Source organism: Natrix helvetica (assembly GCF_964273705.1).
Source record: "Natrix helvetica genome assembly, chromosome: 6".
Classification (NCBI taxonomy): Eukaryota; Metazoa; Chordata; class Lepidosauria; order Squamata; family Natricidae; genus Natrix; species Natrix helvetica.
The window spans coordinates 40,699,974-40,844,152 of record NC_138553.1 but is presented as its reverse complement, the minus strand read 5'-3'; the positions used below and the strand labels follow the sequence as shown (position 1 = coordinate 40,844,152).

The window sequence follows — 144,179 nt, the reverse complement described above, 5'->3', positions numbered from 1 at the left end:
TTTCAGATATTTGAATGGTGTTATCATCCCTGTTCTAGATCTTTTGTTCTCAAGATTACTTTAGTCTTTTCTTATGTTACTTTCAACTCATTTTTCTGATCTATGAAAATTATTTTGAATGTCATTGCAATCTCCTAGAATTCTTACCTATCCCATATAATTTTGTGTCACTTCCAAATATAATAAATATTTCTTTCACTTCTTATTCTAAGTCATTAATACAAATATTAAAATGAGGATTCAAGACCAAACATGATGGCACCTCACTTAATAGCTCTATCCAATTTTTAAGGAATCATTGGTTAAGATTGTTTGAGTATGAATTTTGAAGCAGTTTTGTATTTACTTGTTATGCAATTCAGCCCAAATTAAACTAGTTCCCTATCCATGGAGCACTTTGTTAAATACTTTGCTGAAATCAAGATATGTTATATCTGTGGCATTCTTAAAATCTATTACTTAAAATAAAAAGATAAGCTGCCAAAATGTATTTCTGACACATCTGTGCTGATTGATGTGTTAAACCTACATTTGATACAATAGATCAAATAGAATTAGTTCAGCAATAATTTAAGGTCCATTTATTTTAGTGGATCTAGTAATTCTGGTTTTTCTCATATAAAATAATGGGACTTATTCTTTTCCAATGTTTTCATTAATATTGATCAGAACTTGGATGAAACATGGACAAACCTCTAAATTGTATGCACAAGGATTGCTTCTATTAAACTCAGATCTCTAAAATCTGGCCAGACATATCCTATCCTTTTGCCAATCATTTGTGTTCATCGCTATTTATATATGCTGGATGATTGTGAACTGTTTTGATACTATATTAATGGAGAAGACAGGATTCTGAACAGGTGGTTGTTAGTTAAACACAAATCTTTTCCAGATAAACAGTTGCAAACCAAAATTAAATTGAAATCACACCTTCAAGAAAATGCCTTGACACTACAATGACATTACATTCACAATTATAATAACTTTTGTTATGAAACCCTGTTATGTGGATTCTGTTAAAACTTCCATTAGTAACCTCAACAACTCACATAAATACTTGTTTATTGGAACAAAAATGCATTAACAATCTACTTAGTATAGTATTTGTAACACGATAAACAATGTGACCTTTTTTTAAGTCAGTTTGTTCCACAAAATTGGCTTCTACATTCAACATATTGGCATGTTGTCAGCATCTGCACAAAACAATTGGCACATTACAGAAATATATTTCTCACATTTTATGACAGTCTTTGCAGCATATTCAGCTATATTGAACTAAACTAAAGTCATATTTATAGTGTGCCAGACTGATAGTAAAGACATTAATTTTGTTGTTGTTCAGTCTCTATGTTGTGTCTAATTCTTCAGGACCCCATGGCCCATAGAACACTAGCCCCCACCCCCTGACCTCCACTGTCTCCTGGAGTTTGCACAAATTCAAGTTCATTTCAGCAATGACACTATCTAACCATCTCATCCTCTTCTATCTCCTCCTGTTGCATTTAATCTTTCCCAATGTGATGGTCTTTTCCAATGAGTCCCCTTTTCTCATTTGATGGCAAAGTATTTGAGCTTCAGCTTCAGAATCTTTCCTTCCAAAGAACAGTCAGGGTTGATTTCATTGACTGATTTGATCTCCTTGCAGTCCAAGGGACCCTCAAGAGACTTGTCCAGAACCACAATTTGAAAGCATCAGTTCTTTGACACTCAGTCTTCCTCATGGTCCAACTCTCATAACCATTCACTTCTATGAGGAAAACTATAGCCTTAACTATACATACTATTATCAGCAAGTTGATGTCTCTGTTTTTTAATATACTGCATAGGCTCCCAAGGAACAATAGCACAGACTTATATACCACCCCATAATGCTTTACGACACACACTGAGCAGCTTACAATGTCAGCATATTACCCACACAATCTGGGTCCACATTTGATAGATCTCAGAAGGATGGAAAGCTGAGTCAATCTTGAGTCTCATCAGGATTGAACTCTAGGCCATAGGCAGAGTTTGCCTGCAATACTGCATTCTAACCACTTTTAAAAGTGGGACTTTAGAAAGGGGACTTTAAAAAAAATGTTTGTGGGTGTTTGTCTTCCTCCTTCCTTGGTCCAGATGGTACTTGTAGAAGACAATCAAAACTGAAAATGGCAATGCCTTGAGAAGATATTCAAAATGACATCATGAATGCCAAACGTTCCAAGTCATTCCATTGGCAAAATAAATTTGTCACATAGATTCAGACAAGCTCAGTGTTGCCATAGGTTAGCTTTCTCAGTGGTCTAAGCAGTTGTCAAAATGGATAGTAGTAAACATTGATGGGGACACAGTTTTAAAGCCCTAATTGATCCATACATTAACATAAAGCCAAATCAGATTTTAATTCAGTGGAGTTTAAATAAATTTCATTCCTTAGCTCTTCATTTCCAACATAACCCTGTGCTTGTATTGAGAGATAAAATCCTATTGGCATCAGTAGATGATCCTTTGCATTTCTAATTTATCTAAATGTATTTCACAAACAGTTACACAATGCCAATTGGCTGATAATCATCACATTTACCTGACTGCTGGGCAAAGTTGGATCAATCATTCTTCCCTCTGAGATTTGTCAGAAAGTTGGAAGTGGGAATCATACATACTTCTTGAGCTCTTTGGAGAAAAGAAGATAGAGTTGAATCTTATCATTTAAGTGCAGAGTGATTTTTTCCTCAAAACATGAATGTAAAAGGTCACAAGTTAGATATGGTTCCTGTACATGTTGGTATATTCAGTAATGAAAAATAAAACTTTTATCACCAAATACAGTAATCCAGATGTTGAGGCAAGGGACAGAAGTCTATCACATTTTGTTGAAAATAGGATCTGCAGTCTAATTGAAATTCTATCTTGCAAATGACATTTGTCATATATGACTTTTAAAACTCAACTTGTCATCTTGGCCTGGGAAACAAGAAATGGGACCTGATCATAGCAGAAAAACTGTATCCTAATTATTCTGCAATTAGAGCTCCCTCGAATAGTCTGCAAAGAGTCTTCCTAACTCCGTAGGCCAGTAAGTGACATTTCTTGATTGCCTGGAGCTCTGTTTTTCAATCTTAGCAACTTGAAGATGCATAGACTTCAATTGCCACAATTTCCCAGCTAACATAGCTGACTGGGGAATTCTAGGAGTTGAAGGCCATACATCTTCAAGCTATTAAGGCTCAGAAACACTTGTCTGAGGTTTTCTCTGAGTCACTTACAGATTTTTGAACAAGATAACTGCTGGTTCATTTTCTTAACCTCAAAGGGAGGATCAGTAAGGGCTGCTCTGAATTATTCCAATTTTGCTTAGTCTGTCATGTGTCAGCATTGACCTTCTTTAAACAGTTATAATAATGAATATCATTAAAACAGGCTGAATTCAATGTATAATATAATCCTTGTCCAATTGGAAATGGCAGGTATAATTAAAGTCAAATTACTGTGGTCCAGTAATAATTATCATGTATTATTATGTACAACTCATGTTGACCAAGAGTGTTCTCTGAAGACCTAATACACTTAATGATAAAACTATGCCATTCTCCAGAAGATCATGTTATTTCTTTCTATGAACTCTGGAGCTTCACTTCAAAACCCACTAGAATTAAAACAGGAGAATCAGCTGTTTTAATCCCACTTCTAGCTTCTTTCAAGTCATCAAGGATCCTTCAAATTGTTTAAATTCCCCATCCTCCTATTATCCAATCATCAGTTTACAACAGCAATCTGCCTGATATCATAGGTTTTACATAAGCTAAAGAAATAGTACCAATTGAAAAGGATACTGCAATTAAACTTTTGTATTGAACAACGTGCTTCAGTTTTGGTGTTCCATTTCAATTTTACATTAAAGTAAATATAGGCTATCAATGTCATACCATACCATTTTTGTGATTCTCAGAGGCCGTAATAGAAAAGTGGCAATTTGAATTGATAATTTTACCTCCCCCTAATTAATAAACTAAGGCTATGTTAAGCCTTTGGAAAAAAGAAAATCATCACTACCCAATCTGATGATATATCTCTGTCAAATGTGTAAGCACCTTGGGGGCTTAAAATGGTAAATGCAGACAACACCCTCCCTAATAAAAATGTTTTTCATTGAAGCTCTTTATTCAAAAGCATCTCTTGACTGCAATACAATACAATACAATAGTAGAGTTGGAAGGGACCTTGGAGGTCTTCTAGTCCAGTGGTCGGCAAGCCGTGGCTCGCGAGCCACATGCGGCTCTTTACACACTTTAATGCGGCTCTTCTGTGTGCCGGGCGCCCGCTCCCCTCCCTCCTCGGGTGGCCGCCAATGTTCCCTCTAAGCTGCACAGATAACAAGGAAACGCGGCGCAGAAGTTTTAAAATGTGAGTGAAAATATCCCCCCTCCCTCCCTTCTCTCTGTCTGCACCGAACTCTCTCTTCCATGATTGATGAAATCAAGGAAGATTCTGCCCGGATACCGATGACGTTGCAGAATGGAGAATTCCCATTGGTCCTATGGGGCTTCATTGGTTCCTGGGAAAACATGATTCGCTGGTTGTAGCCTGCTTTTCTCTGCATATCCGGGGTTTCTAAGGCATTGCATCGTCTGAAGCCCGTTCTGGACTGGGCAATCTTTCTGCGATCCCTTCACTTTGGGGAGAGAGGGAACCAGCGTGGAATTGGACTGTCTGAGCCAAAGGGGTCCACACGATCTTGAGACTGGACTTTTGAGCAGTACCAATTCTTTCCACTCTTTCTTTTCCCTTTCTGTCCTTCTTCTATCTTCCTTTCCTTTTCATTTTTTTCCTTTCATTTCTCCTTTCCTTTCCTTTTTCCTTTCCTTCTTTTTCATTTCCATTCCTTTTTCCTTTCCTTCTTTTCCATTTTCTTCCTTTCTCCTTTCCTTTCTCTTTTCCTTTTCTTTCTCCTTTCCTTTCCTTCTTTTCCATTTCCATGGCCATGGAGGGGGGGGAATGTGACACGAGGGGCAGAAATGTGACATGAGGGGGTGAAATGTGACATGAGGGGGTGAAATGTGACATAGAGGGGCAGAAATGTGACATGAGGGGAGAAATGTGACATTGTGGGATTGACATAAAAAGGGTTGATGTGAAAAGGGGTGTGTGGACATAAAATTGCGGAATATCGTAATCTAGGAGCCAGCAAAATAAGTTAGTGGCCAGGTTCTGAGGTCAATATATAACAGTACCAGTGAGGACTATTTGAGTGTGTTTTCACATACTTTTATATGTACTTTTTTAGTTGTATCTTGATTTTTATTTCATTTTATGTTGTCATTTTTTACTTTTATTCAACTTGACTGCAGAGCCAGTGCAATGTGTGCATGCCTGTTTTATTACTTTTACTTCTTGCCTACTGTTTGGGTGTATCCATCAAGGTGGAGAACCCTGCTTAAAATATCCATGATGAGCCCCACTAATTTTATAATACTATTTACACAGACATAAGATGGCATATATGTGTCATCCACAGATAAATACCAGTGCGTCTTCCACAGATAAATAACAGTGCGTCATCCACAGATAAATAACAGTGTACCATCCTATGTATTTTCGGTTTTAAAAATGTGGATCTCAAAATAAATTAAATCGTGGTTTTGGCGAGATTTGGCTCAGTTGAAAAAAAAGGTTACCCACCACTGTTCTAGTCCAACCCCCTGCCTAGGCAGGAAACCCTATACCATTTCAGACAAATGGCTATCCAACATCTTCTTAAAGACTTTCAGTGTTGGGGCATTCACAACTTCTGGAGGCAAGCTGTTCCACTGATTAACTGTTCTAACTGTCAGGAAATTTCTCCTCAGTTCTAAGTTGCTTCTCTCCTTGATTAATTTCCACCCATTGCTTCTTGTTCTACCCTCAGGTGCCTTGGAGAATAGTTTGACTCTCTCTTCTTTGTGGCTACCCCTGAGATATTGGAACACTGCTATCATGTCTCCCCTAGTCCTTCTTTCTATTAAACTAGACATACCCAATTCCTGCAACCGTTCTTCATGTTTTAGTCTCCAGTCCCCTAATCATCTTTGTTGCTCTTCTTTGCACTCTCTCCAGAGTCTCCACATCTTTTCTACATCATGGTGACCAGAACTGAACGCCACAAGAGACGCCTAGAGAGTCGTTGGAGATCCTCCCGTTCCGAATTTGACCGAGCACAGGCACGAGCCTATCTGAGGACGTACCTTGTGGCATTAAGAGCGGCCAAACGTCAACATTGCGCCGCTCTTATTGCGTCCGCAGATAACCGCCCTGCCGCCCTGTTTCGGGTGACTCGCTCCCTCTTGTCTGAGAGACCGCGGGAAGCCCCTTTACAGGGCAGAGCAGAGGAGTTTGGGAAATATCTACAGGACAAAGTCGCTCAAATCCGGATGGGATGGGCCCCTTTCAGTGGTCCAGTAGAGACGCCCGTGGTGAGTCTTGAGGGACCGCTTTGGGAGGAGTTTGACTCGGTTGCCATCGAGGATTTGGACAGGTTGCGTGGACGTCTGCGACCCACCACATGTTTATTGGACCCGTGTCCCTCCTGGCTTGTACTGGCATCCTGGGAGGTTACGCGCGACTGGCTCCTGGGCCTAGTGAACGCCTCGTTGGGTGAGGGGTCTCTACCGGCCGCCTTGAAAGAGGCGGTGGTGAGGCCCCTGCTCAAGAAGCCTTCCCTGGACCCAACGGACCTAGTCAATTATCGTCCAGTCTCAAACCTTCCTTTTTTAGCGAAGGTTGTAGAGAGTGTGGTGGTACAGCAGTTCCCACGTCACCTGGAGGAAAATGATTATCTAGACCCGCGCCAGTCCGGCTTCCGTCCCGGGCACAGCACGGAGACGGCCTTGGTCGCATTAGTGGATGATCTCTGGAGGGCCAGAGATAGGGGTTGTTCCTCTATCCTGGTCCTATTAGATCTCTCGGCGGCGTTCGATACCATCGACCATGGTATCTTGTTGCACCGGCTAGAGGGGTTGGGAGTCAGGGGCACCGTTTTACGGTGGTTTGGCTCCTACCTCTCTGACCGGACGCAACGTGTGTTGGCAGGGGAGCAGAGTTCGACCCGGAGGTCACTCACATGTGGAGTGCCACAGGGATCGGTGCTCTCGCCTCTCCTGTTCAACACATACATGAAACCGCTGGGCGAGATCATCCATGGTTTTGGGGTGGGATATCATCTGTATGCTGATGATACTCAGCTATACATTTCCACCCCGAACCACCCCAATGAGGCCGTCGAAATGATGTCCCGGTGTTTGGAGGCCGTACGGGTCTGGATGGATGGCAACCGACTAAAACTCAACCCTTCCAAGACGGAGTGGCTGTGGCTTCCGCCCCCCCGGTTCAACCAGGTGCTTCCATCTCTGGCCATTGGGGGTGTGCAACTAGCCCCCATGGAACAGGTGCGCAATTTGGGCGTCCTCCTAGATGCCCGGCTGTCCATGGATGACCATGTAACAGCCGTGGCAAGGGGGGCGTTCCATCAGGTCCACCTGATGCGCCAATTGCGCCCCTTATTGGACCGGGATGCCCTACGCACAGTCACCCATGCGCTAGTGACGTCTCGCCTGGACTACTGCAATGCTCTCTACATGGGGCTTCCCTTGAGATGCACTCGGAGACTACAGTTGGTCCAGAACGCGGCCGCGCGGGTGATTATGGGGAGGACTAGATACTCCCCTGTAACACCTCTCCTGCGCGAGCTGCACTGGCTTCCTGTGGTCTACCGAGTGCGTTTCAAGGTTTTGATTATGATCTTTAAAGCGCTTCATGGCACAGGACCTAGTTACATGCAGGATCGCATCCTGCCCCACACATCCCTACGACCAATTCGCTCACACAGAGAGGGACTTCTCCGGGTGCCGTCCACCAAACAGTGTCGGGGGGCGACACCCAGGAGCAGAGCCTTCTCTGTGATGGGCCCAGCCCTGTGGAATGACCTCCCCCGTGACATCAGGATTATTTCCGATCTCCGCTCCTTCCGTATACAGTTGAAGACCCACCTTTTTCAACTATCTGGCCTGGCTCAACCGTAATTTTTTCGTTTTCCCCGACTGTCTTTTAAATTTTAAATTTTTATTGTATATTGGGTTTTATTATTGGGGTATGTAAATGGTTTTAATTGTCTAAATGTTGTAATTTATTACCTCCTCCGTACATGTATGTCTTTGTATATATGTATGTTTATGTGTTTGTACACATGTGTTATGTTTTATATGTTTCTAGTGTACGCCGCCCCGAGTCCTGCCTGGAAAGGGAGCGGCTAATAAATTCAATATTATTATTATTATTATTATTATTATTATTATTATTATTATTATTATTATTATTATTATTATTCCAAGTGTGGCCTTACCAAGGCATTATAAAGTGGTATTAACACTTCACGTGATCTTGATTCTATCCCTCTATTTATTCAGCCTAGAACTGTGTTGGCTTTTTTGGCGGCTGCTGCACACTGCTGGCTCATATTTAAATGGTTGTCCACTAGGATTCCAAGATCCCTTTCACAGTTATTACTACTGCATATGACTCCTATTTCTTGAGAGAGAATATCTATTTAAAGCTGTGACATTTTAATGGTGGGCAATAATAATGCTTAAAAGAAAATGCAGAAAAAGTTTGGTATACTTTCCTGGGTTCTTGTATTATTAGAAGCTGATTCTGTTCTAGAACTACCACAAAACAACACACAAGAACAGGCAAGACCAGACAAAGGTGCTTTTACCCTTCCCAGTATTTCAGCAATTTAAAAATGAACACACACTGTTTTTTCAAATAATATTGATTTTTTTCAAAAGATGGGGTGATAGAAGGCTGGAAAATTGAAGCATCTATCACACAGCTTTGTCAATCACTAGTAGTATTGGAAGGCAATATCGTTATTTCAATCAGTCTAGGACAGGCTGGTAGACAGAACTCATTACTGTGCAAATAAGTCTGCCAGCTGATTTGTTTCTTCCCATGCTTGGAGAACTCAGATGGTTAAATGGATTGGAGGGGGCAATGGTCTAGCTGGAAAAGGAAGGAAGGAAAGGAAGGAAGGAAGGAAGGAAGGAAGGAAGGAAGGAAGGAAGGAAGGAAGGAAGGAAATTGCATCTTTAGAATAAAGTAGTGAATAAAGAGGATCAATCACCTTTCTTCAATTTTTTTGTGTAAAGCACAAGGAAAATTGTCACAGTCCTGACTAATGCCACAGATCTGACAAATGAAGGAATTTCACTGCTGAGACTGCAGTGTAGTAATGTATAACTCTGGGATTGGGAAGGAGGAACAAGAAAATATACCACACCACTATTTTTCATTTGGCAAACAGTTTGCAACTATTGTTCATACTGCCATAATAGAAAGGGAAACATTAGAAATAAATTAAAAATTATTATTATTTATTATTATTATTATTATTATTATTATTATTATTATTATTATTATTATTATTATTTACTTTATTCATTAAACATGAAACTTAGTCAACTGAACATTCAAGAATGCATCACAAATACCATTAACTGGTGATAATGGTTGATACAGGTTCCTGCCAGCGTCCTAGGTATCAACCAAATACCTTCTTAAAATGTATGATATTCCGAGTAGCAGTTTTTTGCAGTTTCGTTGGTGTTATTGCAGAAAGCTGCAATTTCTTGATGTATTTTATAAAATTCTTGGACATGGTACCAAGTGCCCCGATGACAATGGGAATCACTGTTACATGCTTTATCCATAATCATGTGGTTTTGATGGCCAGGTCATGATTTTTTCCAGTTCTTTTTCTTTAACTCTGGCGTCTCCTGGTACATCATCATCATCTTTATTTGTATTTTAGTTTTATTACATTGAAAAAGGTAGGAATGGCGACTTCCGGTTCCGGGCTGCTGATGGCGACGGGCAGGTTCTGCTCGCCCCGCGCTTTCCCGGTGGGCCCCTCACTCCTTGGGGAGCACAGGACGCCCCGTAGAGGCTCCTGCCTGAGGGGCGGCACCGCGGGGGATCCTCCGAGTCGGCGGCAGCCGGGGGGCCCGCATCGCCCCAGGCACTGGGGAGCATGATGGGGAGGCGCTCCAGTGTCTTCGCTGCGAGGCAGCGGGAAGAATAAACATTCAGAAGGAAGCGGCTGCGGTGCGGTGAGGCAGAATCCACTCTCCATTCCCTTTGTGTATTCGAAAGAAATTGCCAGCTATTTAAAATCTCCTTTCGGCTTGGATTTGAGAAGCGCGGCTGGAGGGAGGGGGATCCCCCCCCCTCGGACAGGCGGCTGTTAACTATTGTTGCTCTCGGCCCTTGGGGGAGGAGGCAGGGAGAGAGCCAATTAATGACGCCATGCTCTTAGCAAAGGTGAATTTTGGATTTAAACTTATAATGGAATGATGATCTGGAAACTTTGGAAACTTTGAAACTTTTGTTATGCCTCCTAAGCCCGAAGCTGGCAGGGCAAGATGGCACACTTCCGTTGTCTTCATAAACAGTGAAAACTGACTCCACCTATAAAACTCCAGGCATCCGGTCTTTGTCTCCGTGCTACTCAGATAAATCTCTTGCTGTTTGTGACTTTTTGGACTACCTGGACTGAAAAACTTTACTCTATTGCCAGTGTGATTAGAAAAATCCTCTTCTGCCTGGACCTCTTGTCTCCTGAACTCTCTTGGCAGTTCTACCTTTCTGACTGATCATTCTCTGTACTGACTGAACTCTATAATGTCACGTAAAAAACCACCTCCTGGGAAGCCTGGCTTTGCTGCCTCTGCCCCGGCATCTACAACATCCAGTCCGAGTACACAATCAACGATAACATCTCTGATGCAGCCCAAAACCACTGAGACTGAATTCCAACAAATGTTTCAACAAATTTTACAGGGACAAGAGGAGATTAAAAGACAACTAAAAGAGATGAAAGAAGAAATTAAAGAGAACCAGGACCAGATCAACAAAAACTCACAGAGACTGGATCTTTTGTAGGGTTGGACGGCTGAGATGAGGGAGGGGATGGAAGGGGTGCAGAAGGGGAACAATGAGCTTGAGACCCAACAGATGAAAATAGAATTTGAGAGAATGTCCTTTTACCTTAGATTTCAAAATGTGGTGGAGACAGATGATGAAGATATAAGGGACATTATGACAAGTATTTTGGCTGAATACATTCAGAAAGAGAAACAACAGATGGGGTGGGAATTAGATTTGGTTTATAGAGTGAACTCAGCCTATGCTAGAACACACAACGTACCCAGGGAGGTGCACATTAAATTTCTCAGAAAAACCACAAGAGATGAAATTCTGAGTGCACAAAGGGGGCAAGCTTTGAAATACCAAGATAGGGAAATAACCATCCTGAAACAGATCCCCAAGAAAGTGGGGGAGAAAAGAAAAAGCTATTCACAATTAGCAAAGAAACTATACCAGAAGGGGGTGTGGTTCAGATGGTTGATGCCTGAAGGTATGCTAATATTCTGGGAGGACACAAGAGTTAGAATTAATACACCCATAGAGGCGCAGGCCTTTATGGAAAAAAATAAAGTACTCCTAGATAAATTAGATGATCCTACAACAGACATGCAGGACACGGGAGGGGCCGGAGCTCTGCTGGCGGGGGGAGAAGGGGCAATACCAAGAAAACTCAGATCACAAAAATGAGTAAGAAAATCCACTTGATATAAATTGATCGAAATTATTAACTGAATTTACATGCTGACTATATATTGTTATTTAGTATTGAATTTTTTGTAATTGCATTTTATGAGTATGGAGGGAGGGGACTCCTGCCGCACATTGCAACTGCCAAAATTTGTAACCTTTCCTTTACCCCTTTCCTATATTATTTCTTAAAAAACCAATAAAACTTTGTTTAAAAAGAAAAAAGAAAAAGGTAGGAATGGCATTATACCTGTAGTTATTTAGTTCACCACTATTAATTTATCATAATATTGGAATAAAATATGTATGTGTATCAGTCCAGAGTCTTACTTGCTACTATTCTGTTAAAATAGTATAATAATAGAGATGTAGGAAGAACATTAATTAATTCGAAGTGTGTATGCATAAACATTGCAGTTAAGTGAACTTTCACAATTTAGCCATTGCCACTTCCAAAATAAATTGGTCATTGATGTTCACTTCCTTAAAGAATAATCATATCAGAACTTAATATTCACTGGCATATGTAACTCTGTTATGAGACTCCATGAAATAAGTAAATAAATATAATATTTTTAAACATAGACAAAACACATTTTGTGGCATATTTTAGTTTATCTGAATATTAATGTGGGAATCAGACAAGAGCCATGTGAGGGTGAACATTGAAAGTAGCACAGGCTATAGCGCATTGAATTGCCTGTGGTAGTAGTAACAAGAAGTTCTAACATTTGTAGGCTCAGAGGATCCCAGAGATAATGCAGTTCTGGATAATAAAAAACAATAATTGGTTGGACTAGGTAGAAATAAGAGAATTACAGCAGAATTGGATAAATAATTTATTTGAGCCGTTAAAAATCAGAATAGTAATGAAGCAAATAGTTTTGTTAGTCTGCTAGATAATTGCATTGGTCATTCTTGATGGTGGGAATCTATTGTTCTTATACTTCTCAATCACTTCTTATCCTATCAACCATGATAACTTTCTGGCAGTTTGAGGTATCAGTCTTTTAAAGTAAGCATAATTAGATACCATAAACTCTGTGTTAAAGAGCATAGTAACTGAACATTGAAAACAGGGCAATCTCGAATTTTGTTCTTATTCGCTCATCTCTTTTAGGACGAACCTCATGTTTTTGTAATGTTGAGTTCCTTTATCAAAGCCATCTCCTGTACAGTATCGTACTGCAATGATTCTAATTCTAGCTGAGTTGGCAATTCAACCAACAGAGATGGTGTATGAATGACTAAGCCCTATTACACACCTTTATAAAGTGCAAAGAACTTAGCCTTCTTTCTATATCTATCTATATGAAGCTTCTGGGAGAAATCATTTGTGATGAGAGATCATCAATAGGCAGGTACTGAGTTGTACATCTCTAATTCAATAGAAAATTTAAGAAATGTCCTGAACCAGTCTTTGGAGTTCACATAGATAGGATAGAATGAATCAAGCTGAACTTAACCCTAGGGAAACTGAATACCAAGACACTATCTGGTTCTCTCGATGCTTCCATCTGGCTCCTCCTGAATGAGCAGGTCTATGACTTGGGGGTTTTCTTAGAGTTGAAGTATTACTGGAGTCACAAATGTAGTAAATATGAGCTAAAAATTCTCACAGCCTTAACAGAAACCTTAATAGAAGGTGTGGGTCTGATAGTTAAGCCCAGATTTTTAGAATTTTGTAAAACTTTGGTCAGTTTTATAGGACAATTTCATTTTTAATTTTTGCAGCAAAGGATATCCTTAGAAATTCTGCTATTTTTTGCTTTTATCTATGGTATGGTGCATATGGTATTTACTTTAGGGTCATTACCATTATTTAGAGGCATACTTCCAAGAATTAGCAGGTAAAACAGGAAGCATTTTATATATAGATACATATATAATTTCCCCTTAAATTACAAATTCAGCTTCATGAATGTTTGATTGTATCAGCATTTCTCAAGAGGTCTAAATGTAAGCACCTATGTAGCGCATCTCTTCAGAAACTCTATATATCATACCAAGCGATTTGATATTCCGAAATGATTTTACAGTAGGTTGTTCCCTCATTAAGTTTTCAACTACACTATAGGTAAAATTATCTTAACATTTGTCAGCCCTTCTGGGTAAAGCAGACAGGAAACACAAATAGATGAACTAATTCTACTTTATTGTGAGGCTACATTAACAGAATCTGATTTTAACTGCTTAATGCATTAGGGCGGGTCCTTCCTAAGTTTCTTTCTCTGACTGTTAAGCCACTAGGGGCTCCTGCTGCCTTGTCTGATCGTTTCCTAGGCAACATTCCCAGGATCATACAAATGTTCCATTACAAATCTGTAAACCAGTGGACTTTTCAATTAGCATATTGATGAATTCTCAGCAGGTCACGTTTCATTAATTATAGTACAAAGTTCTAGAATTGTCACTGAGTGAAAAGTTGTTTCAATTTTTAAATCTATGAGAATTGCAGCCAAACATTTTATCTCATTTAACTATCTGAGAGTGACAGCTCCAGAGCTTTGCTACTATTGTTCCTCCTGACTGATGGGTCAGTGTATCAAACTAAATTCAACCATTTGAAACTGAAGCCTTTCAGCTAACAATTCTGGTTTGCTAATGTAGATTAAATTATTTTCAAATGATTATACAGAGATTCGCTTTTGTCATTAACCTTACTGTTAACATAGTAATCAATATTTTCTTTGCACTTCTCAAAAAAAAAATTCTGATTAAGTAGGTGAGAAAATAGAAAATAGCTTTTCAATTGTGAGATAAGCATATTTTTAGATATTACAAAAACTCAGAATGCTTGTTTAAATATCACTCCCTTGCCTATCTCAAAAATAAGACTACCTGGGAACAATTTTGAGAAACATATTATTAATTCTAAATTTGATGCCAAACTTGGTATCGTTACATACCATATTAGACTTCCAAATTTAGTAAATGATATCGTCTATGCCTTATTATATAGCCACACATTCATAAAGAAAATAGAATATGAATGCAAGCTTCAAAGTGATCTGTAAAAACTTTTAAACCAATAATTCAATCTTTAAAATGTTAATATATCTCAGCTTTTATTATTCAGAATGTCATCAAAGGCTAAGGATAACCCTAATCTTAATTTGAGACAGTTTTTCCTCTTTCTCTTCCTCTGAAAATTTGCAAAGTTAACATTAAATACTTTATTTCCATACATATTTTGGTCCCCTTTTAAATTGAAAAAAAATGAAACTTTCTGTTCTCTGTACAGAAAAAAATGCTCAGAATAACTGAATAAGAAAATTGCAAGGGACTTTGGAGATTTTCATTTTCTCATAGGTTCTGTACAAATGTAAAATACTCTCAATTTAAAAGAAAAACTGCAAATATTAAATAATATTTTTTGATAGTGGTACTAGTAAGAATTTTGAGAAGGAGAGTATGTAATTTCAGTCAGGGCCACAGATGATGTACCTAATCCTTGAATGCATATCCTAAACCCCTCCAAATTTATCAGTCTATTTTTTGTGTATATTTATTAAGTACATAGAAGTAATTGTATTTTATTCTTTTAAGTTAAATCAAATGAATGGTTTTTCCCCGTTCTGTATTTTTTTATATATCTAGCAATTTTTTCCCCCTGATCCTACTCACTTTTTTGGACTATGATTACTGAGACATCACTCATAGGTTCAGAAAAGGTATGAATTTTTTGTTCAAAAAATTGATTATTTCTTCAGCTTCACATTTGGTGGTCTCTTTTGGAAGATACATTTTTTGCTTTTTCTTTATCCAAAAGGAGGACAGAGAGTCTATGACTGTCAAAAGCATTCATCTGTGCAAGCATATGTCATAATTGTTGTAATCTATCTGCCTTTTCATCCACACATGCTTATTGTCCTGAATTTAATAACACTTCAAACAAATTCTGATATTCAGAAAACACTTTTTAAAAAATATGTTGTCCAACGAAGTCAATTCTTGATAAATAACATGCCACTGAGTACATAATATCAGCTCTTTTTCAAGCCAAAATTCTTAATATCTTTCCTGTGTAATCAATAAGATGGTGCTAGATTAACCCAATGGTTTACATTGTCTAGTAATAGGATATAATTAGAAAGTAACAAGAAAGATATAGAATTACCACAAAAAGCATCCTTCAAAAAGATTATCCTACATCCATTTTTCTAGTATCGGAGGAATCCAACAATGAATTGGTCAAAGGTTAAATTGCTCAGTCACAGAGCCACATAGCAATGTAAAATATTTCCATATTAGGTTTCATTGATATGGCTAAGTGTTACAGTTCTGTAATTCTAACCTAAAGCAGAGTTATAATATAATTTGTGATAACTTGAAAAATTAGATGGTAGAGCTACCACACTAAAAATCTTATTAGTCCACTGATAAGGTATTTTGATAGGTGCCCTATTTCATACTTTTATAACTATTGCTATTATGGGGGTTGTAAATATGATATGCTATATATTCTTTTACAGTATTGTGAAATTTTTATTCTTATTTCACTTAATTGGTGGTGTTAATTATGGTGGGATCACTTCCCAATAGAAATTCTTCCTAGCATTTTTTCAAAAGTGCAGGGTTCACTTTTTTTTTAGATAAATCAACTGAGTATTGATTTATTGTTTGTAACAAGAATTGCAACTATAGATTCTCTTCCTCAATGAGATCAAATGTTTCATTTTTAAACATGTTATTTAATTTTTAACCTCAAATAAACTATTGCTTTCTGACATTTCCTGAATTACATTTTCTTTCTATCTGTGAGATGCCGGAATTATCTCCTTTTGAATCTGAAGTGTAACCAATTTTTCATAATAACAGTTTTCTATAATTATATAGAAATATAACTATATTTTGTTATATGTAGCTTGTTATGGTTGCTTATATTTTTATTATAGTCCTTGACTTACAACAGTTCATTTAGTGACCATTGGAAGTTACAATGACACTGGGAAAAAAGGATGTAAGACTGTTGCAGCATCCCCATGGTCACATGATCAAAATTCAGAAGCTTGGCAACTGGTTCATACTTACAACGGTTGCAGTGTTCTAGGGTCATGTCAGCCTTTTTTTGCATCCTTCTGACAGACAAAGCCAATGGGGAAGCCAGATTCACTGTGCTACTAACTTAACAACTACAATGATTCACTTCACAACTGTGGCAAGAAAGGTCGTAAAATGGGACAAAACTCAACAAATGTTTCACCTAACAATATAAATGTTGGGCTCAATTGGGGTTGTAACTTGAGGACTAACTGTAATGTCTATGGGTGTATTATTCCCACCCCAACATGATTGCATCAAGATTATTAAGACAATGGGATCCTGATTTCTGATCTAGAAAAATATCATGCTTAATTGTATATTCTGGAATAGATCACATATTCCCCAGAAATCCCATTCTGAACATTAAAATACATTATCTGATATCAACACATTCTTAATACAGGTTCTATGAGATGCAATACACACATACAATTAATATCTTTGATTTGTATTTCTTTTGATTGTTGGGTTTTATATTTAAAAGGGATAATTTTGCTTATGCCAGAAAACTAAGTATAGGGTAATGGCTAAGTAAGTATACTGTGTACAATTTAACCACCATAATGAATGTTCAAAAATATTTTTTAAAAAGAAGCAGCTCATTTTACCCTATGGATATTCCTGCCCACAATTTGCACATATTCCTAACATTATATATTTTAATAAAGAGTGTATTCTTTATTTTTCCATGGATTCTATACTTATAGTTTGATATATTTTTTGTAATTACACAGAGATCCTGTACTGTTATTATATCATATAATAATTGTTGTCTCATTGGAGTTGTTTCTTCTATAAGTTTTAATAAAGCAAAGAACAGAAAATAATTTTCTGTTTGAAGTGTCTTTTTGTTTAAGAATAGAAAATGCATAATAGTAAAATTTGCCTTAGAAAAATGTATTTTATGATTTTTATTTAACTATTAAAATACATAAAACATCTGCTGAAGAAAATATATAAATTGACTGATCACTCAGTCAAAGTCAAAGGTTAGAAAAAGTATAGACAGATTGCTTTTCATTTTCAACATCAAACAAGAATGTATTGGCAATATTTACATTTACGCAATCTAAGCACTATTCATATTAGTGTGCAAAACATGTGTATGTGTGTGTGTGTACTTGCATACACATATACCTATATGCACAAAAACACAGACTCCTTTGCAAACTAAAATATATTACAAACTGCAAGATCCAAAATTCCACATAACAAAAATATGTTTAAAAACACCAATAAATGTGCAACTGAGAACAACCCTCTGAGTCTGGCCATGTACTTAAATGATTCTTTCCTCCCATTACTCCACTATACATCATCTCATTCAATTATGAAAACCATATTTGCAAGGACATAGATGGCTCCCTGTGCAGTGTTGTGCTGGCTAAACTGGAAAACAATATTTGAAAAAGGCAACCCCATCAGAAGTGACAAAGAGCTTAGCTATAGAACACAAAGGCTCAAAGCAACACCTCATCAACTAGCCAAAATATATTCCAAGAGTGAAACAAAAGAGCATATCTTGATTCAAACTCAAAACACTTAAAAAACCCTTTGAGGGTTGGAATGGCTTAAGATCAAAGCCTTTTGCATTGTTTTATGAAATATCTCCTTCTGCATCACCATTGCCAGAATCTGCTAATTTAACATTTTTTAATTGGATGTCATTAGATAAATATGCATTAGATGAATATGAATATGAGAGTATTAAGTGTTAACTATTAAATTACACAGATTGTGTTCAAAACAAAGAAAAATCAGACTATTAATCAGCAATAGAACAGTGCAAAAGAGTCATATGACCAAGGATGGCCAATACATTTCAGGAATTCTGGATAACTCTTCACTTGGTGACCTTCACACAAAATGACCAGCCGGTCAGAATATAATTTGAAAAAAAACCAACAAATCTGGACAACTTGACTATTTTTTCCTTATTAAAGAGGTGATGAGTGTCAAGAAAGACAAAAATCTGTGGGCTTAGTCCGAAAAAAAAATAATTCAAAGAATCAGTACATGTAATACAAGTTATAATATATTTAAGACTAAATTTTGTGATTACAGAAAACAATGAAAATAAAACACAGAATGGCTATTTAATTTCTAATAGTCCAAATTAAACAACAGAATTTCTTGTTCCTTAGCATCTTTTGATTAACTTTCACTAAACAACTGTCAGCATTGTGCTCACATTCTTTGCTACATTAAATCTATTTTGCTTCATTCTATGTATTGGTTAGCTTCCATTCAGAGGCTTAAGATGGCCTGTAGTGGATAGATAAAATTGGGTTTTCCTACATTCCAATTTTTCCTTGTCTCACTAAACAGTGGGTCACTCTACAAGGAATTTAAAAAAAAAACATTTTGTGAAAACAATCCTCATTCAGTAAACCTCACACATATAAAATTGGTAGTCTCCTAAAAGTATGCAATTTATAAAATGCTTTATGCTCCTCAATTGACAGTATTATGTGCAGGGTTACTGCACATACTATATGTCCTCCTGTCCTACAACTTTATAGCAGATAAGAAAAACATGGATTTTTCCAAGAAACATAGTCAAACACAGTCAATGTATTTCCCAAGAAACACAGTCAGTGAAAATTAGCATGCCAATTCTTTCAACCAGAACATATTTTTTTCACTACAGAAACGATTTGGAAGCAATTTTTTAAATGAACAAGCAAGGTCTCCCACAGAGTAATTCCATTGGGCTAAACACAATAGGAGGGCCCCAAAATTAAACTATAATTGATAATCAATAATAATTTATGGAAGAGATTTCATTCTATTGCAATGCAAAGCAACCAAATAACCATTTCATGTTCAATAATTTCAGTGAACACTTTGCAAGCTAATGCTGAGATCTCAAGCCATTAACAGTCTATGGTAAATCTAATGCATTCAGTTCAATGAGAGAAATGGATCTAAATGGCTAATTTAGAGAAAGGCAGAGTAAGCAGAGGTTTTATTTTAATGGAAAATACAGAGTTCAAGGAGAGACAAAGAAAGCAGAAAAATAAGATTAGAAAGGTGTAGTTTTAAGGCTTCCTGCTTTAGCAACAAATAGTTTTAAGGCACACATAGAGTTCAGTCATAGACTAAGAAGTAGAAAAATGAAAATAGAGAAACATGGATTAAAACATTTTTCACAGCAAAGAGAAACAAAAACCTCTTAAGATTTCTTTTACAGACAAGAAATCAATAAGGATACAGCTATAAAGGCCTCTTACCACAGCAAGTTATAGCACTACAGGTAGTTCTTGACTTATGATGGCAATTGAGGCTGAGGTTTCTGTGCTAAGCAATGTGATCATTAGGTAAAACATCACAGAACTTCATTGCATACTGACTACATTTTCAGTACTCTGAATTGTGGTTATTAGGCAAGGGCAACACTACTATTAAACTTTTAACAAACAAGTACATCCAGAAACAAGATTCTCTCAATCTCTTTTATTATCAAGTTATTAAAAGGAAGAGACGTGGTGGCTCAGTGGCTAAGATGCTGACCTTGCCGATCAGAAAGGTCGGCAGTTCAGCAGTTCAAATCCCTAGCGCCGCATAACGGAGTGAGCTCCCGTTACTTGTCCCAGCTTCTGCCAATCTAGCAGTTTGAAAGCATGTAAAATGCAAGTAAAAAAATAGGAACCACTTTGGTGGGAAGGTAACAGCATTCCGTGAGCCTTTGGCATTTAGTCATGCCAGCCACATGACCATGGAGATGTCTTCGGAGTGCGCTGGCTTTGAAACGGAGATGAGCACCGCCCTCTAGAGTCAGGAACAACTAGCACATATGTGCAAGAGGAACCTTTACCTTTTTAAAAGGGAAAAGACACTAGGTTAAAAATATCTTAGCAACTGAATATTTTCACTTTTAGGGCCCATTTTTATTTCTGCTAAGATGAAAACATTCACTTTTTACCAACCCTTTGTTGAACAGTGCTATTAACCATCCATTTTCTAGATAATAGAAATATTATATCTGTGGATATTCTGAAGTTGTAAAGATTTCCAAACTGCCCTCTTCTCCTGGAGTACTAAGAAAATTGAAATAGAGGGGAAGGAGCTGAGGATGGAAAAGAGGTATCCCACACTGTGAAAGAAAAAGTAACAGAAGGAGAAAGAGAAGACAAGTCTACTAAGAATTTCCGCAAAAGAAAAAAAGTGTCATACAAAATATGATCTACACTTTTATAGAAAAGCTATGACCTGAGGCATAGGATTGCTTCTTCAAGAAAGCCCAGGAGTAATGAAAAGGTAGGAAAAAGGACCCTTTTAGACAGAAGGACTCTTCAATGTGCATTTAATAAAACCAAACTTGAACATGAACATTATCTGTGGTATATTACAATGCTATCCCTCTGAGAATCACATATAAGACTATGGTTCCAGCAAATGACCTCAGCAATTAGACTGGACCAATTTCTTAATTATCCCATATCAATAATACAGGATATACCTATAAACTGCTTAGAATTGCATCTGCAAGATGGGCAACAGAAGTTTAATAATTAATAAATAATATGCAATTACACCATTGATTCAAGGATATTATAGAAAAAATACATATTATTTATAGTACTTCCTATCTCTACTTTGGCATGTGTAAAATTTTGGAACCCCTCTGGATAGGAAAATCTTGTTGGCCTGATTCACTTGACATTGAACATTTAATAAAATTAACAAGAGGATACCACAGTGAAAATTGGCAATCTTTGCATGAGCCGTTGCTAAACAAAGATTTTATCAAAAGCTCCTAATATTTTCTATTATTTTATCAGCTGTAATCACACTGTGTTCTTACAAATTTGTGCATGTTTTAATAGAATTTATTAATGTCCGGCCCCTTTTGTATAGGTTTTATCCTGTTTGTTATGACCAGTGGTCAAAACAATAAATAAATTGATTGATTGAAGAAGACAAAATAGTAGACATTTTGTCAGGTGCTTGTGTGTTTTATGGTTTTCTCTTGGAATGAATAAAAGGTTGCAAAAGCAACATACCAACCACCAACCAACCAACTAGCTGTTACAAAATGACCTGCCCAAAAATAGACATTCCTATGCAGATATACTCCAACTCAGTCTTTTTTTCATTTTATCAATATCCAACAATGTACACTTTGCTAGAGAGAAGTTCCCTGAGATTGGGCTCCAGCATGTGTCCAAAAGCTCGGAAGAATAAATCTTTGGTCCCAATGACTGACACAGATTGTATCCTGGACCTGTATATTTACCTTCATTCGTAATGTATTTATATCTTTGGAGCCATAGAGCTGTTTGAGAAAACCACCAAGGGTTTGCTTTGATATTTTATTCTATAAAGTTAGCAAAGGGTCATAGAGCAGAGCTTGAGAGTACCCGACTCGACCAAGCTAGGATTCCTTTCAAGATGGCATAAACATAAGGCTTTTCCTGGATTGTATAGATGCTAAATTTATTATAACAGTGAGCTGCTTGGTGCAAGCCATGGTTTGGACTCATTTCTTCAACATTGAAACTGTGTAAATATTGAGCCAAATTGGGAATGCAATTTAGGGAGACTGATAGCAAATCAAACAACACAGAAGTATCCCATGGTAATTCTGCATTAAAACTTTGGAAATCAAAACTACAATATTTCACTGCAGTTTCATTTAGCAAATGTAGGACATCACATTTCTTTTTCTCCTTACTGAAGAAAGTGCCTATAATTATAAAAAAAAAGAGAGAATGAAGTTTCTGCTTTTTTAAAATACTTACGTGATCAAAATGGCATTGTTGTTGATTTAACTGTACAATGTTTAATAAAACCATTTTCATATTAGTCCATGTATATCTGTCTAAAATATGATCAATGAGACCTATTAAGTTCAGTGTATCATATCTTCTTTTTGGTATCTTGTATGAGATTGCAGTTTTAAAGTGCATGTTTTCTTTGCCTTAGCAAAGTATTTGCAGTTTTAACTCCAGACTAGTGTTATTTGACTGAAATTCTAAATATCACCCAGAGAGATTATGTGAAGTGGTGGGACTGCCAAGAAAAATAAAATCAATATTCTATGCATTTAAAAAATGCATTGAATACTGTTACTTCCAATTCCTGATCCAATAACTCTCCTGACTATTTCTGAATCTGCTTAATTTTCCACAAGCATATGCAATCCCCCAGCATTTGGCATTCTTACATTCTTAAAATAATTTAAGCCATTTGCCCCCAGACATCTGCTCTGTCATATTTCAAGAGTGTATGGCTATATCACCTACATAAAACTGTATTTCTTTTTAAAAAAATATATGATGCAATGAGAAACACACGAGGCAAGTAATCTAGGGTCTGTAATTTGGAATGTACCATTGTTCACTTTTGAAAATACGGTAGTGTACAAGGAAGTAGCTGATAATCTGAAAAGCAAATAAATATTTATAGAAACCTGCAATTTATAGTCAGGAAAATTAAAGAAAAATGAGACATCAACAAAAATGTTAGCGTTGTACTTTGCTTGCTGTATCTTGAAAGACTATATGTTGCTTATTGAACTAGAAAGCTGCAGAACCTATGAATATTTCCCTTTTTACTTCCCTTTTTAATTGCCAAATGTGTAAATTATATTTTAAATATATTAATGACCTGTAATTTATTTGTTTATTATGTAGAAAGAGATAGGACCTTTTAATTTTAGACTTTACTAAAATTCTTTTGCATGCTTATATACTGTTTGCCATTGGATGTACCTCACTGTTCCCATTGTTCAACTCTGAATATCAACTAGTATTTAGCTGAGCCTTTTTGTTATATGTTATATGTTTATTACATATTTTGCACTTTCCTTGATCACAGGAAGAAAAAATGGCTTCCTTCCATTTAGCATTAATGCAATGAGAGAGAGAGAGAGAGAGAGAGAGAGAGAGAGAGAGAGAGAGAGAGAGAGAGAGAGAGAGAGAGCGCTATATCCATTAGCGATTATTTCTAGGTAAGTGAAGATAAGACTCAAACATTAAGTTCAGGGAAAACATTCCTCCTATTTTAGTTTTTGCAAATATTTTGAGTTCACCGTGAAACAGAAGATGGAAACATATTATAATTCCATTTTTGTTTGTTTGTATATTTTGTGCAGATGTGAAGCTAAGTGGTTCACAACTGAAACCACAAATTATCCTTTTGTACTACTGGGTAGAAGGGCAAGCTAATGCTGCCTGCTTACTGAAGAAGCATCTCCTGCTGAGCGATATTTTTTCCTGCTATTCATATCTAGCTTTAAAACAGCTTTCTATCAAAGAGCAAAAAAAAAAACAAAAAAAACCAGCACTCTTTTTAATGTGGTTCTGGCATCTAGAATGAAGTAATTAAATCAGGAAATTGGCATCTCAATTTGAAAGCTACAGACATTGCAGAAATATAGGAAATAGTTTTTAAGAAAGACTACATGGATGCTTTTTTCCTCATTTTGAGCAATGAACTCAAGAGGTGATCTTAGTAAGTGGGAGAAAAAAGTTATGCGGTAAATGTTAATAATACAGTAATGTCTTTTTTTCTCAGAAGGCGAATGAAGAATCAGTCAACATGCATTAAGAGCATTATTAGATCAATATAGTACAAGAGTGAATTTTACTCTTCAGTTCTTTGAAATTGATGCATTTGTCTGAATGGGTTTCAACTAAATAGTTGCGGAATGTTTTCCATCAACCTAGGAGGCAATTGATGAAAAATCAAGGGAATATAAAGATGAAGTCAAAGATGAATGATGAGTCTTTTAACAATAAAACAGACAGCATAGACTTTTCTTCATATGACCATTTGCAAACTTTGTGGTAAGTGTAGATCATATAGTTTTCCACCTTCCTAAACTTTATAGAACAGTTTTTCAAAGCAAGAAAAGGGGCGCTTTTACTGAGAATGATATGGACACTTTGGACAAAGCAATACAGCGAAAATATACAATATAATAAATTAGTTCAATCACTTTCTAAAAGCAGGTGCTACCATAAATACTTCAACATTTATTTGAAGCAGAACCAATTCAACAGAGCCAGCTTGGTCTAACAGTTCAGGCAGAGGCTAGAAAGTGGGAGATTGTGAGTTCAATCAATCCCATCTTAGCCATGCAAGCCAACGGGGTGACTTTGGGCCAGTCACTCTTTCTCTCTCTCTCAGCCCAATCCACCTCACAGGGTTGCTGTTGTGGAGGAAAACAGGAGGAGAAAGTGTGTTGGATATGTTTGCTGTAAATATTTGCAGTTATTTGTAAAAATAATAAAGGTGGGATAGCAATAAATAAATATAGTCCAAACAATGCAATTTAGATTAGATGTAAACTATCCCATGAAGAGAAGCGCCTAATAGCACAGACAGAAAATAAGCATAGCCAAGTCAAATTAAAGAAGAAGAGGACAAATTAGAATTCATTCAGAATGTCTATGCAATTGAAGCTGTTGAGATGTCAGGATGATAAATGTGGTCAAATGATGAGACTACTCTTAGTTTTTTGGCATTAGTGAAGTTAAATCTGGCTTTATTGAATTCAAATGGACATGAAATCTTTTTTTTTTTAGGGATACCACATATCGAACTACTATGAGTCAATATAGTTGTCTCAACTAGCCTGAGTTTGAATGGAAAAAGTGGGCACTTGAAGAGTTCTGTATAATGCATATACTGTACTTGTACTGTGCATATATATATATATATATATATATATATATGTATGTATGTATGTATGTATGTATGTATGTATGTATGTATATGTATATGTATATGTATATGTATATGTATATGTATATGTATATGTATATATATATATATATATATATATGTATTAGTGTTACAACCCCTGGTATGCCTAAATATGGGAGGAAGGTCACTACTCCCTCTTTCTGTCCTTCGGCTTCATCACAGAAGACCATGCAGGCAGAAAACCATATTTTTATTTTTAATGTTGCCTTTTTATATTTGTGTTGTATTTGTACTGATAAATAAATAAAGGGAGACTAGTATAGATCTATTTCGAGCTAATTAGCTCTCATCAGCTAGCCATACCCTTACTGGGATTTGAACCCGGGCTGTATATATCTTAGGCAGGAGTGTTAGCCACTAAGCCACGGGCTCACTTCCTTATCAGTTGAGCCAGGGAAATAGGTATGTATTAGTGTTACAACCCCTGGTATGCCTATAAATGTTTTAAACTTTTAAACATTTAAATATTATATATATATATTGATATTGTGTGCTCTGTGATTCAGAGCTATTCTCAATTCCAATAGATTTTAAAGTCTGGCGTTAGAAAAGTAGGGCAAGAAAAGCTTTTGAAAAAAGTATTTCAGTAACTGCAGTTCAAAGTGCAACTTCATTCTTCAATGCTGTTATGCATCTCAGTTGGAAAAAGTTAAGAGCAAAATAAAATATCAGGAATAGAGACTTACAAAAGAAATATCCATGTTTGTTTGCTTTCCTTTTACACATGAAACTTCTTTGTAAATTAAAATTTAGAACTCTTCTTATTCTGGGATTATACATTGATTTCAATCAAATATGTATAGCTTGATGCTCCAGGGCTGCATGCAATATCTGGATGCCTCGGACAAAATCTTCTAATATCTCCAACTAGTCAGTTGGATACCTGTGCTTCGCTGCAGAACTGGAACAGCAATAGGTAACATTGTTCGCCATCACACTCCATTATCTTTAGCTGTAAAAGGCAGCAGCAGACAGGGTCTTCTTGAGAGGAATCTTGGTGTTTGGGTCACACTGAGGTATATTGCTGTAATAGCCATCTTCTCCATGGCAGAAACATCAGAGGGTACTGGGGAGTGTCACAGGCACAGTGCGTCTCACTGATTCGTAACAACCTGTTGTCTCTGCTGTGGAGAATGATTTCTCTCTTCTCAAAATCCTGGCTGACAATGAGAACAGCCACTTCTGTAGTCATGGGGGCATTGAAACCACCTCGGTGCTGTCCAGAAGGCTTCCTATTGGCATTAATCACCACTTGGAAGTCCTTGTGGCCCTTAGGAACAGAATCAATAGTAGCCTTAAGTTCCAGAATATACTTATTGTGTTCACGCAACTTCTGCAGTTGGCTAACTAGTTGGGGATTCATGCCTGGGTAGATTCCACAACGGATGTCCCTCTCATTGTCATCATCACCAACAAGGTATATCTGGAGAAATGAAGGCTGCTGCTGAGACCCCACCATGACACTCCCTATCCTGTGGTAGACTAGCCCCTGCAGTTTCAATGTTGGCATAGAATTTCCCTCTTCACCTCTCTGGCTCCAAAAGATGTCATTTGGAAGCATCTGTTGTACTTCTCGACAGCAGAAAGAAAGTGCTTTGCCATTGTATGCTGGTGGGTGAGAACGCTGTGTAAGCATTCAGGATAGGGCTGAAGGGGAGGGAGGTGGACTTTACCGCCACTGCAGCACATCCTGGGAGTCTCATCCTGCCACTTTAGAGCACGGACCTAGGCACAGGGTAACCAGGGTCCGAGATCAACAACCTTGTCCCTGGAGTAATCAATCTGAGGTTCATATTTAAAACCAGACAAATACTTATTAGTCCAAAGGCATTGATCTCATTTGTGACTGATTAATGTAGGGGTTCTTAGATGTATACTTTTTTACAGCCTGTCTACTGACTTGGGGATAGGTTTGATGATACTTGTATGCAGATTCCCTTACTTGTGTATTCCTAATTGCATCTGTAAATATTTTTCTGTGTTTTTTCCCTTTTATCCCTTTAACTGGTGTTATAGTAAAATCTCAGTTCAGATTTGTCTGAACTGAGGAGGAAAATGGGGGGGGAGGGATCTGCCTCTGCCTACCAGCATCCATCGGTATTCATCTGGCAAGCATCCTGTCAGTGTGTGAGAGAGTTGAGGGATGTTTGGAGACTCAAACAGTATTTTCTGTGTGAGCAAGAAGGAGACCGGAAGGAGCCTGGGCGTGGCTTAGCTCAACTGTTCTGTAATAAAGCTGCTTGATGCTGTGAAAGTAAAATTGAAACTCCTCTCCTCTGCTTGTGTTTTGCATTTGAAACAGATTTCTTTTGAGGTGGGGAGGGGGAGTAGAACTCCTTAGCATCAGAGCGTGTTAACAATAATATAGGAAATACTCTGATGGTCATTTCGAAAAATCCTTTCTTAGTGAGCACATAGAAGCCAAAAGGAACAATATGTGGCAAATTTGAAAGTTTGTAGGCTTTTGCAGTTCTGGAGATTTCATGATGATGCATGAGTGGTATTTCGCTTTTATGTAGAAAGAAAGAAAGAAAGAAAGAAAGAAAGAAAGAAAGAAAGAAAGAAAGAAAGAAAGAAAGAAAGAAAGAAAGAAAGAAAGAAAGAAAGAAAGAAAGAAAGAAAGATGATAGATAGATGATAGATAGATAGATAATTGTTGCTGAGTTTATTCAATTTTCAAACTGAACATTTATTCAATTTACCTAAAAAATAGGTGAGAATGTTATAACAACTTATCTTTTCCCACAAATATATGTGTGCATGTGTGTGTATGTGTGTGTGTGTATGTATGTCTAATCATCTATATTTTTCTAATTAAATGTATATGCTTTAACAGTTATTGGATCATTTTAAATGATTGCTCTCTATTTTTACTAATATTAATGCCAGAAAATTCAAGCAGAGAATGATTTATGCAAGACCCCCTGATATATACATAATAAATACATCCGGAATCCTTGATGCTCTCTGAGTTTGCTTGTTTTCTTGCAGATGTTTCTTACCCTTACTAGGTAACATCATCAGTGCTTCAGCCCTAAGCTATAAATATTCTTCTTTATTGATAATGAATATATAGTTGGATAAGCATAGCATATATTTGTGTATTATGTTTCATTAATATAAATATTTATGGTTATGTGGAAATTTGTTAACTTTTGTTTGTTTATTAAATTTGTTTGCCACCCATCTCACCATAATTTCTCTACTGCCCAATCTCATGATTCTGGGCACTAAACAAGAATCTCAAAAGAAATCTTACAATATAGAATGGCATCTTTCACACAATCATAAAAGGAACATTTAAAAAGGACCATCCTCATTCCTATATTAGTAAAAATGAAGATGCTAGGATATATACAGGCAATCTCAAAATTTAATCTTTCGTTTGATGTTAGAAATATGTATTATTAGGTTAATTAAAGTAAACTTTCAATAAATAAACCCAGAAGTATTTTTCAAAATAGGAAATAAACTATTTTCTATTCCTTTCTAAATAGCGTAGTCCATTCCACTTTATATAAGTGTATAGTATATAAGAAGGAACACAGTGGCTCAGTGACTGAGACAATTAGCTTGTCAATCAGAAAGATCAGCAGTTTGGCAGTTCGAATCCCTAGCACCATCTAACGGAGTGAGCTCCTGTTACTTGTCCCACCTTCTGCCAACCTAGCAATTCGAAAGCACTTAAAATGCAAGTAGAAAAATAGGAACCACCTTTGGTGGGAAGGTCACAGCGTTCTGTACGCCTTCGGCATTGAGTCATGCCGGCCATATGACCACAGAGACATCTTCAGACAGCGCTGGCTTTGAAATGGAGAGGAGCACCACCCTCTAGAGTCAGGAACAACTAGCATATATCTGTGAGGGAACCTTTATCATCATAGTATATAAGTGGATAATTAAACTAAATATATTTCCCCTTTTAAACAACCATTAGGATTTCCTCTGCAGCTCCAAGAAATAAGATCTAAATTCTTCAGAATTAGTTTTTTTTCAACTACAAGGGGGCAGATAGATCTGAACACTATTTTCTTGTTTAATATTATTATACATTTATATTGCAAGTCAAAAATCAAATCAATTTCTTCAAATTTGCATTAAGGACTCTTTATATGAAACCTCATGCAAACAATGTATCTGTACCTTTCTATTAGTTCCTGATAATTGATTTCAAAACTATGGCCATCTCCTAGGATAAATAACACTTGTAAATTCCCAGTAGTGGAAACTTAATATGAAATTATTTGGTAGCATTTTATTAGGAATAAAATGTGCACAGGGAAAGGAAAGTCTCCTGTAGCAATTTGCTTTAGAGCTGAAAAGTCCATACAGTGGAGTTATAATAAAAGCACATCTGTAATATTGCATTTAGACAGGGTTAAGCAGTTTATGATCGCAGCCCATTTGCAAATCTCCAAATCCTTTAAAAAAAATGAAAATTGGCATGGCTTCTTACCAATCATTTCTTGGCTTACTGATGCAGGGGTAGCAGCCGCTTACTTGAAAGGGCCTTTAACTACAAACTAGCCAAAAAAAAACCTCTTAGTGCAGATCATAAGATTTCCAACAGATTTTCAGATGAGCAAATTCTATGACCATTTGCAAGGACTAGGATTGCAGGGGTAGTTCCTACAGGAGCTTCTTACAGTAGATAATTTAGCCCATCCTTTCCTCTACTATTGAATATAGATGTAATTTCATCTGAATATTGGAAAGAAATAAATGTGTCCAAATGGAGTGTAATTGATTTGATCTAGACTTCAAAAAAAATCTGAATAATCTCTTGCAAACAGGGGGAAAAAATAAGGATTTTCCCCCTGTATGTTTATGCTGCCATCTAGTGGAATCTGTATATTGTACAGCCTTTATCTGCCGGTACAGATAATTTCTTGTGTTTTTATTATTATTGCATCAACAGAATTGTATCACAACGGCCAGTTGTTTCGCCGGATTTGGCATTAATTACTAGTCGGGCCCCACCCAGGGGCCTAGGACATCGTAACGTATTTTCGTAATATGTGTCCGGATCCAAGCAGTGCGGCCTTTTGCATTTGACTGATGGTGATTTTGTCAATTTTTAACTGTTTTAAATGTAATTCCAGTGCTTTTGGAATAGCACCCAGTGTGCTGATTACCACTGGAATTACCACTGCTGGTTTGTGCCATAATCGTTGGATTTCGTGCTGGTTTGTGCCATAATCGTTGGATTTCGTCTTGTGTTTTATTATTATTATTATTGTTGTTGTTGTTGTTGTTGTTGCTGCTGCAGCTGTTGCTGTTGTTGTTATTGAAAATATTAAAGTCTACAAAAGTAAATTTTAAAAAATTTACAAAATGTGTGAATACAATTTAAATAATTTAAGGCCTAAATAGCATAATCTATTAATATATAAGTATGGGAAATTTGAGGGGGAAGGGACAAAAAATGGGGAAAGTGAAATTTTCATAGTGGTCTAGTTATCTGCAGTACAAAAATCGCACTCCTGTATTTATACAGATTGATATAAAACAAATTTTAAATAGCATATTGAATTTAGAATTAAGAGAATTATTTTCTTTAACCTGTTCTTTCCATTGATAACAAGTCAAAAAATAAGTGTACAGATTTCATTAAGACAGTCTTTGAAGTATGGTTCACACATGTCCTTGCAGAAATGAGTAATCAGTCCAGACACAATATTTCCAAAACTCTTTTAAATAGGAAGGTTCCAAATTTCTAGGATACAATTTAACATCATGGTGACACCTTTACACTACAATTTCTTCTGAAGAGCTACTTTAGTCATAGCATTGATGTCTACCTCCAAACAAACTAAGAACAAAAATAATCAAGGCACATGCACTAATACACCTAAATATACTCAACACACTAATAAAATAAAATTTGGAATTAAACTGGTTTTGAGATAATAACAGCATTCTCTTGAAATCTGAAGCCATTAGTTTCGTATTATCTTATCTTAGAATTATCTTATCATTTTCTGCAAGCCCATTTTTCTGATCTTAACAATTGTGTTATCCTTTCATTTAGTATTGGGTTCTAACAAAATGGGATTACTTGACACATAACTACTATATTCCACGGGAAGATATATTCTGCAAAGATCACTCTTAGCATCTGCATAAGCAAACTCTGCAAAAAGAATTGTTTTCTAGTTATCACCAGCAGTAAAGAACAGCTGCAGCATTATTAAATCAGAAGAGGACAAACATGGGAAATAGGCATAGGGGTTCCTTAATTTTAGAGTTCAGCTCTAAGTATTCCATGGATGTAGTTAGATGTACTTAGATAAATGCAAATGTCTACTACTATATAGTACATAATTCTTCATCCACATCAAAGTGGGGCTCCCCTTGAGATGCACCTGAAGGCTCCAGCTGGTTCAGAATGCAGCCACGCAGGTTATTATGGGGAGTACTAGGTACTCCCATGTAACACCTTTCCTGCGCGAGCTGCACTGGCTGCCTGTGGCTTTTCGGGTGCGTTTCAAGGTGCTGATTGTCATCTTTAAAGCGCTCCATGGCTCGGGACCTAGTTACCTGCGGGATCGCATTCTACCCCACACATCCCTGCGACCAATCCGCTCTCACAGAGAGGGACTCCTCCGGGTACCTTCCGCTAAGCAGTGCGGGCGGGCGGTGCCTAGGAGTAGGGCCTTCTCTGTGATGGGCCCAACCCTCTGGAACGACACCCCCCCCCCGATATTAGAACCACCTTGGACCTCCGCTCCTTCCGCAAGAAACTCAAGACCCACCTGTTTCAACTAGCCGGCCTGGCCTAATTGTAATTGTAATTGTACTTACAGGTAACACCCACTACTGACCCTCCTGGATGGCTTTTTAAATTTTAAATTTTGGGGTTTTAAATTGGTATTAGAATTGTTTTTAATTATTTAATTAGTTTGGGTTGTATCTACAGACGGTATGTTTGCGTTGTTTTGTCTGGTGTTTTATGTTATGTTTTGTTGTTTTATACACGAACGGTCTGTACACCGCCCCGAGTCCCTACGGGGAGAGGGGGCGGTCTATAAATTTAATAAACCTAAACCTAAAGTGAGCTCCTCCAATTGTTGTTTTTACACAGAAATATTTCTCAGTTTTTGAGCAAGCAATGCAGCTCATCAATGAGCTCTCCATAGAACATAATAGATACCATCACTCACAAAACGGTGCCTTGCAGCTCTGCTTTCTGACTGTTTAGAAATGCTGGCCAGCTATAAAAACCTGGTATTAGACATCACTTTTTCTAGAAAACTGATATTTTCTGGGGTTTATACTACTAATAGGGAGAGATAGGGTGGCTAATCAATATGAGCAAACAAGGAAGGAAGGAAGCAAATAAATAAATAAATAAATAATGAATATATGAAGGTGTAAATTATCTAATTTATCTCTTGAAAAGGTTACTGTTTTGTTCTCCCCCCCAAAAAAAATGTAACTAAAAATGTACGGTATATATTGAGGAAAATGTATATACTGACAGACTTAACAGAGATGGCAAAATTAACTTGTCCAAGTAGAAAAAGTTGAACAATTACATTTATCACTGACTGGAAACTTATGTACTTGCTGAAAAAAGAGAAAAATGAACTTGTGATTTATGGGATTGAAGATTAGAAATCAGCTTTTGGAATTAAATAAATTATGATGTAACCTTAGAAGGAGAAAGTAAATCATAAACACACTTATAACCACTTCAAAAATATATCTTTTTCTTCTTCTTTTCTATTTTTTCTTTCCACTTTCTTTTTTCCTTATTCACCATTCTGTCTTATTTCATTTGTTTCTTTTATATTATTTGTATTGTTTTTATCTTCAATTAAAATGTTTTCAGTAAAATTTTATTATATACATATATGTGTGTGCTTTTAAATTCACAGAATGTTCAAAATATGGAGGGATCTGTACACCTTCTCCAGCCATTATTCTTTCAGCGGGGAGCTTGATTAAGCATAAGCACCACAAAACCCTACTTCACAGGGAGAGCTAGACTACAATTTAAATTAATGTATCTGCCACTCAGATTTCCTGACTGAATGTAGGAGAGGCCAGAGTGGAATTCTAGGTCTTCATGCATTCAAACAAATATCTGAAAAGCTTAAGGTGAGTTGATGTTAATTGCAGTTGCCCATTGAATAGGCAGCGGTACTGACATATTCAATAGGCATTGAAAGCTGTGTGTTGCTGTTATCTCAGCTGTCAGACACACAGTCATTAAAAAAATGAAAAAAACAGAATCCTTCTTCTTTTAGCTTCCTTCTGCTTTTTTTCAAATGATCTTTGACTGAAAAGTAAGGGAAGGGAGGACTTGGCAAAATTATTTACTACTTGGAAGCTGTAACGATCACATGAAAATACAATATCCTTTGCTTCTTTCCCTTCCTACTAATACGTACTTTCCTATCATATAAAGAAGAAGGACGTGTATCTAATACAGCTCTGAGAGAAATACATTGGAAGATTTGAGGGCGATATGATGGAGTTACCCCTCAGAATCAAAACCTTGAAGGGAATTGTGGAATTGATTTGAAGCATCAAATTGAATCTGGAACTTTCAAATAAATAACCACGTTTTTGCAGTTCACTTACCTTGATTCAGACTGAAAACCCTGATAGAATTGTGTTCTACTTCAAAATTTAAAAAAACAAAACTCTTGGTATGATCAGAAGAATGCATAAAACACCTGTTGGCAGCTTCTGAAACCAAATATGACATTTTCCAGCAACATGCATAGAGCATCTATAATACAAGCTCTGCAGTTCATTGAAAAGATGCAATTCTAGTTGAAAACACTCCAAGTATCAATTTGTAAATTATTTGTAAAGGAAACCTCTATTATAATTCAAATCAGAATTCAAAGGAATGAATAGTAGAACATTTCATCTTTCACACACTTCAAAGTTTAGTTCTCATTTAAATTGAAATTAATTTTGCTGAAGCAAACTTTGACAATTCTGCGCATTAGAGAGAAAGTGAAGGTAGCACTGATGATGTTACCTAGTTGGGTAATAAAATGTCTACAAGCAATCAATCAGGCTCAAAGAGCATCAAGGACTTCACATGTAAGCAGGTACCTTATGAATTTGTTATCTTTCCCCAACATTGTTACCCCATTGACTAGTTATAGAATTGCACACTTGTAGAATGTTGCATTGAACCTATTTGTCATATCTGAAGTAAGGTTCTGTAGTTTATCATCTTACGAAGTATTTGTCAGATGTTTGAATCTTATCCTGACCTGACAGTTTGTTTATAGGTAGTGTTTTACTCTCTGTTTTACTGTCTAATCAAATAGGTTGCAACAGTCATTTTCTGTAATCAGCTGGGCTAAGATGCTATTCTTTCTAGTCAAAAGCAGCTGTGCACTTATTGTGATTAAGCAAGTGCCTTTCTTTGAAATGGGAGAATCGGACATCTTCAGGCTGAAAAGGCACAGATTGTAATCTCAGATGAAAAATAATAAATCATCAGTAACAAATGCAATCAAAGAAAACACTACATGAAAAAAAAACCTCCACTATTCTTTTCCTGAACCTGCTGTTGGAACTTGAACAGATCAAAATGAGCGTATTTGTGAAAGTGACAAACAATTTCTCAAATTTGGGATTAGCTACCTTTTGGTCATATTTTAATGTTTATGTGCAAGCTACATTAAGATAGACCATTGGTTTTCTCCCAAACAACTGCTGCTGATATGCTTACTCCATCATTAGCTGACAATAAAGGAATCAAGTGAATCACCCAGTAGAAATAAAATCTTAACCATTGAAACCATTGTTTAGAAAAAATGATTTGCTTCTATGGTAATGTAAATTGGGCTGGCTTTGCATAGTTACAATTTGGTATATCTCTCATTCCATAGTCTTCATCTCTATTATCTCTCAGAAAATAGAGCAGATTTATTCAAAAGGAAGTCATATTTGTTTCCTTTAAAAACAAATATTCATATGTCTAAAAAATAAAAAATCTTTTTGGTAAAACAATATTCATCTGGCTCTTCAATTCCCAATGAATTAAAAATGAGCTCTTCCTTTTAATCATTAATAGACAATTCATGATTGCTTTGGTCATTCTTTCAAATATATTTTCTTACCAGATTCCTCAATACCTTCAACAATGGTAGAACTTCTAATATCCTGCTTTAATCGGAAAAGTTGGGATACATTCAGTGATATATCTGCCTTGAAAATAGGCAAAGTTGAATCACATAGCACAAACATAAGTAGAGGCAGGGCCGGATTTTCCTATAGGCTAACTAGGCTTCAGCCTAGGCCTCAAGATCAAGAGGGGCCTTTTATTTTTATTTATTATCCGTGCCACATTTTTAATAAAGGTTAGTACCAATTACAACATGTTTCGTTTAATATATTGATATATATCACAGTAATGATGTATTTTATTAGCTCTCATGTAATTTACAAACTTAAAAATGGGAGGTGAAAGGGCCCCATAAGTGGAATAGCCTAGGGCCTCTTTTCATCTAAATCCGGCCCTGAGTAGAGGAAATGTTTTATGACATTTTGTATTATGTCATAAACTATTTCGTGATAATTTTATGCCATAAAATGTTTTATAACATTTACCAAATTTCAGCTCCATATGTCTCAAAAATCCTAGATTTTGGATGCATTCCATAAGTTAGCCTCTTTGAGGTACTTTGGTTGAAAGAGTTTTGCCCTATGGTGCACTGTTTCACCCAGTTAAAGGTTACAGGAATCAAAATTTTAATAGTATATAGATGGACAATCCAATTTGGGCTCCTGGTGATATCTTTTCAGTTGCCAATATATGTTTTATATATTTAGATTGCTCTTTTTAACCACTTCATCGTTTGCTTACAATGCTAACAAATCCAATGGACAGTCTTGTGGCACCTGGAAGATAATTATATTCATGTTAATGAATATATAAAGTACTGTGTATAATGGCATAAACTGTGATTAAAAAATCTTCCATAATGCTCTTTGATATATTTGTTTGATTTGCTGATATATTAATGTCTGAACAAAGTAATATGTATTCAGAATACACAGGAAATAAAACTCCCAAGTAGTTCTAATAGTTCTTTACTTAGTATATTGTGAAACCCACAGCTGGTCACAATAGAACTATGTGGACCAGACTATGATCCTGCTCAAAAGAAGGCTGCTAAATATATTCATAAAACAACAGCTATAAATATTTTCAGAGAAAATGCATGCATTCATGTTGCAATTATGGATTTTCATGAACAAGCATGCCTACAGTTTGTTTCTTGCATACAATTTGTTTCTTATAATATGCAAAATTTAGCTTTCCAGAGAAGATTACATCTTTTACAACATGAAGAGGGATTTTATATTTGCTTATTTAACTATAAAAATTTAAAGAAAAGAAAAGAAAGAGAGAAAAAGAATAAAAGTCAAAGAGAGAGAGAGAACAGGACAAGAGAGTAAATAAATAGAAGAAAGAAAATAAAAATAAGAAAAAAGAAAATACATAAAACATCAGGTTGTTTCCTTCTTTACAAGCAGTTACAAATAAATTTATTGTTTATTCTTCCTCTTTAAAGTTGTCATAGTTCTCTTCTTCCCAAAGTTTCCCTTTATAATAATCAAATCCATAAATCATCAGTTCATTTTTATTCTGTTTTCATCAAACAGTCCATAACAAATTTTAGTAACTAATAAATGTAATTGTTGTTTTCTCCCTAATCAAACAAATCAATTTCGCCATTTCTTCAAGTTTTATACTTTTACAGCAAACATTTCTCCATTGTGAAGATTTCAGAATGTTCCCACAAGAGAGAGACTGTTAGTTTTAATATATATTTAATTTAGCTTAATTTACTTTATACCTGGTGTATCAACCAAAATTATTTTCTAGTTTTGCTATTACAGTGTATGGTTGAGCAAAACAGGAACTATATTTTTCCTTCAAATAAATATTCTTGGGAAGTCACTTTATAACCCAATGCCCCACACCTGCTTATAAAGTTACAACAAATACTTGATGGACCCTATGTGTCACAAACAAAAACTTATAGAATGAGAAATATTGGGGAAACCTTCATGTTTTAAGAGCTAGATATATGCTTATAAAGCTTATTATTCATCAGTATACACTCTTCCCTTACAATGGATTTTGAATTACAGTTCTTATTTCTGAAATATTAGACCTAATTTTGGGACACCCTTCTGTCTTTTTAACACCTGCTTTGTCTAATATATTACCCTACTATGGATTTTGGATTCTTAAAAAATATTATGAATGTCTATTTCTACATTGGCTGGAATAATGCAATGACAAACATTTACACTATTTCCAAGAAAACCACTTGGATGTGTCCACAAAGTCACTAGGTATCAAAGTCAACTTAAAACATACTTTCCCTTTCTGCTGTTATAATTATTTACTTCGTGTTAGTGAAATGCCTTTCATTTCCGGCAGTGCTTGGAATATGGTGATAATAGGGAGGTGTCAGTTAAAAAAAAATCCTTTTTAAGACCCTGTAATCCCTATTTGGGATTGCTAATTTTAACCAAATTGTAGGTTCCCTAAACAAACTTCCATTGTGGTATGACTGATGTAAATGATTTGGGGATGAGGTTCTTGTTTGTTTGTTTGTTGGCTTGCTTGTTGGTTGGTTTGTGTTTGTTTGCATCCCATATTTATTATTTTTACAAATAACTCAAAGTGGCAAAACTATCCAACACATTCTTCTACTTCCCATTTTCCCCCCAACAATAACCTTATGAGTTGAGTTGGGTTGAGCAAAAATGAGTGGCCCAGGGTCATCCAGCTGGTTTCTATGGCTAAGGCAGGACCTCCTGGTCTCCCACTTTCTATCCAAATGCCTCAACCTCTAGACCAGGGGTGTCCAAACTTGGCAACTTTAAGACTTGTGGACTTCAACTCTCAGAATTCCCCAGCCAGCTCTGCTGGCTGGGGAATTCTGGGAGTTGAAGTTCACAAGTCTTAAAGTTGCCAAGTTTGGACACCCCTGCTCTAGACCAAACTAGTTTGACTCATTTGTAATTCAATGTGGCAGATAATGAGTAGCAATGTATTTTTTTGGATTATACTCCATAATTGGATTACATCTTACTTTGGGCTGTTGTATTAGGAATTAAGGAAATTATCAAAATTATCAAAAAAAAAAAGATAAGACCTATATCAAACATATAGACTTTGATATGCCAGATGTTGAAACTGACTTTAAAGAAAGCTAGGAATAAGAGACATTACTGCTGATGTACACTGGATAATTGAGGAAACCAAGGAATACAAAAAATAAGTTCATTTGTGTTTCATCTATTATATTCAGATATATGATATTTGTACCATTAACAGTAAAAAAAAAACTAGCAACCAAGAAGTCATAAAATACGTCACAGACCAGCACTTGGAACAACATATGTAGACTAAAGTGACTGACTGAAGAAAAGTTGTTGGTTCTGGGCTACATCATGGATATATTTTTTTTTAAAAAAATTTTTTAGGGAAGGTAGATGACAGCATTAAACCAAGAGCACATAAGCAAAAAAGGAAAATACTAGAAAGTACTTGTAAAGTGTCACATACTTGTCTTAAAGAGAACATAAAATAGGAAAAGCAGAGAAGGAGGCAGGGGTTATATTACAGATGCTGCAAGATATGCCAAGGTGAACATTAAGAGTTACTGAAGAGGATATTAAGTGAACTGGAGGAACAATCCACCTGCCAAGTCCAAAAATTCCAGCCCTAGAAAAGGAGGAAGATCAGGAGGAAAAACCTGGAGTAGCTTGTGAGAATGTAGAAAGAATTTAATGATTTGGGCATGGAGGTTTAGTTGATGACAATGGAAGTTTATGAGTTAAAGGCTTTGTTGGCTGCAAGACAGGAATTATCATACTTTGGGATGTTATGGTAAGACCTAGCTAGCTGGAGAGATCTATAATGCTAAGGAAAAGTGGAATGAAAGAAAAGGAGCAGATGACAATCAGCAGCAAGGTGTATAACTGTAATTACAGCAGTGCTGATTGCACCTTTGTAAGACTTGAAAGATCAGTTTAAGGACAGATTGCCATGGAGAAAATCTGTCCATATGGTCGCTAAAAATTAACAGCAACCTGATTGCTCACAATGAATGAAGTGACCAGTTATTGAGTTTTATTTTTACTTGTGTATTTGTAAGCTGCCCAGAATCAGTTGTGTTGGCCAACTCTATAAATTTGATTGAATAATCTACAGAAGTTTGTATGGTAGGGACTTCCGGTTCCTGCAGCTGACGGTGACGGGCAGAGACTGCTCGCCCCGCGCATCCCCGGTGGGCTCCCCACCCCTTCGGGGGCACAGGACGCCCCGGAGAGGCATTCTGCTGGAGGAGCGGCGCGGCGGGAGGACCCCTGCATTGGCGGCGGCCGTCGGGGGGCTCTCGCTTCGCTCCAGGCACCGAGGAGCGCGAAGGGGAGGCACGTAGCGTCTTCACTGTGAGGCTGTCCGGAAGAAAAAAAGAATGCTGAAGGCTGCAGCGGCGGTGCGGTGAGGTGTAGACTCTCTTCATACCCTTCACCAACTCTAAAAATTGTCAGTCGGGTTAATTGGAACTTTTGTTAATTTGGAGAGGTGTGGCTGGAGGGGAGGGGGATTCCCCCCCCCCTTGGACAAGCGGCTAGAAACAAATGTGCTCGTAGCCCCAAGGGAAGGAGGAGGGGGAGAGCCAAACCAAGGAGGTCACACTCCAACTAAATGGATCTTCAGATTTAAACCTTCAGGTTTTAAGACAATGCAATCTGGAAGCCCTGGGAACTTTGAATTTTAAAAACTTTATTTGTTGCCTCAGTGCCTGAAGTTGGCAGGGCAAGATGGCACACTTCCGTTGTCTTCATGAAAGCTGAACTTGATTCCACCTCTTAGCTTCAGGCTTCCGGTCTTTGTCTCCGTGTTATTTGGATAATTCTCTTGTGGATTGTTTGTTTTTGAACTTTCTGGAGTGAAAAACGTCTGTTCCCTGCCAGGGTGATTAGAGAGTTCCCTGGTGCCTGGTCTCTCTACCCCCCGGACTCTCTTGGCTGCTCTACCACTCTGATTGATTCCTCCCTATACTGACTGGATCCTTTATTACCAACAATGACATCTAGAAGACCACCTCCTGGAAAGTCTGGCTTTGCTGCCTCTGCCCCGACATCTGCAACCTCAAGTCCGAGCACACAATCAACATTGACAGCCCTTAAACAAGCTAAAACTACGGACTTGGAGTTTCATCAAATGTTCCAGCAACTTCTACAGGGACAAGAGGAAATTAAGAAACAACTGAAGGAGATGAAAGAAGAAATTAGAGGGAACCACGAAAAAATTAATAAGAACTCACAGAGACTGGATCTCTTGGAGCAGGGGGCGGCTGAGATGAGGGGGGGGGTGGAGGGCGTGCAAAAGGGAAACAAAGAGCTTGACACCCAACAAATGAAAATAGAGTTTGAGAGAATGTCTTTTTATCTTAGGTTTCAAAATGTGATGGAGACAGATGATGAAAACATAAGGGACATCATGACAAATATTTTGGCTGAGTATATCCAGAAAGAAAAACAACAGATGGGGTGGGAAATAGACCTGGCTTATAGAGTGAACTCTGCATATGCTAGAACCCACAATGTCCCCAGGGAGGTACATATTAAATTTCTTAGGAAAAGCACAAGAGATGAAATTCTGAATACACAAAGGGGACAAGCCCTGACATATAAAGATAAGGAGATAACCATACTGAAACAGATCCCCAAGAAAGTGAGGGAGAAAAGAAAATATTATTCGCAATTGGTGAATAAATTATACCAGAAGGGGCGGACTTCCGGTTCCGGCGGCTACGGCGACGGGCAAGAACTTTGCCCGCTCCCGCTCTTCGGTGGGCTTCCCCCGTCTTCGGGGGGGCACAGGATGCCCCGGAGAGGCGCCCTGCCGAAGGAGCGGCTCGCGGAAGGCTCTGGCACCGGCGGCGGCTGGTGGGGGCTTTTCCGCTTTGCTCCAGGCACCGGGGAGCAGTTTTGGAGGGGTCTCGCCCCATGCTGATCGGAGAACGTAAAACTGAAGGAAGCAGCGGCGGTGCGGTGAGATGCTTCCTCTCTTCATCCCCTTACTTTTAAGTTGATGGACTTTTCAGTATTTTAAAAGCTAATCTTTCGGATTTATTCTTGGAGGAGCGGCTAGAGGGGAGGGGGATTTCCCCCCCCCCCTTGGACAAGCGGCTTGTAAAAATTCTGCTCTCGCCCCCAGGGGAAGGAGGAGGGGGGAGAGCCAACTAAGGATGCCTCACCCCAGTAAAAGTGTTTTTCATGGGACTTAGTTCCATAACTTATTGAGGATCTGAGAACTTTTTGAACTTTTAAAATTTTTCCTATGCCTCTGAGCCCAAAGCTGGCAGGGCAAGATGGCACACTTCCGTTGTCTTCATGAGCTGTGAAACCTGACTCCACCTTTAAAATTCAGGCTTCTGGTCTTTGTCTCCGTGTCACCCAGAGGAATCTCTTGTGGATTGTTATTACCTGAACTCTTTGGAGAAAAAACTTTCATCTATTGCTAGATTGACTAAAGAAACTCCCACCTGTTTGGATCCTCTGCCTTCTGGACTCATCTGCCTGCTCTACTTCTCCAGCTGCCCAGTCTCTACACTGACTGATCTCTTTGTTTCATAAACCATGTCTCCAAAAAGACCACCCCCTGGAAAACCTGGCTTTGCTACTTCTGCACCGACATCTGCAACATCCAGCCCTGCCACACAGTCAAAGATTACAGAACTGATGCAACCTAAGAGTACAGAGATGGATTTGCAACAGATGCTTCAGCAACTCATACAGGGCCAGGAAGAAATTAAGAAACAATTAAAAGAAATGAAGGAAGAAATTAAAGAGAACCAAGTCCAAATCTATAAGAACTCACAGAGACTGGACCTGGTGGAGGGTGGGGTGGCGGAGGCGAGAGGGGGGGTAGAGGCTTTACAGAAGGGAAACAAAGAACTTGACATCCAACAAATGAAAACAGAGTTTGAGAGAATGTCCTTTTATCTTAGATTTCAAAATGTAATAGAAGTAGATGGGGAAAATATAAGTGACATTATGACTAATATTTTAGCTGAATACATACATAAAGATAAACAGCAGATGGAATGGGAGATAGATCTGGTCTATAGAGTGAATTCAGCATATGCCAGAACACACAATGTACCCAGGGAGGTTCATATCAAATTCCTTAGGAAAAGCACAAGAGATGAAATTCTGGGTGTACAAAGGGGGCAAACATTGACATATCATGACAGGGAGATAACCATCCTGAAGCAGATCCCAAAAAAAATTAGGGAGAAAAGGAAAAACTATTTGCAATTGGCGAATAAACTATACCAGAAGGGGGTGTGGTTTAGATGGTTGATGCCTGAAGGTATGCTGATATTCTGGGAGGAGACAAGAATTAGAATCAATACACCCATAGAGGCACAGGCCTTTATGGAAAAAAATAAAGCGAACCTAGAAAAAACAGAAGACACCACAATGGTCACACAGGACACCGGAGGGGCCGGAGCTCTGCCAGCGGGGGGTGAAGGGGCAACACCGAGAAAGCTCAGATCACAAAAATGAATAAGAAAACCACAATGTTATAAACAGACCGAAAGTTATAATGAAATTATATCTAGACTTTATATCATAACTACATAAATTGATTGAAAACTATTTTTTCTAGAATTAATATGCTGATTTTTTATGATTATGTATTAATGTTTTATATTTAGATGTAGTCTATGAGTTTGGAGGGAGGGGGCGTCTGCCACATTTGCAACTGCCAAAATTTGTAACCATTCCACTTACCCTTTTCCTTATAAATGTTTTAAAAAACCAATAAAACTTTTTGAAAAAAAAAATTATACCAGAAGGGGGTGTGGTTTCGTTGGTTGCTGCCTGAAGGTATGTTAATATTCTGGGAGGAGACAAGAGTTAGAATTAATACACCCATAGAGGCGCAGGCCTTTATGGAAAAAAATAAACTACTCCTAGAAAAACCAGAAGATATCCCAGTAGATGCACAAGACACGGGAGGGGCCGGAGCACTGCCAATGGGGGGAGATGGGGCGACATTAAGAAAGCTCAGATCACACAAATAAGTAAGAAAATCCACATGACATAAATTGATTGAAATTATTAATGAATTTATCACACTGACTATATGCTATTATGTAATATTTGAATGCTATGCAAATGTATACTATGAGTCTGGAGGGGGGGTATACCTACCGCAATTTGCGGCTGCCACAATTTGTAACTTTCCCCATACCTTTTCCTTTTGTAAAACACCAAAAAATCAATAAAACTTTGTTTAAAAAATAAAAAAGAAGTTTGTATGGTAGGCTGAAAAAAATAAGATGAAAAACATGTAGAGTTCTGTAACTGAATAGGCAAGATGTAAAGAAAAGTATGGGATGGGACAGACATGGTTTGATACTACCTATGAAAGGTGTCTAACTACCTTGTTAATCCTAAATTAACCATGAATCAATAGTGCCATGCAGTTGCTAAAAAAACAGTTTTATTTTTGCATACATTAACAGGAACATAGAATCTAGTCATTCTTCTGTTCTGTCAGATCGTATTTGGAGTATTAGGTCCTATTCTGGGCAACATATCCACAAAAAAACCCACAACCAAGTGGAATAAATTCAGAGAAGGGCTACCAAGATAATGAACTGTCTGGAAATCAAATACCATAATTAATATGAAAAGAATGTCAATATGTTTAACCTACATAAAAGATTGAGCAATCTTCAGATATGAAAGGTTGTCACACAAAAGAGGGAATGGAATGCTTAACATTTGTTCCAGAGAGTAGGATAAGAATGAATGAGTTAATAATATAAAGAAACAGGTTCAAACTACGGTAGATATCTGGAAGAATTCCCTGACTACATGAGCTGTCAGTGAGTCTATTTGTTGCTAAGAATCAACATATCAACCAAATTAATGATTAATCATCTTCGTTATTTATAAAACAAGAATGTATATTTGTTTTTATTATCATTGAAATCAGTGAAATCCAAATGTCAATTGTAGTTGAACTGTGTTTTTATATTCTGAGAAATTATAAATACTTTACTGATTTACCATCAGAGGCCAAATGGGAATCATAAGACTCATAAACGATGCCTTTTTAAAAAGGCATTAAAACAGCAAGAATATTAATGCTATGGTGCCTAAAAGCATGCTGATTAATTAATATTTCCTATGATTACGAGAATATAGACATGACTAAAATTCCAATAAACTGTGAAAATGGCCATTGATCACAATACCACTCTAGCATTCTGTGCTAGAATTTTCATTAAAAGCTTATAAATAGTTGGCATCTGTTCTTTGCTCTTTTAGAAATGTGTAGTTTTTTGAACAAATAAGATGATATTTACTGTCATTTCAAAGCTGTAATTTTCCTAACTAAAGTGCCTTCATTTATACATGTGAATCATATTCTTTTGGGAGATTTCTAATCTGATACTCATCTTTTTACAACACATCTTCAAGAAGTATGAAAAATAATAGAATTTGAAAAGTTATTGCTGCCTTTTTATAGATAAAAAAGAAAATGCCTCTTGTAGTATACTGACAGAAATATACTAACCAGATGCAAAGGCATCAAACTCAAGGCGCATGGGCTAGATCTGGTGCTGAAATCTGGCCCACAGGGCCAGCCTGGAAATATCAAAGGAATGGCCCATGATGCCTCTGCTGGCTAAAATAGGCTGTGCAGCCCATTTTCAGCCTCCAAAGCTGCAGCACTCTGCCAGCCAAAAATGGGCCATGCGGAAGCCCTGAAAGCCCCTGTGTGGCCCATTTTCAGCCTCTCTGGCCTCCGGCAGCACTCTGCTGGCCAAAAATGGGCTGCACGGGGGCCTCACAAGGACCTCACGAGGCCTCAGTGCGACCTGTTTTTGGCTGGCAGAGTGCTACATGAGGTTATGGAGGTTCAAAATGAGGCACAGGAGGGACACGTGTCCCTCCATGCTCCGTTTTGGCCAGGAAAGTATTGCAAGAGGCATCCATCCCGTCTCCCCCCTCTCTTATTAAATTTTAGGAGTTTCAACCATTTCAACTATCTGAATTTTGCTGCTCTTAGGAATGCAGATATTTCAAACATGATTAGGGGTAAATGCTTTGATCCTTAAGTAAGTTCCGAACCTCCCTTATTAAAACAGTCTATAATTATTCAGGCTTCAGTGTGAGTCTGGTAAATAAATGTAATCACTTTAAGAAATGAATTAACTTTAAATTGTTAAGCATCTTTTCTAGACACTGAAGACCATATATCACGAGATACCTCCAAAGATAAAAGCAAATGATATCATGGGCTTGTTCCAATTATCTCACAACAAACATACTTTTGAGCAGATGAGGAGGCTGAAGTCATTTGAGGCTTAAGTCCATATTATTTCTATCTTTAAATAAATGGTGTAAGAAGTATGTTAAAACATGGACAAATCATCATTAAAGCCTGAGTGAGTCTGAAAATCCCACTAGACAAATTTGAATTAATTGTTAAAAATGTCAGCTTTGATCAATGATAGCACTGGCCCATCTTTTCTTCAAGTCCATAGAGATTATGTAAGCAAGTGATTTTGTTCCAGGAATGTTCACAGCATAAATATTTAACAAAATGCTGAATTAACTATAACTCAGATTATTCTGATCACTGGAATCGTAGTCTCTCTTGTGTGTCTCATGAATAGCTATAATTGAAAAAATTCAGTACAGCATTTTAGTAGGCTGAATATTTGGGTGTCTCGAGTGGGCTAAGAAGAACAAAGCAAAACTATATTTTAATATGAAACTCTCTCATTAAATCTTCAGCATGTTGATTAATCTTGCTGGGTACTTAAGATATTGGTAGCTATTAAACAGGTTATTGAGGCAAAATAAGACTCAGCTTTAGGGACGGATAAATCTGAGCCATACTTTTCTTTTTCTTTTTTTTTCTTTTTCTTTTTTGCAATGTTAAATATTAAAGGAATTCATATTAGCATGGCTGTAAGAGCCCAACGATACTACATCGTGAAAATTACTGGCACAGATATGCAGAAATACTGTATATACATTTCTTCAACAAAATTGTTTATTGTCAATTATTGTCAATTAGGGACAGCCCTTGAAAACTAAAGGGAAGGTTGAGCATGGAAAATAAACAATTGAAAACCAATTTGTAAATTTGGAAGAACAAATTAATGTACCATAATGTATATGCGTATAATATGACTGAATTTTATATTAGTTACCTGAATTATGTTCCAAATCTTTTTGAATCAGTAGAGACAACAATAGAAGACAACAAAAACAGTTCTGTAGAACAGTGAATAAAGTATTTAAAATAATGGATTGACATAGCAAAAATAAATTTATTTTGAAAAACTATTGAGGATATACTATTTTCTCTTATCAGAAAACATATTCTATGTATTATACTAATATATAAAATATTATTTTTATACTGTTTTCTAAATATTCTTCCTCATGACTTCTTTCTCCCAATATTCCTCTATAAATTAAAAAAACACCACATTCCTGTTCCAGGATTTAACATAAATTTATGACATAAAAATAAACATGTTCAATCATAATTTGTTCAAGTTTATCATAATTTGTTCTGTCTTGTAATATTTCTTTAAAAAATAAAAAATATAAATAGAATTTATGTATGTACATATGTATCAGGGGTGGGTTCCTGCCAGTTCTAACCTCTCCTATAGAAGAGGTTCCACAAATCTACCATGCCGTTTAGAACCGGTTCCAGTTCCCTCCCCCTGCCCATCCGCACCACGCTTGCCCCACCCGCCACTCCCTGATTGGCTGGCTCACCAATCACCCCACCTGCCTCTAAGAGTCCTATCTAAACCTTAAAGTCTTAAAGCTGTCAAGTTTGAACACCCCTGGGCGTTTTTTCTAAAGGGTTAGGGGTGCAAGAGTCTTGTAACTTGACAGCTTTAAGACTTGCACACTTCAGTGACAGTGTTCCTGAGCCAACATGACTGGAGGAGGAATTCTGGGAGTTGAAGTCCACAAGTCTTAGAGCTCAAGTTTGAACACCCCTAGGTTTTTTTTTTCTAAAGGGTTAGGGGTACAAGGGTCTTGTAACTTGATAGCTTTAAAACTTGCGTGCTTCAAATGCCAGAGTTTCTGAGCCAACATTTTGGTTGCTAAGCAAGAGGGTTGTTAAGTGAGTTTCACCACATTTTACAAGTTGCCCACCCAGTCACATGACTGCCAAGCCACTCCCACCCAGTCACATGGCCGGCAAGCCACTCCCACAAAGCAGGCCACACCTACAGAAGAGATTCTAAAAAAATTGAAACCCACCACAGATATGTATGCACGTATGTACGTATGTATTGATTAATTGATTTACAGAAGAAACAGAAACATGATAATAAATTTTTCAGGGCATTATCCAGCTATTACACATATATTTCTGTGTTTACTATAGATGCTTTCTCCATCAAAATAACTGCACCTTTGATCATATCAAAATGGCATATGCCAAAATGGGCATAGTTAAGCAATATAGGAAGAAATATATTTCTTTATATTTCTGCGTATAAAGCCAGAAAGGGCTGGATTGAAAAATATTTTTCCAAAGTAAAGAAGAATTGTACACATAGTGTATCTGCATGGTTTATTTGGCCAATAAATTCAACATAGGTCATCCATACTTCCATTGGCTAATTCTTTTGTAAAAAAAAAAAAAAAACCTTCCATAATTTGATTTTTTTTTAAATGAAACATGATTACTTTTAATAAATTGTTGTTTTGAAGACAATTTTAAGTATTTAGAAACAGAAAAGACCATTTTTACAAATGGGTTGACCAGATGTTTCTCAAATTTGGCAACTTTAAGATGAGTGGATTACAACTCCCAGCAAGGTTGGATGGGGAATTCTGGACATTGAAGTCCACCTACCTTAAAGCTGCAATGTTGAGAAACACTGGGTTAAACTGAAGCAATTACAGTTCAGTTTATCTCCCCCCCTCCCACCAGCGTTCCTATACAATTGTATCCAGTTCTCTCTGCTGAGAGTGGTTTAAATGGCTCATAGATAAACAATTAAACAAATTCTCTATTTATCTTCAACAATGCAATCCCTCTTAAAAATAAGAATATATTAAATCTTCAATGAATACTATCAGGTTTTGCCAGATGACAGGAATGAAGACACATTTGCAGTGTGATCTTCTACCACAATGACTTGCTCTGTGTTCATAATTTCTTATTAAATACTGGGAATATAATTGTGTGTGTAAATTATTTCTGAATTCCAATGTATGTTTTGTGGAACCTTTTTTAGAAGTTTAATCTGTAACTAACCATTTTAAATAAATGAAGTTAATGGATCAATATTTGGTATTGCATAAAATATCAACATCTCTTATGTCTGCTTTTTTAATATGACTGTATTTAAGATTTTTATTGTTTTATACTTTTTTGCTGTACACTGCCCAGTCACCTTTTTATCCTTTATCTATTTATTTATTGATTAATAGAATTTTTTTTGTGTGTGTGTGTATGTGTGTTACAACCCCTGGCATGCCCAAATATGGAAGGGAGCTCACTACTCCCCCTTTCTGTCCTTTTGCTCATTACAGAGGACCATCCAGGCAGAAAACCATATTTTTATTTTTAATGTTGCCTTTTTATAATTGTGTTGCATTTGTGCTGATAAATAAATAAAGGGATCCCAGTAAGGGTCTGGCTAGCTGATGAGAGCTAAATAGCTTGAAATAGATCTATATTAGTCTCCCTTTATTTATTTATCAGCCCAAATACAACATATATACATATATACATATATACATATATACACATATACACATATACACATATACACATATACACATATACACATATACACATATACACATATACACATATACACATATATACATATATATATACATATATATATACATATATATATACATATATATATACATATATATATACATATATATATACATATATATATATATACATATATATATACATATATATATATATATATATATATACATATGTATTTGTGTTACAACCCCTGGTATGCCTAAATATGGGAGGAAGGTCACTACTCCCTCTTTCTGTCCTTCGGCTCATCACAGAAGACCATGCAGGCAGAAAACCATATTTTTATCTTTAATGTTGCCTTTTAAAATCTCCATTTATTTATTTATCAGTACAAATACAACATATATATATATATATATATATATATATATATATATATATATATATATATATATATATATATATATATATATATATATATATATGTGCGTGTGTGTGTGTGTGTGTGTGTGTATGTATGTATGTGTGTATATATATATATATATATATATATATATATATATATATATATATATATATATATATATATATATATATATATATATATATATATATATATATATATATATATATAAAAAACATATATATGTTGTATTTGTGTTACAACCCCTGGTTGTATATACAACCAGGGGTTGTAACACAAATACATACATATATATACACACACACATACACATGCCTATACACACACACACACACACATACACATGCCTATCTCATGAAAAATGATTCTAGGTTATGTAGCATCTTGCGACATGGACAGCCATATAAATTTGATCAGTAAATAAATATTCTACAGGTAGTCCTCAATTTGTTTATTTAGTGACCATTCAAAACAGTGGTGGGTTGCAAGCGGTATGCCCCACTATGGGTGTACCGGTGCCTGCCGGGAGCACTGGGTAGCGTTCCGGTATGATGCTCCAGAGGGCCCACCCATCCTCCCGAGCTCCTTACCTGTATTTGAGCTCTTCGGTGCCTCTGCGCATGCACATGGAGCATATGGCACCTGCGCAATGCTCTGCTGAGCAGCTGAAGTGTCGCGGAGGCGTTGTGGAGGTAAGGACGCATGTGTGTGCTGCACATGAGTGAGCGTGTGCTGTACATGTGCATGTAGGGGATGCCGGGCCCCGTTGCACCGTACCGGTTGCAACGGGATCCAGAACCCACCACTGGTTTAAAGTTACAACAGCACTGAAAAAAGTGACTTATGACCATTTTTCACACTTACAATTATTGCAACATCTCCATGGTCACATGATCAAAATTCAGATGCTTGGCAACTGACTCATATTTATGCGGTTGCAGTGTCCCAGGGTCATGTGATCAGGTTTGTGACCTAATGACAAGCAAAATCATTGGGGAAGCCAGATTCATCTAACAACCATGTTACTAACTTAACAACTGCAGTGATTCACTTAACGACTGTGGCAAGAAAGGTCATAAAATGGGACAAAATTCACTTAACAAATATTTCACTTAGCAACAGAAATTTTGGGCTCAATTGTGGTCGTAAGTCAAGCACTACCTATACTCTAAAACATAAACAAAATGAAATAGTTTCTACAATATAAACTATGTTTTGAGATTCTAATAAAATATATGAATGATACATATAAGAAAACATCCTGCCTAGGTTTTATTTCTTTAAATGTATTTTCATTTTTGCATTTATACTTTGAATTTGTTTTAATTTATAAGATATAAATATAAGTTCTTCTAAACTGGAGAATAGAGGACAATTTTAAAATTTCTTTTAAAAAAATAAACCTGCCTTTACTTCATTCAGTGGACAGGATGTATAACTTATCTATCAAAAAAGAAACCTTTGACATTGCATCGTAGAATTTCAAGTGCTGGAAAAAAGTTCTGAAACTTTGAAAAATTTGGAAACAGAAATTATCTAAATTATGTTTTCTGTTTGGCGGGTAGAGGAAAAGAAGGGTTTGGAACAGAACAGAATTCAAATACCTCGCTTCTATGTTCTAAACTTTTTACATGTATTTTTGGTTGGGGAAAATACATGATAATGTTCTCATTTTATTTCTCATTCTACTGAAACTACTTTACCTACCGTAACAAGATCCTTCCCATTTCATATAATTCATCCAAATTTAACTTGGGATGGTATTAAGGTTGTTTCAATCCCTTGACTGTATCAAGGATGTAATTACGCAAATTTTGCTTCATTCATTACCACAAGTGGTGTAAAAAGAAAATCCATTATTGGTAGAAAAATTCCATGTTTACAGCAAAAATCCATCTCTTAGGAATTATTGGAAATGTATGACTTAGCTGAACTCAGTGACTGAGTTTATATTCAAATTTTGAGCATACATTTTTGGTACTATTTTACCTATTTAGGTTATAATAGGGCTTGATAAAGTGGAAATCTTTCAGCAAGGTCCCCTGTCCTCTTATATTATTCTGCACAAATGCAGCATGAATCTAAAGTTTTAATTAATGACCAGTCAGGGTTGTTAGGTTAGCATGGAGAGAGAGTTTTAGTCCCATCATTGGGACCATCCATAACCCATCCAACCGTCATACTTCTACCTGCAAGGAAAGTGATTTCAGTATGCCTATACCTACTAGAATTCAAAGAGAAGTTTGGAATCATTGTGGCTCAGGCAGAAAGGAACTGTTCTCAACAACTTGGAAAAGCTTGAAAAAATTGCTGACCTGGTGATCTAAAATTGAATCAGTTGGAATCATTTGAAAGGTTCATGTCTGAAAGAAGAAGGGAAAAAAACCTTCTTCATATAAGAATTCAACCATCAAGTCTGAACTATTGTTGGCCTTTTATATGATGATATATTTTGTTTATTTAAATCTAAAGGGGATTTAGCATGAGAGAAACTAGATATCCACATGTACTTTTGGTTTTGGCTCTGCTATCTGTGGGCATCAGTCCTATTCATCATGCAACTCAGAACAATATTGCTCTAAAATAATAAGGGTCTAAATGGTAACATTTAGAGTTAGCAGACATACCTGTTGGTAGATCTTACCTAATTCTTATCTATAAATACTACCTTGTTCAAAATTGTTGTCAATGGGACCACTGGCATTATAAAGAGTAAATGTGAGTATGAGTCACCTTGAAAAATTTCACATTTCAGCTTCTCTTAATTTTTCCCCATTAACCATCAGTTTTGTTCATCAAAACTTTGTTTTTTATTATTATTATTATTTGAGGTAGAAAGATATTTGGCTATGAGTAGAATATAGATGAAGCCAAATCCCAAACTAGCAGATGATCTCACCTAGAAGTTTCATGGATATCTTAAACAGGAGGGGAGAGTGTTCAACCCTGCAGCACTCCACAATGAATAATCCTAGGCAATGTTATCTCCTTTCCTCTCAATATTTTGGGAACAGGGTACAACGGGAGGAGAAATATGATTAAACAGTACCCCCAATTCCCAAGTCCTGCAACTGCTCTGGAAAGATAATTTGTTCAACAGTATTGAAAGCTGCTGAGAGACCAAGGAGAAAAGATAGATGCATCACACTTATCCTGCCAAAGCATAACCAATTCTGCCTCCATAATGAAATGTGTCTAGCTCAGATTTCTCCAATCATTATTGACCTCCAGGGGTCAATGAGACCATCCATTGTTGTTATTCTTGTTGTTTGTAGTACTATTAAAATAAGTACTGATTACATTATTTGCATATAATTAATGTGTGGGGGTGTCTGTTACCAAATTGAAATGTCATGAAGGGTTCAATTGGGCCTTATTGGGCCTTAACACCAGTGAGACCAGGGAGCTTACAGTGGACTATAGAAGGAATAGATCAGACTTCCGGTTCCGGCGGCTACGGCGACGGGCAAGTCCTTTGCCCGCTCCCGCTCTCCCGGTGGGCTTCCCCCGCTTCTGGGGGGCACAGGATGCCCCGGAGAGGCGTCCTGCTGAGGGAGCGGCTCGCGGAGTGCCCTGGCATCGGCGGCGGCTGGTGGGGGCTTCTCCGCTTTGCTCCAGGCACCGGGGAGCAGTATCGGAGGGCGCGCCTGCGTCTCGCTCCATGCCGATCGGACAACGCAAAACTGAAGGAAGCAGCGGCGGTATGGTGAGGTGCTTCCTCTCTCCATTCCCTTTCTCTTGAGTTGATGGACTTTTTCAGTAACTTTAAAAGCTAAACTTTCAGATTTTTCTTGGAGGAGTGGCTGGAGGGAGGGGGATTTCCCCCCCCCTTGGACAAGCGGCTTGAAAACATTTTGCTCTCTCCCCCAGGGGAAGGAGGAGGGGGGAGAGCCAACTAATGATGCCTCACCCCAGTAAAAGTGTTTTTCATTGGACTTAGTTCCAGAACTTATTGATGATCTGAGAACTTTGTGAACTTTTAAAACTTTCCTATGCCTCTGAGCCCAAAGCTGGCAGGGCAAGATGGCACATTTCCGTTGTCTTCATGAACTTTGAAACCTGACTCCACCTTCAAAATTCAGGCTTCCGGTCTTTGTCTCCGTGTCACCCAGAGGAATCTCTTGTGGATTGTTATTTTTTGAACTCTTTGGAGAGAAAACCTTTCTCTATTGCTAGACTGACTAAAAAAGCTCCCACCTGTTTGGATCTTCTGCCTCCTGGTCTCATCTGTCTGCTCTACTTCTCCAGCTGTCCAGTCTCTACACTGACTGATCTCTTTGTTTTATAAACCATGTCTCCAAAAAGACCACCCCCTGGAAAACCTGGCTTTGCTACTTCTGCACCGACATCTGCAACATCCAGTCCTGCTACACAGTCAAAGATTACAGAACTGATGCAACCCAAGAGTACAGAGATGGATTTGCAACAAATGCTTCAGCAACTCATACAGGGCCAGGAAGAAATTAAGAAACAATTAAAAGAAATGAAGGAAGAAATTAAAGAGAATCAAGTCCAAATTTATAAGAACTCACAGAGACTGGACCTTGTGGAGGGGGGGTGGCGGAGGCGAGGGGGGGTAGAGGCTTTACAGAAGGGAAACAAAGAACTTGATACCCAACAAATGAAAACAGAGTTTGAGAGAATGTCCTTTTATCTTAAATTTCAAAATGTTATAGAAGCAGATGGGGAAAATATAAGGGACATTATGACTAATATTTTAGCTGAATACATACACAAAGATAAGCAGCAGATGGAATGGGAGATAGATCTGGTCTATAGAGTGAATTCAGCATATGCCAGAACACACAATGTACCCAGGGAGGTTCATATTAAATTCCTTAGGAAAAGCACAAGAGATGAAATTCTGGGTGTACAAAGGGGGCAACCATTGACATACCATGACAGGGAGATAACCATCTTGAAGCAGATCCCCCAAAAAATTAGGGAGAAAAGGAAAAACTATTCGCAATTGGCAAATAAATTATACCAGAAGGGGGTGTGGTTTAGATGGTTGATGCCTGAAGGTATGCTGATATTCTGGGAGGAGACAAGAATCAGAATCAATACACCCATAGAGGCACAGGCCTTTATGGAAAAAAATAAAGCGAACCTAGAAAAACAGAAGACTCTACAACGGTCATACAGGACACGGGAGGGGCCGGAGCTCTGCCAGCGGGGGGTGATGGGGCAACACCAAGAAAGCTCAGATCACAAAAATGAATAAGAAAACCACACTGTTATAAACAGACCGAAAGTAATAATGAAATTATATCTAGACTATATATCATAACTATATAAATTGATTGAAACTTTTTTTAGAATTAATATGCTGATTTTTTATGATCATGTATTAATGTTTTATACTTAGATGTATCTTATGAGTTTGGAGGGAGGGGGCGTCTGCCATACTTGCAACTGCCAAAATTTGTAACCATTCTACCTACCCTTTTCCTTATAAATGTTTTAAAAAACCAATAAATTTTTTTGAAAAAAAAAAGAAAAAGAAAGAATAGATCAGACATCCAGCCCTTGCTTATCAATAGAGACCGAGTGTAGCAAGTGGCCAGTTTTAAGTTTATGGGTGTTATCATAAAGGAGGACCTGACCTGGGGCGCTCACATTGCAGCACTGGTCAAAAGGGCCCAGCAGAGATTATACTACCTGAGACTTCTCAGGAAACAACAACTGAATGAAAATATGCTGGTGACCTTCTATCGCTGCACCATAGAGAGTATTTTAACTTACTGCACCTGTGCATGATTTGCCAATTGCAAAGTGGGAGATAGGACAGCATTCCAGAGGGTTAATGTCATTGCCCAGAGGATCCTTGGTTGTCCTCTACCCTCTTTGGAAGAGCTTTACAGCTCCCACTGCCTTAAGAAAGTTCAAAACATTCTTAAAGATCCATCTCATCTGGGCACCCTTTATTGAACAATTACCATCTGGCAAATGGTACAGGATAATAAAAACAAGGACAAATAGGCTGAAAAACAGCTTCTATCCTAGGGCAGTAACTATATTGGATTCTGCTGTATAGTGTAATAATGCAATATCAGGTTTTCAGTTCAATTGTATAGAATATGAAGGGTGTATGTTTGTGCTTTATTTTTATAGTTATAATGTACACTGATGATGCAATGGCAATAAAGTAAACTAAACTAAATGAGCTGCAGAGTTCGGGGACTCTTCATCTGAATATTCCATTTCCTCCAGGGATCTGTGAATCTGCAGTCTGTCCACCTTCTCATCTACCTTCCCTAAAAGAAATAGTGTGTGTTACTATCAAAACTCCAGGACTTTTTTTAAAAAGTCTTCCTTATGTTTTAATCCAATTAGAAGAGAGTATTAGACAACCATGGATATCTACTTTAACACCTGCCTACCTTATTTGCTACTTGGGACTTTTTAAGGATAAACAAAGTCTGTTTTGATCCAAGCTTCTCCTGGTTACTTTACATCCATTATATTTTCTCAGCCACAAAATAGAAGAGGCTAATGTTTACATTAGTGGTGGGTTCCTACCGGTTCAGACCATTTCAGCCAAAGCAGTAGTGGTTTGGTGGCCTGGGTCACTGGAACCGGCAGCGACCCAGGCCTGCCATGCCCCTGAACTGGTTTCCTGGGCAGCGGCGGCACTGTCTTATTTTTGGGTTGTGCGTATGCGCAGAACAATTTTAATTGCACTGTGCATATGTGTGCAGCACACACATGCCCATAGTACACACACGAGCGAACCAGTAGTAGTGCCTGCCAGAACCCACTCCTGGTTTATATCCAGTCTTATATCCATATTTGGGGATCTTGTGGTTTCTCATCCAAATGCTAACCAGGTGTAACCAAGCTTAGCTTTTCTGAGATAATACAAGATTGTATATAGATGCTGAAATCTGTGGTGACTTGTATGAATGGCAGTTTCACCCAGCAAAGAAGGCTGGTTATTGAACTCATGGCAACATGACATTTTCCCAGAAAAGGCAATCAGAGGAACAAATGCGTCTGTCACTAAGCTGTAGAGGTAATAATATTTGCTGTGGGAAATGTTCACTTGATACAGGGTAGACATACAGAAGGAACTTGATCATTGCAAATTCCATTTAAAAAAATCTGTGCCTCTTAGGTAAATGACCATTTCAGAATTTAGCAATTGACAAGATCTGGTTCTTCTCTAAAAAGTCTGTTCCAGTTCTGTCAACAGGGTAAAGATGTTAATTATGTACTTTGAAGAAACTGAAATCCATATTAAAATAGTCATCTTAAGAAGATTTAAAATACTAAGAAGGTTGCATTTCAGTTTAATCATTAGGGAATTTGGGAGGAAGGCATGGGAAAAACATTTCATTAATTCTAAGAATATGTTGGATTACAGTAACATAATAACAATCAACTAGTGTTTATATGCTAGCAACAAAACAAAAAAAGACTGCTGAAAACTACGGAGGAATATGTTGTCAATATTTGCAGCTTTCTCTGCTTCATCCCATTTCTGCTGGTGTGTTGGGGATTTCATTGTGTGGGAATCATTAAAAACTGTTCCTTCTGATTTGGATGCTAGCATGGAAGTATGTGTTCTTTGTCTGTCAATATTGTTATTTTTTTTAATGATGGATGGATGACCTCCAGGCACTTAGCTCAGTTTTACTTGCACATGAGATCTATTTGAATCTCAAACCTGTAGCAATGACTAAGTTCAAAACATTTTTTTCCTTTCCCTCAGAGGTTATTTTCGCTGTTGCTGTTCTTTTCTTCATATTTCTGTAACATTAAATATCCCCATTTTTTAAAAAAACAGTTTCATCTCAACAAAAGACATGGTACAAATGGGAATTATACCAACAATGTTAGTACAATGTATGATAGAGTGTCTTGTTGAATCTTAATTCCCCACAGTTTCTAAAGTGGGATTGATAGGACAGGTACCCCCCACCCCCAGTGTCAATGGATTGGAAAGCTAAGAATTAAAGAAGAAAGCTATAATGGTGCCTTACAAATTTTGGGGGTGGCTAAGGGAAATCAGTTATTCATTTCTTTGACATATTTCTTATAATTGCAGGTGACGTGTTTATTATTTAATACATTTATATGTTGCCCATCTCACTATCAAGCAACTCTGTGTGGCTTTCAAACCCATAAATAACAGCATAAAACAACTAAAAAAATCTAAAGAACATTTCTCAAAGATAGTGATGAACTAAGGCATAAAAATTCATAGGCAAAAGCATTACTTGAAATATGAAAAAGTCAATGGATGCAGAATGCTGGTTTATACCGATCCAGCCAATATCTTCATATAATTCAGTCATGTTTCATTACCTGCTATGTTTTCCTAGATTTTTGACCAGGTTTCTTTCCCAATAACATCTGCAGATGCTTACACTTCATCTTAGGGTCTTCTGCATGCAAAATGAGCCACAGGCTTTCCTCTGTACAGATAGAATAAAACCTGAAAGTTATTTTTCTCCTCAACATTCAGCATTTTCTTCTTCTAAGATGGTTCATACATGTTTTCAAACTTGATTTTTTAATACATGCATGGTCTTATTTTTAATTGATTCATTGGAAGCCTTTTCAGAAGAGAGCAAACATGGTTAAGAATACATTCCCCTATTCCCCGAGAAATTTTGGGATCCAGGAAGTATGCTTCTTTGCTCATTCTGCCTGCTCTTTGGAATGAGGAATACAAATAAGTGTTGGTCAGTTTGTGTGGTTTGTTAAGCTAAGCAATTTAGCCTTGAAGAACTGCATGATTCTGAATTTGTCAGTAATCAAAGAAGAATAGCATTCTAGTGATGATGGTTAAAACATGGTTGATCAAAGGAATGTGACTCCAGAGGAAACAATTAACAAGAAAACATTCATTTCATGCCTGTTTTACTGTTTGCAAACTGCTCATAGATAGCAAATAAATCATATGGATTTCTGAGGCACCTTACCTACTTGCAGTCTAACAAGCATTTCCATGTAGAAAATGGCAGCTGCCTTCAATTACACTTTAATGTACTTTGCGTCTGAGGAATGGCTGACACTCTGGGTTCAAACAACGGCTTTATTTTAACTGAAATCAGAACAGAACAACAACTCGTGCTCTGACAGCTCTTTTAAACTCACAGCTGTCAGAGCATTAACCAATAAGAACACTCCAGCTGTTAGAGCGTTAGCCAATAAGAATGTTCCAATTCTCCCACCTGACACCAACCAAAATAGACCAATCAGTAATTGCTCTGCCTGATTGACAGAAAGGGGCGGGCCACATCGGTACGTAACACTCACTTTATTCTCTTTATTTATAACATAGCGCTCTAAACCATGAGTATCCAACATTTTGGCTTGCCACATTGAGTAAAGAGGGGCTGTCTTGTGCACATTTATAAAGTATATAATATAGCAATTGTTAGATCGGGTGAATGGATGAGGCAGACTCAGGCATAGCAGCAAACAACAGCTCTTTATTGGTTTCAACTATGTACAATCCAGCAGCCGCTCTGATTGGCAGCAGCCCTTTTATAGGGAGCTGTCAAACAGCTTGGCCAATAACCTTTGAGTATTTTCCCGCTGGATCAGAGGACCTTGGTGGAAACTACTATACTGCCTGTCAGTATGTAACAGTAATGTATATTCATAATAAAATTCTTTTATTTTTTTATATTTTTATTATAACATTAAAACAAAAGACATTAATAACCATTATGCCAGAGCCGCATAAAGTCTCTGAGCCATGGGTTGGACACCCCTGCTCTAGACAGAATGGTTTATTCTTAACCACTTTCCTGCTTTATTTTTCATGTTTGCTCCTCTGTTCAGCTGCATTTTGCATTTACAGTTATTTGGAAGGAGAAAGGTAAGATACGCAGTTTGATCTGACATCCTGAAACCCAGATGCATTGAGATGCCAAGGGAGGAAAATCTTCCATTATAGAAAGAAACAGACAAAAGCTTTAACCTTCCACTGTCAGGAGGTAGAATAAAAGTGTCACAATACAAATAGAGGGGAATTGTGCTGCTGGAAATGTAACTGTGCATGTGGAGGGAGCACTTATAGAGATGTGCAAGCAAATCTGCCTATGGTGTATAAAAGGAGGTGGGAAGAGCATATTCGTTTATAGCACAAGACTAAGTCAGTGTCAACAAGTAATTTAAGACTCTACACTGGCAAGTTTAGTTCTGATTATGAAAAATGACTGTTTTCCACATACCCAGATATCTAAACAGTGCTATCAAGCAGCCATTAACTCCATCCTGATAGTGGAGTTTCACAACCATGAATGAATAGGGAGAAAGATTGAAGCAAGTGCAATGTGACAAGTAACACTCTCTCTCTCTCTCTCTCTCTCTCTCTCTCTCTCTCTCTCTCTCTCTCTCTCTCTCTCTCTCTCTCTCTCTCTCTCTCTCTCTCTCTCTCTCTCTCTCTCTCTCTCTCTCTCTCTCTCTCTCTCTCTCTCTCTCTCTCTCTCTCTCTCTCTCTCTCTCTCTCTCTCTCTCTCTCTCTCTCTCTCTCTCTCTCTCCCCCCCTCCTCCTCTCTCTCCGTATGGAGTATTACACACAAACACACACACATATACACACAGAGACACACAGAGAGGACAAGTACAATCTGGTGAATAGGCTTCAAATTGCTTCTACTTAAGAGCTGGCATTATCTGCAACATAGCTTCAACAAGCCAGCCTATGTGTAAAATAAAACAAAAAACAGCAATAGATTCAGGCTAGAGGAGAGTTGTAGAGTTATACACCTCTTATCAACTCCCAAATTGCCACTTCTGATATCCTAGCCAGTAATTTTACAATGACAGAGATTTCATTTGTCCAGACAGCATTAGAACAGTTAAGCAGATGATAGCATGATGACTCTTAGGTGAAACAGACAAGAGAAAGAATTGAATTGGCACAATAGATGGGGTTGAATACCCAGATGGACCTAGAGAGGTGAAGGAGGAAAATGACTACAAAAAGGACTAATGAAAAAAAGGACGTCTCATATTATTTTAGTGAATTCTAATAAACTGTGCACCCAAATTTAAAACTGTTCTGTCTACATTCAATTCATGGCTTGCTACTGCCACCAGCTGTGGAATAAAATATTGTTCACTATGTTGCAGAGCAGTGAAAATGAGTTAATAGCTACACTGCAATTCAAGACAATATTTTCTCTTATAGAAACAGATTGTCTTGATTTAAAAGTCAATGACAAACAACTCTGTAGGAAAAGAAAACCACTTCCTTTGGAACAATTTGCCAATTCATCTACCATCACAAATATAAACAAGAATTGGGAGAGTCTACAGAGTGTTCTCTACAATAGTTCATATCTCCTTTGAATTGTAGCTATAGCACAAAACTGTTTTATCATTCCCATTACTTTCAAAGCACATTGTTTGCCCTCACAGAGTAACATGACTATCCTTCTAGAAAATCAATTGCTTCTAGTAGTCCTTTTACAACAATTGATACTTCCCATCAAAACAAAACAATTTTCAAAATATCAAACACTTAGGATCGCCACTGCAATAATACCATGAGTTGAAATTTTAAATGCTGAAAGTAATAGAAAGTGCATTTAGTTTTGAAAGAATTTCTCCTGTTACAATTTTCACTGTAACAAACATCTGATGCATTCTGAATTGAAAACATCTATACCAGTGATGGCTAACCTTTTTCATGTGCTGAAATGGGGGGGGGCATTTTCATCCTTCCCAAGCTCTGGAGCTTTTTCTCGAGCCTCCGGGAGGGCAACATTGCCTCCCCCAGGCTCTGGAGGCCTCCCACTGAAGCCTCCTTCACACACCACACTCTCCCCCCCACCCCATGCACATGCAACTCCTGTGGATGTGTGTGCAACTCCCCACACATTCATGTCTACCTTGCACATGCATGCATGTCTCCCGCATGTGCAGCAGAGACCCGAAAATCAGCTGGCTGGCAGGAGACACACATGCATGCATGGTGGAGCTAAGCTGAGCAGCAGTTCATGTGCCCGCAGAGAGGCTCCACGTGTCACCTGTCGCACACATGCCATAGGTTCGCCATCACGGATCTATACAATTATAAAGCAACCTAGACAGTGATTAAACAGCATGTTTCTGTACACTTATTTTGAATTCAGACTCCTTGAATTTAGTAGACACCATCCAGGTGCTCAGATAATCCTCCAGGTCTGTCTTATCAACCCATCTTGTGATGTAATAGCTATCTGCATTTATCACATATTCAATAAAATGGTCTACAGTAGAAATCTTATACCAACAGCAGTCATGGCTGATGTGGAAAGCTCGCAAATAAAGCATGTATACTCTTTTCTTGCAGCCAACCATGCTGAATATGCAGGGAGTCAATATCATGAGAATGACATTGGTACAGCGAGACATGAAGCTTTCACTTTTTAAGCATGCTGAATGTAATAATCAGGGTAAAGTATTTACAACAATTGAAATTCAAGGTGCTCCAAATGGCTATATTTTATTATTTTTGAACTAGGATGGTCATAGGCATCAGATCAAAGAAATGAGTTCAAATTAAAGAGAAATGAAACAAGAGAAGAGATGCCTAAAACATTGCTAGTGTTTGACAAGGGACACAGTTGACCACATACATGTTAGACCCATTATTAAGGCCTACCTTATGGCAGAAAGGGCAGCAAAGAGCAATATTCTCTACCCTTATTGCATGTGCAGATAGTTATCCTGTAGGCTTGTTTGAGGTGACATGGGTACAGATGACTTGAAGATCCTCCCGCAGAGCCATGCAGAGGAACCTGATGGCATCTGTCAGATAAAATCAGCCAAATTTGTTTTCAATTGAATGCTGGCTTTTTGGGGAGATGCCCAGGGCAGTCTTGGCCTGTTATCTGAGTTGGTTGCCAGTTGATTCTTTAAGGTCCTGATTTTGACTTTAAAGCCTTTCATAACATGGGGCCAGGTTATTTGAAAAATAGCTTCCATCCAGGGGTGGGTTCTGGCACGCACTACTGCCAGTTTGCTCGTGTGTGTGCTGCCCGCGCATGCACAGTTCAATTAAAATAGTTCTGCGCATGCACAGAACTGAAAAATGAAATGGCGGTACCTATGGCACCGGCCGGGGAATCCGGAGTATGGCAGGCCTGGTTGACTGCCAGTTCCAGCGACCCACGCACAAACCACTATCGGTACGGCCGAACCAGGCTGAACCGGTAGGAACCCACCACTGCTTCCACCTGATTACATTTACTCAACCCATCACAAGAAGTATGCTGGAGTCACCATCTATGAAAGAATTTCATCTGTGGGCTTTTTCTGTCATGCCACCATCCTTCTGAAAATCCCTTAAAATATGGGTATGTCAGCAGATTTTCTTCCAGATTTATGCATCCCAGATATGAAGTCCTAGTTTTAGTATAGTATAGGTTTTATTGTCATTGTACATTTTACAGCCTTTTTGTGTAAACTCTTTTGCAAAATTCACCCAATCTTTTTCGCTATTGATAGATTATAGGAGAATCTATGGCAATATGCAATTCTATCATCATTCTTCTTTAGCAAAAATTTACTTAATCCCTATTGTGGTCATGCACTGGTTGTTGTTTTTTTTCATTTTCATGGAGGTATCAATAGCCTAGAGGCAAAGTGTATCTTGCCTTTCTTGTTGATTGATAGTTGATTCAGTTTATGTCCCATTTTTCTACATAAAACATCCAAGGAGGGAGAGTAGACTTAACAGGAATAATAAAAATAAAATGCAGCAAAGCAATTCATGCATCTACAACAAAATGATATAGAGAGCAGATTAAAACAAAAGAAATAAAACATTCAACCATAAAATACCAAATGAAAGCCATTACAACATCTTATGGTAAACCATGAAAGAATAAAATCAATGTATTGAAAGTAAAACTGCATTACACTAAAAGGCTGACCAACCTCTTACTGTACATTTAAAAAGTATATTACAGATTTAAATGAATCTCTAGAGAATATTAAAATTTTCTGATCTTTACCATTTCAACTACTTTCCCTAAGCATGTTTGGATAGGGTTTTATATTTAAAAAGCAATGCACAAAATATATTCTCCTAGTTTGAACATGTAGAGCGAGCTATCCAATGTCTGTTGAAATATTTCCAAAGGTGAAAAGTCCAGCATATCTCAAGGTATTTTGTTCAATGTTGAACAGTTCTTGCCACTAGAAAATTTTTCCTAATGTCTGAAATCTGGTTCTTTGTCATTCAATCTACTTCTTGTCTTTCTGATATTTTGGAACAACAATGAAAAATTATTCTAATTAATAGCCTTTCAAATATTTGAAGAGTGTTATTATGTCTATCTGTAATCTTCTCTTCTCCAAGCCAAACATATCCAACAACTCCAACTGATTAAATTTCTCCTTCTAGGTTTTTTTATCATTTGAACTGTTTCTTCTGAACATGGTCCAGTTTCTCACAGTAATTCTTAAAATATGTTGCTCACAACTAGATGAAATATGTTAAGTGTAGTGTGACCAGTATATAGCCAAGACAAATAATGACTTCCTTTGATCTTAATGCTTTGCTTCTGTTGACACAGCCAAGGACTGTGTTCATTCTTTATAGCAGCATCATTTCTTTTGCTCAAGATCACAAAAATACCCAGATCTTGCTGTCCAATATGGTTGTTCCCATCCCACACTTTTGCTTTTAGTCAGTAATAAATACACTGAATCTTGGAATGAATTCATGAAATATACTTGGCATCTCATTCCACTTAATAGTGAACTATAGATGAGATTCATGGATAAAATGGTCAAATTATCCTTTTTATCCTTTAGTGTAGTCTCATATTTGCTATCTTCTCTACTAGAATCTCATAGAACACTTTAAATCTTCAAATCTTCATTTGAATGAAATCTTCTGCAGAAATAGAAATATAATATGCCCACTGCATTCCATGCCCCACTAAACTGTACACTCTCTCAAAAAAGGACACCAGGTTATTTGCAATGAGTTTTTTCTTGATAAACTCATGCTGGCTTCTATCAAGTCATGCATTCTATTCTAAAAACCAATTGTTTCATTATGTGTTCCACACTTTTGTTCAGGAATGACATTAGACTGATTAATCTGTAGTTACTTGGGTTCAATCCTCTGGCAGTATAATCCATGATTTCCCAATGATCACAGAAAGAGGCTGATAACAACATATTTAGGACAACTATATGTAGATTGCAAAAATTAGATGAGTAGTTGATGGCAGCAAAGTGCTAGAATATTTCATTTATATTTTCTGCCACCTAGTAATTATCTTGACTTCTACAGCCCAGATAAAACAGCCTCAATACAATGAAGATAAGATATTCACTCAGTCTACTCAGCCATCTTCTTATTTCTAAGTAAATACATAAATTACCATTCAATCCTAAAGAGATTAACTAAAATTCTTTTCTGCTCAGAAAGAATCTCACATTTCAAAAGCAACTATAATCAAATGAATGAGAACTAATGGGAAATAATAGAAGATAAATTTCTTAAACATTAAGAAATTCTGAAAATTTTCTTTTAAAGATAAAATAATAATATCATGACCACCAGAACTCCATGAGAAACTAAAATTACCAAAATAAAGAATTAATTAAAATACCTAGTTTAAATACTTAACAATAACATCTGATAAATAATAATATTTTTTTCTCAAATCAATCTCGCATTTTCCTGGAAGTTTTCTTCCCCTGTGAAAAAAGACTATGAGATATTTTTCTTTCTCTTTTTTGAAGATATTGTCAGCTACGGCCAGCCCAGAGCTGCCATTCAGGGGAGAAGACTGGGCCAGCTGCCAAGACTCACCTTCCCTCCTCCGCAAGCTGAAGAAACTACAAAGCTAACAATCCATGATTAATTGCCGGGTGGTTTTTTCTCGGAGTCACAAGGTGATGGGTGTGTGCACGCGTGGGGTGCGGTTTATCCTAATTACCAATGTAATTAAGGGTGGCAGCTCTGATAATTTATTCATTGCCTTAGTGCTTTGTTGGTCAGTTCGTGCCGGAGGAAGAATACAAACTGCATTTACAAACCGTTTCTGTGTTTGGCTGTTTTCATTAACCCTTCGGAATCTGACAGATATTTCATAAATTCCTTAGAACTTGCAGCATTTTTTAAATTATTTAAATATTGTGAGCTAGTGATGGATAAGAAAAGGCTCAGTTCCTTACATTCATTATATGTTGGAGTCTATTACACTGAAATAATTATAAGTAAAAGTAGCTTGAGGTATGTGTTGATTGATTTCTCAAAGGCAAATGTTCCAGAATCAGCTGCCTGTCTTCAATAAAAGTTTAATAAAACATATGAATTTCATTTCACCTGCAGATTTATTTAAAGTTAGCTTGTAACTTCTTTGAAGCAGATTCTTGGTGTTATTCATATCTTTATTCTCTTGGGTCTGTTCCAACTACTGTTCTCTTGTGCTCATCCTACTCTCCCCCAGCCCAATTTTAGCTGCAAGAAAATGGTTATTTTTACCTCAGGAAATTTCACTACTATCCAGGCTTTAAAGCCAAGCAAAATTTCAATTTCAGTCTTCCAGTCCAAATAAGGATATACATAGCTTGTTCTTTGGCATCTCAATCACATGCATTTGTACATTCAGCATGAACTACTACAAGGCTATGATGGTGAGTGTTAAAAAGAATATCCGTACATGAAGACACCTTCATATAGTCTGTGAGTTTCAGATGTTGTGCAAGCTTCCAGGTTCCAAACATTCAAGCTTCATATGAGGTATGGTACAAATAGAATGTCCCTCTGTAACATTTTGCCATTTCCAGGATCAACAAAGTCACTAATACATGCTTGGCATAAATACAGTTTGGTATATAGATTCTACATGAAGGGATAACCCAGGGGTGGGTTTCAGCCAGTACAAACCGGTATGGGCATACCCATACCAGTTTGTAAAATTTAGCATGCCTTCCCGTACCTGTTCTTCCGATGGCCCCATACCGGAATGTTCTATCCCCTGGCTTGCCTCTCCTGCTCACTCCCTCCGCCCACCAAGTCACCGCTTGCTCACTCTCCCCGCCCACCCAGTTGCCGCTCACTCGCCCCGCCTGTCCACACCAGGCTTGCCCAGCCCACCCACTTCCTTTGCCGGAGTGGAGGATTGGGAGAAGCCCATGTGGTGCGTGCTCCCTTCTCTTTGACAGCTGCCTCATTTCCAATGAACGGGGTGGAGAATCCAATCAGAGGGAGAAAATCACATGGATTTCCACCCACATTGGAAACGAGGCGGCTGTCAAAGAGAAGAGAGCAGCGTGCGCCACGTAGGCTTGTCCAACAGCCAACTCCTTGCCTCCTGTTCCTTCTTCGGCCATTAAACAAGCCCACGTGACATGAGCTGCTCTTTTATTTTTGACAGCCACCTCTTTTCATTTATCACGGTCCACCAGCTGGGAAAGCGGTGAGGGGGGAGCGCTGGCCATCATCCCTGCTTTGTGTGCGAGCTGTGGCAGTGGAGAAAGAGAGCCTTTTTCTTCTGGATCTTCTCAGCTGATCCAGTCCCCATTACACATGTGCCTTGCATTGCGGCAAGCGCAGTGTGTGTGTGTGTGTGTGTGTGTGTGTGTGTGTGATGTGCGTGCCTTCCATGGTGTGCCCAATACCTTCGGACACCCACCAGGACACCTGCCGAGTGGCAGAGAAATCAAGTTTCGGCAAAAGGAAAAGAAAGAAAGAAAGAAAAAAGAAAAAAGAAAAAGAAAGTGTGAGGGAGAGATGAAAGAAAGAAAGAAAGAAAGAAATAAAGAAAGAAAGAGAGAGAGAGAGACAAAAGAAAGGAAGGGAGGGAGGAAAGAAAGAAAGAAAGAAAAACAAAGAGAACTTATGACCACAAATAACCCCAACATTTTGGTTGCTAAGCAAAAGCGTTGTTAAATGAGTTTAACCACATTTTGCAAGTTGGCCACGCCCACCCAGTCATGACTGCCGAGCCACTCCCACAATACAGGCCACACCCACATAATATAATCTAAAACAATTTTGAAACTCACCACTGGGATAACCTATGGTCAATAATTTGAGTATGGCACTACACAGCCCCCACTTGAATGTCAGTACCTGTTAAGGTCTTGGCTGGTCTGAGAAATAACTACATTGGAATCTATCTTGATCAATCATTCTAGCTTATTTTAGTATTTTGTCTCTCACAGCAGTCATTTAATTATCACACACATTCTGTCTTGCACATACATTTTGTTAGCATTTGTCTCCCAAAGGAGTAAAGAGGATAGAAAGAAGATTTCTACTTAGTTTTCTTAAAAAATAGAACTTGCAGCAGCATTCAACTGAATGGTTCCTAAGATCCCCAATTATAAGATCTTCTACAACTAGTGTGTTTTCCTCCATAGTAGATTTTCATTCATATAAGAAAAAAGATGAAAATTATAAATGGAGGTTATTATCTAGACTCCTCTAAATCATGACAAATAAGACCTATGCTGCTAGGGGAAGTCCTATCTGGACGCAGCTACTGAATCATGCTAAATAATACAAATTCAGTAAAAACAAATTGAAGAACTCTTCAGAGAGAATGATCAGAATTATAAAAGGAATGCCAACAAACACTGGTGGTGACCATAATAGACACACAGTCAAAGTAGATAAAACTATCAATAAATAGCATTGACAAAGGGTATATATTATCTCCATAAATAGAATATATTGTCGAAAGATAATATATCAATCATTTTTGTTCTTCATCAGGCCTTGGTGGCACAGTGGGTAGAATGCAGTATTGCAGGCTAATTCTGCTGACTGCATGTTGCCAGTAGTTTGGCAGTTCGAGTCTCACCGGCTCAAGGTTAACCCATCCTTCCACCCTTCCAAGGTCAGTAAAATGAGGACTCAGCTTGTTGGGGGCAATATGTTGCCTCTGTACGCCGCTTAGAGAGAGTTGTGAAGCACTGTGAAGCAGTATATAAGTCTAAATACTATTGCTATTCCTGAACACTAGCTTTCCAGCTTTACAATGCCTGTGGAACTCTTTGATATCAAATGGCTAAATAAAGGGTTTTAAGATAGACATGAGCCCAGCAAGAAGTCTTTATCAGACTATCCAAATATCTAGGCAACAGTAATTGGGAAAATAACCTTGTTAAGAATTCAGGTCATAAGTTCCATAGACTAAGACCTTCTGGGCAGAACTTTTGAAGAATATTGTGGAAAACATCTTGAAGTTGCTTGTCATGGCTATCTCTGCATATAGACTTTGCAAAGAGCAGCCAACGCCGAGTAAAATGTGCACACATTTATGCAGGCAAAGCAGCACATATAATCTCAAAATATGTGCTCCCAGCTGTATTCAGAAGTGGCCAAGACTATACATACAGTATATAGGTGTATGGCAGAGGTGGGTTGCTACCGGTTTCTATCACTTTGGGTGAACCGGTAGTGGAAATGGTGACTGAATCGCCGAATTGCTAGCGATGGCAGGCTCGTCATGCCCCCGAACCGGTTGCCCGGTCACCGTGGCATGTTTTTTTGACTTTTTTTTAATGTTCTGCGCATGCACAGACCTATTTAAAGGCAACCGGCAGTAACACCGGCAGAAACCCACTCCTGGTGTATGGGAATGTATTGCCAATATCTTTGAATGCTAATGCTGGCCATCTTTTCTCCTTGTGATTTGTTTTGATAGATAAAATTTAGATTACAAATACATGGCAATAACAAATAAAAGTTCTTGCGTTTCTTTGCAGCCATTTAATGGTTATATTTAATGGTTATGAGAGTTCTTCCATTTCCGCAGCCCAATATGAAAGTCTGAGGCACCTCCATGGTCAATTGGATTTTGGATTATTAGGAAGGTCTTGGCGCGGAATTGTTGTAACAGAACCATGAGTAGCTCTCCTGGATTACTTCATAACACAGCGGTTAGAATGAGCTGTCCCCTGAGACTTCTGCAGAGCTAAAAGGAATGAATTAATATAGCATCCTTACTTACACAGAAATATTCACATTTTGAATGTATGGCATGTATATAAACTATGCAACAGGAGAAATAAAGGTTTCAAGACGTCCTTCATTCATCCTATCAGCTGCTTCCCAACTTCGGTGATCTCAAGCACAGAAGTTACAATGGGCTATTGTAAAACTATATTTTATGTCATCCTATATTAAGCCCTCCTGTTCTTTTCTCTCTGAGAAAAATATTACTTAAATGAAATGACAATGAATAAATAATAATGTCAAGTGTTCAATGCATGTTTACATGTTCTTAAGTGATATGCCCAGAATTCTTTCTTAGGAGAGAAGCAGAAACAATGAGCTGGTAATATTAAATCAATAAGAATGTAATTCCTATTACTCTACCAAAACTGGTTATATCAACTTTACCCAACCTGGCAACTTCAAGATCTGATAGATTACAATTACACATTATCTCCAGTCAGTGATGCTACCTGAAGAATATAGGAGGGATTGTCTTTCTTATTGGGACAATGTGAGAATGAATGGCTTTGAAACACAGGGCCAAGTTTCTTCAAGGTATTTAACTACTTCTCTGATTTTCTTTGAGACACACATGAAGCCACATTACAGAAAATACAAAGGAGTCATTTTCCACTCTTTTATTCTTGGTTTAAATGTAATGGCATACAGTTCTTGATGATTATTGACGGGGTTGAGGAGATTTCCTCTTTGCATGAAAACAGAAGCAAAACATATTTTTTAAAAAGCCATCTTGCTTCAAGGTTTGAAGCAGTTACATACATTATTACTATACATATGTACATTACAAGTATATTGTATATAAATATAATGTATGTAATCTTGTAACCACAATAAATATTAGGAAGAGGGTTTGTTTGTTTGTTTGTTTTAGGCACACAGCTTAGAAAAATGCAGAATCTGCACAGTTTTGTAAGAGTCTCAGAGCGACTCATGCTTATATCATTTTCACACTGAAAAACCAAATACAGTATGTAAAATACAGCCACATCATATGCAGTTCCCCAGAGGCTGAGGAATTCTGTGTTTCCAGCATAATCATACTTGGTAGTCTAATACTACTACTCTATACAGCTATTACGTGTAAGAAAATAATCTGCAGGGTAAATGTTGTTTCCTTTTCTTAAAACTCAGCAAGTAGCCTAACCAACTGTGATAGCTTAAAAAAAGTATAGAGTATCTACAAAACATATGTACAAATAAGTGCAGTAAATACAGGCTTGGTGAATTCTTTGGAACTAATTTTTTTCCAATACACAGAAGGGGACTTAAATTGCGGGAACAAAGGAGGACTTTCCAATTACAGCAGTAGAGAAATATGAATTCACTTAAAAAATTGCTACAAACTGAGGTAACACCTGTACTTTAAAGATAGAAAAATTTCAAATTAAATGCAAAAATAATTTTGTCTTAAAAATTGGCATTTTTTGACAAAGCTAGGCCATCACTAATTTATAGTTATGTGCATTCCCTTCAGTACAAATGGAAACCAGAAAATCAAGCCAAAGGGAATTTTTTTCAAGCTTTCTGTACCACATGTCACGATATTTTGAAGGATGCAGTCATGGGGCACCTGAGATTGCACTCTAGTAAGTGAAGCAGATCACTTCTCTTAAGAGAACAAATGTTCAGTATCTTAATAGAAGCAGAGACATCAATACTGCTTAGCAGCTACAAGTCAGACTCTGGCATATCTGACATGTTTGCCATTATGTAGCCAATACCATAACGACCGTTGGGGGCGGTGTCCACTGCTGGAGAGCCAGACTGTTTTCGGTAAATGTTTTTGCCAAAGGTTGGAAAAGGCCCCTCACTTGGACTCTTTCCATGGATCAGGCTGGTATCATCTCCCTCGAGATTCACTGGTTCCTTGATAATGTGCCCTCTTTTATAGGAAACGGCTGCCAAGCTACCTGAAGTGTCATCAATAAGGTTGCAGCGGCGAATCAAGTAGACAACAGGGACAGGGAGCATGGCCAGAGCAATTAGAGAGATGCAAACAATCAGGCCCCATGTTGGGTAGTTCTGCAACTCCTTGCTTGCCTGCATGGTCCAAGAGAAGTACCATTAGCACATGTTTCCATGATAAGCCAACACTTAACACTGTCCTCTCTCTTCAACTACCATGTTATAAATGGCTTAATCCCAATCCTAGGAAGCAACATGACACCCATTGACTTTTTAGGATGGAAAAGGCGAGGCCCAAATTATGACTGTTATCTGGGAAGGGCATATGGGCCAAGGCTCTGAAAGTGGGGAGGATTTTAACTAGATGCATTTACAGGTGAGAAAAAATGCCTCACAGGTTAACCTGGTGCTACTGGCTAGAGTTTTCTCATCATGGCTTAAACATGGGGTCAGCCTTATTACATAGAGTAAGAAGTAGAATCCAATCATAATGTGACTCCCTTTCAACGAAGCTGATAGTGGTTCTAAATTCCAGTTTAAATACCTTTTATGTTTTTTTGTTCAAGGCTACCTCATGGTCCATTTTCTAAGAATTTTAAACAGATCTCAGAGAACTCCTAAAATACACGCATGCAGTAATTAAGTATCCTAACACTAAATACGAGTCAATGTGTGTTGACTGGCTATTGTTTTAGTCATATATGGTGTGTTCAATAACAAATTCATCCAAAGAAGGAAGCAATTTTATGATTAATCCTAAAAATGGTTCCTACTTTTGGGGACATTATGAACATGAAAAAGCTTTCTCTTGCGACCTTGTGGAGCAAGATGATGATTAGGAACTGCCACACATGCCTGTAAGCATGAGAGAGTGGAAGTTCTGCCTATCAATGCTATAGCAGCAGTCTCCAACCCTTTTGGCACCAGGGACTAGTTTTGTGGAAGACAATTTTTCCAAAGACTAGGTGAATAGGAGAAGAGCACCCCTCGCATGCACAATTTACAGTAGGCTTCACTGTGAGGCCTGGTTCCTAACAGGCAATGGACTTGGAATCCCTGCACTTCAGCATCTCTGCCCCATCCCCTCCTACCCACAGGACAATCTTAAGGACTTTTAGGTTACAGTGCTAATGTTCAGTGAGGAAACATGCTCTCTCATAGTCTGTTGGGGGTTAATATGTATGAGACATACATTACAACTTTAAATTGCTTCTTATCTATATGCTTATTATAACATATTCCCCTCCCACTCTCCCTCCCTTCCTCCCTCCCTCCCTCCCTCCCTCCCTCCCTCTCTCTCTCTCTCTCTCTCTCTCTCTCTCTCATATCTCACTCACCTTTTCCTCAATCCATGCACTGTAACTAGGGGGGCTTAATACCATCTGGATAATACTTGCTACCAGCAAAGATAATAAAACGATGGGGGAAATATATTTCCATGTATAATAATAAAACGGATTTGGTGAAAAGCCAAGCATATCTTTTAAATCTTCCATAAATCTGGAAAACAGGAGAAATGTTATTAATTCAAAAATTATTGTAGTCTTTTCCAAAATTCTAGCTTTCAATGAATAGCCACGGAAATTCTGAGAGTTGTCACCCCAACATATATGAAGGACTAAACATATGAATTAAAGCAAAACATTCTAGTTAATTTAAAAATTAAAAAATATTAACAATGATACACACTTTTCCCATGAAATATACAGTATATGTATTAATTATATATATTATAGACAATAATTTCAAAAATACAGTGTTACCTTCGCAAATATACTTCTTATCTAAGTGTTCTTTATGATGCATAGCATGAGACATAGGAAAGGATGTCACTGTATCTAATAATTACATTTATCAACTTCAGCACAAATGTTTGTCAGCTATTATGGCACTTCCCTGAAGGAAGCTTTAAATATCCAGAAACCAAGCACTAACCATCTTTGAATGCAATGTAACCTCCATTGAATGTAACTGCTGGCTACAAGACAATGTTCATTCTTGGCTTTGAAATTTCTAGCTGCAATGAGCAGCAAAGCTAGTTAGTCCCCCTACGCCAATTTGGCAGACAACAGAGGAAAAAAGGGGTGGAGAGAAACAGTCCCATTGCTAAAGTACGCACGGGTCGAAGGGGGAAAAAAATTCCAACTTCAGCCTCCTGGTGCGGCACATGGCTTTCGGTGAAGGCTGGAAGGAAGCACCACTGGCTCACTTATGCAGCTCATTCCAGTTCCATGTATGGAAATGTAACTTCCATTTCCATTTTTATTTATTCAATAAACAACCCTTTCTGACAATTGTGATGGATAACAAGGTCATATCTCTATATCTGTGTCTTTAACTGTATCTCTCTCTCTCTCTCTCTCTCTCTCTCTCTCTCTCTCTCTCTATCTCTATCTATCTATCTATCTATCTATCTATCTATCTATCTATCTATATCGGTGTTGCATTTATGCTGATAAATAAATAAAAGGAGACATACCGGTACTAGTATAGATCTATTTCAATCTATTTAGCTCTCACCAGCTAACCATAACCTTAGTGGGATTCAAACCTGGGCTGTTTTACTGTTAGGCAGTTGTATTAGCCTCTAAGCCACAAGCTCTCCTCCCTTATCAGCTGATATACTGATGTATGTATGTATGTATGTATGTATGTATGTATGTATGTATGTATGTATGTATGCATGCATGCATGTATGTATTACAGTCTCTATAACATTATCTTAAACAATAATGTACCAAAGACCAGGAGAAGATAAAAGTGAACTTCTGTTATTAAGAACTACCCACGGCCAGCTCAACCTTTCTCCAAATTGTATTCTGAATTGTAACATAAGCCCAGGAAAGATTAATGAAAGCCAGTTGGTCAGAGTCTAATACTTTTAGCTTTCAAAATAAGAAAAATGAAAGAGCTCTGTGTGAAGTAGGCAAGGGCGTGGGTGTGGTAAGACTGTCTCCATTCTATAGGTTGACATTTTGTTTTCTGCTTTTTGCATGCTATTTCTCCCTTTTCTACATTACAAAATCTTTCTGGACTAAACAGCTACAAGAGAATTTTTGATAAGTATTACTAATTTAATTGGCCTCTCTTTATTATACTTGAGAAACTCCTGTCAATTGGTGATGTGTATCTCCAATATAAGTTGTGCTAGAACTAAGTAATATATTAGAGGGATAACTGTATATGACTTTTGTTTCAATAAATATATGTAATTTTGATAGTGCAAACAGTTGACTCGTGTGGTATTTGTGCCTACCAGAGACAATGATCCTTAGAGGGTAGAAAATGTGTTCTTTATTCTCTCATTTTCCCTGCCACCTTCCGCCCACTCCTATAGAGCAGGAAAACCCTGCCCTTTAAAACAATAAAATTGCAACCTTCAGAATTATTAGTAGAGTTGCATATTAAAGAATGAAGTATGTGCACTTACTTGTCTATTCCATAAACGTAACTCATTGCAATATTCTCCAAACTGACCACAATAAGTAGAGGCAGTGTAGCAGAGTAGTCATCAAACATTGTTACAAAGTAATTACCGGACCGCTGCACAAATATGAGACCAATGCAGAATGCTAGAAGACAGCAAGCGACTAAAAGAAAACAGAAAGGAAAAAAGAGTAGAGGATGCATATCCATTATTAACATTGTTTCTTTCTGAGATGAAACTACACCTTTTTTCTTTTTGCTATTTTTCTCCCCCCCCCCCCCATTTATCCTCTACTCTTCATCTAGAAATATGTGGTAAAACTAGGAATGACTCTTTTCCTACCTAGTTAGTTACAAATTCCCAGTGTTATAAATTAAAAAGGACTGAGAAGATTGTATTATTATACAGAATATTTGGAGCTTCATACTTTCCAGGTTCTAAGATTAAACTCTTGGCATGTGCAGGTAGGGCCAGAAAAAAAGTTGTCTCCTGTATGAGCAGGGGGTTGGACTAGATGACCTCCAAGGTCCCTTCCAACTCTGTTTTTTTTTAAACAAAATTTTATTGGTTTTTAAAAAAATAAACAAGGAAAGGGGTAGTGGAATAAGTTACAAATTTTGGCAGTTACAATATGCAGGAGGTGGTCCCTCCCCCCGTACTCATACTTTTCATTTGTTAATACATTAGATTATTACAAATTGATAATATTTTGTCAGCATATAAACTTTTATCTTCAAATAATTTCAATCATTTTACATCAAACAGATTTTCTTGTTCATTTTTGTGATCTGAGTTTTCTCGATGTTGCCCTTTCTCCCCCCGCCAGCAGGGCTCCGGCCCCTCCCTTGTCCTGTATGTCTGGTGTAGTGTCTTCAGGCTTATCTAGGAGGGCTTAATTTTTTTCCATAAAGGCCTGAGCCTCTATGGTTGTATTAATTCTGATTCTTGTGTCCTCCCAGAAAATTAGCATGAGCCATCTGAACCACACCCCTTTCTGGTATAATTTCTTCGCTAATAGCGAATAATTTTTTCTTCTCTCTCTCACTTTCTTAGGGATCTGTTTCAGAATGGCTATTTCTCTATCCTGGTATTTTAGTGCTTGCCCCCTTTGTGCACTCAAAATCTCATCTCTTATAGTCTTTCTAAGGAATTTAATGTGTACAGCGGGGGGAGATGGGGCGACACCGAGAAAAACCAGATCACAAAAATGAATAAGAAAACTTGCTTGACATAAGTTGACCGAACTTATTAATTGAATTTATATGCTGACTATATGTAACTATTTAGTAATGAAATTTTTTGCAAATGTATACTTTGAGTATGGAGGGAGGGGACACCTACCACACATTGCAACCATCAAAATTTGTATTTACCCATTACCTTTTTCCTTGTAAAATTTTTTAAAAACCAATAAAACGTTGTTTTTTAAAAAAATTGTTGCAAGGCAAAATCGAAAATACAGGGCTAGGCAGACCAGTGATTTGATTTAGTACTGTATAAGATAGTTTCTTACATTCTTGTGAATATGATATATTGGAACGAAGATAATTATGGGGAGTACAAGGTACTCCCATGTAACACCTTTCCTGCGCGAGCTGCACTGGCTTCCTGTGGTCTACCGGGTGCGTTTCAAGGTCTTGATAACGATCTTTAAAGCGCTCCATGGCTCAGGACCTAGATACCTGCGGGATCGTATCCTGCCTCATACATCCCTGCGACCAATCTGCTCGCACAGAGAGGGACTCCTCCAGGTGCCGTCCACCAGACAATGTCGGGGGGCGGTGTCTAGGAGCAGAGCCTTCTCTGTAGCGGGCCCAGCCCTGTGGAATGACCTTCCCCCGGATATTAGGACTACCTCTGACCTCCGCGCCTTTCGGATAAAGCTCAAGACTCACCTATTCCAAATAGCTGGCCTGGCTCAACCATAGTTTGTTCACTCTGCTCCTGACGGGTTTTTTAATTTTAATTTTGGGGTTTTTAGATTTTACTGTGTTTTTTAATTGTTTTATTCATCTCCTCCCTCCTCCATGTACATGTATCTGTTTAGTGTGTGTGTATTGTCTATTTTATATTTTATGTGTTTTCTTGTACGCCGCCCCGAGTCCTTCGGGAGAGGGTGCGGCTAAGAAATAAATTTTATTATTATTTTTATTATTATTATTATAAATATGTTTTGTTTAAACCAAATTTGAATCAATATAATTTTATTGGTTTAAATTGAAATATGACTCAATAGATTTAATCATATTTCTCCAAATGTTGTGATGTAATTCTCCAATGCCTACATTAGTAGAAATTGCTTTCATTTCCGTATTGTGTTAGGGAAGCAGCTTGTCATAGAACATGTATTGGCAAAAAGACCTCCCAATAATTTACAGAAGTATACACCAAATATGAAACAATTTTAATCCGAATGTATAAGAAATATGGAAGGGGATACAGAAAGATGAAAAAATTAAATCTGGCAAACATGAGAAGCTGAACAGCACAGATAAGACTGTCTCTCTTTATTATATCTTTCCTGACCCTAATTTACACTTTCGTTCCATTCCAATTCCAAAAGCCCTACAGTTTTCCAACATTCAGGAGAGGGTCTTTTGCAAACGTTCCCCAGCTATACAAAATAACCCATTAGAAATTGTTATTGGCCTCCACCTTGATATTTAGAAAGTCTGTAAAGATGCAGGTGGGGGACACGGTGGCTCATTGGCTAGGATGCTAAGCTTGTTGATCAGAAAGGTCAGCAGTTCAGTGGTTCGAATCCCTAGCATCGCATAACGGAGTGAATTCTGGTTACTTATCCCAGCTTCTGCTAACCTAGCAGTTCTAAAACACGTAAAAAATGCAAGTAGAAAAATAGGAACCATCTTTGATGGGAAGGTAACAGCATTCCGTGCACCTTCGGTGTTCAGTCATGCCGGCCACATGACCATGGAGACGTCTTCAGCTTAGAAACGGAGATAAAGCACCACCCCCTAGAGTTGGGAATGACTAGCACATATCTGTTTGGGGAGCCTTTACCTTTACTTAAAGATGCACCTCTTTTTTTCCAGATTTTAACTCTCAAGTGATTTTTGGAATCATTTTCTTGTTAATTGGTTAATCTATGTTGAGCTTATAATATGGGCAGTTCTCAACTTACAACAGTTCATTTAGTGAATGTTCGAAGTTACCACGGAAGGGAAAGAAATGATTTATGACCATTTGTCCCACACAACTCTTGCAGAATCACCATGCTCAGGTCATCAAAATTCAGATACTTAGCAACTGACTCATATTTATGATAGTTGCATGTAAATTATGACCTTCTGACAAGCAAAGTCAATGGAGATGCTAGATGCACTTATAGCTTAACAACTGCAATGATTCATTTAACAACGGTGGAAAGAAAGGTGATAAAAGAGGACAGAAATCAATAACTGTCTCCTTTAGTAGCAGAAATCTTGGACTCAATTGTGGTCATAAGTTGAGGACTACCTGTACTTATTTTTAAACTTTGTTATCAGTGTTTTTCTCAGTGGAAACACAGAGAAGAAACCAATAAAACAACAGTAATATAATTTAGACACTATTATGCCTAAAAACACCTTCAGCCTAATCGGATAGTATCTAGAATTATCTTCACTGAAAATAATACTTATGATCTCCATATGTATTCTTAGAATATATAACTATGAGTCATCATAGGAGCTATGTTTACTTGCTGAGAAAAAAAGAGGATTTTTTTTTCTTTTGCTACCTGTGATGACAGTTATATTTCAATAAGAAATTTCTTATAGCACCCATTTTTAAAGAGCACTTACTATATAACAAGCACTGAGAACCGCCCTGCCGCCCTGTTTCGGGTGTCCTGCTCCCTCCTCTTTCAGAGGCCGCGGGAGGCCCCTTTACAGGGTAGGGCAGAGGAATTTGGGAAATATCTGCAGGATAAAATCGCTCAAATCCGGAAGGATTGGGTCCCTTTCAGTGTCCCAGTGGAGACGTCCGTGGCGAGTCTTGAGAAACCAATCTGGGAGGAGTTTGACTTGGTTGCCATCGAGGATTTGGACAGATTGCGTGGACGACTGCGACCTACCACATGTTTACTGGACCCGTGCCCCTCCTGGCTTGTACTGGCATCCTGGGAGGTTACACGTGACTGGCTCCTGGGCCTAGTGAACGCTTCATTGGGTGAGGGGTCTCTTCCGGCCGCCTTGAAAGAGGCGGTGGTGAGACCCTTGCTCAAGAAGCCTTCCCTGGACCCTACGGAGCTGGCCAATTATCGTCCTGTCTCCAACCTTCCCTCTCTGGCGAAGGTTGTAGAGAGTGTGGTGGCTTATCAGTTTCCACGACATCTGGATGAAAATGATTATCTAGACCTGCACCAGTCCGGCTTTCGCTCCGGGCACAGCACAGAGACGGCCTTGGTCGCGTTGGTGGATGATCTCTGGAGGGTCAGAGATAGGGGTTGTTCCTCTATCCTGGTCCTATTAGACCTCTCGGCGGCTTTTGATACCATCGACCATGGTATCCTGTTGCACCGACTGGAGGGGTTAGGGGTCCGGGGCACCGTTTTGCGGTGGTTCGGCTCCTACCTTTCCGGCCGGACGCAACGTGTGTTGGCAGGGGAGCAGAGGTCGACCCTAAGCCCCCTTACTTGTGGGGTGCCACAGGGGTCGGTCCTCTCGCCACTCCTGTTCAACACATACATGAAGCCGCTGGGTGAGATCATTCGTGGCTTCGGGGTGGGATATCATCTGTATGCTGATGATACTCAGCTGTACATTTCCACCCCGAACCACCCCAACAAGGCCGTCAAAGTGATGTCCCGGTGTGTGGAAGCCGTACGGGTCTGGATGGATGACAACCGACTCAAGCTCAACCCCTCCAAGACGGAGTGGCTGTGGGTTCCGGCCCCCCGGTTCAACCAGTTAATCCCATCTCTGGCCATCGGGGGCGTACAACTTGCCCCCGTGGAGCGAGCGCGCAATTTGGGCATCCTCCTGGATGCCCGGCTGTCCATGGATGACCATGTGACAGCTGTGGCAAGGGGGGCGTTCCACCAGGTTCGCCTGGTGCGCCAATTGCACCCCCTATTGGACCGGGACGCCTTACGCACAGTCACTCATGCGCTGGTGACGTCTCGCCTGGACTACTGTAACGCTCTCTACATGGGGCTTCCCTTGAAATGCACTCGGAGACTACAGTTGGTCCAGAATGCGGCCGCGCGGGTAATTATGCGGAGTACAAGGTACTCCCATGTGACACCTCTCCTGCGCGAGCTGCACTGGCTTCCTGTGGTCTATTGGGTGCGTTTCAAGGTCCTGATAACGATCTTTAAAGCGCTCCATGGCTCAGGACCTAGCTACTTGCGGGATCGTATCCTGCCCCATACATCCCTGCGACCCATTCGCTCGCACAGAGAGGGACTTCTCCAAGTGCCGTCCACCAGAGAGTGCCGAGGGGCGGCGCCTAGGAGCAGAGCCTTCTCTGTGGCGGGCCCAGCCCTGTGGAATGACCTCCCTCCGGATATTAGGACTACCTCTGACCTCCGCTCCTTCCGTGTAAAGCTCAAGACCCACCTATTCCAAGTAGCTGGCCTGGCTCAACCATAATTTGATCATATCGCTCCTGACGGGTTTTTAATTTTGTAATTTTATTTAGGGGATTTTAAATTGCGATTTTAACTGTTTCCATTCATCTGTCTACCTCCTCCACGTACACATATACGTCTATATTCTTGTGTATGTATTGTCCATATTTGTATTTCATGTGTTTTTTATTGTACGCCGCCCCGAGTCCTTCGGGAGAGGGTGCGGCTAACAAATAAAATTTTATTATTATTATTTATTACTCAACATCACAAATGTACCTAGCCACAAAAAAGGATACCTACATTTGTCCTAAATACTTGGAAAAACTGGTTCTAATATTTAAAATTTCAACGGAAGAGTACTAATGTTAGAAAAAAAAGAAATTCGCATAAGATGTGTAAAGTAAAAAAAAAGACAAAATTCTGTTTTAAAAGAAAGATCATAGGATTGTGTGATAAGTTATCTTCAAAAATTAGGTTCACGTTATCCTGTAGGAAACTTATTTATCCCCAAAAGAGCCTGTGACACTTTAAATGTTCCCTTACTCTAAGGTGTGCTTATATGCACACACAAAGAAACATTGATTCTTTGCACTAATTCCATAGCCAGCCCTGGTAACAATCAAGTAGGTCTAAATATTTAGAACAAGGATGAATAGAACCTAAAAAGTATGTTCAATAATTTCCATTTGAATAATTTGGCTCTCTAAAATTCCCCTTTTGTCTTCAAACAGCTGTTCCATATTTGAGGTGGACTATTCCATCCTCATAGGAAGTGTTCTGTTACGGTTCTGACCTTGCTCGTAAGGTCAGAAAAGTGTGTGAGCACTTCCTTTGAAACCAGAACAGCCCATTGAAAATGTTGAACTTGAAATGCTTTGCACACCTCTAATAAAACCCATGTGGTCTTCTGTTGACAGAATCACGTCTATAATCAAAGGGAGGCAATTCTATCTCTGCCCTGCAGTAACTGGCACATGCTCCTAATCTGCTCTGAACAGTCCCGTGATAGGAGGGGTTTCGAAGAAGGATAAACGCACCTTTTTTCCTACTGGTAAAAATCATCCCATTAGTATAAAAGCAGATTAGGAGGCTACTTTGTAGAGGGCCATTTTCTTGTAGATAACATCAAATATCAAGGAAGAAATGTAATGCCAACTCACCAGTCAGAATTTCTTTTCTCACTTTGAAGGTATCAACTATAGGTGTAGTGATCCCTTCAATTGTTCCGAACATGCTGCCAAGCCCTAGATTTACCAGCATCAGGAAAAACATCACTGACCAGAAAGGAGAAGCAGGGAAGTGAGTCATGGCTTCCGTGAAGGCAATGAACGCTAAACCAGTTCCCTGAACAGCCTGTCGAGGAGAAACCTCAGTGATTAACATTGGTCAAGAAGAGGAAGTTTGAAAAGAAAGTAGAGACACTGAAACACACTTAGTGAAGAGAGCCAGGGATGGATGCTACTGCTTAGAGCAGCTATCAGAGCTGAGTCAGCTGCGAGTCCTGTCGATCCTATTATTCTGGCTGGCAGGGTCCAGGAGGACGGCCTTCCCTGCTGTTGCTCTTGCCTTCTAGAATCAATATGAGGTTGATCCCAACTCTCCTGTCACAAGGATCTAAAGACATGATTCTGCCAATTGGCTTGGAGCTCCAATGGGAAACAGCACAGTGGAGGTGGTTGATCGAGTAACCACAGATCCCACCCCACCCACTCCACCTCCACCCTCCCCACATTCATTAGAGTTTAATGTTTGATTTTATTTATGCTTTGATGTATATGTATAGATATATATTTATGACTGTAAGCTGCCCAGAATTACCCTACGGCAGGGGTATCAAACTCATGTCATCAAGGTGGCGTCACGTGACGTATCGGGACTTTCCCCTCCTTTGCTAATCCAGGCGTGGCTAGCACGTGACGCATCCAGCTTGCTGGGTGGGAATTTGACACCCCTGCCCTATGGTAAGATGTGTGCCAATAAATTTTAGTAATAACTAAACAAACAAACAAACATAAGCCACTAGTGGCCACTACTGCATTGCAAAATTATTGTAGCAGCTATGGATCTTGGGCATTCCTTAGCATCAGCAACAGAGGTGGTATTCAACTGGTTCTCTCCAGTTCGGACAAATAGATAGCGGCAGCTGCAGGAAGCTGCGCCCACCAGCCCCGACCTAATGCGCGAGCACTGCGAACCGGCAGGGAAGGTAAGTGAATCCCAACTCTGATCAGCAGTAAACTGTTCCAATTATGAAATAGATAGGGATGGGAATGGATAAAACATAGACAAGGAAACTTGAGGCAAAGTTTTGACTTAGTGCATTCCTTGGAAGTCAAAAGCAAAGCTATTCTCAAAGGGCTAGAGGTTTATTAAAACAACTGGTCATTTGTAAACTTTGTATCATGGATTGAATGATCACTCTAACCTTATTAAGTTCATCTTCAATTTGGCATGGTGTCAAACCCAGAGGAAATTCATCTTCTTTAACTTTTTGAATGATATCATAAAGCAGATTATAATCCTCTGCTGTAATACTTGATAAATTAATATGAGGAGGTATGATAGCCTTGCTGAGATTTCCACTATTCAGAAGGCTGATAATTTGTTGAGAATTCCTACAAAACAAACACAAAAATGCAAAGGCATACAATCACCCAAAAGAATAAGGATGGAAATTCCCAAGTGAATTATTCTATTAAAAAATAAATAAATAAATATTCATACTGGACAATGCATTTCTCATTTATGATGTTTGCTTTGAAGCCCAGAACAGCAAACACCACTAAGGTTGCCAGCACAGAAGTGAAAAAATTGATGAAGGACACCAGAACAGCATCGAAATGGCAGTTGTTGTCTCTCTTGTTGTAGCTTGAAAAGGCAATGACTCCACCAAATCCAAGTCCTAAGGCAAAGAACACCTGAGTAGCAGCTTCTCTCCACACCTTAGGCTCCAGCATTATTTCAAGCTGTTTGAAATCAGATACAATATAAGTCAACTCCAAAATGCAGCATTTCTATTAAGCAGAGAGGCAACAAATAATCAGGAAACATTCTAACTATCACTTTCCAGGGGTAACGCACATCTCAGCCCAATTTGATAATGGTCACTAGATCAGTATTTGTCAACCTCAGCAGTTTTAAGAAAAGTGAACTTCAACTCCCAGAATTCCTCAGCCAGCAAAGGGCATTCTGGGAGTTGAAGTCCACACATCTTTAAAGTTGCTAAGTTTGACAAATAAACACTGCACTAAATAATCAAGAGTACATTCTGTCCTCTATTTGTTTTGAAAAATAGCTAAAACATATTCCAAACATTACATAAAATTAACATTAAAATTTTGGCTAATGTTTTCCATTTACATACCTAAAAATTCCAAGAATACTGTCAATATGGTTTTTAAGGATAACTGGAATTTGCCCAGAAAAAAAAATGGCATGTTAGAAATAACAAAGAACATCGAGCAGAACTAAATGGATAAGACTGATTTGAATTCTATATTATTAATTGCTGCTTAATCTCCAAACCAAAATCACAGTACAATTATTATTTCTATATAAAGAAAATATTTTTCAGGATTTTAAGAAAAATGTGCTTTTAATATTTGAAAGTTATTCAATAATATGTATAACCTTTATTGAAAAACCAAGATTTGGGGATTTTTTAAAAATTATTTTTCACTTTTATGTCAATTACAAAAAATACAGAGCTTAAGCAGAGCTTGAATGGAAATGGGAATTTTACTTTGTGAAAACAGAACAACTCATTAGCTAAAGCTAAAGTAAGACTTATGGCCTCACATCTGTGCCTGTCTAATCTGATGAACATGTTGTTAGTTCAATGGTATTTATTCCACTGAAAGCGGATCTAAGATCACAGTTTATGGAATTTGATGTACCGGTATGCCAAATGTCAGTAGTATTATCTAGCAAACAGAAATTTTAAAGTAGCCCATTATTTCAATATTATTTTTGAACATAATGCACTCTTATAATGAAAGCAAATCCAAATATTTTCCCATGATGATAGAGTGATTGTTTTCTAAAAATGTACATTTCGATAATAGGAAATGCATTCTATCTACATAAATACTTCTATTGAGATTATCACATATGAACAAATTTCCCCAAGTTGACATACCATAATTGGATCACTAGATGGCACTATACACACAATTTTTATTCTCACTTTTCAATTTCTTTTGATGCTTTTTTTCAATCATGTAATCTTGCTGTAGGAAAGTTTCCCCCTCAACATGTCAGTAATCACATTTCTCTGAGATTTTATGGTTCAAATATTGCTACATCTACTCATTATTTGATGAAAAATAAATTTATGGACATAAGGATGCAACTATATGTTCACTTCCTTAGAAGTTAAAAACATTGCAAAGTATGATAATTACTTCTAATAGGATGGAGGATTAACAGGTGCATCAGTGAAAAAGCATAAATTTTGCCACAGAATTGTAGATAGAATTGTGCTGGTCTTTGACCAAAATAAAGATTTGATTTAACTCGAGTAGGTAGAATTGGCAAAGACCTGAAATCCAAGGGACTAGCTGCTTGTCAATATAGATAATATTGAGCTAAGAATGGCTCAGAATTTACTTTTATTTTTATATACTGAAAATACTGGGATGGTGGCTCAGTTCATTGCAACCATTATAAATGATCAGACATGACAATGAATTGCAAGTTTGTAACAGAACAGTTTTCTTAAACTTGATATAGCTCTGTTAAGTGAAGCACCTGATTTAAGCTGAACTTATAAATACATGGAGATAGCCATAATGATTCAAAATATTCAATTTATTGTAATTCAAACAAAAATATTGACAAACTGGCCCCTCCTATATTAAAAATGTCATCTATTCCAGCACTCCAGAAAATGAGCAGTGATGGCTTTATTGTACACCTCTGATTTAGTTAAACAAATTTTGTTCTGTCCTAAAAGTGTTTTTTAAGAGGCAACTGGACTTTCTGGTTTTTCTTTGAAGACATTTCACTTCTCGTCCAAGAAGCTTCTTCAGAGCTGAAGAAGCTTCTTGGATGAGAAGTGTTAGATACTTGTTTTAACTACAGTGGTTTCCACCAAGGTCCTCTGTTCCGGTGGGAACAGAGGTTTAATCCTATTGGTCGAAGGGTCTGACAGCTTCCTATAAAAGGGCTGCTGTCAGACTCAATCTTCACTGGATTGTTCTCATTTGTTGTACTTAATAAAGAGCTGTTGTTACCGTTAAGCCTGTGTGTGCCTATCCATTACCCAATCTAACACTGGCGACGAGGGTGGGATTGAAAGGCAAGTAGGCGAACCAAAAAAGCGTAGCAATGCAGCAAGTACATCCAGCCCAGAGCTCAGCGCAGCTTCGAGCAGCCATTTTTGAGCGGCAAACTCAAAACACCCTCTGAACACAAAATGGCCATGCACGCCCCACCAACTCCATATGACCCAGTCACCAAGCACTGGGACTCGTACATGCTATGATTTGACTGCTTTCTCGAGGCAAATGACCTCATGGGCCTTTTTGAAAGCCGCAAGAAGAACATGTTCCTCGGATACTGTGGCCGGGAAGTGTTCGAGATGGCGAAAGACCTCTCTGAACCGACACCACTGCAATCAGTCACCTGGTCCGTGCTCCAGCAAACGTTGAGGACCTATTATGCCCCCAAGCCATCCAAGCCTGTTCGCCAGCATGAGTTTAACATCAGAAACCAGAAAGAGGGCGAATTGATTAATGAGCATGTTGTGGTGCTTTGCAAGGCTGCAGCGTTCTGTGAATTCCGAGACCTGGACGAGTTGATTCTGGACCGCATAATTTGCAGCGTGCGGGACATTAACCTACAGAGGAGGTTACTTGCTAAATATAATCTCACTCTGCAGATCGCATTGGACAAGACCAGGGCGTCCGAATCAGCCGTCAAATCTACTGAGACTCTGCAGTGCCAAAGCGCTCTACAAGACGCGTGAAAGAGTACACGCTTACATCGCGAGGCTGCAGAGCCCGAGAGCTCAGAGAGCGAGGAAGATGACAGCTGCCGCATGCGCAGTAGCCATGCCCAGCTAGCGTGCAAATTCAAACTGTGTCTCCCGCCTTGCGCTAGCTGTAGAGGAGACCATGCCAGATCAGCTTGCCATTTTCGTGACACAACTTGCTAGTGCTGCGAGCGAAAGGGGCATATTGCAAAGGTGTGCCGGAGTGAATTCCATGTCACTACCTGGCAGCCTAGAAGCGCACCAAACCGCCAACAGAGGCCCAACCAAGGGGCCTGGCAGAAGCCACCATGGCACTCAGAGGGCGAAAATAGAGTCACCTACCACACGTCAATCGGCCAAGTCCGCACCAGGCGGCCAAAAAAGCTGAAGGTCACAGTCTTCATCGAAGACTCTCCATGTGAGATGGAGATTGACACTGGGTCATCACTGACCATCATGCCATGGTCTACCCTAAAGCAGGCTATCCCTAGCCTAAAGAATCAGCATCTTCACACCCCTGACATACGCCTACGCGATTACCAGGGAAATCAGGTCCCCATCGTGGGCCAAGGCACCTTCCAGGTGAAGTTCAAGCAGTTCAGCAGGAAACTCCCAGTGACAGTGGTCAGCGGCAACCTGAGAGCCTCCTAGGGCTAGATTGGTTCCAAGCCCAGGGCCTAGAAGTGACGGTATCAATGCCTTGAAAGACGACGGCTCTTTAAGGAGTTCGAGGACATCTTCGGCACCAGTCTGGATAAGTATGTGGGGACTCCAATTTCCTTTAGTTTGGACCCCAACATAGCCCCAATAAGGCTAAAACCCAGGAGAGTACCTTTTGCTCTCTGCCCCAAAATTGACAGGGAAATTGACAAACTCGTAGGCCAGGGAATCCTAGAGCCAGTGGATCAGGCATGCTGGGAGACCCCTATAGTGACATATGTCAAATCTGATGGGTCTGTCTGCATATGTGCGGACTACAAGTGCACAATAAATAAAGCGCTACAACAAAGCGCCTACCCTGTACCCATTGTACAGCACCTCCTTCATTCATTAGGCCCCGGAAATTGTTTTGCAAAATTAGACATGGTGCAGGCATACTAACAACTGCCTGTAGATGGCACTGCGGGGAGGCCCAAACCATTGTGACGCACAGGGGTGCACTCAAATGTCACCGTCTGCAATTCGGCGTTAGTATCGGCTCTGGACTGTTCCAAAGCGTCATGGGATGGCTTTTGCAGGGGATTCCAGGAGTCGTCCCCTATTTCGGCAACATCTTGGTATTGGCTGCAAGTGAGGCGCAACTTTTCAAACATGTACGAACAGTTTTGGCTTGAATTAGAGACAAAGACCTCCGTCTCAAAAAAGAGAAATGCCAAATTAACATGCCAAGGGTTGAATTCTTAGGGTAACTAATCGATGGCTCTGGGATTCACTCAACCACACAAAAAATTAAAGCAATTCAAGACGCCCCCACACCTCGCAATCAAACCAAGCTGCAGGCGTTCCTCAGGCTCCTTAATTTCTACAGCATATTTCTTAAAAAGGAAGCCACCATTGCTGAGCCCTTACACCATCTCCTGGCTAAGAATGTGAAGTGATCCTGGGGCAGAGCCGAGGCTGCCTGTCGGTGGACTCCTTTCTGGTACAATACAGCCAGACCCTGCCATTGGTGCTGCGACGCTTCCTTGTTTGGCATCGGCGCCGTCCTCAGCCACCGCATGCCCAACGGAACCGAATCCCCTATTGCATTTTACTCCAGGACCTTATCTGCCGCAGAGCGGAACTACAGCCAGCTGGACCGTGAAGTTTGGCTGCAGTGGCTGGAGTAAAAAGGGTTCCATGAGTATCTATATGGCCGAGACTTCGAACTGGTTACAGACCACAAGCCGCTGTTGGACTTACTGGCTGGGGACCGACTACCCCAGTGTCATTATCATCCCGCATGACCAGATGGACCATCTTCCTAGCTGCCTACTCCTACCATCACATCTACCGACCAGGGTCCACTTTGGGGCATGCTGACGCTCTAAGCTGCTGCCCGCTGCCTGAACTTCTCAATGACCCTACCCCCGAGATGCCAGTCCTCCTCATTGATTGCCTTGAGACTGGGGCTGTCTCGTCCAGTGACGTTGCCCGTCACTCTGCAAAGGACTCCACCCTCAAACAAATTTTGAACTGGGTATGGAGGGGGTGGCCCAGGGGGCCTGTTGGGGCTGATTTCAAAATGTATTTTGCCAAACGCGATGAGTTATCGGTTGTAAATGGCTGTTTACTGTGGGGGGTCAGGGTTGTTGTTCCAACCAAATTGCACATTGAGTTTTAGAGGCTTTACATGTAGGGCATCCTGGAATTGTCAGGATGAAGTCTTTGGCTAGGAGTTACGCGTGGTGGCCTAACATGGAGAGGGAGATAGAAGAATGTGTGGCTACCTGCACACCGTGCCAGGAGTCCAGACCAGCTCCCCCAGAGGCGCCCCTAAAGAGTGGGAGCGACCTCAAGCACCATGGTCTAGGGTGCACATTGACTTTGCTGGCCCAGTTCATGCCAGACATTTCTCGTAGTTGTGGACGCCTACTTGAAATGATTAGAGGTAGTTCTGATGACCTCCGCTACGGCAGAAGCAGTCATCAAGGTGCTACAGAGAGTTTTCTCCATGCACGCCTGCCTGATGTCTTGGTCTCGGACAATGGGCCCCAATTAATGGCCATGCAATTTGAGACCTTCCTAGCAGCTCAGGGAATCAGGCATGCCCTGGTCACGCCATTCCATCTGACCTCCAATGGTCAGGTGGAGAGAATGGTGAGATCTGCAAAAGAGGCCCTCTCTAGGATTGGCCCGGTAGATTGGCAAACACGGGTTGACCACTATTTGCTAATTCAGTACATCACACCCAGTGCCACTACAAGGAGAAGCCCCTCCGAGCTTCTCATGGGTCGCCGGCTAAGGTCCCACTTATACTGGCTACACCCCAATTATTCTGCCTCATCACCCCCTGACTCCACAAGCAAGATTTGGACATTTAGCGTAGGGGATTCGGTATACACCCACAACTACGCCGGGGGAACTCTGTGGATTCCTGCCACAGTGATAGGCATCACCGGCCCTCGCTCTTACCCCCTAGAGCTCAAGGACAGTAGGAATTGGAGAAGGAATATTGACCAACTCCATGGCCGCTTCTCCAACTCCACTCTTAGACAACCAGAGGTAATGAGTTAGCCAAAGCCCTACCCAAACGGAGCAAACACTCACTCCTTCCACGGCCAGCTCAAACTCGAGGGTACCTGGAAACTTATCTGGTTATGTTGCAGCCTGCAGCGAGCTCTGAGCAAACTGGTTGTAGAAGCTCCAGCTGCAGCCTGTAAAAGGTTCCAGGAGTTTCCACCAAGCGGAGCTGCGGAGCAAACAGGTCCGTCCGACCTGTCCAAGGAAACCCCTCCTACTGAACTGTGCAGGACAGGCAGAGCTACCCCAAAGCCCACCTACCTGCTTGACTACGTAACAAGTAGGCTTGTTCCATCCAAGAGGGGAGGGGTGTTAGGTACTTGTTCTAACTAAAGTGGTTTCCACCAAGGTCATCTGTTCCTGCCGGAACAGAGGTTTAATCCTATTGGTTGAAGGGTCTGACAGCTCCCTATAAAAGGGCTGCTGTCAGACTCAACCTTCGCTGGATTGTTCTCACTTGTTGTACTTAATAAAGAGTTGTTGTTACCGTTAAGCCTGTGTGTGCCTATCCATTACCCAATCTAACAAGAAGCGAAACGTCTTCAAAGAAAAATCAGAAAGTCCAGTTACCTCTTGAAAAAGCATCTTTGGGACAACCATGACATGGATGACTGAGAATCTCCCTAGACAAATGGTGTTCTGCACTGCAAGAAACCCGCCTTTAAAATAATAGGCAGTTGAGAAAAATGCAGCCAGAGGTCCAGATCTCTTGTTATTGCTTCCAAGCTTAAGGAGATACTCAATTCCTATCTCTCTGTGTATTTGGCAATGCAAAGAGTTAAGATGAAGTGCTGAGCATCAAGGAGGGGAGTAAACAACTGTTGGTGGCAGAAGATGAAGAAGATTGTTGCAAAAATATTTAATACAAGGGATATTTGTATCTGATTGTTCTCAAAAGGATTATTACATGCCCAAACAAGTTGCTCATCTAAAATGGACAGCGTGTAGAATTAATTTCCAGTTGCAGAGGGTGTACAATAAATCAGGGTCACATATAAAGGGATTACATAAATCTTAGTTCTTTCCAACTGCTGTTTCAGACTTCCTAGGTGACTTTTCCTAAAGCTTTGTATCATTTTCTGCTTTATCATCATTAAATTTTGAATAATGCTTCCAGGATTCTGATATGTGTTAATGTTCAAGATAGATTTGGAATTGTCTTGTGCAAATCGGATGGATACTTTGCAACATGTTAATCACTTTTCAACTGTGCACTAAGATAATTTAGATTACATAATAGCTGCAGCTGTGAAGGTCTTCAAAGGGGCATTTTGCTTTGATCAAAATTTGATTGAAGTGCCCATTTGAAGTGGCACAACAGAATGAAAAAGCATTTAATTTTAAATGTTGGATTAGTGGGGCTATGCTGTTTGGAGCTTTACAATAGAAGATCATTCCTGGTTTGGGCAGAGCTAGTCAATTGTTCAAGTTGAGGCATCACTTTGAATCAGATTGCTGTAGCCTTGAAGCAATTCCCCAATGTGGAGTTGAGCCACTCCTCATAGCTTTATTAAATATTTCTCTTTAAGCTTTCACTCTTTAATCCTATGAAGGAGAGCACAGGCATACTGGTGAGAACTATCCCCTTCTCCACATTTGGATCAACCCAGACATTAGAACACAACTGAACAGGGAATCAGAGGAGGGTGCAAGTATGTCAAGGATTTCTTTATCTAATTTTGAAACTTACATTATAAGAGTAACATAAATTTGCTATCCTCCTGTTGCAGACTAAGTTATCTTCTTTTCTTTCATTAAGTCACACCAATACAATGTTTGGGATCTCTTTCTTACTGCTGTAAACTTAAACCACTGAAAGTGAGTATGAATCAAGAATCAAGGACAATACCAGTTAGATGGAAAATTCCTAATCCTCTGAGAGTGACGGTGTAGTTCAAAAATACAAAAATAATGACCTTTTATATCTGAGCTAAAACTATCTTCCACAACACATGTATCTCAAATCAGTAGACTTCTAACTGATTTGGAGTTTATTGAAGCTATTGAAAGGCAAATAGTAAGTGTGATCAGAAGCGATCAAGCATTACCTTTGGAGTAAACATATGACGAATCCCATCCAGTGAACCATTTAAAAGCAGCCCTCTGATTAGAAAGCACAGAAGTACGACATAAGGGAAAAGAGAGCTAAAGTACATTATCTGAAAGATATTAAAAGCAAATCATTTTTAAAATTTCTTAATCATCCTGCCGTGGCTGACAATAGCAGTGGGACTAGTCACAAATGTAGGTTTTTAGTGTACATTCTCAACAGTCAATTCTGTGTTGTCTTAAGATAATGAATTCTCCAAACAGGCACACTCCAAATGTCTTGGACTTCAACTGCCCTAGTCACCAACCAGTAGAGCCTTTATGGGGGATAGCTGGCAGTAAAGTCAAAACTCTATTAGAAGGCACCAGGTTGGAAAAGGCCCACTTAAGAGGTCAGTAACAAAGGTTATTGCTCCTTTACTGAAATACATGTATCATTGAAATCAGAAATTATTTTATTCTGAAATAAATGAGAACAGAGCAGAGAAACATGCATCATCACCAAGAGAGACCATAATGATCTGATCATGTCTCTATAGCAGGGTTGTCAAACTCCCAGCCCGCAGGTCGGATGCGTCATACACTGGCCATGCCCACGCCCAGTTTAGCGAAGGGGGGGGGAAGTCCTGATATGTCACATGACACAGCCGTGACGACTTGAGTTTAATACCCCTGCTCCATAGAGAAGACTAGTGGATATATCAGGATTCATTGTTATGTTTGGTACTTTCTGAAGCCCAAGCCTTCTTGCTCCCCTGACTCACTGAGCAAAAAAAAGAAAGGTCCCCCACTCCATATTCATTTAGGACATCAGTGTACCTGTAAACCATAATTTAAAAATAGCACATTGTTGGGGATGGGTGCGGCTTGGCGTCACAACGACACGACTTGCAATCTTGGGTCTCCAGGATTGCTGTCGATATCTCTGTTTCTGGATGGTCCTTTTGGGCCTAAACTGTTCTGAAGGAACAGTAATAGAGAAGAGCATGTCCTGCTGATATCAGGGACATCACAAACCCCTGATTGATCCAGGAGAAAGCTCTTTTTGCCAGCTACAAGAGAAGCAACCAAAATGGCTGCCAAAGGTTGGGACAAGCCTCTGAAACAGAAGCTTATAATAATAAAAAAAAATTATTAGATAAGGGAAAACCCAGAAGAATTGGAATTTAAAATAAAATTGAAGATAGAAGAAAAAAGGTGGCGAATCAACTCTGGTTTAATATGATCGTCTTATCTTTTCGACCTTAACTTTATTTGTTTTCTATGGATGGACTCTTTACAAATGCCTCTTATTTTTAAATTGGACTGGTCTCTTTTTCTTCCTTCTTCCTCTATACTTTCTCCATTTTTTGTATTCATGGCTTAAAAGCTTCTTCTCTTGTAAGGCTAGGACACAGCATAATTTTTTACAGGGTTTTTTTTTCCCCTCTTGGACAGAGAGGCAGAAACAGATGGAAAAGTGGTAACACTGCCATCTAGTGGCTAGAGGCTTGGCAATATCTGATAAAGCTATAATCTTTGTTTACTGAAAGGCACAGTGGAAAACATTTTATTGATACAGGTGTTACTTTGAAGGAAAGAGAAAGCTTTGATTTGAAAAACTCCACTGAATTTGTTTGACCTAAAAAGTCTCGGATGTTTTGGCAGTGTTTATAACCTGGAAAATGGCACAATGTGAAGAAGAAAAGGCACTAACTTTGCAAAGAATTTTCTTAGAAATTCAAAAAGTTTTAATAATTACAGAGAGAATTGAAAAGAGATTTGAAATTATAGATCAAAATACAAAAAGTATGGGGACAGCGATGAAATTTGAGGACAGAGCTGAAAAAATAACAGAGACATATCAAAGTGATAAGAAAATTGTTGTCACTGACAGCAAACTGAGAGTGGAGAGAAATGACAGGTGTGAAATATGGAAAGGAGAAATTGATGAACCAGATCTTCATTTCGGATGTCAGAAAATAGATGAAGAAAGGAGAGAAAATTTGGCAGAAATAATTAGAGTAATCTCGGCAAAAGCACTAATGATAACAAAAGTGAAGCTGATAAACAGAGCAGATAAAGGGTTTCAAATTCTTATAATGAACAACAAGTTCTTAAGAGAAGTCCACATAATACTTATCAAAAAAATATTTAGAATACAGACTTTACAAATGGCAGGAGATATTGGACTACACTATCTCTGGAAGGATACAGGATGATGAAATGAAATGTCACAATAAATTTTAGTTAAATGTAGTTAAATTTTGAGTGGTACATACAACATAATAATAGCTATAGTTAAATAAATGATTAATAATGATAACAAAGCATTTTTATATATACTGGATTGATAATATGAAATTATGAACTATTATCTTGCTCAATGACAGAGACTGCAAAGGAAAGCAAAAATTAATTTTGATTTTATTTTTTATCTTTAAAGGTAATTAAAATCACTTTATTCCAAGAAAACCATCTCTCTCCCTCCCTCCCTCCCTCCTCCCTTCCTCTCAATCTTTATTTCCCCCCCTCCCCCACTCGCCTTTTCTGGTTTAACAACTGTTATGATTTTAATGGTACCACTCCATTTCAAGTGATGAACAATATAGTTTTAATTTGATGGCCAAGTTATTATGTTTTAGGAAAATATTCTATGAATTTTTAAACATAGCTCTGAAAACAGCAACTATGCCCTGAACAGTGGATAATAAATTATTAATATAAAAGCTAAAGCTCATTTCTTGGTGATTTTATGACCACATCCATCTAATTTTCACGGAATAATATGGAGGTAGTTGGCCATTGCCTTTTTTTGAAATGTTTTCTTAACCTCTCAGTCTAGTCTACAATCTGACCCCTTCAAATACAAATCCATTTAAGTTTTTGATGTCAGCCAAAGTTTTTTGACAGCTACTACTGTTATATCTGAGAAAAAAAATAAGTGAAAGCCATTATGAATAAGCTATTTAGGAGAGATTGCATTGAATGACAACCCATCTTTGAAATGAAGTATCTAAAGTAGAGGTGGGGAACTATGACTTGTGGACTTCAACTCCCAGAATTCCTGAGTCAGCCATGCTGGCTCAGGAATTCTGGGGGTTGAAATCCACAGGCCATAAAAGAGCAATAGTTCCCCACCTCTGATCTAAAATATAATTTTCTTAGTAAGTGGCATTGCCAGACCACATTTCACTACAATCAAGTTTTTTGCCCACTGGAAAGACATTCATGAGAAGAATTCCTAAATGCATATATTTGCAGAACAATAAGATATGAAATATATATGAAAATGTTTGTGCAGTCAAAAGAATGTCAAATAAAAAGCTTAATTCACTATCTCCATATACTACAAATAATATTTTCTTCCTCACTGCAGTAGAAATAAAATATTGAATGGTCCAAATCAGTTGTGAATGACTCAAAAGAATAGAGCCCTGCTGGATTAGAGGCTTGCCTAGTCTAGCATTATGGGCCAAAAGTAGACACTTAATGGATCTGAGAGGTTTACAAAGAAGGATGCAAGGGTGATTAAACACTTAGTGTCAGGAGGATCACTTAGTATGAAACTTATCTTCAGATGACATTTATCAGTTTTAGCTTAATTATTCATAAATTATGGCTGCATAAAATCGGGTCAACCAATTATATTTTCTGGATGTGCTACTGCAATGTTCATCTAGGAGAAGGTCTTTATGATGACTAGGAGTCAACACCAACTTGATGGCACCATTATTATTGCTCATCTTGATTATTTGCTTCCCCAACATGGTTAATTAGGCGATCAATTTTAATAATCCTATTTAGCTCTTTTCCACTCTATCTTCTTCAAATAAAGCCATGTTATCTTCTGTACTAGCTGGGGCTCCTACTCCAAAACTGCTCTGTGGTCTCCAGAGACCACAGCTCCAATCTTCTTTCTGTGATGCAGAACTGCTACAACTCTGTCTCAGCACTCACAATTTCCTTAAAAGATTGCACATCCATTTGAGTGATCTTTTTCTTGCTGTTGGAGTCCTCCATATGATTATATCACAAATGTTTGATACTTGAACTGACTGTTCCCCTATTTGTTTGATTCTCCAAATCAAATTAATAAAGCTCAAAAATAGAGCTAGTAATCCCACTCCGTTGGGTTTTCTTTTCTTTTTTTAATTAAGTGTTGAGATGTAATTATAAGTATTATTCATAGCAAATGAAAACAGATCAAGGTTCTCATGCCACAATAATCCTTTCTTTTATTCAAAGATGGTTTTTGTTTTTAGCAGACTATAATTTAAAAATTATTATACCAACATTTTTCTACTTGAAAGCATAAAGAAACATACACCAGCCCACAGTGAGTCATGTCTTCCAGCAAACTTTGGCAAAATAGGCAAAAGGGTGTGGTGAATAAGAACGTAGGTGGCAATACTCACTTTGCCTGAAGATTGGATGCCTTTAATCATTGCCAGGCACACCATAACCCATGCAGCCAACAAACAGATGGTCATTTTCCAATTCAGACCTCCACCCTCAGATATAGAATTAGAAATATTGAGTGCTTCTCTGTACCAGTAATATGTTGTAGCTGAGCTTTTTTCACATTCGGGCTCCACAACTGAGGAGAGAAGAGGAGAGGATCAGAATGGGATTAGAAAATAATACATTTTTTTTTTGCAGTAGTCCAAAAGCCTTAAGGCAATTGCTGCAATCTGCTGTTCAGCCTTTTGGACCATATTTAGATATTTACATCTGAGAACTCAGAAAAATGAGCCAAATTGTAAATATTTTGTTGGCATGTTGTTCTAAACCTCTACAATGCCAATAATTACAGTTAGTCCCATGTTGTCTTGAAAAGCAGTTCAAGACTTTTTAAATGAACACGTCAAACTCTTTCTTCCAATTTACCAGATGGCTTCATCTCCTACACAAAAGGTGTTTATTTTCCTCCACTAGTCTCATATATTTTTTATTTTATTTCTAATTTCTGTTGGTGATATTTTCAACTTTTAACTCTCTGACTGTCTCTGCTTCCTCATCTAGGAAGAAGAAAGGCCCTTCTTGGTGTCTTCTCTTGGATTTATTGAGAGGTTGGAAGCAGAGGTGATATTCAGTAGGTTCCGCCCAGTTCTGGAGAACCAGTAGTGAAAATTTTGAGTAGTTCGGAGAACCATTAAATACCACCTCTGGCTTACCCTGCCCTCATCTATTCTCTGCCTCCCGAGTCCCAGCTGATCAGGAGGAAATGGGGATTTTGCAGTGACCTCCCCCTGGAGTGAGGTGGAAATGGAGATTTTACAGTATCCTTCCCCTGGTACGCCCACTAAGCCACGTCAACAGAGCTGGTAATAAAAAGAATTGAATCCCACCACTGGTTGGAAGCCAAGGAAGTTACTAACCATTAGAGAGATTAGTATACAATGGAAGAAGTAGCCATGCTTCTAGAAAGAACCCTTCATCTCATAAACTACAAGAGCCCTGCAGCTCATTCAGAACAACTGTTTTCCCTTCAGTTAAATGAGAACAATGAAAGGGGTTTTGAAGTGCAATGCTGTTTTAAATTGCAGCTGTGGAATAATCCAGATTCAAAATAAGATTCAAAGTGTATTAAGTGCAAACGTAATACATGTTGGAAATATCTTAAACCAAACACTGCGGTGGTGACTGGGTGTTTCCTAAACTGCATGGCAGCTACAAAGCCCAGTGTTTACAAATATTGTTTTAAAGTATTCTAATACCTTAAAGGCTATCCATTGTATTTCAAACCATGCAGTACTTTGGCTTTTGAAGGTGAATCTAAACACAGTCCTATTTGTAAATGAGTTCAAGATAGGCTTTGTGTGCTGTAATTTCATGTCTGTGTGTGGAACCTCAAGCAGTTGAAGGGACTTAACCTTTTGTCCCCTGGCTAGAATAGGAACAATGAAATCAGGATAGTTAGAACAGATTAATAAGGTGATTTGGCCAGATACATAACAAACTAGAAGGTTGTAATAAGATGTATTAAACTAAATTGTCTCTTTTGCTTTTCCTTCAGAAATATCCAGCTTCAACAGCTTCAAAGGAATGAGAACGGATAGGGAAAGTATACTATTTTAAAATAAGCCAACATATGTCACACTTTTCATGAATTCTTTACTGTACATTCTTAGTGGTAAATAAAAGTCTCTAAATTCTGTGGGATCTACCTACCTTTTTCTGCATTTTCTTTTTCTCTCTTTTTTTAAAAAAAAATTATTCTGGCAGGAAATTCCCTTCAATTAAACTTTTAGAAAAAGACTGAATATATGCCAAATAGTTGAATCTTTTTTCCCCTAAACCATATATTTTATCTCAAATATGGAGTTTTAGAAAAGTCATTCGTTCTAGAATAATATTTATGTATATGTGTGATTCAAATATCAAGAAGCGATTTTAAAAAGTTACTTCAGAAGGTAGACTGCTGTAACATTTCAAAATTATGTATATGCTTCTATCAGACAATTAAGATTTCTTTCTACTTGATCAACATGATAAATAAAATTAAAAGATAGAATGCATTTTACTGGATATTCTAACAAGGTTATGGCCATCAATGATTATGGTACTTAAATCCTGCTGATTTATTAAGCACAGAGTATAGTCTGATTGTTTACACTCATTTCCTTTATTCTCTTGGGCTTTTTACTGTTTAAACTTTGTGGAAATAGAATGAATGTAAAGAGAGAGTCCTTAGTGTGAAATTCAGCCTGAAAGTTATTTACAAACTATAAGCAATAGAAAATATTTGGAATGCAACAAAAAAAGGTTTCAGAATATGCATTTTCCACAGTCAAGGGAAGTGACATTAACATGTGAACATGTTTATTAAAGCCAATTAATTCTAACTCTCTTCCATTAAATGAACTGGACAATACTTTACATTTAAATTTTAAATTTCATATTTAAAAGTTACTTACTTGTTTCCAGTCAGAATATTTGAGGTTTGCAATGATTTCGATCTCAACTTTAAAACTGATCACACATTTTGGTGGAGCTCTTTAGAAGATTCCCTTCTCTCTCTTTTTTTTTATTGCACTACGTGCATAATAAAAAATTGGAATGTATGATAAATTTTGAGGTAATAGATTAATCTTCACCAACTAGATTTCCTCCAGTGTATTGCATTCACTGATAGGGATTGTAGGACAATATATCTCAAGGGCAACAGGTTGGGAAATACTATTGTAAAAAGAATGGGAAGAAAATCTTGTTTTCAGAGTAATTCATTCTAAATGTCAAATCCATAATATCACTCCGTTGATTAATATTCAAAATGGAAACCGATGATTTCCCTATTAACATTGTCCATTTTGGTGAATAGTGGCCACTCAGTATGCCATGATTTACTAGTATGCTAACCAGGAAAGGGCAGCACAATGGCTCATCTCGTTAAGATGATGAGTTGTAGACTGGAGACCTGAGTACAACATGAGAGTTCCCGTTCTCACCCCAGCTGCTGCCAACCTAGCAGTTCGAAATCATGCAAATGTGAGTAGATAAATAGGTATCATTTTGATGGGAAGGTAACAGCATTCTGTGAGGTCATGCTGGTCACATGACTGTGGAAATGTCTTCAGACATGCTCCTGGCTCGATGGCCTGGAAATGGAGATAAACACTGCCCCTTATAGTGGGCAACAAACTACCAGAGTAAAATCTGCAGGGACTTCTCCTTTAACCAGGAAAAAGTGGTCCAAAGTCACCAAATGGGAGTTGACTTCAAATTGGGTCTCTCTGATCCTATTTCAGTCCATTAATTCAACATACCGTATTTCAATATGTGATGGATGATGAAGCTATTGGAGTTCTACAACATGCTGCAGTGCCTTCTCTAATCTGCCAGCTCATTACAGAGAGACATGGCTCATCTAACTGGTCTCTCCAGCTCTTAGTCATTCTTCCGATACTTAATGATGGGATAGTTTTATAATAAAACTAATAATGGTGATGGGAGAAATCAAATTTATTTAACAATGCTACCCGATCAAAATATTGTGGACCAAATTACCTAGGTCTATTTATTTTTCATTTTGTTCTCTTTTTAAAAAAAAAATAACACTTAAAAGGCTTCAGTAAAAAGTGCATTATTTAAAAGAAAGAGAAAAGACAACACATAACGACATTTAACACTTACAAGTATGTGAAGAATTTTTCACCAAGGGACACTGGTCCCATGGTAATGGATGCTGAAAGGACTGAGAAAAGTAAAACAAACTCCATCCAATGATGACATTGTAATACAGGGCCACAAAAAAGCATACCTGTGAAAGAAGCAAAAATTTAAAGCACAGTTTTCATAAATGCACATTAGTTTTTTGTATGTTCAGAACTGCTCTGGTGCACAGCACTTTTCTTAATAGAATAGAATTCTTTATTGGCCAAGTGCGGTTAGACACAAGGAATTTGTTTCGGGTGCATAAGCTCTCAATGTACATTCAACAATAGTGATAAGCAACAAAGTTATAGTCATAAAAAGATAAGGAGATAGGTAATAGGGAAGATGAGAATAATGATACTGCCTTTTTAGATAGTTTGACAGTGTTGTGTGAATTAGTTGTTTAGCAGACTGATGGCATGGGGGGGGGGGGGAACTACCTTGTGTCTAGTCGTTCTGAAATGGAGTGCCCTATAAAAAGCTAACATATCTGTGCTGTTCCTCCTACTGAAAAGACCCTCTCTGGATCAGCTGGTTTTGGCAATCACTGCGATGTCTCCAAACTCCTCTTACTGAGGATGTGCCACATGTCTTAGAAGAAAATTATCTAGATCTCTTTCAGTCATTGTTTAGGGCTGGGCACAGGAAAAGGACACCCCTGCTTGATTTATCTTTGTTGGGAGTTAGTTGGCACTCCTTCTCCTCCTGTTTTACATTTATCAGCCTTGGATACCATTGCATATGGCATCTTTCTGGACTGCCTGAACTGACTTGGGATTGGAGTCACTGCTTTTCAGTGGTTCCTTAATGAGCAATTTCAGCCAGTTGCAAAGCAGAAGAGATCAATTCAGTGGTCACTCTTTTGTGGGTACCTTGGGGTTTGGTCCAGTCTCCACTGTTTTTTTAATATCTTTACATAGCCACTGAGAGAGCTACACTCAGTTAGGGGATGAAGTATCATCAATATGTAGGTGAAATTAAACTGTACATTGCCATCCCAGAGATGTCAGAGATACCATTAAAGGTAGATCCCGTAAGACTCTTGATTTGGAGGGGAAGAAACAGATTAAATGGGAACCTATGTAAGGCAGAACTGATATTTGTTCCCTGTCATCCCTGGGGTTTTCTCTTGACAGAGAAGCAATATCTCTCAAAGAGAAATTCTATAATTAGGAGGTCAGAGGTTCTATCTCATTTCAGGATGTGTACCTTTCCTGAAGGGGGGAAGCCTGTCAGTGTGGAAACCATTTTTCCAGCTTCCTGATTGCCACATATGTTAGCCTGGGAATTTGGGAGGGGAGTTTGCTGGGAGCGGTAGAGTTTAGCCATAACAACATTCTTTCTTCTGGGAACTAAGAACACTTGCCTGCACCTGGATGGGAGTGGTTGGAGATTTTCTCCAGTTGAGTATTGGATTGGACCATGTGATGAACCTGTGGGTGTGGAGCAAGGGTTGTGAACTTTCAACTGGGTGAGGAAAGCCTGGAAGCTTTCAGATGCGCGTTGCCCTTCAGGACTATCCCCAAATAGAATAATCTATCCAATATAACCTTCATAGGAAGAACTGCCAGTGATGTCCATTTTTTTTCAGGTGGGGAGGAGGGGGGGTTAAGGGCATCATAAAAACAGTTTTCATTATGAATAATTTACTCTAACAGCCTCTCCCTAGAACCTACATCTGACTCCTCCATGGAAGCCTTCTGGAAATATGTGGAGATTCTCAACCATCCAGGCCATACTTGTCCCAAAGTGCTTTTTCAAAAAGCAATTTGAAAATGAATTCTTGGCTGCTAAATAACATTTACAGTACCTGGATTTTATTTTTTATTTTTTTGCAGTCTAACAATGGCACCTTTAATCCTTCTGTTATTTATAATTTTTTCCAGGTTTCTGTTGCTTTTAGGGAATCTATTTTTAAGTTAATGCAGTGTTTCAATTAGGGGCACAAAAGCCTTGAAAAATGATGAATTGGTTTGAAGAATAGGAATTGCAGTGTTTATGCATGGCCCAAACTCTGAATCATTTTTGAGTTCCCCTAAAGTCTATTATGCTTTTTTATTCCAGTACTGCACATCCTGTTCTGACAGAGCTACAAATACTGAATTGTTCTGTATTGTTCCCAGATCGATTCATTTCTTCAGCTATGTTCTGTGACTCAGAACATAAAATTTCGCCCTGCTTTGTGGCCCATTTAGTTGGGTTCAATTATCTCCTGAATTGATGAAGCAACAGGTCCAATACAGATCAAGGGCAAACAGATTTCTTCTACCAAAGGTTGGCGGCCATGCCTCATGTATGTATGTATGTATGTATGCATGCATATATCTATATCTATATCTATATCTATATCTATATCTATATCTATATCTATATCTATATCTATATCTATATCTATATCTATATCTATATCTAATCTATCTATCTATCTATCTATCATCTATCTATCTATCTATCTATCTATCTATCTATCTATCTATCATCTATCTATCTATCTATCTATCTATCTATCTATCTATCATCTATCTATCTATCTATCATCTATCTATCTATCTATCTATCTATCTATCTATCTATCTATCTATCATCTATATATATATATATATATATATATATATATATATATATATATATACGTATTTGTTTTCGTAGATTTTCACAGGTGTAGGTATGCTGGTTTTGTTGTATTCGGGTCTTTTCCCGTGTAATCTCAACCTTACACAGGAAAAGACTCGAATACAACAAAACCAGCATAATTAATTATGGGTTCTAATCCCAGTAAGGGTATGGCTAGCTGATGAGAGCTAATTAGCTCGAAATAGATCTATCCTAGTCTCCCTTTATTTATTTATCAGTACAATTACAACATATATATATATATATATATATGTATGTATGTATGTATGTATGTATGTATGTATGTATGTATGTATGTATGTATGTATGTATGTATATATATATATATATATATATATATATATATATATATATATATATATATATATATATATATATATATATATATATATATATAAAATAAGTTTTTATTTTTGGTTAAACAGACAAACACAACACAACAAAATAAAATAAAATCATATTTTGTTACATATTGTAGAAGTGTGTTGATTGGTTACCAATAAATTTTGTGCATCTCTTCCACAGTCATTACTTATAATTCATATCACATTATATATTTTAAATCAAAAATCTTGATATATCTTACTATCAACATCCCACAATTCTCATTTGACTATAGTTGTTTTAATGTCCTTTTGCATAAAATAATCCAAAATTGAAAAACACAACCACATAATGACATTTCATTAATTATTTATAATATAATCCAATAACATTACACCTTTATAATATGTTCTAAGTAAGAATTAATTATGATTGATAACAAAATTTCTAATCCTCTTTTCCAAGTCGCTGTTTACTATTTGTATACCAACAGCTTCTTTTGAGCCAGTACATATATATATTAAGTATATCCCTTGTCATTTCATTGTTATTATTATAATTGTTATTTATTAATAGAAACTCATTCGCTAATTATATCAGGTTTCCTCTCTTCAAACCAACACATGTGTGTACCTTGCTTTCATTATCAATTATTTATTTAACATATCACTCTAAAGATTACTAAATTACTAATCACTAATCATATTGTAGAAGTGTGTTGATTGGTTACAAATAACTTTCATGCATCTCTTCCACAGTCATTGCTTATAATTCAAATCACATTATGTATTTTAAATCAAAAATCTTTATATATCTTACTATCAACATACCAAGCTTCTCATTTGACTGTGGTTGTTTTAACATCCTTTTACATGAAATTGCCCAAAATTAAAAAACACAAGTACATAGTAGCATTTTATTAATTATTTCTAATATCATCTAATAACATTACCCCTTTATAGCATGTTCTGAGTAAAAAATAATTATGTTTGATAACAAGGTTTCTGATCCTCCTTTCCAAATCGCTGTTTACAATTTATATCCCAATTCCTTTTATTAAACCAGTACATATATATATTGTTCACTATATCCCTTGTCATTTCATTGTTATTGTTATAGATATTATTTATTAACAAAAATTCATTCGCTAATTATATCAAATTTCCTCTCATCAAACCATGTATGTACCTTATTATCCTTATTAATTATTTATTTAACATGGCACTCTAGAAATTACTAAATTACTAATCACTAATTACTAAAATTAACTAATTTTTATTATCAATTTTCATATATCAGTCTGTATCCTTCCAGTAATAATAGGGTCTTATTTCTTTTGTCATTTGTGGAATTGATCTATTTATTTCCTTAATAAACTTTTTGTGGACTTGTCTCCGCAGCTTGTTGCTTGTAGCATCAATTAAGTAATCTCGATGCCCTCCACCTGCTATTTTAATCAGGTTATCTTTGGTTGTCAATCTTGCTTCTGAGAAGTTCTCTCTCCTTAAATCTATCATTTTTCCTCTTTTTTCTTCTTCCATGCCTTGAAATCTGATGTATAGTTCCTGTCGATCTAATTCCCTTTTCCATACTCCTCTTTTCTCACTTTCAACCACGTTCACTCCACTGGTAAAGTAATCAGTTGTCATTTTCCCCTTCAATTTTTGGGACTCTGACCCCATCATTTTTTGCTGTTATAAACTCTATTTTTCCCATCTTCTTCTCAATTCTCTCTCTTATTTCTAATAAATTTTGAATTCCAGCCAAGATGTTTTGCAACGTTATTGTTTCTTTTGAATATTGTGCCATTTTGACAAGCTAGTAGATACCGCCACTCTGGCTTTCAAGGCTTCTTATATTGAATTAGCTTAAACACAAGTTCATTTATAATCTTCAAAAAAGAAGGTTCTGTTTCTTTTTCTCTCCCACTGCCAGTAAGACTCTCAAAGTGCACCTGTAAAAATAATTCATGCCCTTGCTTCTTATCGCTTTCTATAAACAAGTTGCCAAGCCTCGAGATACAAAGTCAGTGAGATCAAAAGGAAAAGGGAAAGTGCATTGTTTCTGAAACTCAAGCCTCCTGCCTCCAAGTGGTAGTATTGCTTCCCACTCTCTAATGTTATTTCAAACTTAAAAGAACCAGAGTTCTTAAATTGAATTAATAGCAAGTAATAAAAGTCCTTGTTGAAATAAAGAAGACTTTAATCCATAGGTTAAAAAATAAAATAAAAAATAGAAGAAAAAAAACTGATCTGTTCTCTTTAAAAAAAAAGTTGCAAGCACTTCAATCCACAAAGTAAAATTAAACACACTATCCAAAGCAATCCAATATAGGTTAATCTCACTGCTTACTTTCTTCTGCTTTCAGATTTAATTTAACTTTTTTAAAAAATTGGGGGGCAGTCTTTTCCAAAACAATAAAGTTTCCTCACCAGATGGACACACTTTCTCTTTCCGCTTCCCTTCCGTTCCGGAGCCGTCCCAACTTCATCACCTGGGGCTACACTTTTTGTCGCCAGCTTGAAGAACTTCTCTTGGATCTATCAGGGACTTTGCTGTGTCCCTAAGATCAGCAAGATATGCTTCCTGTTCACTGTCTCTACGAGACGGTTTAGGTCCGATTGGATCACCCAGTGGCAAAAGTATTGGCAGTGGTCTCGGAGCATCGAGACCGCACATCCGTATCGTTGCGACATTGGCTCCTCCTTTCATGTATATATATTTTTTGATTCCAGAAATTTCTCAGATCACTTCATCAAAACGTTTCAATAAAATGACAATGTTCGGTGAAGTTATTTTTTTCTTTGTTTTAAAGCAACTTTTGTCTGAGGTGTGCACGTTTGTATATGTGCCTGTGCATGTATGTAACATGTATGTATGTATGTATGTGAAACGCACACACGTATATGTATCTCAGAGCCTATCGGACCGTATAATTTTGGTCCTTTGCATTCTGGGAATATCATTTTGTTAACCTGTCACTTCTGCGGCTTCTTGAGGTTGCATAAGAAGCAGCGAATGGGAAACAATGCTGTTTCTTCTCCAGCGAGAAACAGCTAAAATGTGCCACCGGGTGACAAAACTTGTACAGCATCTTTATCACTTGAGACAGTGAGATAGGCAGCATATAAATTTAATTAATAAATAATAAATTACAGGGCTAATTCAGGATTAGTTCATCTTGTGATTTTTGAACACGACTGATCATTTGACAGCAAAACAACTTAATTGTAGTTAAAAGTGATTGACTCCCATCCTGTTTATTAGGACAAGAAGGATGGTAGAGTGTTTGTTTGTTTGTTTGCTTGCTTGCTTGCTTGTTTGTTTAATGTGGACCTGCTGCTATACATTCTGGTTCTTTAAGATTATTCAGCAATATGGAGAAGATAGTACTCTGCATAAGGCATCACCATCCCTACACTGCTAAAGCTTTGGAGAAGATATCAAATTCCCCAGGAAGAATAACAATTTTCTCCTACTTGATAGAAAGAAGTTAAGGTTTAAATTTCAATATGCCCTGATTTTTACCTGAACTTTTATAAAATCATAGAGATGTAAAGGAGCTACTTAGGCTATTCAATCCAACTCTCTGTTCTGTGTAGGAATTCAAGTTAAACTGTTCCATACAGATAGCAAAAATCTAGCTTCAGCTTGGATGCCCCCAAAGAATGGATCTCATCATTTCTTTGAATAATTCAACAAAGTTAGAACTTATACTACAAGTTGGCATCTTAAGACAGCAAAGAAACCTGAACATTCCATTCCATAGTATGATTTGGGAAGCACGTATTCTAAAGTCACTTACTATGCAACTTGCAAATCCAATTCCACCAAGCTTGGGACTTATGTAATTCCATACTCCAATGCTCCCACGGCGGATTCTTTGACCCACTGAAAGCTCCAGGAAAAAAAGTGGTATTCCTATGATCAGCAGCAAGATTAAATAGGGCACAAGATAGGCACCTGTCAAACAGAGGATGAGTAAAATTCATATACAGAACAACTTTTAGAACAAAGTCCAAGTGATATTATGACATTAAAGCACATTTTATATAATTGTTTCCACAAGGAGCCTAATTTTGCTATATTGTGGTTATCTTTAGGATCTTAAACAAAAATAATAATTCTCATCCATCTAACCACCTGATATTCATTTTTGTAACATTTTTCTTCTTCAAAATTACAGGAGATGAGCAGGAAGGGAAGAGATTTTTCTCCCTCCTTTTGTAGTATTTAGAGTAGGAAAGCTACCTGACTCCATCAGTTGCAAAAACTGTCTCTTAAACAAAACTTCTGTCTGAGACAATGTATGACTTACTTTATTTGGATATACTGCTTTAATTTTCATCTATAACTTGTTGCCTTGAATTTTTTATAGAAAGATAAAAATGTTTACATGGGTATATAAATGAATATGTGGTTTTTGACAGTAATAGGTATAATATATTTAATTCCTATGCCATTCTTTCACCAATGCTTTGTAACGTATGGAAAAAATGATGTTGTTCCCAACTTGGCTTAAGGTTGGTTGATGCAACCATAAATGAGAATGACCAAAACTTTTTAAGTTCAACTATCCAATAAACATATCATGAATAAGATATACAGTGTTCTATCAATTAGTACATAATTCTCCCTATATAGTTTGCATGCAGTGATTATGAGATGATTACATTGCACACCAAGCACTCTATCAGCAAATATCTCTGCTAACTTCAGTGTCCAACAAATAATAAATTACATGAAATCTAGTAACTGTGAAGAGCAGCAGGAAGCTATTGATGGTCTCTTTTTCAACTGTAGGAAAAATTGTCTCTAATTTGCAATGTGGATGTTTATTCTCAAAAAATGTTGAAATACATGCCAACTAAAAAGATTCAGACATTTACTTGGAGGAGGGGAAAATACATAGTATTTTTAAAAAAGCAAATTAAAATTAAATGTTTAACAAACCTTATAACTGTAACTCTTTAAAATATTACAAATTCAAATTTTCTCTTTTTCTCTTATTCTTCACACTGATATAAGACTGGAGTAACCACAAATAACTGTTTTTTTTTTTTACTAATGTAAACAATTCATGAAGTTAATTATGAATATATCTATATCAGCAAGCAGTTCTATTAAAAGGATTAATATTACAATTCTACATACATACAATGAAGTTAACTTTTGAGAATTATTTAAAAAAATATGGATGTTATGCCATGGCCCCATCTATAATGTTTTATATGACTTCTATCTCCTCCTTAGAACATGTTAAGGGACAAGATGGCTATATAATATCTCAACACCCAAAAACACGCACACACACAATTCTTGTAATGAGCTCTTCTAATTTTCATGTGAGGGATCTTCAACAAATGTAACATGTAATCTTTTATTTTCATGGTATAAAAACTATGAAAGTCTCTGAATTACAATCAACATTCTTTAGTGATTTAAAAGAACAAAAATGTAATTGTGAAAGATATAAACATTCAGGGATCAAACCAGGTAATGCTTTTCATACAACTATTTAACATGCAAACTTTTAAAAATAAAAATGCAAGCGACTGACATTGGATGGATTGCTTATTATCAGTAGTTCAGCTGGCAAGCACACAAGAGAGTTCGACATTTTCCACTGCTGAGTTTCTGCTGAAAAATTGCTCTTTTAAAATAGTTCTTTGCATTGATAAGAAAACTCCAATTGGCACAAATGGGGCATTTTTTCACCATATAGTATCAACTTCAGAGGTGAGATTTTTCTTAGATCTTTAGCAGAGGAAGACATTTTGCTTGCTCATCCCAAAGATGCTTTTTTCAGGAGGCAACTGGACTTTCTTGTTTTTTTCTTTGAAGACATTTTGCTTCTCATCCAATAAACTTCTTCAGCTCTGACTGGATGGTGGGGAGTGGAAGGATTTATATTCCTTGGTGACAACTGGTCATTTGCATTCTTTTAGAGAGTCACTGAGGCCACTTGGAAGTTTGTCTGTGTCCTCAGGGTCACCGGAGTAGTGCAAATGGGTCTAGAGCCTTGTTGGCTGCAGGATGTTTTCTGTCCTGTGTCCCTCCCCTGTTGAAGACGGGGACAGCCTGTTGGGGATGAGTGTGTGTTGTCTGCATCTCAAATTGAAGTGCAAAAGAAAATCTTCAAAGAAAAAAAAACAAGAAAGTCCAGTTGCCTCCTGGAAAAAGCAGTTTTCGGACAACCAGGATGACTGAGAATCTTCATAGACAATTTGCTTGCTTTTGTCTTCAAAATTTTTATCTCACTCATCAGCAGCTGTTTTCAGATGTTTAACAGGATCGCTTATTAGCAGTTTGAATACCTCAGTGCTAGGAGTGAGATGAGAAACTAATAGAGACCAATAATATTGAACTACACATCAGCTACCTCCATGAGCACACCAGACAGACTTACCTCCACCATTTTTTTGACACAGGTATGGAAAACGCCACACATTTCCCAAGCCTACAGAAAATCCAACTTGGGCCAGAATATACTGAAGTTTGCTGTTCCAGGCTGGTCGCTCATCTTCTACATCAGACCCCTCTTCTACATCTACATCTTTGTCCTCGGGATCATTAACTGACAATTCACTTTTTTTAAAAGCATCCTCAACAGAATCTTCATTGGATAAGAGGTCCTTGACTGATTCGATGACATCATCATCTATCTCTCTTTTTACTACTTTGCTGTTCTTAGGCATTTGCAATAAAGAAATGGAAACTCCAGAGGGGATTTGGTTTAGACAAGCCGTCCAGCTTCAGTCCGGATAGAATTTTGTAAAGTCTAAAGTTCTTGAAGAAAAGGTCCACAGTGAGTCCTTTACGCAACCAGATCAAAATGTTTGCAATTGCTTTCTGTTTGTAATGGCTTGCTGTTAGCATAAATAGCTGCATGTAAGAGAGAGAGAAAGAGAGAAAGATTGTTATTATATATCAGAAAATACCAACTGGCTAGGGGGGTGTAGGGTTGGAGACTAAGGGTGGAAACTAAGTGACTACGAACATCTCCTGTTCTTATTTCTATTTTAATGTTGCAAAACAAAAATCACAAATTTGGGTTTCTAGAGAATCAGTGCAATCTGCGGCCGTTTGCTTGGTAAGAGTATAAGATATGACTGTCCCTATCTTTTTTTTTTTTTTTGTACAGCTACATTGAACTGTAGTCATGTATTCTAGGAAAAAGGGGGAGGGAGGAGGCACAGGCTAAAATGGAAGGACCAGAGAAGAACAAATGGCTTTCTATTGATAACTCAATCAGATTGTGCTACTCTTGTATGGTTGTAGAAAAAGAAATAGAATGAGGTGGTAGCTGCAACTCGGAGATTTCAGGCCATGTAGTAAAGAGTAAAACTTAGTCAGGCTGCTAGCATATAAATATTCTTCTATTCAGCATGTTCTACTCAGAAACAATTTATCCAGTCAAAAACAGTATAATTTCTCATCATGGAGGTTTTCCTGGTATCTCTGTTTGAGGGGTCAGCTCTTGGAAGATGCAATCAATGTTCACCCACAAAAAAAATATAGTGTTCCTTCACACTCGGATTGGAGACTTGGGTATTTTTTATTCATCAACACACTGCTCATAGTAGGTAAGGAAAAAGTGCAAGAGCCCTCTTTGGTGAACGTCTTCTTCCTCTCTGAACTTACCTGTGTAATGACCTCTATGACTAACCTGTGTAATGAGGCTTGGCCTTCCAACTCTACTTGCTGGAGTTAAGCTCTGGGAAAGATATATTTTGGTTTGCAAGTTATAAGCATTCTTTAAAAAGAATACACACACACACATACATAAGATTGCAAGTTGAGGCCACATGATGGCTCACTTAATGACCAAATGGGAAGTGACAACATAAGTCAAACAGAGTCACATAAATAAACTATAAATCAATAAACTATTATTGATTCCCTATTTGGGGAGAGGTTCTGCTGTGCTGTTGTTGAACAGTCTCCTGATTGAGATCAGGCTATTCCTCTTTTTGTTTATATTTGTTTGTGCTTTCAAGTCAGGTTTGTTTGTTTTTTTACTCCTGGCATTTGCCTGGATAAGTCCATGCAATTTCCATGGAAGAGGTTTTCAAAACTGTTTTTCTAGTGCCTGCGTCCCAGGGTTGAGAGAGAATGGCTGATCCAATGTCATCCAGCTGGCTTTATGCCTAAGGCAGGACTACAACTCACAATCTCCTAGTTTCTAGCCTGAAGCTTTAACTGCTAGGCAACACTTGGTGGCATGAGTGCCTTTCAAATATTTTGAATTATTTTGGAAACTGCAAGTATTAGCTCTAGCAAAGTTCTTGATTATGATTCCGTAGTAGCTTCTCCCGTAAAAGCAACAACTACATACTTTTTAAATGTAATAGATGTTCCACTTAAAGTATTAAAATCTGTTATGAAAATCTGTTACACACAGATATTATTCTCCTATATTCCAGAAACAAATTGTCCCTCAACCTGCTACTAACAGATGAAGATCCAAGTTGTATACAACTTGAACCTTCACTAAATATGTAAACTGATCTCGATAAAAACAGCACTTATTGGATCTGCTAACAATTAAAGGCAATGTTGTAAAAATTAAATCTTTAGGATCTGTACAATTTGCAGTAAATCTATAATCCTAAACACTTCTAGATGAAAACGTATATGTATGAGTATTAAAAAGAACCATTTAAAGATGAGTATGCATATATAATATTTTACTATTGAATTTAAACAATTGCCACAGTTTTCTAGCCAAATAAATGTTGCAGTAATGTAATTGTTTTATAAATGGCTTGCAATTTCAAAATACAGAAGTGTTTGCATACTAGTAAAAAGGCTAAGTGAGTATAATTCTGGGTATTCCTGTCTAAGCCAGTTTTATGTTCACCCTAAGCAATAGCCTGATACTAGATCAGTCTGTTAATTAATGGCATTCATGGTGTGGGCAATGGGGAAGTCAAAGTGATGCAATCAACATGCCCCAAGGGGGCAAAGCTTGTGGTCTGATGTGACTTTCATCACTGTGATGAAAGCAATAAGATCCTGCAGGTGCAAACCAGGAGATGAGTGGGAACTGTTCTTCCTCCCAAAAGAGATGGGCTTATAGCCCATTATATTGTGTGGGTAGGAAAAGAAGCATGAGAATTTAATCTTGATTTCATCATAAATCAATCCTGCACTTGTTCCACAGCAATACCTGGAATTGTTTCATAAGGCGTTCTTTAGCTTTTCTACAGTACAGGTAGTCCTCGCTTAACATCTACACATTCAGCACTACTGAATAAGGTATGATGGGTTGTAATAGATGCATCCGCTGCAGCACTCCCATGGTCATGTGATCACAATTCAGAAGCTGGGCTTGCAATTATGATGTCGCAATGTCACATTATCACCATTTGTGACCTTCACTGCTGGCTTCCAACAAGCAGTTGATGGGCAAGCTAGCAGGAGGCCACAGGTGGCAACCATGTCACTATGGGGTGCTGCAACCATGTGGATTCAATAACAACAGCAACCGGGACTATTCAAACTGCCATCGTAAGTTGGCACTGTCACTTGACATTGTACCTTACAACTGCATTGCTTTAGTGACAGAGTCCCCAGTCCCAATTGCTATTGGTAAGTGAGGACTACCTGGAAACCTATTTTCCTGTATTCTTCAGTTCCTCTTCAATAATTACCAATTCATCTTGGTAGGAGACCCCTGACAACACCTCCAAAAAGTTATTATTTCCAGAATGCCCAATTTAGGGATTTTGCAATCATTCCGAGCTTGTAAAATACTGTTTTATTACACCAGTTGTTAAATGTTATTTATAGAGATGTACAGAGCATTTCAATCTCAAAACATTCAAATATCTTTTTTTTCTGGTGATCTAAACATGAACTAAATCATGAGCATATTATTTTGATATCCAAAAACACATGAAACAAAGCTGGACTGTTTCAAAAGGCAGTTTTGAATGTCCAACTCAGCGAGGCAATTGGTTTCTGGTTAGTGTCTTTGATTTGGCTGCTTTTTCTCAAATATTTTCCACTCAATCACAACAAATGATTACAGCTACATTCTTGCTGCCATTAGTTTGGATGGGGTTAAGTGGAAATTGACTGTTGAGACCAATACATATTCAGACAGGGAAGTCCGATTATGTTGGTATACCTTCATGCCTAATAAATTACTGCTTTAAAAATGCTATGGAGCAACAGAGCTTAGGTTTTAGATATATGCATTGTATGATCTTGGATCCTTTTGATTTTGGACTTCAGGATGTTATTTAAAATACAAAGACTCTACAGTATGTCATTTTGCTTCTTGAACTTTAATTTATAAGTTCACTCTATGCATATTTTTTTCTGTCTTGTAATGTTAATATTATTCATGCAATTAATAAATATCAACATCTTTCTTTCAGCCAGTAATCCCTGTTGGATACAGATAAAAACACCAATGAAGGTGTTTTTGTTAACTTGCACCTGGCAAGCGGACTGCCAAAAAAAAGACAAATCTGTTGTTTGATCTTGGGAAATAAGTGGGATGTTAGTGCCTACAGAGAAATTGGCTAAGAAGATGAATAATAATTATTTTAAATCAAAACTTTAAGGAAATATGAGCAAGGAGATCTACTAATTGAAAGGAACATTGAAGTTATTAGCTATTGAGGGTTTTTTCATACTCTACAAGCTGAGATATCTATTGCAAGAAACTGAAAAGATTTCTGCCTATTCTGAGGAGGATCCCACACCACATCCTATATCAATTTAGCCACCCCATGTAGCTAACGAAGTCATTAAAATACCTATTTAGATGAGAGTCAGAACTGAATTTCTTCTCATTATTTCTCACTGATATTTATTTTAAACGTTTAAAGAAAATGAAAAAGTCATCTCCTCAGCCAATGTAATGGCGGATGCTCGGTGGTAATAAAACATTGCAGATGAAGTGGAGGGTAATTTTTTAAAAAATACTCAGAATTTAATATACTCTTCCTTTAAGGATAATCAATAAGAAGAGGAAGGTGAGTACAAAGCTTACTACATAAACAAACCAGAAATAGTATATTCCATCCCAGCAGACACATGGATGGACTCAGTTACAGTGGCAATGAGCACACACCCATTGGAAGACTTGAAAGTACAGGTCAGAGATATATCATCATGGAAGAAGTCTATCTATGAGGTCCTAGGAGATGAAAACAATGCAATGGGATATAATCAATTGATCAACCAAGTTTGTTCCATGAGAGAAATCTAAGTAACTACTGCAGTTGTTTGGAGAGTGGATGGTCAGTCCTACAAATGTGAAAGTTTTGCAGTAATTACTGAGCAGAAACAGAAAAAGAATTAAAACTTTAGTATTTAACCAGACAATCATATTAGCCAAAGGTGAAACTCTAATTAAGTGTGAGCTCCACAGTTCCAAGCATTTTTCTGAATCTTGCACTATATTATACAAAAAAATGTGATATACTTTAGAGCTTAGAAGAATAAAACTTAATAAAACAGTATATCATGTCTTTGACAAATGATTATGGCATATAAAACACTTTTGATATTTTCTCCAATCTTTTTTAAAGTGGTTTAAATTCAAAAAAGTTGTTTGGATTTTAACACTTGCAGACTCAAGATGGATAATTATAAGTTTTAAAAAGCATGCATTTGAAATGTTCTATAAGCTATTGTGTACATCAGTATTTACACCCTTTGATTTATGATTCCCAGCATCCCTTACCAAGATGGCTAACAGCTAATTATAGAAGTGGTTATCCAAAATATCTAAAAGAATTCAAGTTAGGGTCTCTTGAAGCCAAAAAGAAACACCACTTTCAGAATATGACAATACTCTGCCTCTAGGAAAAGAAAATCATCATACTTATAACTTATGTTGAATATAAAACATGTTTACTTTGATGCCTGCATTCCACAAGCACTCCTTTGAGACAGGCTCTTGAAAGCTGATAACAAGTAATAATAGTTTCTGTGTAACCTAAGTATCAATTTATAGGAGTGAAGGAGTGAGAAAAAATGAATTAACTAATATTTCTTATGCAAAAGAAATGGTATCTGAGAATTAGTAAGGATGTGAAAGGCATAAACACAGGCCTGGCCTGGGTCCTGCTAGGTTTCCATTCTTAGCTGCATTTAGTTTATGAATGAGTTATTGACTACATTCTATTACCATTAACAATTTTAAAAATACGCATGAAAGGAGGGTTTCTATGATTGCAGTCTCTCTTGGCAGAAAAAAGATTAGCAGGTTTGGTTGGACTATTTTGCGAGCTAGGCATGCCAGGATATCAGAAATTCAGCAATTTAACTTCTAATAAAGGAGTATTTTGCAACTGACCATATCCTCTGTGACTGCCATTTTATGAAATTACTATTGTACACATCATGCACCAGTAATGATATCCTCTTATCTTCATACCCGTTTGGTAGTGGGAGCATGCGCAGAAGGTCCATGATGATGTCTGGGGGGGAGGGGGGAGCCTCACACCGCCACTACCGGTTTGCCCAAACCGGTGTGAACCGGCAGGATGCCATTTCTAATCATGCACTTACATTTAAGCAACATTAAAAACGCTATTTTGACATGCACATAACTCTTTCATCAAGTGGTAATAATAGTAATCTTGGAGTAGGAAATCTGAAAATAAAATCTAAAAGGAAAGTGTGTGTGTGTGTGTGTGTGTGTGTGTGTGTATGTATGTATGTATGTATGTATTTGTGTTACAACCCCTGGTATGCCCAAATATGGGAGAGAGCTCACTACTCCCCCTTTCTGTCATTCGGCTCATCACAGAGGACCATCCAGGCAGAAAACCATATTTTTATTTTTAATGTTGCCTTTTTTAAATTTGTGTTGTATTTGTGCTGATAAACAAATAAAGGGAGACTAGTATAGATCTATTTCAAGCTATTTAGCTCTCATCAGCTAGCCATACCCTTACTGGGAATCGAACCAGGGCTGATATATACATACATACATACATACATACATACATACATACATACATACATACATACATACATACAATGCAAACATAGCAAAGGCAACATTAAAAATAAAAATATGGTTTTCTGCCTGGATGGTTTTCTGTGATGAGCCGAAGGACAGAAAGGGGGAGTAGTGAGCTCCCTCCCATATTTGGGCATACCAGGGGTTGTAACACAAATACATACATACATACATACATACATACATACATACATACATACATACACACACACACACACACACACACACACAGACACACGTATACATGCACATATATTACTGTGTGTGTGTGTGTGTGTGTATGCTTTTGCAGTTCTGCTCATGTTTTGCCTATGAAGATAATATCAATTAATAATATACTTTGAAGTGTTCAAAATCAACTCTTCACACACAAAGGGATATGGTATATATACTAACAAAATTTTGGTTATTACATTATTTCAAAAAATTTAAAGCAGTATGAATTATTTTTTTGAGTTGTCAATAATTGATATATCTATTACTTTTTAATGGAACTAATGTTGACCATCTATTTTAGTGAACAGATTTCTTCATGTATCAGAAAATAGGTAAATTGATAATCTACTGATGCAATTGAATATTATTTTTGCATCATACTTCCTTCATTCCAAGTTAGGGTTTTTTTTTTCTTCAAGATAGTTTGTGTTTCAAGTTTTGCATTAAAAGGTAATGACAGATGGAGGCTAAAAACTTACTGCATAGTCATAGCATAAAATCTGATGAAATATCTCAATGCTCTATCATCAGTTTGATCACTCAAGTTTTAAATAAAACACATCAGTTTTTATTTACATATGAACCTCATCCAATCAATGCACTCAGGATAATTAAGAGTTTAGCAATGCAAAACCATCTGAAAATGGTACCAATTCACCGCTACCTATCTGCAAACTCAACACTTTAGAAATGAAAAAGCAAACTCTATCTACAACTAAAACACTCATTGTCGTGATCTTTATTGGAGCCAAACCTTGCAACATATAGGGCATTTTTGAACCAAGGTATCTCAAATGGGTTAACTTGCAGAATGCATCCAAAATCCAGAACCCATGACTCCCGAGGGAACAAAATTTGGGGAAATTGTGGCTGATTCAATGCTACCGTCTGCTCCTGTGCTACGGAGCTGCTGTGGTCACATGATCCTCATTTTAATTATCCCGTGACAATTTCCCAGCCAGATTCACAATTCCTCACTCTATCCCCAGCCACCAGAAAGGAATTGATGTATCATGTGGCCTTAAAGAAGCAGCAAATTTAAAGTGCTTGAAGAAAAGTGGGATATTTTAATTACTTTATGTACCCCTTCTCTGGCACATAAACCAGTGGTGGGTTCCGCCGGACTGGTTCAGCCGAACTGGTAGTAGCTTGGCAGCCTGGCTCGCTGGAATTGGCTGCTATGCCCCCGAAGTGGCTCTCCCGGCAGTGGCGAAGGCGCCACCATCTTGTTTTTTGCTTCTGTGCATGTACAGAGCAAATTTAGTTGTACTGTGCATGTGTGCACAGTGCACATCAACTGCACGAAGCATACACACACACATGCATGGTGCAGCCCTGAGCGAACCAGCAGTAGTCTCTGGCGGAACCCACCCCTGACACAAACATGCATGCATTTATACCCTATCTCTGTTCAGGAACTCAAGGCACATCCTCCATCCTGCTATATTTCTTCACAACAACTCTGTGAAGTAGGATGGGCAGAAAGTCACCAAGTGAGCTGCTGTACTATAGATGAAATAGAAACTGGATCTCTCAGGTATCAGTCAAACACATTAGTTACTATATACCTGCAGTCATTGCCCATTCAGTTTCATTTTTCAATTGCTTCCTACTCTAAAACTGTGTGTAGATCACCCCTTGTTTGGCCACTAGAGATCAGGTAGATCAATCCAGCTCTAGCCCTCAGGAAATCACATGATCTTATTTTTAAACTATCTCTTCCTATATGTCTATGGAGAGTCTCAGTCATTCAGGACATGGTTGTCCCAAAGATGCTTTTGTTTAAAGGTAATTGGACTTTCTTTGTTATCTTTTTTTCCCCCCAAGCAAAACAAAATTCAGTTGTCTTTTGGGGAAAAAAGTACCTTTGGGATGTCTCTTCCTACAATTCAACTTGAGAAGCTGACAGGGATTCTAAATGGTCCTGAGGTGAGAATGTTGTGGTAAAGTATAACTAAATTAAAATATTGTCTGCATAATTATGCCACATGGAAAGAGAAGGGGGATGTCATGATCAAGATATGACAAAAAGCATTATTGGAATGCAGCAAGGAGGAGGAGATTGAAGAAATTGAGGATGAAAGGCTGTACAGAATAAGGAGATAAGAAAATCTGGAGAGGGAAAAAGAGGATCAACTTGAGAATATTTGGCAAATACTAATGACTGCAAGAGTTCCTCAGCGCAACAATAGTCATCTCAAACAACAAGGCTTCAATAGAGAAAGAGCAAGGCAAAATGCACAACTTGCATGATGTAATATTTCTGCTGATATTGGTGCCATGGCTAAAATCTGTCCTCACTGTTGTATATTCCAAGTCCCTGGAAAAACTACCAATCCCTATTGTAGGAAGGGAAAGGTCAGAATAGGTAATCTACAGTTTTTATTTAATCAACTCAATTTATATACTGTAGCAATGATGTATTGCAAACAAGTTCGGGAAGAACATCAGACAATACTGCCTCTTCCAAATGACATTCTTTGATGACAAAGAAGTCCTTCAAAGGAGGAACAGATGAAATTGTTCTGTTATTCAAGGGCAAATCCATTTAATGCCAGACCCCAACCAGCAAGTCAAATTTATTTAAATTTACTCCGTGGATCTTCAACTCAGCACTGAATTGAGAATGAGTATACTCAACAATGATGGAATTCAACTTGAGATTGCTGAAGCACTTGAAGAATATAATTTGCCCCCCAAAATATGGTACAATTAATAAAAATGCTGACAATCACACATTATCGTATGGACTCTAATATGACAGAGACAAATAGCAGGAATTTATACTACACAAATCCATCTTGAATAATGAGCAAAGAGCAGTATATAGTTATGTGTGTAAGTATCTATTCTTAATAATAATAACTGATGTACCAGGAGAACCAAGAAAACATTTATTATAAATTTGATCCTTGCTAAAGCTAGGGGGTAGAGTGCATGATGGGTCAGCCATTAAAGATGCTGAACTTTTCAGCCTGGGTTCAAGATCCGAGCTCCCCTCAATGAAGTGGGCTCCCATTACTGGCCCCAGTTCCTGCCCACCTATGTTCTGACCTAGGAATCCCCAGCAGCACGAACCAAGTCCTCGTCCCGATAAACTCCTTTTATTTAATTTACAGTGAACTCCTCTCCAGCAAAGTCCTGGTCCACAGTCTTTCAAGATAGTTCACAATTACTAACCTTTATTAGGCTTGGAGGGTGGCCAGGTCAATATCTTTCAGATGCCCACAATACTTGGCAAGAATGCAGAAATGAACTAATTGTCTCCTGAAAACACCCCTCCCCTTTTGCTCCTCTTTCATTCCCTATGGGAGGGGGCATTCACTGTCCACCTGTGGCTTTACTCCCAAATTGACCCTTGTTCCTTAGCTGTTCCCTTTGTCTGGCAACTCTGTTCATGTGCACACTGGGAACAGGCTCCAGCTGTTTTTCTGCCTCACCAATGTCTTGACTCCAAAGGCAGCTGATAACCGTCAGACGGCCCTGACCCCATCTCGTCAGAGCCTTCCCGACTCCAGGACTGGCCCATGTTCCTCCCCAACCTCCTCAATGTCCGAATCTGCTGCCAGCTCTGTTGGCTGCTGGCGGGCCACAACAACCTAGGAGTTTGAAACCATTCAAATGCAATAGTACTACTTCTGTGGGAAGGTAACAGTGTACTGTGCACCTTTGATGCATAGTGATTCTGGTCATATGATCACAGAAATTGTGTTCAGACAATGCTGGCTCAAGATGAGTACCATGCCCTAGAGTCAGACATGACTGACAGGGAAACCTTTATTTTTTAAAGTTAAGGGAGATGGAGAAGTAACATGCTGTAACATGATCCGGTATTGCAGCAGCATTGATGCCTGGTGGTAGGACAACACATTCAAGATTCAAGATACTGCTCAAAGTAAATGAAAATGCTCTCTGTAACTTTAAAAATATCCTCCAATAGTGGAAATTTGCTTTGACATGCAAGGCTTATTGTCTGGGATTAGAATTCTATGATGAGGAGTGTGGCAAGGATGAGGCCTTTGGGCGAATTTTTGTGGCGATTTCCATCAGTTTCTACTAGTTGTGAAAAGAAGAAATGATACTGGTGTGTAGAATTTATGAATCAAAAAGTGATACTTATGAAGAAGCTTTATCAAATTTTAATTGAAGAAAAACATGTGACTGAGTGAGGTGAAGAAATATATTCTTCCTAGATGGTGAAGAAGACAAAATTAAAATGCTGAAATAGAAGTACCTGAAGATATTGTTTTTCCAGAAAAAACTATTGCAGAATGCATAGATTTCATCTACCCAACGTTTAGCAATCCTGCAGAACTGTTCTTAAATAATTCTATTTTTGTTCGCTTCAATGAGATGATGATAAAAATCAAATCCACATTAAGTTATTCCCAGGAATGATGAATGAATATTGTTCCTTCAATGTGTCAATGAAGGAGCTTATGCCACTCATTTTTCAACAGAATTCCTTGCAAAGTTGAATTCTCTGGATTGTCACCAGGTAATCTAAAATTGAAGATAGGATCTCCCATCACTTTAAGGATAGGTTTGCTAAGGCTTTACAATAGAATGCAGATGATCATGGAAGAACTCCCTAAGAGCGACACTGTACTAAAGCTATACATTAGAGCGTTTAAAAGTGACATTGTCGTGATTCCAAGAATTGCACTCAATTTATTAGAAGGTAAAAATATCCCGCTTCAGTGGACACAGTTCGCTATATAATCATGTTTTGCTCTCACTATACATAAAGCATAAAGGGAAAACAATGAGAAATGTGCTGATTTATCTGGGAAAAAACAGTATTCCAGCATGGTCTGTGGTATGTCATTTTAAGCCAAGGAAAAACAATTGAAAATATTAGAGTATTCTTAAAGAATGACAGATCTACCACAAATGTCATCAAAAGGTTCCTTTGTTAAACAAAGGACATCTATATTTTTCTTGCTATGCATTTTTCTTCTTTAATAAAATGCTTTCTTCTGTAATTTTAAAATCAAAACAATAGCAATTTGCCCATAGTCATTCTGTTTCTCCGTTTAAGGAAGGAAATATAGCTAAAAGAACATTCAACAGGTCATGAGTTTGTCTAAAAACTGCTAATAAATAATAACTCAAATTCTTTCCCATGTCCTCAGTTTATTAGTCAGTTAAGTGTGTAACTCCAATATCTATTTCAAAGTAAGAGGAATTATGTTCAGCCCTTTATTGTTCTACAAGTCAGTCAAAATATGTGATATGGATAATTGGTGAAGGAAGAGGGGGGCAGCAGAGTTTGACTTCAGTGCCTTTGTGTTAAATGTATATACAGATAAGAACAGATTTGCAAGTGCATCATATGCAGTATGATACATGTAGAATATGTAAATACACCCTTATTTTATGTAATTTATATATTTGACAGTTGCTGCCTCTACAATACACAAGTGATCAATTAACCTCGCATCTTCCTTAAGGAAATAATAATATTTGCAAGTAAGTTAGATAAGCCTAGTAGATGTGTCACAATGATGTCTAACGAATGGCCTCTCATTTGGTAACTGGGAAGGGAGCAAGTGCTGCAGACAATGAGAACTGCTCATTAACATACCTACCCAAACATGCTGATGTCACTATGTACCAGGATCACACCTGCCTCTCCATTCCCATTCCAGGCAGGGTGGAATTAGGGATGCACAGGGAAGCTGAACCTTGGGTCCACCCCTTATTGTGAATTGTCATTGGACAACTCCATATGATGAGGAGCACAGCATCAACATCCTACCTCCCCTCCGTTGCCAACCACCATCCTGAAGTGGGTTGTTGCTGTTTTTCTCTTCGGCACCTTTTGTGTTTTGTTTTGTTTTCCCCTCACACACACAGTTTCCCGCTTTGGGTTCGTCGAAAGGCATCACTTAGGCGGTGTTTCTCACGCTCTCCTGATCGATCAGGATCCTTTTTAAAATATTAAGATCCGTTGCGGACTAATACGCTGCACAAACGACCCTCGGGGGATTCTCAGGTCGCACCTCTGATAACGGGGAGAAGCACCCGGTGACAAGGCGGGAGGACACAACAGACACAATAAACGTTGCGAATGCGGGGGTGGGGGGGGGGAGGCAGTTAAACCAGCACGCCGGAATCGAAAAGCCATGCTCTCTTCTGATGCAACATCCACTGTGCATAATTGCATGAAATGCCGCCTTTCTTCCCAATACCCTGATCGGACCCGAATCAAACCGCCCCAACGTGAAGATTTCCTCCAAGGTAGAAAAGCCTCTTAAAGAGAGCGGGAAGCTAAAAGGAGCACCGAATCCCCGGACAGCTCCCTCGCGCTAAGGATAAGGAGGAGTGCAGAATGGACCACTTCTGCCTTAAATCGCACTCGCCGAAGAATTCCCCATTTTTCCCTCTCCCCCACCGACCCACCCCAATTGCCTTTCTCCTCCCGTATAGGTTCCCCCCGTCAGCCTCTCCAGACCGTCCCGAATTCCTCTTCTGTCTAACCTACAGGGTGTTTCCTGCCGGGGATTTTGCTGCCTTCTGCTTGCTTTCCGTAAGCAGCCGGGACCGCCGATTCTCTTCCTTTTCTTTCTGCAATGTCATTTTAATAACCCATTTCGATTTCAACCGCGAGGAAGTTTACCCCGATCCCCTTCCAAAGAAGAGAAGGCGGGGGTGGGGTGGGGGAGGGGGAGGAGGGGATTGTAGACAACGCTCAGCATTGATGGGAACGTCCTATAATTATCGATTCATTCCGCTTTCTTTCCCTCCTGCGGGCATTCTTGGGTTTGGGTTGCCATCACCCGATCCCCCTTCCCAATTACGCAGGTGGCATCGAGGACGCTCCTTCGAAAGCTGGGGAAATCTGAGATTTACCTACGTGCCCATCCATTTCTAGGGATTGGCACAATCCTGAATGCTTCCTCGGCTAGATCTCTAGTCCCCAATTGGGAGAGCGTGGATGTCAGCTTCTCGTCGCCTTGCTCACTTTCCCTTTCAAGCCGCACCCATGTCGGATCGCTTTTTTGGGGGGGAGGGAGATCCCCCTTGGGCTTACCTGCTCTCGGAAGTGAGGGGCACCCAGCGTGCCTCGGGCGGCCCTACCTCGCGTCCTCCAGCACCTCCTGCAATGTGGCACAGGTCAGCGCAACGAGGAACCAGAGTGTGGCTGCACCGGCAGGCGGGCGAGCAGGCGCGCTGGTGTGTGTGTGCGTGCGCGTTAATGTGCGAGGCGAAAAGAGACATGTGCGCGGCGCTTCCGAGGATGGGCGTTTAAAGTCGGGGGAGGGGGGAGGTAAGAGGGGGAAGGCAGGGCAAGGAGAGCCGCACCTCCTTTGACGCAGGCAGCCTGCAGCGCAGGCGGCAACCCCCTCCCCTCCCCGAAAGAAGAGAGAGCGTAAGGGGTTCTCCCTTTGGCCTAAGGGCGGTCCACGCTCCTTTTCCTCGCTCCCCTTAGATCCACCTAGTAGCAGGCACGCCGGAGTGTTTGGCCAACAAAGCAATGCATTTACAACCAGCCCTGGGTCTCATACCCCGCCGCCCGTCTACTAGCTAGCCCAAGAACCCCACCCTGCTGCGCGTCTCTCAAGCGGGACGTTGCGGCACGTTTCGCTTTCGCAGGCTTGCCATGTGCTCTCCGTAGAAATGCGACTGCTTAGCTGCCTCATTGCGCATGCCTGTCTTTACTCGGCGCCGTCTTCCTGCTGTCAAGCAATAGCGGATGAGGAGGGGGACGGTTAGCGTCGCTGGAATTGTAGAGCCAGAGAAAGTGGGAATGGGCGTGAAGAGAAAAGCGATAAAAGGGAAGAAAGGGAAAGAAAAGGAAAGTGGTTAAGGCTTAAAAATGGGTTGATGAAGTATGACAATTGACAGTAAACTAATTGATATCCATCAAACGTTTTTGACCGGAATCACTGTAGGTAGGAAAGGATGGAAACAAATAGCAGGAAGCTAATAATACATTCTGCCTCTTCATTTACAAGACAGGACAAAAGAATGTCAACGCTTATTATTTGGGATGGGTTTACAGGTTTTTTTTAAAGGGAAGTCTACATGCCGGGACATAAAGTTGGTGGAAAACTTGTTGTAATTAGAGGTTCCTGTGGCATCACAATTTATTTAGTTTATACTGAAGATCAACGTTGCTGGGCTTTGGGGTGAAGCAAACTGCTTAAGTCTGACTAACAAGGAGGGGATGCAAAATGCAAAGTGGCTTCATCATCAGTGAGAGCAGCCCTTCTGACCTAATGCTTTTTTTTTTCAGGAACTAGACAGCACTGATCTTTTTTGCTGCCAGCCCCAAAGTCATCAAAGTCATCTAAATGCAAAAAGAACTTAAACCAAGTTAAGGTTTGCAGACCCCGTATTCAAATACCAGAAAAATTATGACTTTTTTCCTTAGACTGCAAAAACACTTTTAAATTGGACACCCTCGAGCTAATAGAATGACATTTAGAAATAATACAGAAATACCCATGCATTCTTATTCCAAGAGAATATTCTCTTTTTTTTCAAATACATTTTACCACGTCGCATTCAAGATACTGCCAAGCACACATAACTGGGTTTCTTACAGGGTTTTATATGAATTTGTTCTTTTCTGGGAGTTGAAAGTATGTCATGCGAACTGAATTTCTGACAGAATATAAGTTGGAGCAGAAAATATACTAGCCTGCCATGAGGAATTCTCCCTCCGAACAAGTCAACAGGCTGTCCAGATAGCTGCACTGTCTCCAGTGCTCATTTCATGTTGTCCACTGACCATCAGGATCAGAAAGTGCTTCAGAAAATTATGCACTTAATGATCACTTTGAATAAATTAAGGCATCATGGACAATACAAGTCTCCAGAGTATGTGCTGGGTCCAAATGTCTCACAATTTGGTTGAGGAAGCTACAGAAAACTCCAGGGCTATCATAGTACGAATGACTGTTTTGCATACAAGATCTTATCATGAAGTCCCTTCATGTACATAAAAGTGAGAGAACAGAAAGGAGTTAATGAAAGGAGAGCATCAATGAGTCCTTGTGTTTCTTGACCTGTTGATTCTTGGCAATTACTTAAAAGTTACTACCATGGAGAATGGAACAATAGAAGTTCAACTTTTACTCTTAGTATCATGTTTTGCAAATGACATGGATATGTCCTTAAAGTAGCATTTTCTAAGGTTGGCAATTTTCAGTTTTATGAATGTAAACTCCTAGAATTTTCAGTAACAGCTATGCTGGCTGGGAAATTCTGGTACTGAAGGAAGTTATCAAGATTGGACATGTTGCTTTAAAGTAGCAACGACTCAAACTTGACTTGAATATTTTTATCTTTTCCTCCATTCTTTCTTCTTTCTACTGGTAGCCTGAACCCAGGAATCATTTTATTCAATATTGTATAATAAATCATGTGCACATTTATGAAAGTAAAAAAAGTTTAATCCAAGGACCTTTTTAAGCATTTACTGAAAAAGCAAATCACGGTGGCCCCTTTGTCTCCTGATTGTTTCAGGCAGACTAAACTCTACCATCATTAATCTAAACACATTTTATCCTTTAATGTTCCAAAGCAATTGATCCAACTTTTACTCTGTCAGCATTTTATAAATGCTCAAATCCTTGGTTCTCAAATGGATTAATAAGCTAAAAAAATCGCAGGCAAAGTGAGGGGAAGATAAAATAAGGAGATTACTGCAGAAAAAAAAACTGGAAAAGTTTAGCCAGCTCAAGAGGAAAATCATTGAAAAGTCAGGTTACAGGTTTGTTTGGTAGTCTGTTCTGACACTGAATAATTCTGCCCTGAAAATTAGTAATCAGTTTCACATTATATTTCTGCAGCTTGTAAAGGTTTCTTTGACAAAAATAACTGTGGTGTTAATGTATATAAGCTTATAGCAGTTTATCTTATAGAGTCTCTGAGCCCCCACATAGTTGACAAACACAAGAAATGGGAACAACTTGGATTTCAGAAATGCTAGTCTGGGGATAAAAACATAATCTTGAAAACTCTTAAGAGTAAATTCCCAGGCAGACTTATAACGAGCCAATTAAGGCAGAGTCTGTTTGAAAGTTTCCTTCCCACAGTCCCTGAGATGTGTTGTCTCTTCTCACGTCATTTTTAACTCCTCCTTCCCCATTTCCCTCCCACAGAGACAGACTCTTAAGCTATGAAACCTGAATGAGTAATTGTTGAAGTAAAGGGTAGCATTGAGATACTCTATCTAGAATACCAAAATTCTGATTGTACCATTTAATGACCTTAAATGGATATGATACTGCCATCTAATGGTAATTTGGATTTTGGGTTGTATTAGGTCATTCTAATAAAATATTGTTGTTCCTAATTATCATAAAAATCTGGATCATTATAAAAATTGGTTATAATTGGTTATAACAGAATATTGAGCAATCTAAATTTCTCCCTTGGTCTAGAATTCTGTGCACGTGAATTTGCAGTAGTGAACAATAGATAGGCCCTACTATCACCCCAAAATATGACTTCAAAGAATGCTATATCGTATTTGATCCAATTACTTTAAATTTGCCTGATAAACTAACAGGAAAATCTCCACAGCCAACAGGAAATGATGTTGGTTATAGTGATATTGGTTTGATGGATGCATTCAATAATATCTGCAGGTTGATTTATGAAAGATCGCAGGCTGATTCCCTTCCATCCTTTTTCAGACTAATCAGTTCTTCATTCACAGAAGAAAACCATAGGAAACTGGGCAGCACTCTACCAAAAATTCCTATTGTGTTTAGGAACCATTTAGCACATGAAGAATGGAAACTCTTTTAGAATATGTATAAAGAGATAATTAGTATGGAATTCAACCAAGAATATCAGCAGGAAGGCTGTTCAATTAGCATGAACATCTGTTGATTTTGTGGTGTCTTATCTCTCAAATGCAACAGACTATGTGTACATGGTGAATGTCCATCATACAACTGCAATTGATTAATAAGAGTGTATGTTGAAATGGTAAATTAGCAAAAGCAAGGGATGACCAATATGTCTTTTTTTAAAAAAATCAAATGAACAACTATATTTGGAATATTTTATTATTTATTGTTTCTCATACATGGTAACCAATAGTAAATAAATATTTTTGACCCTGTTAACAATCTGGGCAATCCTTTATAATAACTAAATAATTTATTTGAAAACTGGCTCATGGATTTGAGCTCTCAGCATTTGAAATGTGAAATATTTGTTTTGGAAAAAGATCAGGATGTTATCTTTAATTTCCAAATCCAGATCTGATATGAAAATTTCAGCCTAGATTACATCTGGCTACTACTCTACGTACAAGCTGAAATACAAGGTGTATAGAAAATACTGTGCCAGTAAGTCAGTGCAATAAGTGGAAAAAATAAACCTTTATGCCAAGCTGTTATCTATTGAGAGACGACACCAAAACCAATTCTAGCTAAAATGAGTATTAAAATACCTATCTTGTTTGTTTCCCGGCATATACATTTATCTGGTGGCAGTTTGAGTATCTGTGAGGCCATTCACTATTTTAATTCTGATGGACTTCCCCATAGTGCCACAGACCAAAACTAGATCTGGGGAACTAGAGGAAATCAACAGTAGCGAGCACAACATTTTACCTGCTGCTGCTGTTTCTCAGTTGCTCAGGATAATTCTGTACTACAGCCTAAGCTGATTATCTCCTATGCTGCTCCATCTGTTTCTCAAGCCAATTTCAGTAATTCCAGTCCAGATCAAATTCCATTGGCAACAAGGCCAGGCAGGCACTCAGCTGGCTACTACATGTCTTGATTGGTCATTCCTCTGCTTCATGCCCTTCTTGATTGAGGGGCATGGAGAGTGATGGTTCCTAGAATGGCCAAGGGTCAGACACAACTGAATGGCTGACAACGGTGGTGACAACAGTCTGATCTTATGCAATGGGAGTTGATTAATGGATGCTAGAAATTGAGAGTATAACTTAATTATCAATGAAGGAGTAAATATATATGTTAGATATGAACTGGCATCATCTAGTTTTTGACTGTGAATATAAAAGTAGTGGAAGGTGATAATAGAAGAATGGGCTTGGGGCAACATTGTGCAATATTTTGAATGAATGTGTTGAGGGGAAAATTTTATATTAGGTGATATAAATAGATGGGTGTAAATGAGATAAAAGACTTCAGAAAAACAAAGTTATTGATATTTGCTGAACATCCAGTCAGGAAAATGCCTGTTTTTCTGTTTAAAAGACAGAATAGAGTGAACAATTCAAAGTTAAATATAAATAGTGAAAAATTTGAACATATTACATAATTTGCATACTTTGCTAGAATATTTATTATGGTTGGTAAAATTGATGGGAGAAATTTTTGATGTGCAAATGCTTTTAGAAAGATAGTAGGTAGAATATTGCAAAAAATGAATCTATGTCACTGAAGTGGTTTGATCATATAAAGTGAACAAAGGGTGCGAGAGAAACAAGAACAAGAGGAGGATCAAGGAAGTGATGGCTGAAGAAAGTTTATTCTAGATTGTCTCTCTTTTCCCAAGATCATTGTCTGGTCATGATGTGGAGACAATAACTTGGTCCTTAACACCAATAAGACCAAGGAGCTTATAGTGGACTATAGAAGGAATAGATCAGACATCTCCTTATCAATAGAGACCGAGTGGAGCAAGTGGCCAGTTTTAAGTTTCTGGGTGTTATCATAAAAGAGGACTTGACCTGGGGCATTCACATTGCAGCACTGGTCAAATGTGCAGCATTCACATTGCAGCACTGGTGAATTGACCTGGGGCATTCACATTGCAGCACTGGTCAGGTTATACTACCTGAGACTTCTCAGGAAACAACTGAATGAAAAACTGTTGGTGATCGTCTACTGCTGCACCATAGAGAGTATTTTAACTTACTGCACCTATGTATAGTTTGCCAATTGCAAAGTGGCAGATAGAATAGCACTCCAGAGGGTTAACGTCATTGCCCAGAGAATCCTTGGTTGCCCTCTCCCCTCTTTGGAAGAGCTTTATAGCTCCCACTGCCTTAAGAAAGTTCAAAACATTCTTAAAGATCCATCTCATCCTGGGCACTCTTTTTTTTTTTTTTAACTATTACAGTAGAAACGGTACATGATAATAAAAACATCCTGATATTAATGCAATATCAGGTTTTCAATTTCAATTATATAGCATGTGAAGGATGTGTGTTTGTGTTTTTATTTTTATAGTTATAATGTACACTGAAGATGGCATTTATTTTCATTGTATGATGTGCAATGACCATAAAGTAAAGTAAACTACACAAATTCTAGTTTGAAAGATTTAATCTTGTTAAATTCATGCTGAACAGATGCCAAAGATCTGTATCATTAAATAGATGGATAAGGTGCATGAAATATTAACAATTATTTAACTTGTTCCTATCATCATTTAACTTGACTTAGTAGCTGCTTTTTTATGTAAGAAAAATACATGATAATTTAGTTGGAAATCTTTTTCTATAGCAAAGATGAGAAAGTTACAAAATATTAAAATGAAGAAAAATACAATTTTCTACTCCATCTGATTAATAAAATATTTATTTTGAAAATATATCCAAAGTGTCTGTAAGGGGGGGGGGCGTTTGTCAGATAAAGATATAAGTTCTAGAGTTTTGAATGAAATTGTAATACCAGTAGTGTCATATTCTTCCATTATAGATATCAAGTGAGATATCAGAATATAATGAAATATTTTTAAAAATAATTTTATGGAACATCCTAAAAAAGACAAATTTGTTTAACATTTATATTTTCATTTCTATTCTAAAATATAAATGGAAACAATTTGGAAATGGAAACAATTTATTAGAAATAATGTTATTTGCAGAACTTAAAATAGAGCTTGTATATCAATGAATAAATTTTTAATTAAAGTTAATATAGGATCTGCATTTTTAGTTTTTTAGTTTAGTTGCTGTGTTAATTTTTCAACTAATACTATGGTTTTCATTTTTAAATGAGATTATAAATGTAATACAGGTAGTCCTTAACTTACAACCAGTCATTTTCAACTATTTGAAATACAACGCGCATGAAATGGATGCTTTGCAGGCCATACAGCAATTCTAGTTGCCATAAGGTATCATGCCAACCCATGTGTCATGTGACTGTATTTCAGGTGTATGGTAACCAGATCACCTTTACAACCAGTTGCACTATTCCATAGCCATATGATCATGGCTTGTGATGGTTTTTTTACCAGTTTTTTTGTTAGTTTCTGGCAAAGCATGTCCATTGGATGAATAGCGTCTATGGAGATTCTCAGTCATCTGGGTCATGGTTGTCCCAAAAGTGCTTTTTCAAGAGATCTGAAGAACGAAAGTCCAATTGCCTCTTGAAAAAGCACATTTGGGTCATTGGATGAATAGGTTTAAACTTGGAACCATGGAATGTGCTTAATGATCAGTGATTTGCTTAACCATCACTGCAAAAAATGTAAAACTGGGTTCCGTCAGATGTGCCTTGAAATATGACTTTATCAGCTTATGACCATAAGTCCAGTCCCAATATTGGTTGTAGGTTGAGTACTACCTATAGTATAGTTTTTCAATATTTTACAATAGTTTTGGCAGGCAACAACATAACTTGAATTAATTTCTTATGTTGCACTCAGCAGATATTAGAAGGGAAATGTGCAATAAAAATACAAATATTAATTATTAAAGAGTATTATGAACATTTTCCACTTTTCTGAAGTATCAGCTGAACTGAGTAAAGGGGCATTGTCATCACAGACAGCAATCTGTCATAGACTTGATTGCAATACTTACAACACAATTTAGAAAAAACTTAATCTGATGCAATTTTTAATGGAGCAAAAACAGTGGAGAAAAATTCTATATTGTTAAGAAAGATACATATGTTCATAAAGTCAAATTTGATTCAATCTGCCTTTCATTATTTAGCCATCAATTATAATCAACCATAGATAGCTTGCCAAATAGATTTTAAAATAATTTTATACTATAAAGAGTTTCAAGATGAGTCAACAAGTAGACTTGTTGTGTCTACATCCCATATTGTTTTGAAACATTTAAGAAAAGCCATTGAATTTGATACTTTTTTGTATAATATTGAGGTCTGTGCATGTTCCTGTTTATCTGAGTTTACTATATTCTTTCTACTTCAAAGGATATGGAATTCATTTGTCAACTCCAAATAGGAAGCTTCATATAAATTATGAAACCCAACCATTTCAGAGAACACCCATGGTGCAAATGTCCATGAGATTCTAAGTTGTTCCTTTACCAGTATAGAAAACCTCAAAGGGTTTATAATACAGTTAGTATAATCTCATTTTCATGACTTTAAGCAGCTTTGATTTTCAACTGCAACCTTTCCACCACGATTCTTTAGTTCTTGTGAACTGATGCATTGTCTTCTAATAATTTAATAAAATATGTTTATATTCCTTAGCTTCCCTCATAGATTTTAAGAATTCTTGTCAAGGACGGCCAAAAAACTTTATGAAGACTGAGACTTTTTCCCCAAGAAACATTTTTGATCTTATTCATAAGCTTTCTTAGAAATGTTTGGGAACACATTAAATGAACATTCTTAACAGACTGTTTTAGATCCAGGAGAGAACTAGGTAGTACAATTATATTGTGTTTATTTCATAGACACAGTAGAGCAGAAGCTGTCAACCCAAAACCCTTTCCTCCAGAATACACAAACATGGGTAATCTTTATGTCCCCATTTTGTCTCTCCAAAGGACTATGCCAATGATTATGCCTTGCCTGGCAAGGATGGCCAGGATTCAATTGTTGTTTAAAAATTGAGCCATCTTCTAATGAAAGCTTATTTTATGTATACATTTTTATTACCAGCATTTGAAGTCTGCTTATTCATATGAATCTGGGCAGCTTCCAATAGAGCCAAAACATTTATAATGCAGCATGTTAAAATGAAATAAGTTGCTGTTCTAATTAAAATATTACATTTTCAAATGCCATATGGTAGAGAGCTGTCTTTACCATTTTCCTGGAAGACTAAAAGATAGGGAACAAACTGAATTCAGAGGGCATACTTTTCCGAAAAGATGGGACTATCATTCAAAAATGGAATTATTTTGAGTCTCAGCCACCTTAATCTCCTCTAAGGTGGGCATCCTCTTCCTTGTAAGATGGTGTAATTCTACCCAGAGGTAATTCTGGAGGTAAAAAGGCCTAAACTATATAATATGTGATGGAATATATAACAGAGCCAGTGAAAGCGAAGGAGGAATTAGGACCATTGTGAAAAATGAATGAAGGATGTGGAGATTCTATGGCTCTTTAATGAGAAGCCCATTAATCACTTTATTTCTACAGGTCACTGATATATACTTTGTTGTAGCTGCTGGTATCTCCAATTGCTTTGGTTCCTATCTGAATGGGCATTTTTCCTTCAACAAGGATGAAATGAGACTCAAAGAAACTCCACCATAGTTATGCTAGATATAAGATGAACAAGATAACTGCTTTGATAGGCTTTCAGGATTATGTTATTTTACTGGAAGTAAAGGTCTTTCCAGAAATCAAGTGAATTTAAGCAAGGAGCTTCTCATGGTCTGTCACTAATATGTCCTTATAGGTAATTATCAGCATCTTGAATTCGGCAATGGAAGTCTGCTGGCAACCAGAGCAACTTTTCCCAATTAGATATTATTCTGATGAAGTGGATATTATCTGTCTGCAATAGGGAGCCAGCTACAGCTTCTGAGTTATCTTCAAGGGCACCCAAATAAAAAAATGTTACAGAAGTGTAGTGTTTGGCAGTAGTCTAGCTGAAAGATCAGCAGAAAAATGAGTTGTTTTCAGAGCCTCCTAGTTCAAGAGAGGGTGCAACTGGCAAACCCATTTTCTACTGATATCACCTGCGGGAATCATGAGTCCAGAACAGGGGCGGGTTCTGCCAGCTTTACCACTGGTTCGCTCTCGCGCGGTCTTTGTGCACATACGTGTACAGTTCAATTAAAGTTGTTCTGTGCATGCACAGAACTAAAAAACAAGATGGCTGCAGCAGCGATGATGATGAGGGAACCGGTTCAGGGCGACCCAGGCCGCCATACCACTACTGGTTTGGCCGAAGCGGGCCGAAGCAGTAGGAACCCAACACTGATCCAGTAGGATTCCAAAATCATCAGCTCCTCCAGGGAAGTACAAACCATCTAAAGTAAGAGATGGAACACCCATAAAGCCAGGGAAGTTCTGTACCAAGTATAACGCTGCCTAGAGTTCAGCCTCTATCTGTTTCTCACCATCCAATCCTCACAACATCCAAGCAACTCATCTGGGACTTCTGTTGCAACTCCTCCTTGATTTTCCCACTGATTTGGAAATATTGATATTTCCAGTATATTGATAATACAAACTACTGAGACTTCCTCAGTAGTATGAAAAAGGGGAAATGGTCAGGTTTTGGGGTATCCCACACTGGAATGCCCAGTGCTGAATTCGACCTCTTTTCCCTAATACGGCTAATTGAGTGGTAAGGAAATGAAACACTGCACAACAGGACCACAACAGGACCTCCAAATCAGGGGTGAAGTCAGCAGGTACTGACAGATTCTGGAGAACTAGCAGCGGAAATTTTGAGTAGTTCAGAGAACCGGTAGCAGAAATTTTGAGTAGTTTGGAAAATTGGAAAATGCCAACTCTGGCTGGGCCCAGAGTGGGATGGGAATGGAGATTTTGCCGTATCCTTCCCCTGCCACGCCCACCAAATCATGCCCACCAAGCCCTACCCTTTGGAATGACCTCCCCCCAGAATGGCCCCTTTCCAATGGGCCCTACCCTTTGGAATGACCTCCCCCCAGACATTAGGACTACAACTGACCTCCGCTCCTTCCGTATGAAACTTAAGACCCACCTGTTCCGACTAGCCGGCCTGGCTTAAATTTAGAGCTTTTCCACCTCTTGGGCATTTTTAATTGTTAATTTTAATTTTTAAATTTTAACTGTCATTGGGGTTTTAATTGTCTTAAAGTACTGTAATTTATTTATTTATTTTCTACCTCCTCCATATTATATTGTTGTGACTGTTGCTGTTGTACGTCGCCCCGAGTCCCTGGGGGGAGAGGGGGCGACTAAGAAGTCAAATTAAATAAATAAATAAATAAATAAGCCACATCATTCCCACCAAGCCACATCCACAGAACCGGTAGTAAAAAAAAATTGAATTTCACCTCTGCTCCAAATCCTAACTCTTGAAGACATCCTGAAAGGATACCACTGTGAAGTCTGCTTTATTGTTGTTTTGATTTCTTTTTAATTGTTCTCTTTGTACTTTAGTAATTAAAACAATGATAAAGCATATTTTTAAAAAAAGTTTATACCACTGAAATTCAGCAACAATTAAAATTATAAAAGGTATTTTCCACTGATTGTCATTAGAAAATGAATAAAATAGTTGTGCCAATCTGCCAATAGGTTTAACATATTGATACAACTTAAAAATACTTACTAATAAAACAATAAAGCAAAAGAGTAAAAAAAAAAATCCCTGCTTTGCTACACATCCTATTGCAGTCTTCAAAGGATGAAATCATCATCATCATCATCCATCATCATCATGTTTCTGAACGCAAAGGCTGATCATGCCTTACTTAGAATAAATTTGGAATAAGTGTATTTAAAGTTTTTTTTAAAAAAATCATAATGTGAAAAGAAATTGAGAAGCCTGGAAGACTAGTGATAGGCAGTTTTTTCTCATAGTACATAGTTTACATTTCTTAAGTTTTAATTAAATTTGGTCTGAGCTTAGGAATTTAAACACAGTGGGTTTCTTTTTTCTTACAGTGCATAATTGGCCTGCCAGATAAATGTTTACAACTGCATAAAGCTGTAAACAAAGAAATACACAGTGAAACATTCAATAGAAATGTCTGAACAAAGGGCTGCTTTACATTTCTGTCAGACAGCCCCTATCCTTGGGTCTTGCTAAAATAGTCAGGCAGACATTCTGCTTGAATCAGATAAACTAATCAAATCCAAGGATGCACACTGTCAAATTCTTCACCAGTATCAATACTAAACCTAGAAAGTGCACAAGAATGCTAGTTAATATAGCTGAAATTACATAATTAATATTACTTTCAAAAAAGATTAACTATCCTCATTGCACGACAGGGCAAAACTATCATTGCTGTTTTAAGATTCTATCAGTCTTTAACAGACTGATCTAAAATGATAAGATGTTCAGATTTCATTTTCAGTTAGCAATATTTAGATAGAAGAGAGAAAGACAGACAGACAGCTTTCTTGGAATTCTTGAAATCACAAAAGTCAATATTTCTCAAGTGGTTTAGGAATATTCTCAAGCCATTGTTTGATTATGTGCCATCAAGTCACGGCTGATTCTTAGTGACCATATAGATTTTCTCCAGGAGGATCTGTCCCCAACCCGATCATTTAAATCTTCTGAAATTGTACCCATTACAAAATAGTCCATCTGCCTTGCTGGCATCTTCTTCTTTTTCCTTCCACATTTCCCAACATTATTGATTTCTAAAGAGGGGTAGGTCTTCACATACTGTGTTCAAAGTATGATAATTTGACTCTTGTCATTTGTATCTTGAATGAGAATTCTGGGTGGGTTCAAAAGAGCCAACCCTCTTTCTGTACCGCTTCTTCAAAATCCAATTTTTGCTTTCATAGAGTGTTATAAGTGAAAATATCTCCTGGTTTTTTGTAAGTATAGACACATCATGTCATCTGGATATCTTTTCCAACATCTTCATGACTGCTTTGCCAAGTGCTAGCCCTAATCCTTTAAGTATATCTTGACTGCTGGTTCCTTTATTGTTAATCTTCATTGTCAATTCTAAGGCTTGTTGCTGTATCTGTTATCATTGTATATTTAATCTCTAGATTTAATCAGTCATAGTAAATGCATCAGCATAGCAGGTTCTTGATATTTCTTCTTCCAATTTTATAGCCACGTTTATCTTCTTCTAACCTGGTTTCTCCTAAATATACAGTAAATGTGTTGAATATAGGTTGATTAAAGTGTTGAATAAATAAAGGAACAAATATGACTCCTTTGCAAATTTATTCTGCCATGTTCAATTCAGATAGTGGGATTTCCATTTTTCTAAGCACATTCCATACTTGACTTTGTTGGAATGTGGGAATAGATAGGAAAAAAACCTAGACACACAAACATAAATAGTGATTAAAGGTAGCACTATTAATTAGTATACAAACATAGTGCAAAGCAGTGGTGGGTTTCAAATTTTTTTAGAACTTCTTCTGTAGGTGTGGCCTGCTTTGTGGGAGTGGCTTCCTGACCATGTGACTGGGTGGGAGTGGCTTGCAGCCATATGACCAGGTGGGCGTGGCCAACTTGTAAAATGTGGTGAAACTCACTTAACAACGCTCTTGCTTAGCAACCAAAATATTGGCTCGAGAAACTCTGGCATTTGAAGCACAAGTCTTAAAGCTGTCAACTTACAAGACCCTTGTACCCCTACCCTTTAGAAAAAAAAACCCAGGGTTGTTCAAACTTGACAGCTTTAAGACTTGTGGACTTCAGCTCCCAGAATTCCTCCTCTCACTCTTCATCTTGATGATGTGCAGACGGGCGGGGGGAGGGAGCTGGAACCAGTTCTAAATGGCACTGTAGATTTGTGAAACCTCTTCTATAGAAGAGGTTAGAACTGGCAGGAACCCACCCCTGGTGCAAAGTGTGTTTAGAAGACTTTGTGTGTGTAAGTTTATGCATATGTTTCCTAATATCTATTATCATCTCTATCTCTGTGTATTCTACTATCAAATTTAACTTAATAAGAATTTAGCTAAATGACTTAGATTTTACCAGTTTCCTAATACAGGTAGTCCTTGACTTACAACATTTCCTTTAATGACTGTTCAAAGTTAAAACAGCCCTTGAAAAAACGACTTATGACTGTTTTTCATACTTACAACAATTGCAGCATCCCCATGGTCACATGATCAAAATTCGGGTGCTTGGCAACCGGTTCATATTTATGATCCTTGCAATATCCCAGGATCATGTGATTACCTTTTGTGACATTCCAACAAACAAATTCAATGGGGAAGTTAGATTCACTTAACAACTTTGTTATTAATTCCATAACTGCGGTGATTCACATAACAACTGTGACAAGAAAGGTCATAAAATGGAGCAAAACTCAATAAATGACTCACTTGACAACATACATTTTGAGCTCAATTGTGGTCATAAGTCAAGGACTACCTGTAATACAAGACACTTCACTGCTGATGTCATCCTCCTTCCATGCTTACTTACATTCAGGCTTAGGAATGTTAACAACTTCTTCCCTTAATAATCTTTTGTCTAGTTCTCTAGCACTTGACCCATATGGAGTTCATCCTGTCACTGTGTTGAACTGTGTTTTCTTTCTGCTGGCTCTTTTCTACAGCTTCTTCTTTCTTCCAGCTACCTTCCTGGATTTTCTCCCTGGCCATGGATCCTCTGTCTTCTGGTTCTTCCAGATGTTGCTTCCTCTGCTCCATGCCTTGTCCAGCCACTCCTCACTCCAGCAACACTTTCTACCAAACTTGGAGGAAAACCCTTCCCTTTCCTCTACCTGTTCTGGATTCTTTTATACTTTCTTTTGAAACATATATGGCAGCTTGCTGGTGCTCCTAAGGAGTTAAACTCCCCACCATCCTCCACCCTTCCCCCCCCCCCTTTCTCAGCAAGTGCTTACATGCCTAAGTGGAGCAGCTGTCAGTAAAATCACTATAATAATAATAAAAAAACTATGACCTTGGTAATTACAAGTACCATTTTCCTGTTTCAGAGCCATTCATTATTCCATAGAAATGCTTAACACAATTGAATATGCAGGCATGCCACTATATGTGGCTATTCTCTCAGCCTTAGGTGATCTTTAGGAGTTTAATCATGCCAAGATGCAAAAGGTACATGATCACCCAAATAAACATTAGAGGAGGACAAGGCTCCTGCTAACTGCCCCACATCAGCCAGAAGGATAGCACAGGTGTAGCAGATTCATGTCAAATTGGCAGCAAATCTAGTTAAACATTAATTAATAAGTTATAGTGATAACTAAGTACTGTGCTTCACAGTATTGGAGGAGCCTTTTTGCCTGGGAGCAGATGTTGAGACCTTCAAGACAAATGGCATGACCTAACAATGGGTAGAGCCAGAGCCAAGAGTGAATTGTGATACCCTGACCTGTGATTGAACTGTATCTTAAATTAGTATCCAAAGACTTGCTTGGACAAGCTAGTCTTTCCTTACCTCAATTACACAATTATTTCCCTGCTTTTGTCTTAAATAGGCATGCAATATTTGCTTGCATTTAACGATGAGACAAATCCTTGGTAATATGTAACCTTTCCTTGCTGTTGCCTAAAGAATGCAACTTTTCTGACTTATTTTCCCCAAAGGAATTTAGGCAATCCCAGAAGGGATGAGGGTGGGGAGAGAGTTGAAAGGTTCTAAAACTTGCCCAATGAAGACAACCCTTTGTGGGTGGTTTTACATGGCATGTTTCTCCATCTTTGCCTCATACCCTTCACAGTTGATAAAGAAATTCTCTCGAATTATTCAATAAAGCTGTGTTAATTGCTTTTATTCTGATCATCCATTCATCCTTGTATATGATTTGCAGCTGCTTTATCCCCATTTTCTATGAAATGTTAATCTTTAATTGCCTATGGGATTATTTAATCTCACTAACTAGCGTTCACATGACAAAAATTGTCAACACACCATATTTCCAAGAGCTGGCCAATGTCCAATAAGGCTCATTCAGTACTGATTAATTGGTTTCCAAGCCCAGTGGAAATACATATATGTGTACGGGTATTGCTCTGTCACTCAAATGTGCCTAGGAAAATGAAGCAGGTGGATGAATGCTTGTGACAGAGCCACACAGTACTTGGAAAGGCAATGGCAGATCTTGCCTTCTCTATTGTCCTCCCCAATGTCGTAGCTGAGGCAGAAGAGCCATTCTGTCACAAAAGTGAATCAGCTCTGATATCAGTTGAAATAAATTTGCAGGCTACTAAATCTGTGTTCTTGGTTGTGGCTCAAAACCTATTTATTATAAACGTTGCTAATCATAGCAGAGAAAGATTTAGTTTTTGGATTAATTGTTTCCAGTCCTTCCTTTACATGTCTAGAGATTATATTTGTTATCAATAACCATATTTTAAACAGATTTCTAGTAACTGAATAATCTACCCTGGGTTGATTCTTCTATCCCAAATTTTACCATCATTAGCAATGATCAGGAACATAATTAAAATGAATAATAAATATAAACAGAAACTCTCAATTTGTTTATATTTATAAACTATGAAACTTAATCCAGCAACAGGCAACACTGCAGATTTCTTCTGAGTCAGAGCCCTGGCCAAGCCTGCAGCAAAAGTGCCTACCAACTGGCCTTGATCACCTTTTCTATTCTTATGCATTTATTAAGCTTACTTATTTTAAGAGATTTTGCCATAGAAAACTCTATAGAAAAATTTTATACATGTTTTTATGTCCAGCAAGAAGAATTTGCAAACTTGATTATACAGTAGTCCCAATAAGATATCCTCACTATTCTCTTAACAAAGATTCTTTTTTGATTTAGACAAAAAAAAAGGTATACTTCAGTGGTGGAATCCTCCTGGTTTAACAACCGGTTTAATAATCACGCAATTTGTGCAGTTTGAAGAAATCTTCACTTCTGGGTTTCTTCAGAGGAGTAACACAGTTGATTCGCGCAACAATCCACTCTGTCATATGAATCAGCTGAGAAGATAAAGGTAGGAAAATAGCGCAGGTGGGGGGTGGGTCCATCTGATCGTCAGGGCGAACCAGTTCACTCCCAGCTGATTGTTGGAGCTACCTGTTCGCCTGAACTGGTCCAAACCAGTAGAATCCCACCCCTGGATACTTTCAGCTTCAGGAGGTCTTAGCAATGTATCTAAATATCTCACAGAAAGGAACAATTTTAAATATTAAACACTTTTGGAAGGTGCTTACAAAATGGCTGTTATAGGGGTGCCTGGCTGTAAAAATGAAAACGGATGGGTGCTCCCAACCATTCTCAGCTTACTGTAATACTTTTTTTTTCAGGATAAGAAGGACATCAACTGCATCAACTTTTTATAAAATTCAAAATACTTATGGATCCAGTGTGAAAATTTATATTGTAGAAGTAGTTTAGTTTAGTTTAGTTTAGCTTAGTTTTGCTTAGCTTATTTTAGCTTATTTTAGCTTATTTTAGCTTATCTTATTTTAGCTTAGCTTAGTTTAGTTTAGCTTTGTTTCATTTCGTTTCATATTGTTTCGTTTCATTTCACTGGTGCCCACATAACACCTAACCTCTGTATAGTAAACATTTTCATTTTGACTAAAAATGAAAACATTTACTATATAAAGAAGTTAAGCCCTCCTTTCCACCCTGTATATCACAGAAATATCTTTGTCTAGTGGCGTATCATTCAGTTAGTGTGAATTTTGCTAGAGAGAATCCTTTGTGTTGCAATTTAAAATATACTAGTTTTGATAAGCAAATGCGGGGCTCTGTATATTAGTCTTAAGCCATACAAGAGGGAATGAAAGGTCCAGCAACATAGACATAATAAATGACAGAAAGATTTAGTTGAATACATATGAACAAGGACAATTATAACAATCTCATTTCCATTCATTGGAAACTGAAGAAAGAGGCTGAACAGAAAGCTGTAGAAATTTGCAGACTTAGCTAAATATGAAAAAGACCCTGGATCTTGTCTACAAACCTAATCTTCTCAAAAAAACACAATCTAGTACAAATAAAGCACATAGGACTGTATCTTCCGGAGAGAGATGTGGCTATTCTGTTTAATAGTTTCCTGTAGGTATCATCAGTCCATTCTGTTCCAGTAATATGGAATAATCACTATTTCTAACTGGCAGTCATATATTCATCAAGTCAAGAGATGCAATCATTTGATAATAACAAGACATAAGCCAACTAAGAGCAAGCTGTCTGAATGTATTAATTTTTTCAGTCTGTCATGTGACTGGTGGCAGCCAGTTCTCACCCTTTTCCCTGTAACCACTAGCAACAGAAAAGCATGTGATGTGGTTCTTATGCAGTGCAGTGGTCCTGTAATTGGGAATGTAAATCTGTAAACCAAATTAAGTACACGGGAATACTCTTTCGAGTTATAGGAATTTCTCAGTGAATTTTACAAAGATCTGAGAATAACAGCTGTCTTCAATAAATAGTCCGTTGCTCTGGAAGGCACAGTAGAAAGAATATCTCATTGAAAAATAGCAAAGTGACACTCAGCAAAATAGAATATTTTAGCAATAGAACAATGCTACTTTTTTCAGTAAAGGAGACACTGTCAATATAAGGTCATGCATAGAAAAAACAGGTCCCAATTAACAGACTTTATTATAGGAAGAATAGCAATAAGGCAGCAAAGTATAGGCATTTGGAATAAGGAAAATTTATATAAAAAGGTAACTGATATTTTAATTGTTTTAGAAAAAAATTGCCATTTGATTTCAATCAGCCTGATAATATGGGTTGTCTATAACTCCCTTCATGTGTAGATGAGATGCAGATGAGATTTTTCTGTGTAGACATATACTCATATACAGGGTTGTTGCTCTGACAAGATTGGCCCCATGCCTTCTATTTCCTCCCTTATCTTCATTTCATCAAAGAGTCTCTGCCGTTAGTTTTTTATTTGAAATACTACATTCTGAACTTCTAAACACTTCCAGATAAACAACAACTACAACAACAATATAAATACAATATCTAGGAATTAATTATATTTAAGAGTAATAACGGACAGAAAATGAATCATAAGGACAGCAGTAAAAAAATGGCAACTGGTCAGCAGTCTAGAGGTGGGAACACTCCAAAGTCATTGGTCAATTTCTTCAAATGTTTCTAGTAGAAGGATTTTTTTTCAACCACAGTCTTGAAGACAAGATTGTCTCCTATCAGTAAAAATAACTCAAGTAGACTGAAAATGCCCAGTGGGAGATCTTCCTCACTGATACCATTTTTGAGACTAAACGCAATCGTAGGAAACCAGTCTGTCTATAAACTGCTGAGGAAAGGGCTGTACAATGAGAGGCAGGAAGTTTTCATATGCCTCTATCTATAGGTCACCTCATAACGAAATAAGGGTAAAAAGATTTACTTTGAAATAATTTTTCAAGGGAATTCTCTTTTATCAATTTGAATGAAAAATGATTATAAAGCACAGGAGCGTTTCTTTGCCCAGTATATGTTATACATTGCATATCAGATTGCTGAAATATAGACCATTCTTTAATTCCCAAATTGTGTCCTCCAAGAAAATTTCTGGGCCAGGAAGAGAGATATAAAACTCTACAATTAAACTTACCCAACAGAGATGGATGTAAATTGCCATATGATTCCTTGTTTAAACCTTATTCTTTTTTTAAATGCTTTTGCAATGCAGAAGCTCCTGGTTGTCATGAATGCAACATTCATTCATTGCCAGTCACTGATTAACTGCATGAAGCTGACTCCTATTAAAATTCTGAAATTCTACAACTATTTTCTTTGACTAATAATCACTTTCTCTCACTATTCGTTTCTTATGAGAGCCCGCATGGACTGAACTTATAACTTTCTACATAGTGTTACCTCTAAATTATAGCTTCTGCTTACCAGCCATTACAGAAATCTGCTTCTTTTGTTTCTTCATGAACCATAATACTTCCAATCAGATATGTTTCTTCTAAGCATATTAATGACTTGTGCAGAAATCGAGAAGGTGAGAAGTCTTTATTCTCACATATTCAAACAGAATAAACAGATTAATTTACACATGTTCACTTAAAATGTGCCTCCTCTTTTATTTCAGAAAAATAACTTTCGGAGGAAAAGACATAAGCAAGAGGGAGAGAGATAGAGAGAGAAAGGGAGAGAAAGACAGGGGAGGGAGAAATGGCAGAATAAAATGCAAATGAATAAATAAGGAATTAAAAATATAAACAGAGTTTTCTAGAGTATTATTATGACAATTAAACATTATTTTGACTGAATGTCGCTCTAAGAATTAAAAGTTAATTAAGTTCATAGTCAATATAGTATAAATCACCACATAAGTTTCAAAAGAACTAAATTCAATTAATGTTACTGATATTTTTTTTATATTTGTATATCCTATGAAACTAAAATATAGACTCTACACATACAAAAACTTTCATTTTGGTAAGGTATAAATCAGGAGTGGGTTCTGGCAGGCACTACTGTTGATTTGCATGTGTGCGCACTTCGCACACACGTGCAGTGCGATTAAAATTGTTCTGTGCATGCAGAACTGAAACCAACATGGTGGCCAGGGAAACAGTTCAGGGGCGTGGCAGGTCTGGGTCACTGCTGGTTCCAGCGACCCAGGCCATCAAACCACTACCGGTTCGGCCAAACCGGTCCGAACTGGTAGGAACCCACCACTGGTATAAATACTTTCATTAAACTGTAGTCTAGGAATAGTTTCCAGTTTGAATTCAATTCTGATTTGTTTTATGAAATTATACTAGTGTATAGCTATTCTAATTGTTCTCCCAAGTAAGTTAGCCATTCTTCTACTGAAGGGATCGGACAGCCTTTCCACAAAAGGGCATATAATATCTTAGCTACAAAAGCTGTCTTCATAGGTATCTTGAGAAATGGGAACGAGGGATAAATTATGTGTTGTGGCATTAATATCTAAACTCTGCCCCTTACTTTCTTTCATGTGACATTGTGATGCAAATACAAAAGGGCAAAGCTTGCATTCTGAAGTCTGAAATCACATGCCATCATGTTAGCTTCATCATGTTTAGAAAAAAAAATGGCAATAGTTGTCTTTATAACTTAGGTTCAACAATCTTTCACAGAGCTAATGAAAGGGAAAAGTCAACATCTTCTTGCTTAGTTGATCTTTTTTCCAACACTATTTTGTGAAAGTGTTACTATTAAATTTATTGCTATGGGAAAATAAGGTATTAGGACATCACAGAATAAACTTAGCTGGATCAAACTAATGAATCATTTAGTAAGGCAATGGTTGGGAAATAAATGATCTGTAACACATGCTGATATTTTGGTTTTAATTCCTATCAACTAAAATAGTCAATGGCAACCTGTGGCTTATGACAATCTGTGTTGCTGCCTTTCATGATTACAGGTTATTAGACATGCAATCAT

At 37.9% G+C, this 144,179-nt stretch overlaps 1 protein-coding gene across 3 annotated transcripts; it reads right to left on the bottom strand.

Annotated features, from left to right (window-relative positions):
* Positions 1 to 70,185: 70,185 nt before the first annotated feature.
* SLC6A15 (solute carrier family 6 member 15) lies at positions 70,186 to 123,681 on the bottom strand. Of its 3 annotated transcripts, none has more exons than XM_081956815.1 (12): positions 123,575 to 123,681; positions 109,229 to 109,704; positions 106,625 to 106,782; positions 99,841 to 99,967; positions 96,123 to 96,304; positions 91,725 to 91,835; positions 83,205 to 83,446; positions 82,906 to 83,095; positions 81,641 to 81,833; positions 74,909 to 75,068; positions 72,816 to 72,978; positions 70,186 to 71,613 (listed from the first exon to the last, which is right to left on the bottom strand). In XM_081956815.1, the coding sequence occupies exons 2-12, from the start codon at positions 109,515 to 109,517 to the stop codon at positions 71,242 to 71,244; spliced, it is 2,187 nt and encodes a 728-aa protein (XP_081812941.1). In that variant the 5' UTR covers positions 109,518 to 109,704; positions 123,575 to 123,681; the 3' UTR covers positions 70,186 to 71,241. The 3 variants fall into 3 exon arrangements, with proteins under 3 accessions (XP_081812941.1, XP_081812940.1, XP_081812942.1); XM_081956814.1 differs by lacking the exon at positions 123,575 to 123,681 and adding an exon at positions 123,063 to 123,202; XM_081956816.1 differs by lacking the exons at positions 91,725 to 91,835; positions 123,575 to 123,681 and adding an exon at positions 123,063 to 123,202.
* Positions 123,682 to 144,179: the final 20,498 nt, after the last annotated feature.

What these genes read in the sequence shown, in the direction of transcription:
- SLC6A15 (XM_081956815.1), bottom strand. Translation starts at nt 109,517, where the DNA reads ATGCCTAAGAACAGCAAAGTAGTAAAAAGAGAGATAGATGATGATGTC. An exon ending in GTCATATGTTTACTCCAAAG is followed by an intron (nt 83,447 to 91,724) that starts GTAATGCTTGAT and finishes GATTTCAAACAG; the next exon opens with CTTGAAATAATGCTGGAGCC. An exon ending in AATGAGAAATGCATTGTCCA is followed by an intron (nt 83,096 to 83,204) that starts GTATGAATATTT and finishes TTTGTTTTGTAG; the next exon opens with GAATTCTCAACAAATTATCA.